The 128,683-nt window shown below is 42.5% G+C and overlaps 3 protein-coding genes and 1 long non-coding RNA gene across 29 annotated transcripts; 3 read left to right on the top strand and 1 right to left on the bottom strand.

Moving 5' to 3' along the window:
* Positions 1-7,660: 7,660 nt before the first annotated feature.
* On the top strand, positions 7,661-36,948 carry LOC135970707 (uncharacterized). 2 transcript variants are annotated; one of them, XR_010586552.2, is made up of 5 exons: positions 7,661-7,835; positions 8,777-8,854; positions 33,208-33,300; positions 34,826-34,941; positions 36,695-36,948. It is a non-coding gene; the product is annotated as an uncharacterized lncRNA (long non-coding RNA). The 2 variants fall into 2 exon arrangements; XR_012434254.1 differs by lacking the exon at positions 7,661-7,835 and having other exon boundaries at positions 8,724-8,854.
* A 19,966-nt stretch (positions 36,949-56,914) lies between these two features.
* Positions 56,915-80,925, bottom strand: C4H6orf52 (chromosome 4 C6orf52 homolog). 22 transcript variants are annotated; one of them, XR_012434251.1, is made up of 8 exons: positions 80,450-80,478; positions 79,181-79,263; positions 74,351-74,525; positions 72,662-72,743; positions 72,143-72,341; positions 68,343-68,388; positions 64,087-64,224; positions 57,049-57,229 (listed from the first exon to the last, which is right to left on the bottom strand). XR_012434251.1 is itself a non-coding variant. In XM_074038884.1 (7 exons), exons 4-7 carry the CDS (start codon positions 72,730-72,732, stop codon positions 57,087-57,089), a joined length of 459 nt encoding a protein of 152 aa, XP_073894985.1. In that variant the 5' UTR covers positions 72,733-72,743; positions 74,351-74,525; positions 79,181-79,263; positions 80,545-80,658; the 3' UTR covers positions 56,915-57,086. The 22 variants fall into 22 exon arrangements, 19 of the variants coding, with proteins under 19 accessions (XP_073894985.1, XP_045246442.2, XP_073894986.1 ...); XM_074038884.1 differs by lacking the exons at positions 64,087-64,224; positions 80,450-80,478 and adding an exon at positions 80,545-80,658 and having other exon boundaries at positions 56,915-57,229; XM_045390507.3 differs by lacking the exons at positions 64,087-64,224; positions 74,351-74,525 and adding an exon at positions 78,780-78,863 and having other exon boundaries at positions 56,915-57,229; positions 80,271-80,478.
* On the top strand, positions 80,759-94,411 carry PAK1IP1 (PAK1 interacting protein 1). 2 transcript variants are annotated; one of them, XM_005554065.5, is made up of 10 exons: positions 80,759-80,897; positions 83,144-83,306; positions 87,963-88,083; positions 88,159-88,233; positions 88,665-88,717; positions 89,747-89,892; positions 89,987-90,084; positions 92,800-92,899; positions 93,633-93,756; positions 93,914-94,411. In XM_005554065.5, exons 1-10 carry the CDS (start codon positions 80,814-80,816, stop codon positions 94,126-94,128), a joined length of 1,179 nt encoding a protein of 392 aa, XP_005554122.1. In that variant the 5' UTR covers positions 80,759-80,813; the 3' UTR covers positions 94,129-94,411. The 2 variants fall into 2 exon arrangements, with proteins under 2 accessions (XP_005554122.1, XP_005554123.1); XM_005554066.5 differs by having other exon boundaries at positions 80,759-81,374.
* A 10,736-nt stretch (positions 94,412-105,147) lies between these two features.
* On the top strand, positions 105,148-113,289 carry TMEM14C (transmembrane protein 14C). 3 transcript variants are annotated; one of them, XM_005554056.5, is made up of 6 exons: positions 105,148-105,223; positions 106,721-106,784; positions 107,112-107,188; positions 108,068-108,169; positions 110,784-110,871; positions 112,777-113,289. In XM_005554056.5, exons 2-6 carry the CDS (start codon positions 106,765-106,767, stop codon positions 112,826-112,828), a joined length of 339 nt encoding a protein of 112 aa, XP_005554113.1. In that variant the 5' UTR covers positions 105,148-105,223; positions 106,721-106,764; the 3' UTR covers positions 112,829-113,289. The 3 variants fall into 3 exon arrangements, with proteins under 3 accessions (XP_005554113.1, XP_045246451.1, XP_073894984.1); XM_045390516.3 differs by having other exon boundaries at positions 106,707-106,784; XM_074038883.1 differs by lacking the exon at positions 108,068-108,169.
* The last annotated feature ends 15,394 nt before the right edge of the window (positions 113,290-128,683 follow it).

Raw genomic sequence — 128,683 nt, 5'->3', positions numbered from 1 at the left:
TTCTTTTATGTCTTTAACAAACTGCCAGGTTCACATTCTTGGTATATAGCTATGTGTTAAGACTGACAGGTCCTCATAAGGAACAGCTGATTCCAGTTAAGCACATTACAAAGGGGTCGCTTTTTTATTTGGCATCATTTTCTCCTTTTTTTTTTTTTTTTGAGTTAGAGTCTTGCTCTGTCATCCAGGTTGGAGTGCAGTGGTGCAATCTTGGCTCACTGCAACCTCTGCCTCCTGGGTTCAAGCCATTCTCCTGCCTCAGGCTCCTCAGTAGCTGGGATTACAGGTGCCCACCACCACGCCTGGCTAATTTTTTGTATTTTTAGTAGAGACGGGATTTCACTATGTTGGCCAGGCTGGTCTCGAACTCCTGACCCCGTGATCCGCCCACCTCAGCCTCCCAAAGTGCTAGGATTACAGGCGTGAGCCACCGTGCCCATCCCATTTTATCCTTTTAAAGCTTTGTTTGGAATATTTGACTCACATATGTATAAAGCCATGCATTTGTTTTTGTTTACTTGCAAATACTTAAGCACCTCCTCCTACCTGCCAGGCACTTGGCTGACTGTTGAAGATTAACAGAGACAAAATCTTGCCCTGGTAGAACTCATTACAAAACTATCTTTGTAAATTTCAAAGACCACTTTGTATTTTGTTTTCTTGCAAAAGGATGTAAAGGATTCTGAATGATCTATCCTTAGTATTTGTCACTGGTTCTGTTCCTTGAAGTAAATTAAACATGATCTCTCCTGATTAGTCACTATTAATTAAGAAGGAAAAAAGATCCTTTATATTCGAATTGGAGATTGATAGGGAAATTACAAACTATACCAACCAACAAGGTAATTTTAGATAGTCATTAAGTGCTGTGAAGAAAATAAAACAGGGCGCGGTAATATAGGTCACCAGAAGTGGGGGTGAGGGCTTTTCCTCTTGACCGAAGAGACATTTTCAGACTGCAGTTTTGCCATCTGCAAGTGATCACAAAAGCTGTGACTGGATGTTAGGACTTGCCTTCACCATCGTGTTCCCTGGTTTTAGCAAAAGTTCAGCCAATCCTTAAGGGTTCCTTTGGGTAAAAGCTGGTTCCAGCGCTTGTACAGGGAAAGGTTAAGAAGAGCCTGGAACATATTATTGCTCCCGAAAGTAGAGTAGTGCTCAAAGATTAAGGAGAACGTGTCAAAAGGCACAGGAATCCCCTTGAAGGGACTCCTATAAGCAAAATCTGGAACACTTTAGCATCAAAATGAACGATGACAGTAACAGACTGTAATTCAGTAAATAAAATAAGAATTCATGAATATATACATGCGTGTGTATGTTATATAAGTATATGTGTGCATATATATTAAATAAAATGTGTACGAGACCACTAACATGGATTGAGTTTTTGCACCAAGTCCAACGACCTCTTGAGCCCCAAGAGGTCAAGGCTGCGATGAGCTGTGATAGCTCTACCGCACTCCAGCCTGGGCGCACAGCAAGACCCTGTCTCAAAAAATATATAAATAAATAAAAATAAATAAACCCCAAGAAAGTAAAAGAGCAGAAATTACAAAGAAAGCAGAAATTAATGAAATAGAAAACAACCACACAATGAAGACTACTCACAAAGCCAAGGGTTAGTTCTTTGTTACTCAGAGATCTCATGAATTATAAGTTTCTTCAGCAATGGAATGTGAAATCGTTCCTATGCATCCCCTCCTCTCTCCCACTGAAACTCATACTGAAACTTGGATATAAATACTTTGATTAATATTATTGAAATAAGTGACTTCAATCTATGAACCAAAGAACAAACTATCAAGCAAAGAGACAAACTTCAAATGAGTGTGTGTGTGTTTGTGTGTGTGTGAAAATGTGCCTAAGCCATTGTTATAGCATATTGAAATTAATGACAACAGATAGAACTGAGGTCAAAGAAAAGTTAAGTTCCACATAAATGGAGTTGGACATCCCCACTAGGGATTACTGAGAGATAGCAAAACCAACCTTATTAAATCAACCATAATTCTCTAACCCAGAGACAAGCAAACTTTTTCTGTAAAGGGACACAGTAAATATTTTAGGCTTTGTAGATCACACAGTTTCTGTTGCATAGAGAACTGCAATTACAGCAGTTTCTGTTGTAATTGTTCTAAGGCCATTAGGGTCATAGACAAACTGTGAACATGGCTGTGTTCCAATAAAACTTTATCTACAGCCCGGGGCTGTCGTCTGTTGATCCCTGCTCTAAACATTTCTTCTTCCTCAGTATAAGTCTCAGTCCGAAGAGGATTAAAGATCATCATCCTAAATGTGAATTATCAGCCTAACGAGAAGGCTAGCCCTGTCCCCCAACCTACGACCTCCAGCCAAGTTAGGGAATCAGGAGAATAACTTGAAAAAAAAGAGTGTGCAGAAAGGGAAGACTGGCATCTGCTACTCTAGCTAGATCTTCACCCAAGGAATGAAATGACAGTACTGCACTTCATGTAGGTGAGCAAGGAAGATGAGCTAGATAAAGTTGGCAGGGCAGAGAGATGGCAAAATGGAGAGAGAGAAGCAGCAACTGTTTGGTATGACAAAGTCATGTGAGGTTCCCCTGGCTCCAGGGAACACAATGGAAGGAAACTGGACTTGATCAGTTCTGCCCTAATTATACAGAGAGGGGCTTGCAGCCTGCCCGGAAGACTACCCAGTAGTCAGTTGTGGGAGAGTTTGAGCCAGGTCCTGACATCCCATGTCAGAGAACTTGGACAGTATAGAGGCTGCTGGGTTCTGCCAAGGATACACACCCAAGAGAGAGCATGCTGGTGACCTGCCATGCAGTGGTTATCCATAGCCAGTTGTGGTGGAAAAGACAAGTAGCCACAACCAACAAAGTGCCTTGTGAGCAGCCAGATTACTCAAATATTCATTTGTTCCTGAGAAGAGAAAAGTCGGGAACATCTCTGAGGGAGACCACATGTCCCTAAACCCCCAATGCTACCCACTCAGGGTGAGGGAGGGTAAGTGCGAGTCAAGGAGCAGACCTTGCCTCTACTACATGCAGCTTTCCTCCATCCAGGAGGAGAAGCAGCATTGAATTGAAATGAGACTGGAACTGAAAAGAGGGTGGATTTTTCATCACTGAAGAAGGTTACTTGAAAGTTATGGAATCTGCTCAATGTGCTGTTGGGAAATCTGCTATAGAGAAAGAGAGGAAGATTAAGAAAACACATTTGGGGACCATGATTGTTGGGGGGAAACGTTTAGTGTTTATATCTCCTGGGTTGAGACTGTTTGAAACCAAATACCCATATATAGAAACAGCTCGCCATTATACTTACTTAGCATTTTTGGCTACATAGGCCAGAGTCAAGAAACATCACCCACACATTCATACACCCCTCTGTGGAGAGAAACATGCCTCCTTATATATGTGAATTTCTCAATCTTTACTCAGAGTGATTCAACTTAAAAAAACAAACAAACAAAAAAACAAACAAAAAAGAAAACTTGAACAGTGAAAGTTATGCTTGGTTGTAGTTTCTCATCCCACAGGAGGTAAAACAAAAGCATGTCCTGTGGTATCAGAAAGACTCTGGCTTGATTTCTGCTATCGCTTGGTAGTTGTGTGATTTGGACATGAAAGTTACTCTCATAGCTCTTCATCTCCTCGTAAAATGGAAGATGATAATACCTCATAGAGGGGCTGTGAGGATTAAACTTTGTAATATAGGTGTACTAGTCCATTCTCACACTGCTATAAAGAAATACTTGAGACTGGGTAATTTATAAAGAAAAGAGGTTTAATTGACTCCTGCTTCTGCAGGCTGTATGGGAGGCATAGTGGCTTCTGTTTCTGGGGATGCCTCAGGGAGCTTCCAATCATGGTGGAAGGCAAAGAGGGAGTGAGGCACTTCATGTGGCCAGAGTAGGAGGAAGAGAGAGAGCAGGGAGGTGCCACACACTTTTAAACAACCAGATCTCACGATAACTCACTCACTATCATTAAAGCAGCACCAAAGGGATGGTGTAAATAATTCATGAGAACTCTGCCCCCATGATCCAATCACCTCCCACCAGGCCCCCACTTCCAACACTGGGGATTACAATTCAACATGAGGTTTGGTGGGGACACAAATCCAAACCATATCATTCTACCTCTGGCCCCCCAAATTTCATGTCCTCACATTGCAAAATACAATTATTCCTTCTCAACAGTTACCTCAAAGTCTTAACTCATGCCAGTATTAACTCAAAAGTTCGAAGTCCAAAGTCTCATCTGAGACAAGGCAAGTCCCTTCCACCTATGAGCCTGTAAAATAAAAAACAAATTAGTTACTTCCCAGATTACAATGGCATTGGGTAAATACCCCTGTTCCAAAAGGGAGAAATCAACCAAAAGAAAAGGGCTATAGGCCCCACATAACTCTGAAACCCAGCAGGGCAGTCATTAAATCTTAAGGCTCCAGAATAACTTCCCTTGATTCCATGTCTCACATCCAGGGCACACTGGTACAAGGTGTGGGCTCCCAAAGCCTTGGTCAGCTCTGCCTCTATGACTTAAAAGGGTTTGGGCCCTGCAACTGCTCTCATGGGCTGGCATTGAGTGCCTGCAGATTTTTCAGGTGCAGGGTGCAAGCTCCTGGTAGATTTACTATTCTGGAGTCTGAAGGACGGTGACCCTCTTCTCATAGCTTCACTAGTCAGTGCTTCAGTGGGGACTTTGTGTGGGGGCTCCAACCCCACATTTCTCTTCTGCACTCCTCTATTAGAGGTTCTCCATGAGGGCTCCACCCCTGCAGCAGGCTTCTGCTTGAACATCCGGGCTTTTCCATACATCCTCTGAAATCTAGGCAGAGGCTTCCAAGCCTCATCTCTTGTACTCTGGACACCCACAGGCTTAACATCACGTGGAAGCTGCCAAGACTTACAGTTTTCTCTCTCTGAAGCAATGGTCTGAGCTATATCTTTGTCCCTTTGAGCCAAGGCTGGAGCTGGAGGAGCTGGGATGCAGGGAGCAGTGTCCCAAGACTGCACAGGGGAGTGAAGCCCTGGGCCTGGCCCATAAAACCATTCAGTCCTCCTAGACCTCTGGGCCTGTGATGAGAGGGGCTGCGGCAAAGGTCTCTGAAATACCTTTGAGGCCTTTTCCTCATTGTCTTGGATATTAGTACTTGGCTCCTTTTTATTATGCAAACTTTTGCAGCCTGCTTGAATTCCTCCCCTGAAAATGGGCTTATCTTTTCTACAACATCATCAGCCTGCAAATTTTCCAAACTTTTACACTCTGCTTCCTTTTTGAATATAAGTTCTAGTGTCAGGTCATTTATTTGTTTACACATATAAGCATAGGTTGTTACAAGCAGCCAGGCCACAACTTGAACTCTTTGCTGCTTAGCAATTTCTTCTGCCAGATACCCTAAATCATCACTCTCAAGTTCAAAGTTCCACAGATTTCCTAGGGCAGGGGTACAATGCAGCCACATTCTTTCCCAAGGTGTAACAAAAGAGACCTTTGCTCCAGTTCCTAATAAGACCCTGATTTCCATCTGAGACCTCATCAGTCTGGCCATCTCTGTCCATATCACTATCACCATTTTGGTCACAAGTCTTTAGGAAGTTCCAAACTTTCCATCATCTTCCTACCTTCTTCTGAGCCTTCCACACTCTTCCAACCTCTACTCATTACCCAATTTCCAAAGCTGCTTCCATATTTTCAGTATCTTCATAGCAATGCCCCACTTCTCAGTACCAATTTTCTGTATTAGTCCATTCTTGCATTGCTACAAAGAAATACCTGAGACTGGGTAATGTATAAAGAAAAGAGGTTTAATTGGCTTATGGTTCTGCAGGCTATACAGAAAGTATAGTGGCTTCTGCTTCTGGGGAGGCCTCAGGAAGCTTCCAATCTTGGCAGAAGGCAAAGGGGAAGTGAGGCATTTCATGTGGCCAGAGTAGGAGGAAGAGGGAGAGAGGCAGAGAGGTGCCACATACTTTTAAACAACCAGAAGTCACAATAATCCACTCACTCACTATCACAAAAGCAGCACCAAGGGGATGGTGCTGACCTGTTCACGAGAACTCCATCCCCATGATCCAATCACCTCCCACCAGGCCCCTCCTCCAACACTGGGGGTTACAGTTTGACATGAAATTTAGTACAGTGGCTGGCTCCTAGAAATAACTCAATGAATTTGTTGTTTTGCTTCATTGTCATCATCAATATCATAGAAAAAGCAGGAGGGAGAAAAAAGAGATAAAAGGGGCTACAAATGCAAAGGATATCTAGAGGGCATTAAAGGATAGAATTTATAATAATTAGAAAATAGTAGGCCTGGCACCACAGCTCACACCTGTAATCCCAGCACTTTGGGAGGCTGTGGTAGGAGGATTTCTTGAGCTCAGGAGTTTGAGACAGCCTGGGAAACATGGCAATACCCTGTCTCTAACAAGAAAAAAACAAAAAATTAGCTGGACAAGGTGGCATATGCCCATCGTCCCAGCTACTCAGAAGGCTGAGGCAGGAGGCTTCCTTGAGCCCAGAAGGTTGAGGTTGCAGTGAGCTGTGATCACAACACTGTATCCCAGCCTGGGTGACAGAGTGAGACCCTGTCTCAAAATAATAATAATATTTATTATGTGATTTGGGGAGTCATCAAGAAGCACTTATTTTCATATAGCTTATTAAAGAAGGCAGAGAAAACATATTAACTTTTAGAAAAACTAGTAACAATTAAAAGAGAGTTGGGCTGGCTGAGCTCAGCTACCATGGATTACATATAATCCCAGCACTTTGGGAGGCTGAGGCAGGTGGATCACCTGAGGTCAGGAGTTTGAGACCAGCCTGACTAATATGATGAAACCCCATCTCTACTAAAAATACAAAAATTAGCTGGGCATGGTGGTGTGAACCTGTAATCCCAGCTACTCAAGAGGATGAGACAGGAGAATTGCTTGAACCCAGGAGGCAGATGTTGCAGTGAGCCAAGATCACACCACTGCACTCCAGTCTGGGCAACAGAGTAAGACTCCATTTCAAAAAAAAAGGAGAGAGAGAGAGTTGGCCCATAAAGAAATGCACTCTAGTTATCTGGAAAATTCACATGAGGATACATGAGTCTACCTGTAAAAGCAATAGTTTGAAATTGTATGAATAATCAAAATTATTAATATATATGAGTAATGGGTCATGTTAAAACTTAGTCCCTAATCCTCCACGATCTACAGCAGTTTATATGGAAACTGTCTCCTCTAAAATCCACAGCCAGTTGTGGGGAGATTTTGCCATCCAATGTCGCGGGACCCTTCAAAAACTAAATGAATGAGGGAAATGAGTCACTCATTCAATTATTCATTGGAAGAATCAGCTGAGTACCCAAATGTGCCAGGCACTATGCTGAGCACTTTGGATAAAAACTCTTAAGACCTGGCTATGCCTTAATGCAGTACTGTTACTTGAACGGACAGAAATCTGGAAGGATCCGCCTGCTTAAAAGGTTCGGAATGATAAGCAAGATGGGAAATTACTTGAATATTCCAGATATGCATACTCAGGGGGAAGTTAGCCACAAAAGGAGGGGTGGATACAGAGAGGTATGTAACTTTACACAATTATGACAAATTAGATGATTCAACAATAGAAACAGGAAATGGGAACTAACCCTTTACCCATCTCCTCAGTTACAGCCACATAAGACAGAAAGGAGGGTGAGTCACACTGAGCAGTCTTGGTAGCCCAGCCTGGATGAGGATGCATTGACTAAAAGATCAGAACATTCACAGAGCAAGAAGGAAGAAACATCACAGAATTGACACTCAACTGAGGAACGGCCAGGCATCAAAATAAGCAAATGGGATCTGGAAAAGTGAGTGAAACTGATAAAGTGGCCAAATGTAGAGACTTGTAGAGAAGCAAAATGTTTTAGAAATTGATTTATTTCTTTAACTCTTAAAGAAGAACTCTTTCTCTCCACCCTTCTACCCCAAGGTGTCAAAAACTAAACTGAAGTTTTGTAGCAGTTATCTTTGTATCATTACTCTTCAAATTATAATCATAGTCACAGTATTACACAATGGGCATGTAAGTCAACCAGACCGTGGTCAAATGATGATGTAGGCGGTGAATATCAAGCCCTTTCCCGACTGCACATCTGTGACACAGCCCTAAATGGGAATACGGTGCAAGTGTTGCCAAGTGCTTTATCCACAATGTTTGGAATAGATTCTTACCCTTACTATGTGCTAGAGAACCACTATATCACAACTCCTTTGTCCACGGAAGAAGCTGCATTCCCTTTGGCATATGTAATGACCATCAGTCAAGATTTTGATATTTTGAACAGCTTTTCCAAACTATTTACATGCCTCAAAAAGTCTACTGTATTCACGTTGGAGTGCTTCTCAAATGCATTTATATCCTCACAGTCTGAGTATATTATTTATGGGGCAAATCCAGGCTCCAGGCAGACCTGGCCTGCATGAGAGATCTTATAGCATCAGCTGTTCAGTGGAGATATGTCATTAACACTGGTGATCGCGATTTCCCCCTAAAAACCAACAGGGAGATAGTTCAGTATTTGAAAACAATGAATTGGACAAATATTACACCTAATTGAGTGCCTGTTCTGAATTCTACTGAAAGGATCAAATATACCCATAGAGAGTACAGAACCAGAGCACACGCTTTTGTCCTAAAGAAGTGTAAAAAGAAGAGCCCACCTCCACATCAACTCAAAATCCCCCTTTGGCTCAACTTATGTTGCCCTTACAAGAGAATTTGTCCATTTTGCTCTTTATGATAAAATAGCCATTGAGTTACTCCAGTGGTCTCAAGATACCTACAGTCCAGATGAACGTTTCTGGATTACACTCAACAATATTCCAGGTGAGTGTGGTTTCCTTTCTCATTTCTTTTTTGTTAATTTTTTTTTTTTTTTTGAGATAAAGTCTCCCTCCATTACCCAGGCTGGGATGCAGTGGAATGATCCCAGCTCACTGCAACTTCCGCCTCCTGGGTTCAAGCGATTCTCCTGCCTCAGCCTTCCAAGTAGCTGACATTACAAGCATGTGCCATCACACCAGGCTAATTTTTGCAATTTTAGTAGAGATGGGGTTTCACCACTTTGGCCAGGCTGGTCTCAAACTCCTGGACTCAAGCGATCCACCCACCTCAGCCTCCTAAAGTGCTGGTATTACAGGCATGAGCCACCGCACCCAACCAATTTTTATTTTTCAGTCAAAGTGATGTATAATTATGATTTTAAAATCATATTATTAAAAGCTTTCTTATAACAAAGATTTATAGCCTTATGCCCTGCTTCTCCCCATGTGCAGTCACAATTCACAAAAAAAACTATCGGATTTTAGCTGTTCCTCCTATCAGTGACTACTATGTAAAGAACATGCTTACACTGCCATTTCTTGACACATTAATTTTAACATTAGGTAGCAATATCCTGTTATAGTGATTAAGAATGTTTATATCCTCTACCCACAAACTTTCCTTCACTTATCTCTTTTAATATTCAACTGTTCTTTTTGTTGTTGTTTTTTGAGACAGAGTCTCACTTTGTCACCCAGGCTGGAGTGCAGTGGTGTGATCTCCGCTCACTGCAACCTCTGTCTCCCAGGCTCAAGCCATTCTTGTGCCTCAGCCTCCTGAGTAACTGGGACTACAGGCATGTGCTACCATGGCTGGTTGATTTTTGTACTTTTAGTAGAGATAGGGTTTCGTTATGTTATGCAGGCTGATCTCAAACTCCTGGGCCCAAGTCATCCACCCGCTTCAGCCTCATGAAGGGCTGGGATTATAGGTGTGAGCCACTGCACCCAGCGATGTTCAATTTATGCCCTCCCAATCTGGCTTCTTGTGCTCTCCCAATCTGGACATTGTCTCTATGGGCCTGTTGTCAGCATTTATCTTACCTGGGAACTCTCTTCCTTGTTATGATGTTGAATTTTATATTCCATAGAATCTACATTATCTAACTTTTATATCTATCTTTATTATCAATCTTGAAATATTTAAGAATTAAATAATATGAACTCACACATGTGCTTCAAAATAATCTGAGGGTAGATGGGGAAGTGAATCATGATTAGTTTATAATTATTGATACTGGATGATGGGTATGTCAGAGTTAATTATTGATCTACAATTTTCGTGTGTTTAAAATTTTCTATAGTAAGAAGAATTTAAAACCTTAATAGATGTTTCTTTTTTGAAGTTATTATAAATAGGACAGTAATTTCTGTTATGTTCTTCTGATTATTTTACTTATAGCTTATTGATTTTTGTATACTATTTTTAAATTCAGCCATATTGCTAAATTCTCTTATCCTTTTTTTTTTTCTTCTTTTGAGACGGAGTCTTGCTCTGTTGACCAGGCTGGAGTGCAATGGCACGATCTCGGCTCACTGCAACCTCCGCCTCCCAGGTTCAAGTGATTCTTCTGCCTCAGCCTCCCGAGTAGTTGTGATTACAGGTACCCGCCACCACACCCAGGTAATTTTTGTATTTTTAGTAGAGACGAGATTTCACCATGTTGGTCAGGCTGATCTCGAACTCCTGACCTCAGGTGATCTGCCCACCTTGGTCTCCCAGACTGCTGGGATTATAGGTGTGAGCCTGTCCTGTCTTATCCTTTTTAGCAGTTTTCTAGTTGATTCTCTTGAATTTCCCATGTATTCAATTATATAATGTGCAAATAAATGACAAATTAACCTAACTTCCAAAGGCAAGGTTCATTTGTTTATCTAATTTGTTAACAACTACTTTCAGAATAATAGTACTGATAATGGTAATTCTCTTATACTTAACTGTAATAAGAAACTTTCTAGGTGTGTGTTTGGTGAGTGCATACTTGTTTGTTGGGAATGGGAAGGGAGCCTTTAGCATCTTTCCCTACTTTTTCCAAAGCAATTGTCTCTTTCAAGTTTTCAGCCCTTCTAGAGTTGGTTTTTGATGAATTATATTGCCCTGGAAAATTATTCATTTCATCTAGATTTTCAAATTCATTTGCAGAGTTGAACATATGCATCTCTTATAAATCTTTTAAATTCTTTATATGTCTACCGTTAATTTCCTACTTATCAATTCCTACTTTGTGTAACTGTGATTTTTCTCTTTTTCTTTAAAAAATTAGCTCAGCTAACAGTTTCTTGCTGTTTGTTTTGATTCAAAGACCCAGCACTTGGATTTCACTTATTGGTTCTGCCATCTTTTTCTTTGCAAAGTATTAATTTCTAGTTATTATTAATTCTTCGTTTTGCTTTTATGAACTTTGGTATTCTTCTAACATTTGTTGGTAGATGTTTATTTCTTTTTCTTTTATTCTTCCTTATTAATTATTTAAAGCTACAATTTTCTTCTGGTCACTGCATTAGGTATGAGATTCTCATAAGTTCTAAGTAGGCTTTTCATCACTATTTTCTAGATATCATACAATTTTAATTTCAGCTTCCTCTTTGACCAAGGAGTTGTGTGAGAAAAAAAGTTGGTTTTTTTTGTTTTGTTTTTCGGTTTTGGGTTTTTTTGAGATGGAGTCTTGCTCTATTACCCAGGCTGGAGTACAATGGTGCGATATCAGCTCACTGCAAACTCCACCGCCCAGGTTCAAGCGATTTCCTGCCTCAGCCTCCCGAGTAGCTGGGATTAAAGGTGCCTGCCACCACGCCCAGCTAATTTTTGTATTTTTGATAGAGATGGGGTTTCACCGTGTTGACCAGCCTGGTCTCAAACTCCTGACCTCAGGTGATCTGCCTGCCTCAGCCTCCCAAAGTGCTGAGATTACAGGCATGACTCACTGAACCCAGCCAAAAAAAAAAAAAAAAAAGATTTTCTTAAAGTGTCAGGTGGCATTTAAAAAATTTCTGGGGTGTGTGTGTGTGTTTAAATTAGTATTTCATTTTTCTCTTTTATTCTATTTGATCACATAATGTCATCTGTATTATTTCTACTTTGGGAAAGTTGTTTGCTCGGTGGCTGCATCTATGATCAGTTTTAGCAAATGTTTTATGGACACTTGAAAAAAATGTGTATTCTTGGTTTTCAAGGTATATAATTCTACATATATTCATATAAATTAATATGCCTTATTTAGTATGTTTTAGGTATTAAAACTTTTTGTAATCTGTTTATTGGCTCTGTCAATGCTTAACTGAAGGGAAGTTAAGCCTACTTGAACTTTGTTTCTCTTCCTCTTGCAGTGTCCTTCTCCTGGGTGGTGGTGGTTGTTATTTTGAAACAGAGTCTCACTCTGTCACTCAGGCTGGAGAGTGCAGTAGCGCAATCTAGACTCACTGCAACCCCCACCTCCTGGGTTCAAGCAATTCTTCTTCCTTAGCCTCGAGTAGCTGGGATACAGGGGCCCACCACCATGCTCAGCTAATTTTAGTAGAGAGAGGGTTTCGCCATGTTGGCCAGGCTGGTCTCAAACTGCTGATCTCAGGTGATCCACCCACCTCAGCCTCCCAAAGTGCTGGGATTACAGGCATGACCACCACACCTGGCCCTTCTCCTGCCTTTCTAACAACAATTGTGAGCTGGCAAAGAAGAAATATTTACAATTTAGAGGATCCAAATCCATGATCACAAAGAAGGATACATTTACAGCTGAAAGGCAACAAGCTAGTAACTGGCACAGTCCACCCCTTTGGCTATTGTTTCCATTTGTATCCTACAGGAATTTGGACTTCCATATAACAACAAAACAACTCTCTTTCCACCACACATCTACTCTTTGTGCAAGTGGGGAAGTTCTCATACTTTCTCTAAAACTAGGAGACACTCAGTCTAGAAAGTCATTATATCCATCGCTGGCTATACGAATTAATTACTCCTCCAATGCAGTCACAGTCCAACAGAATATTCTGTTACCTAAAGAATAAATGATAGAGTTAACCTCCCACAACCAGTATATAAAATAACAATGGGAAGAAGGAAAATTAGAAATGGCTAGCATATATAAATATATACAAGCAAAATGAAAATATGCAAAGCTACTATAGTCTTCACTTTTATAATTGGTCACAAGATCAATTATAAAATCATATCTATGACTTTCTTCTTCTACTTCCCATTCCAGATTTCCCTTGCCTCAGCCAGACCTCAGCTGGTCAAGTTTCTTTACCTGGTGGGGTGACCTAAATTATCTTTGCTGAAGTGTATGAGTCTGCGAGAGTCTTGCCTCTTTTTGGTTGCTGTAGTTTTCCATTAACCTTTACTATTGGCCAGGCATGGTGGCTCACACCTGTAATCCCAGCACTTTGGGAGGCTGAGGCAGGCGAATCAGGAGGTCAGGAGTTCGAGACCAGCCTGATCAACATGGTGAAACTTTGTCTCTACTAAAAATACAAAAATTAGCCGCGCATGGTAGCACGCCTGTAAACTCAGGAGGCTGAGGCAGGAGAATCGCGTGAACCTGGGAGGCGGAGGTTACAGTGAGCCAAGATTGCACCACCGCACTCCAGCCTGGGTGACAGAGCTAGACTCCATCTCAAAAAAAAAAAAAAAAACCAAAAAACCTCTTTACTATTAAGCATGGAAGTACTAAGAGATCCTCCTGCCAGAGAATTCCATAGCCCCTTTGCCTCCGCTGAGTATGCATTTTCCTCTTGAAGATTTGGATCAATCACTCCAGCCAGTAGAGTGAAACTTATTTCTTCTCCCTGTTGGTTAAGTAGTGTGAGCAGTTCAGAATGGCCAAGTGGCAACATTATCTTTGCATTCGATGGCTCCACTGTTGTGCCTCCTGGTGACCACACTTGCCTCCTTGGAAACTAAGATCTTCAGATCAGCAGAGCCCAAAGGTGTAAGAATAGGAAGCAAAATTCTGTGCATGGGTTTTTATGAGCCACTCCTACTTTCAGTCCTTCATTCCCAGACCCTTGTGTTCTAGTTATAGAGAAGATAGCACCATAGGAGTGGTCTCTGGTTCAAAACACATACTGTATCCTTAGACAAAGTATATATGGCACCCAAGGACAGTGGTGAAGGAAAATCCTCCAATAAGCAGTACTTCAAGTCATACATTTGGTAGTCTACTTTGGAAAGAGAAAGATCTATTCTTTCAGGGAGTTGTCTCCCAACTGGTTCTAGAACTGAGCCTTCAGTAAGCGATTACAGATTTCAACAAGGCCAGACACTTCCAGTTGATGAGATATGTGTTGAGAATTGTTAATTCTATGGACATGAGCCAACTGACATGCTTTCTTTGTATCAAATGAGTTCCTTGATAAGAAGGATCAGAATGAGTTTTCTTAACATTGTACAGAGTGACTTGATCACAAATAAGTCATTTTCTGAGGCCGAGCACGATGGCTCAAGCCTGTAATCCCAGCACTTTGGGAGGCTGAGGCAGGTGGATCACCTAAGGTCAGGAGTTCGAGACCAGGCTAGCCTGGTCAACATGGTGAAACCATGTCTCTACTAAAAATATGAAAATTAGCCAGGCATGGTAGTGGGCGCCTGTAATCCCAGCTACTCAGGAGACTGAGGCAGGAGAATCTCTTGAACCCAGGAGGTGAAGGTTGCAGTGAACTGAGATCTCACCACTGCACTCCATCCTGGGTGACAGAGCAAGACTCTGTCTCATGAAAAGAAAACAAAAAAACAAGTTATTCTGTTAGTCCATGGATAGCGTTGCTAGCAGGACGACTGTGGGTAGGGAAGTCACATCCACATTTAGAATGTGTGTCTATGCTAGTGAAAACAAATCTCCATTCCTTCGATGATGAATGAGGGCCAGCATAATGAACCTGCCACCTGATAGCTGACTGATCCCCTTAGAAAACTGCCATTTCAGTGCTCAGTGTTGGTCTCTGCTGTTAGCAGATTAGGCACTCAGTAGCATTGGCCAGGTCAGCCTTGGTAATGGAAAGTCCATACTATCAAGCTCATACATAGCTTCCATCTCTGCCACCATAGCCACTTTGTTCATGGGCCCATTGAGGAAGCACTGGGTTTTCTGGAGAAAGTGGCTGGCTGATATACACAGAGTGTGTCATTTGTTTCACCTGATAATCAAAAGCTTTCTCTTCTTTCTCTGTAGTGTGTGCTGTCTGGTGAGAATTCACATGAGACACAAATATCTTCATCGTTTGTGCTTATTCTTCCCCAGGTCTCCTGTTCACCAATCTTTCAATCCTGTTTTTTCCAAGTCTAAACATTGAGACCAACTATGCAACTGCTCATGTAATGAGTATAGAGCCATGTGTCTGGCCAACTGTCTCTCCAAAGTAGACAGACTAGCAATGAACTACTCAAAGATCTAACTACTAGAGAATTTTCTTTTTTTTTCTTTTTCTTTTTTTTTTTTTGAGATGGAGTCTCACTCTGTGACCTTGGCTGGAGCTTAGTGTTGTGTTCTTGGCTCAGTGCAACCTCTGCCTCCCAGGTTCCAGCGATTCTTGTGTCTCTGCCTCCTTAGTAGCTGAGATCACAAGCATGTGCCACCACGCCCAGTTAATTTTTGTATTTTTAGTAGAGACTGGGTTTCGCCATGTTGGCCAGGCTGGTCTCGAACTCCTGGCCTCAAGTGATCTGCCTGCCTCAGCTTTCCAGGGTGCTGGGATTACAGGCTTGAGCCACCGTGCCTGGCTTGAGAATTTTCTTTCTCCACTGTCCTTCAGTGTCACCCTGATGGGGTCTATAAAGCTGCAGCTGTCCATGTTAAACAGTACCGGTATATCATGCACACCAAGTACTTTGCCTTGGGACAGCTTTTCAAATCTTTGTTTCTATCACTAGCCCCATCTTCTCTCCTCATTTCCCAATACATATTTTTTTTCTGATGCAATTTATTTTTAATATTTTAATATAAAACTTCCAAACATATTTCAAAAATATAGTACAACAAACCTCCATAAGCCTATCAATCAACTTTCACAGTCATCAATATAATGCCATACTTGTTTTGTTTATGGTTCTCCACATTTTTTAACTGCAATATTTTAAAGCAAATCCAAGCCACTATGTCATTTCACCCCTAAATATTTTAGTGTGCATCTCAAAAGAAAAAAATAGACATTTATCACCCAACATAATGCTGATAACACCTATAACAAAATTAACAATAGCTCTTTAATATATAGATGCCCCTCAACTTACAATTGGGTTGCATCTTGATAAACCCATTGTAAGTTGAAAATATTTTAAGTCAAAACTGCATTTAATACACCTAACCTGCCGAATATATCATAACTAGCTCACCTTAAGCATATTCAGAACACTTACAAAATCATCTAACACAAAGTCTATTTTATAATAAAATGTTGAGTATGTCATGTAATCTATTGAATACTGTACTGGAGGTAAAAAATAGAATAGTTGCATGGCCACTCAAAGTATGGTTTCCACTGAATGTGGATTGCTTTTGCACCATCCTAAAATCTAAAAATCATAAGTCAAACCATTGTAAGTCAGGAACCATCTGTAATTGAATAACCAATTTAAATTCTGATTTCTCGAGTTGTCTAAAAAATGTTATACAGTTGGTTTACTGAAATAAGGATCACTCACTGAATATGTTCATAATGTCTCTTCAATCTTTCTTTCCTTTCTTCTAGAATAGATCTTTTGCCTTGTAGAACATCCCACATTTGAGATGTGGCTGACTGCCTTCTTGTTTTAACTTGTTTCTCTATCCCATATATATTCCATAGACTGGAAATTAGATGTAAAACCTTGATTGAATTACAGTTTAATTGGCTAGGAGGGAAGACGACTGTGCTGAGAGCTTCATGCTGTGTGGGATCAGAATGCATATAATGTCTGTCTCACTTTTAGGTGACTACAATTAATAACTGGCTTCAGCAGATGCACTCTTTTCTCTCTGTTTTGTTTTGTTTTGTTTTTTTGAGGCAGGGTCTCATTCTGTCACCCCAGCTGGAGTGCAGTGGCAGGATCGCAGCCTCAACCTTCCCAGCTCAACTAATCCTCCCACTTCAGCCTCTCAACTAGCTGGGGCTACAGGTGCACACACCACCATGCTTGGCTAATTTTTTTACTTTTGTGAAGATGCGGTCTCACTATGTTGCCCAGGCTGGTCTTGAACTCTGGACCTCAAGTGATCCACCTTCCCTCAGCCTCCCAAAGTGTTGGGATTACAGGAATGAGCCACCATACCCAGTCCAGAGGCATTTCTTTCAACTGCTGTCTGAACAGAACTCACGCACACTCTCAACCTTCTCACCCTCCTCTGTTCATCTGTCTTCATTCAAGGCAGAATCTTCTGAAACATCCTGCATTCTTCCCTTTTCAATGACTCCCACATTCCTTTTAGTTTCTAAACCAGGAGCATTTCTTGGATCAGATCCTTCCTCTCCATTCATGCCACACTGCCCTGGCCAGGAAGAAGCCACTGAGATATTTGAGTAGGCTTAAAATAAACAGATCTAAGGACAGAGATTCATTTACCTGACTGTCCCAGGCAGAATTAATCCTTCTTCCCTTCTACTCCCTTATCACTTTTATTTCTCCTCTGTGACTGGATTTCTGACAGTTTATCTAATGTCTATTTCTCTTCATATCCAGGTTGGGAATCCTTTTAGAAAAGGGTCAGTCAGCTGGGCGCGGTGGCTCAAGCCTGTAATCCCAGCACTTTGGGAGGCCGAGATGGGCGGATCACGAGGTCAGGAGATCGAGACCATCCTGGCTAACCCCGTGAAACCCCGTCTCTACTAAAAAATACAAAAAAACTAGCCGGGCGAGGTGGCGGGAGCCTGCAGTCTCAGCTACTCGGGAGGCTGAGGCAGGAGAATGGCGTAAACCCGGGAGGCGGAGCTTGCAGTGAGCTGAGATCCGGCCACTGCACTCCAGCCTGGGTGACAGAGCGAGACTCTGTCTCAAAAAAAAAAAAAAAAAAAAAAAAAAAGAAAAGGGTCAGTCATATTCAGTGCCCTTAATTCCTTATACATGGTTGAATTAAATGTTCCCTATTGAGTACTGTATGTAGTACTCCCTTACAGGCAACAGTAAACATTTGAATAACAATATGAATAAGTAGTATCTTTTCCAGTTCTTTTTATTAGTATATTAAATTATATTTAAATGTTTAAAATATTAAATTCAGTTTTGTGCTAGCAATCTTGTTTATAAGAAAAAATTTACAATCCAATATTTCACAGACTATAGCAGCGCTGGTCACAAGGCTTTGGGGCCATGTTTGTAGTAACTATTAACTACGAGATCCATGTGACTTCCATAGAATTCATGTTTATATTCCAAGAGAAATCAGAGTTACTCAGGATCAGCTGAATATGTACAAAAGAGTCACTTTTGAGGCTCACAATTGTTGTTAGATGAAAGGACTTGATTAGCTGGGCATGGATGTGTGCGCCTGTAGTCCCAGCTACTCAGGAGGCTGAGAAGGCAGGGACGGCTTCAGCCTGGGAGGCGGAGGTTGCGGTGAGCTGAGATCGTGCCACTGCACCCCAGCCTGGGTGATAGAGTGAGTCCTCATCTCACACACACACAAATAAACTTGAGATAATGATTTGGTTCCATGTATAGGTTGAGCACCCCAAATCCAAAATTCTGAAATCCAAAATGCTCCAAAACCTGAAATTTTTTGAGCATTAACATGATGTTCAAAGGAAATACTCACTGGCACATTTAGGACTTCAGATTTTGGATTTGGGATGCTCAACCGGTAAGCATCACGCAAATATTCCAACATCTGAAAAAATCCAAAATATGAAACACTTCTGGTGCCAAGCATTACAGATTCAACCTGTGATACATCAGCAACATCAATAATTAACATTTATTGACTTCTTAGTATGTGCCAGGCACTGTGCTAAGTGCTTTCTAAAGACTGTCTCAGTTAATCATCCTGACATTCCCAGAGATACAGGCCCTGTGATGATTTTTCCTTTTATAGAAGCAGACATTGTCACACAGCCAACACGTAGTGAAACGAAGATTCAAACCAAACTATTTGATATGAAGCAAGTACTTCTGGCCCCATCTCATGATGACATAGACAATTTTTCCATTTCCAAAACAACCTGACATTTCTTTGCTAGTGGAAGGACGTTATCATGTTAAAATAAACTTTTACAAACATCCCCCAAACCTGCCCATTGCCCCAGTATGATTTAATCTAACCACTTCCTTCATCCCCTTGCAGGTTGCATAACTAACCATCACTTCCCCTTTTTCACACATTTTACTCCCTTGACCTTCCCCTTCTCCATTCATCTCTTCCTAGCTTCTTTTTCTTTGCCATTCATAATACTTACTGTCAATCTGTCTTTTTGCAAACATTGTTTTTGCCCCTTTGTCTTTTGGGCTGTACCCATCTGGAAATCCACAGTCTAACGAATTCAGATATCCATCATCTCTATGTTTAGACGGCTGAGTATTAGCACAGAAATTGCACAACCGCAGAATGTTATCTCTGTATGTTCTCAACCTACCGCTTCAACTGGGCCCTCAATTCCAGCCAGGCTTTTGCTATGACGATCTGATCATCACACATTTTCACTACCAGCAACAACTACTTCAGACTTTCTCCACTCTTCTCAAACTTCCAGCCTCCCCTACCAATCTCACTTTCTACAAATGGTCTTGCCTCCCAATTCACAGAGCAAATACAAACAGATGGTGCTATGATTATATTGTGTTCCCCAAAGTTCATGTGCTAGAAACCTAATCTCCAATGCAATAGTGTTGGGAGGTGGGGCCTAATAAAAGGTGATTAGGTCAGGAGGGCTCTGCCATCATGAGTGGATTAATGTCATTATCATGGGCGTGGGTTAGTTATCTTGAGAGTGGGTTGGTTATAAAAGTGAGTTCCACCCTCTCTTGCCTTTCTGTGTTCCACCATGGGATGGTGCAGCATAAAGTTCCTCAGCAAATGCAACCCCTTGATCTCTGACTTCCCAGCTTCCAGAACTGTGAGCTTAATGAACTTCTGTTGTTTATCAATTACCATCTGTAGTATTCTGTTATAGCAACACAAAACAGAGAATACAGATGGAAACTCCCTCAGCTGTCTGAATTTGTATACATTCTTTCTTCTTGTAACAACAGAGAAAAATCCTTCCATTCAAGGTCAAAATATTTCTTTTTCTTTTTTTTTGAGAGAGGGTCTCGTTCTGTCACCCAGAGTGTCACCCAATACAGTAGTACAATCACAGCTCACTGCAACCTCTAACTCCTGAGCTCAAGCGATCCTCCCACCTCAGCTTCCTGAATAGCTAAGACTGCAAGTGTGCACCACCACGCGGTGATAGTGATTTTATTTTACATATCTAGTGTGTGTGTAAAATAACTATATATTATAATGCAAATATTATATCTAATACATATTATATATTTGCATATTATATAATATATAAATATTAAATGTATTATATATTTGTATTATATAATATTTATAATACAAATATTTTATACATGTATTTTTTTTTTCTTTTTTTTTTTCCCCCTTTAGTAGAGACAGGGCCTCACTGTGTTGCCCAGGCTGGTCTTAAACTCCTGGTCTCAAGCAATTCTCCCACCTCGGCCACCCAAAGTGTCAGAATTACAGACATGAGCCACTGAGCCTGGCCAAAATATTTCCTTATTTGCGCTCTGCATCTCCTCATTTATTCAGACTATTGAGGTCTAATTTAGATTGGTGGGGATAGGGTGAGACAATTGGGCCTCATTAAGGGAACGACAAAAAGAAATCTGAGGGGCAAATGGAACGTTGGACCAGAAGAAACAAGGGTGATGGGATTGGTTAAAAAAAATTTGTAGGCTAAGAAAAATAATCCTTTTTTTTTTCTGGGAGGCGAAGTCTTGCTCAGATCCCCAGGCTGGAGTGCAATGGCACCATCTTGGCTCACTGCAACCTCTGCCTCTTGGGTTCAAGCGATTCTTGTGTCTCAGCCTCCCAAGTAGCTGTGACTACAGTCATGTGCCACTATGCTGGGCTAATTTTTGTATTTTTAGTACAAACGGGGTTTCACCGTGTCAGCCAGGCTGGTCTCAAACTCCTGACCTCAAGTGATCCACCCACCTCGGCCTCCCAAAGTGCTGGGATTACAGGTATGAGTCACTGCACCCGGTGAGAAAGAATCTATTTATGCACATCTTGAAATAAGCAAAACCTACCCATGTTCAAGGAAACTTCTTTCTCAGGAAACTTGTACAAACGATGATCCTTTCTCTTCTAAATCTTCATCCTATTCTATTCTAATGGCTTCTTTCTTTTTGCCTTTCGATATATTCAAGTCTCTTCCATCTTAATAAAAATAAAAGATAAATTAGTCTGCCTTAGGCCTTTATGTTCCTCAAGACACTTCATCTCCTCTCATCCAGCCACAGTTATGGAAGGAGTGGTCAACAGCTGCCATCTCCAATTCCTTCTATTCTTTGTATATGCCTTGCTCCTCAACCTACCTCATCTCCATTCTGTCACTCTTCCTCCCTTGACCTCTTCTTTCAAATAACCTCCAAAGGACATTATGACCTCTGTGTCAATAAATCAACTGGTCACCCTTGAGCCACGCCTGGTTCTCCTAATTCTCTGGCAGCTTCTTAGCTTCTTTTTGTCAGTTCATTATCCTTTAATAAACCACAGATACGGACACTTATCAGAAAGTGGCCTAAAGCCCTATTCACTTATCATGCTTTGGTCTTCGTCTAAGTCAGGGGCCAGCAGAGTGTCTGTAAAAGGGCCACACAGTGAATATTTTAGGCTATGCAGACTACACTATCTCTAGTCTCTGTCACAGCCACTAAACTTTCAAACCATCTCAGCTTGAAAGCTGCCAAATGAATGGGTGTGGCCATGTTCCAATAAAACTTGATTTATAGACACAAAATTTGAATTTCATATAATTAACACATGTCAGAAAATATTATTATTCTTTTGATTTTTCCCCTAACCATTCAAACATACAAAGACAATTCTTAGCTTGTGGGCTATACAGAAACATATGGCCAGCCCAAGGATCAGAGTTTATGCCTTGCTCTGGGTGTTCTTGTCACCCTTACAACCTTAATTACTATCTACACACAATAATTCCAAATTTCAACCTGGAGCTCGAATACATTTTAAAAGTTCCAAACACACATGCCCAACTGGTTTCCCAACCTCTCCTCTTGGGTGTCTCACTGGGTCCTTAAAATAAGCATATCCCAGAATGACCCCAACTCCTCCCTCACTCCACAAATCCAAACAAGCACCAGGTTCTGCTGAGCCCACAGCCTGTCTATTTCTTGTAACCATTCTCTTCTTACCATTCACTCCGCAGTCATTCCAAACCATGCCATCTTCATCATTTGCTCTATAGCAACTGCTTCCTGAGTGGTCTCCTAATATCTCCCCGTCCCCTTGCAACCTATTGCAACTTAATATTTAAAAACACAGATGTGATAGGATTACTTTCCTGCTTCAAGCACTTTTGCTACTTTGCCAAAAAGTCTTTAACTCATTAAAGCCTGCAGGTTGCCACAGGGTCTACCCAACTCTTGTCCCTCCCTCCTCACCTTGGGCCTCTCACCTTTTCTTTCTTTCTTTCCTTCCTTCCTTCCTTCCTTCCTTCCTTCCTTCCTTCCTTCCTTCCTTCCTTCCTTCCTTCCTCCTTCCTTCCTTCCTTCCTTCCTTCCTTCCTTCCCTCCTCCTCCTTCTTCTCTTCTTTCTTCTTTCTTTCTTTCTTTCTTTCTTTTTCTTTCTTTCTTTCTTTCTTTCTTTCTTTCTTTCTTTCTTTCTTTCTCTCTCTCTCTCTCTCTCTCTCTTTCTTTCTTTCTTTCTTTCTTTCTTTCTTTCTTCCCTTCCTTTCCTTTCCTTTCTTTTTTTTCTTTCTCCTTCCTTCCTTCCTTAGTTTCTTTCTTTCTTTGTGGGGCAGCAGGGTGGACAGCTTCTTACTCTGTTGCTCAGTCTGGAATGCAGTAGTGCAATTACAGCTCACTGCAGCCTCAACCTCCTGAGCTCAAGCAATTCTCCTGCCTCAGCCTCCCGACTAGCTGAGACCACAGGTGTGTGCCACCATACCGGGCTAATTTTATTTTTATTTTTTGAAAAGACAGGGTCTCCCTATGTAGCTCAGAGTGGTCTTGAACTCCTGGTCTCAAGCAATCTTCCTGCCTTGACCCCCCAAAGTGCTGGGATTACAGGCATGAGACACCACACCCAGCTTGCACGTCCTCCCTTGTTACTCCAGCCTTCCTGGTACTATAATGGTCTATATATTTTAAGCCTTCTCTAAGAAATCCTTCCCTACCCTGAGACCATAAAAATATTCTCCCATATTTTCTATTAATGGTTTTTCTGTTTTTGATTTACCATTTTGATATATCTGAAAATTATTTGTGGGGGGCAGCAAAAGCAATACATCTAATATTATCTTTCTCCATTTGGATAGCTAATGTTTCCAGTACCATTTATTGAATAGTGCTGATTTTTAGTGCCATTTCCTTCTCAGTCTAAGTTCCTTGGGTCAGTTTCTAAGCTATTATCTTCCATTAGTCTATTTTTCTAATAGCAATAGCATCATTTCAGTTATTATGCTCAAAATGTTCTTGGCTATTTTTGGTCCTTGCACTTGCCATTTAGTACTAGGATTAGCCTGTAAGGTTCTGATAAGAATTTGGCTGTGATTTTTACTGGATGATGTCAATAAAAAGTTAGCAATCCCCTTCAGTGGATAATATCCAAAAGCCATAAGGAAAATGAGAACTACAAACTCTAACTTTATTGAAACTAGAAGAAATGGAAACTGTAAACCACGAAGTATGTGAAGGAGCTTCCAAAGCAGCAAAGATCACAGTGTTGCATGTGGGAAGAAGCAGGCAGGGGATATTGATTTCCACAAATCTCAGAAAGAGCCAGCAAAGTCGATTTCTTCAAGGTGAGAAGACACTCTTAGAGGAACAAAAGCACGAGTCCTGGCTTCTTTTTATAGCAGTGCAATAACAATGTCTGAACTGACAGAAAGAATGTCTATGGACCTGGTTTGGTTCCAAAGAAGCAAAGGAGAAGAGGCTAAATGAGGAAACTCACGGATAAGTTGGATGTATAACTACCTACCAAAAATCTACTGCAAACATGTTATTCCTTTTTTTTTTTTTTTTGAGATGGAGTCTCGCTCTGTTGCCCAGGCTGGAATGCAGCGGCGTGATCTTGGCTCACTGCAAGCTCCACCCCCTGGGTTCACGCCATTCTCCTGTCTCAGCCTCCTGAGTAGCTGGGACTACAGGTGCCTGCTACCACACCCAGCTATTTTTTTTTTTTTTTGTAGTTTTAGTATAGACGGGGTTTCACTGTGTTAGCCAGGATGGTCTTGATCTCCTGACCTTGTGATCCACCCGTCTCGACCTCCCAAAGTGCTGGGATTACAGGCATGAGCCACTGTGCCCAGCCCAAACATGTCATTCTTAAAGATGAAATATCAGAAGTATTTTATTTAAAGTAATAAGGATGACATTACCACTTTCATATTCAACATTTTAAAGGAAACTGTAGCCAGCTCAATAAGGCAAGAAAAAGAAAAAAGCTATAAGAGTTGAAAGAGAAAGACCTTTTCTATCAAAAGTAGAAATTAGGGCAGGGAGAGAGAATACACCAGATTTATCTAATCTTTGCTTCTACTTTTTAGGCAATTCTTAGGCAATTTCTTCACAATTACCATGAGCATCAAAGTAATGTTATCAACAACTACTTACACTTAATTATGAGTTTAACTTATTTCTCTGCTTGCTATGTTTTCTTATATTCCATTTGTCTCTTTCTTAAATTAATATTTTATACAATTAGAGTACATCTTTTGGTAATTATTAATAAATGTTTTGAAAGTAGTGTACACTATTTGAGTTCTTACATTTGTTTTCACTCTTGAATGATAGATTTGTTGGGTACATAATTCTGAATTTAAGATAATCTCCCTTGGAACTTTGCTCTGATCACTTTTTGTATCAAATGTCACTAATGACTCTGTTACTAATTAGATCTCTTTCCTTTCTAGATAATCTATTCACTATATAATCTTTTAGGATCTTTTTTTTCTTTGACTTTGAAGACTTGAAATTTTATGAGAAAGTATCTAATGTGTGGATTTCTTTTAAAAATTAACTGTCTGGCACTCAATAGGTACTTTCCAAGCCAGGCTCAATGGCACATGCCTATAATACCAGCTGCTCAGGAGGCTGAGGTGGGAGGATAATTTGAGTCCAGAAGTTCAAGACCAGCCTGGGCAACATAGAAAGACTCCACCTCAAGTTAAAAAAAAAAAAAAAAAAAAAAAGGGTACTTTTAATCAGAAGATTCAAATTTTTCTTTAGCTATTGAAAATGGTTTTCTAAATTTTTTTGATAGGTCCTCTTACATTCAAATAGAGGTACTGGGCTTCGGAAGGTGGCAGTGAACTCTGGCTCCCACCAGAATAGACACATCTTTCCACGTGGCCTTGAGTTTCAGCAACAATATCCAGTTAACAGCTTTGGGGGCAGCAACTGTAGCATCACAGCTGGCACTGCAGCATCACAGCTGGCACTGCAGCACCAAGGGGGGCCCTGGAGTCTTTCCACCTGAAAGCAGCTTGTTCTGCTCATCAGAACAAGTGGGGATTCTGGAAGTGCTGTTCCCACCTCAAATAGTAAAGCCAGACCCCACCATCTAGCCCACCAAGCTACAGTATATAAAAGCCAAAAAACAACACTTAAAATGTTCATTTATCTCAGGATGTGTATTAGTTTCATATGGCTGCTATAAGAGATTACCAAAAACTCAGTGGCTGGTTTTGTTTGTTGTTTGTTTGTTTTTGAGATGGAGTCTCGCTCTTGTCACCCAGGCTGGAGAGCAATGGCATGATCTTGGCTCACTGAAACTTCCGCCTCCTGGGTTCAAGCCATTCTCCTGCCTTAGCCTCCAGAGTAGCTGGGATTACAGGTGCATGCCACCACACCTGACTAATTTTTTTTTTTTTTTGTATTTTTAGTATTTTCTAGTAGAGATGAGGTTCCACCATGTTGGCTAGGCTGGTCTCGAACTCCCGGCCTCAGGTGATCCATCCACCTTGGCCTCCCAAAGTGCTGGGATTACAGACGTGAGCCACCGCACCCAGCCTTGAATGACGTATTTCTTTATGACCTTACATATAGGGATTTTGTAAGGCACCACAGGGTCAAGATTAGGATGAGACATGTGAAACACCTGGAGTATAAAACTCAAGAAGGTGTTCACATTCAGGATCAGCACTCACATAACCCTGAGAGTGAATGCCTCATCACTTGACCCTAGTCCTGGCCTGATACACAATAAACCCGCACATAAATCGTTAATAAAGAAACAGTGTTACTCTTACTCTAAGAGTGTGATGCAAGTTATTCAAATAGCAGATTCAGGCATCACATATCACCAATGAAGTGGGACTGTACAAGTAAGTTTTAGGAAAACATGTGCTTTACCTTAAGTGATAGATGCCTTACATTGAAACATTCTAGACCCAAATATTGCTACGCCAAACATACACCTCTGCAGTCTAGGGTTAGTGTCAGCAAATCACGCTATAACAAATTAAATTGTAAGTCTAATAATAATAATTTAAAAACAAGAAAAGCAATTGAAAACACCAACTCAGCACTACACTGATAACAAAGTACCCTATGGAGTTCCAATGAGATCCATTCATGTGTGTGTGCAATAGGAGCTTCACAAGATTGGCAAGCCAGACTTAGCAATGGTATATTGAATATAAACCCTGGTAATGCATTGATTTTAATTTTTGAATACTAAATTATACTTTCCTTTACTATTTAGTAATTAGTTACTAAATAGTAAAAACTATTACTGTTAGTAATAGTAAATAGTAAAGACTCCTCCGTTGCCATAAAAATTAAAGTCTATTCAATTCCACATTATATCACCATAAGAAAAGAGGAATATGTGGATTGCTTTGCTGCCAAAAAGGATCTTCAAGGTATACTAGGCTGGGCATAGTGGCTCATGTCTGTAATCCCAGCACTTTGGGAGGCCGAGGAGGGTGGATCACCTGAGGTGAGGAGTTCAAGACCAGCCTGGCCAACATGGCAAAAACCCATCTCTACTAAAAAATACAAAAATTAGCTGGGCATGGTGGCAGACACCTATAATTCCAGCTACTCAGGAGGCTGAGGCAGGAGAATCACTGGGATCCAGGAGGCGGAGGTTGCATTGAGCCGAGATTGTGCCACTGCACTTCAGCCTGGGTGACAAGACGAAACTCTGTTAAAAAAAAAAAAAAGGTATACTAGTTAACTACTGACCACTCTTTGACAAGATAAGGTAAAGGTGAAAATGGAAAGGGTGAATACAATTTGGAGTGCATAGTTCAGTGGCCTCAGGCATATTCACACATAAGTGCAACCATCAGCACAATGTGTTTAGAACATTTTCATCACCTCAGAAAGAAACTTCGTGCCCTTTAGCTATCATTCTATTCTTCTCTCCCCTCTCCTCTTTCCTCATTCCCGTCCCTATCTCCCAGCCTTAAACAAGCACTAGATTAATTTCTGTTCTAGAGATTTCTCTATTCTGGATTTTCATATAAATAGGATTATATAATATGTGACCTTTAAAAACTGGCTTCTTTCACTTAGCATAATATTTTCAAGGTACATCCATATTGTAACATGTATCAGTACTACATTTTTAATGGCTAAATAATATTTCATTGTATATCACGTTTTGTTTGTCCATTCAATAGTTGATAGACATTTGAATTGTTTCCACTTTTAAGCTAGTATGAATAATGCTACTATAAACATTTATGTAAAAATGTTTGTGTGGACATAATTGCTTTCATTTCTTTTAGGTATACACCTAGGAGCAGAATTTCTGGGTCATATTCTTGCTTAATTGAGGAATTGCCAGACTGTTTTCTAAAGTGGCTGTACCATTTTACATTCCCACTAGCAATGCACGAGGATTTCAATTTCTCTACATCCTTGTCAACACTTGCTATTATCTGACTTTTTAATTCTAGCCATCCTAGTGGATGTAAATTGATAACTCATTGTGGCTTTGATTTAAATTTCCCTGATAACTAATTATGTCAAGCATCTGTTTATGTGTTTATTTGCCATTTGTGTATCTACTCAGCAGAAATGCTTTGCCCATTTTTCAATTGGGTTATTTGTCTTATTATTGAATTGTAAGAGTTCTTTATATATTCTGGATACAAGCCCTTTATCAGATATATGATGTGCAAATACTGTCTTTCATTCTGTGGGTTGTCTTCTTTTCTTTTCTTTTTTTTTTTTTTTCCTGGAGACAGAGTCTTGCTCTGTGGCCCAGGCTGGAGTATAGTGGCATGATCTCAGCTCACTGCAACCTCTGCCTCCTTGGGTTCAAGCAATTCTCTTGCCTCAGCCTCCCAAGTAGTTGAGATTACAGTCACGGGCCACCACGCCCAGCTAATTTTTTGTATTTTTAGTAGAGGCAGGGTTTCACCATGTTGGCCAGGGCTGGTCTCGAACTCCTGACCTCAGATGATCTCAGCTTCCCAAAATGCTGGGATTACAGGCATGAGCCACTGCGCCTGGCTTGTCTTTTCTTAATTGTATCTTTTGAAGCACAGAAGTTGTTAACTTTGATGAAGTCAAATTTTTTATTTTGTCACTTGCATTTTTGGTGTCCTATCTAAGAAACTATTGCTTAACCCAAGGTCATAAAGATTTATTTACTCCTACGTTTTCTTCTGTGAGTTTTACTGTTAACTCTTGTATTTAGATCTTTGATCCATTTCGACTTAATTTTTGTTAAAGATATGAGGTAGAGATCCCAATTCATTCTTTTTTATGTGGATATTCAGTTATTTCTGTGTTATTTGTTGAAAAGACTATTCTTTCCTGCCTCAAATTGCCATGGAAACCTTGTTGAAAATCAATTGACCATAGTTATCTATATCGGGGTGTCTAATCTTTTGGCTTCCTGGGCCACAGTGGAAGAACTGTCTTGGGCCACACAGAAAATACACTAACACCAACGATAGCTGATGAGCTAAAAAATAAATAAATAAATAAATAAATAAATAAATAAATAAATAATTGCAAAAAAAACCTCATGTCTTTTAGAAAGTTTACAAATTTATGTTGGGCTGCATTCAAAGCCACCATGGGCCACGGGTTGGATGGGCTTGATCTATGTCATCGGTACTGTTATGTCAATACCACATTGTCTTGATTACTGTAGCTTTATGGTAGGTTTTTAGATCAGTAAGTGTGAGTTCCTCATTTTTGTCCTTTTTAAAGATTGCTTGGCTCTTTTGGAGTCATTGACTTTTTAAACTTTGTCTATTATTTCATCTCTTTCTATTAAACATAACTGAAGTGCCCTTTCTGTTTTCCTTTCAATTGCCACAAGCCTTAGTTCATTTACGACCATAATTTGCTCCCAATACTTACATGAGTTCATGCTATTTATTTTTATTTTTATGCCATCTGTCTCTACCATTTTAGAACACAGATGATCAAATAGCCCCTGTGTCTAATTTCTTTTTGGAGTCATTGGTCACAATGTTGTTTGATTCTTGTTCTTTAGAACCTCGCATTCCTCTTGGGCTATCTTTCTTAAAATCATGCCCTAGGCTTTTTTTTTTTTTTTTTTTTTTTTTTTTTTTTTTTTTGAGACGGAGTCTCATGCTGTTGCCCAGGCTGGAGTGCAGTGGCGCGATCTCGGCTCACTGCAAGCTCCGCCTCCTGGGTTCACGCCATTCTCCTGCCTCAGCCTCCTGAGTAGCTAGGACTACAGGCGCCCGCCACCGCGCCCGGCTAATTTTTTGTATTTTTAGTAGAGACGGGGTTTCACTGTGGTCTCGATCTCCTGACCTTGTGATCTGCCCGCCTCGGCCTCCCAAAGTGCTGGGATTACAGGCTTGAGCCACCGCGCCAGGCCTGCCCTAGGCTTTTTGTCTTCATTGTTATGGGCACTTGTTTGCTAATGGACCCTGACTCTGCATGCTCCTGTTGAGGCAGGAGGTGCCAGGACCACATGCTTAAGAGCACTCTCTCTCATATAACCTGTGGCCTAGAAAAGAGACACAGTGTGGTTAGCTACAAAGACCAGATTATGTCATCTATCTAGGCTCCTCCATTCTGAAAATGTTGGCCAGAAGCTGTAACAGAATCCTATAAAAACGAACTGCATTTTCCCTAAATCTGTGGGCTATCTATTCTAGATATTTAGACTAGACAGATCCATTCACTAATAGTGCAAAGAAGCACAGAGATGCCCTCCAAGCAGCCTTCCTTCTAGTTGTAATTATGGCAAGACACCAGAATATTATGAAACAAATTCCCTCTCTTCTTCAAGGTCTGCGGCTCCTTTGCACATAGTCCACAGAACACTCACTTTTTTCAGCAGAGTCAGAGACTGACCAAAGTGGTGTCTGAGAGTTGGTCAGAGGTCTGGGCAATCGCTGAGTCACCTGGGATTTCTTATTTCTTTCCATCTTTGTGTGACTTCCTAAAAAGATAGGAAGGAACTAAAACATAAGACATTCAACAGCTTTCTTATAATAATCACCAAGAAATATAATGGGGAAAGATCCCACTAACACAAAATACATATAAACAATTTAAACAAGAAATGTTCGAGATAAAAGACAAGGTGGGGAAAAAAATGTTCAGTTTATGTAACTGATACAGATTTAATCATCTTTTTATATAAAGTGGCCAACTACAAATCAATAAGAGAGGACTGTCTTTATTAAAAATTGTGGGATGAGGAGGAGCTGGATGCTAGTCCAGACTGTTTCACAGTTGCCACCAAGGGAAACACCAGGAAAGAAGAAGGAGATGGTGAAGTGGCAGATTTAGTATTTATGTGAAACTATATAGTTGTCCTTCAGTATATGGGGGGATTGTTTCCAGGACCCCCACATATTGTCTTATGCCCAATTTCTGCCTCTAAAGAAAGAAGAAGTAAAAACTAAAAGGCAGAAATGAAATCCACAGGCAGACAGCCCGGCGCCACACCCTGGGCCTGGTAGTTAAAGATGGACCCCTGACCTAATTGGTTCTGTTATTTATAGATTACAGACATTGTATAGGAATGCACTATGAAAATCCCTATCCTGTTTTGTTCCGATCTAATTACCGGTGCATGCAGCCTCCAGTCACGTACCCCCTGCTTGCTCAATCAATCACTATCCCCTCACACGCACCCCCTTAGAGTTGTGAACCCTTAAAAGGGACAGGAATTGCTCACTCGGGGAGCTCGGCTCTTGAGACAGAAGTCTTGCCGATGCCCCCGGCCAAATAAACCCCTTCCTTCTTTATTTCGGTGTCTGAGGAGTTTTGTCTGCGGCTTGTCCTGCTACACCCTAAGGAGCTCAGTATGGGAAAAGTCAGCCCTTCCTATATGTGGATTTCACATCCCACAAATACTGTATTTTCCATCGACCTTTGGTTGAAAAAATTTCTGGTATAAGTGGATCCACTCAGTTCAAATCCACACTATTGAAGAGTAAATTATAATTAAAAGAAAACCCTATAGGACCAATCTCCTCAATTCCACCTATGTTTTGGGAAGATGGAGTGGAAGAATGTTGGGATCTCTTCGCTTCCTCTACAAAATAAGTATAAAACATGCTTTTTAAAATTAATTAATTAATTAATTATTTTTTAGACAGAGTTTTGCTCTTGTCGCCCAGGCCAGAGCACAGCGGCACAATCTGGGCTCACTGCAACCTCCACCTCCCAGGCTTAAGTGATTCTCCTGCTTCAGCCTCCCAAGTAGCTGGGATTATATGCATGCACCACTATGCCCGGCTAAGTTTTTGTATTTAGTGGAGACACGGTTTCTCCATGTTGACCAGGCTATTACTGAACACCAGTGAACACCAAAACAAACCACTGGGGAACCATTTATTCCTTGATCCACCTCCATGAATCTTTTACTTAATGAGACATGGATATTGAATGCATTAAAGACTTAATTTTTAGAATATAACATATTAGCCTTTAAATATGATTTAATATCTATCATAAGGATTCAAACACACAAACCACTTAGCTGAATTTCTAAAACACATTACAGGAAAATTATTGGCTACCCCTCCCTGCAGAGTGCATGCCTATAATCCCAGCTACTCAAGAGCTGAGGCAGAATTGCTTAAAGCGGGGAGGCAGAGGTTGCAATGAGCTGAGATTGCACCACTGCCCTCCAGACTGGGCGACAGAGTGAGACTCTGTCTTAAAAAATAAAAAAATAAATAAATAAAATAAAATAAAATAAAAAATAGAGATGGGATCTTGCTATATTGCCCAGGCTGATCTACTCCTAGGCAAAAATGATCCTCCCACCTAGGTCTCCCAAAATGCTAGGATTACAGATGTGAGCCACCATGCTCAGCCCAAAAGGGGCATTCTAAGATCATCATCAAAAAGTATAGTTTCTTGTACGTCTGCAGTTCTCAAAGTATGGTTCCTGGAGCAGTCAGCACTGGAAACTTGGAAATGAAATTATCTGGCCCTTCCCCAGACCCGCAGAATCAGAAACTCTGCAGGGAGGGGTAGCCATCTGCGTTTTCAAGCCCAGGTGATTCTGTGGTATGCTAGCCTTTGAGAACACCCGTCACAAGGAAATACTTTTCCTGTAATGTGTTTTAGAAATTCAGCTAAGTAGTTTGTATGTTTGAATCCTTATTATACATATTAAATCATATTTAAAGGCTAATATGTTACATTCTAAAAATTAAGTCTTTAATGCATTCGATTTCCGTGTCTCATTAAGTAAAAGATTCACAGAGGTGGATCAAGGAATAGGTGGTTCCCTAATGGTTTGTTTTATTGGTTCGTTGGTGTCTCAAGAAAAAGAGTCCATAGCCGGGCATGGTGGCTCAAGCCTGTAATCCCAGCACTTTGGGAGGCTGAGACGGGCGGATCACAAGGTCAGGAGATCGAGACCATCCTGGCTAACACGGTGAAACCCCGTCTCTACTAAAAAATACAAAAAACTAGCCGGGCGAGGTGGCGGGCGCCTGTGGTCCCAGCTACTCCGGAGGCTGAGGCAGGAGAATGGCGTAAACCCGGGAGGCGGAGCTTGCAGTGAGCTGAGATCCGGCCACTGCACTCCAGCCGGGGCGACAGAGCCAGACTCAGTCTAAAAAAAAAAAAGAAAAAGAGTCCATGGTTGGGCCAACAGCAAAGGGAACAAATAGACAAATTCCCAAGTCCTGCAGGAAGAACATGGCTTGTTTAGGGACCCTCCACAATTCCCTGACTGATTCCAACCACTTCTGTCTCTCTCCTCACGAACACTGTAGATGCCCCTGGATCCATAAACCAAGAAATCTCAGCTGCGAGTCTTAGAGCTGTGAAGTGGATTTTTCAGGAAACTATGCACATAGCCTGTCACGGTAACACTTTCTCCTTTTTTCTTCTCTATTGGAACTTCCATTTTCACCATTAGAATAAAGAGAGGGAATGAAAGAATGACAGTATCTGTCTGGAATGATCACAGAAATGATTGTGCCTGGGTCATAATGCGAGTGGTCAAGAATTAATAGCCCTCAAAACATGCCAGTAGATTTGCAGTAATTATTTCATCTTATAGATTTAGAGCTTTAAAATCCTCCTCATTTTATAGATAGGGAAACTGAGGCTCTGAGAAAGAAAATGACAAGCCCGTGAGGTGCCAGTGACAGGCAGGACCAGGAGCAGAACGTGGCCCTCTGACTTGGAGCCTAGGGCTTTGTCACTGCAACCTGCCTCCCTTAAGTCTCTGCCTCCTGCAGTAATAGCTAGATGGAAAGCAGAAAGCCCTCCAAGTCCTAGGAACACACTGCACATGGTAGCATTTGACTAGCCTTCCCTGCTCACACACACACATATTTGCTTGATGTGGAACAAGTTACAAAATTCTTTGGTGTATTCTTAGTTCATGAGTCATCTTAATATATAGACGGGTGTGAAAATGACCTCCTGTTTGTGAACCGCGGAGAGATTTGCTCTGGTTTTGTTCTTGGTGCCTTCAGGGAAAGAGTCTGTTTGAAAGCCCCTCCTCACTTCCCCTCTCTCTTCCTTTTGGACCCAGCAGCTGAGAACTCATTTTTCTTGGAGTCATTTTCACAGCCTAGTCTATGAAGAATGCTGCTGCGTGATAAAATCCTCACTGAACCGCGGCAAAATGAGAAAAAGGGACAATGTAGCAAGTTTTTAAAAAAGCCATGTTTCCGAAGTTTAAAGGACCGTCCTTTATTTGAAATTAAGTCCTTCCTCTTTTGTATGTATGTTAAAATACCATATTTAGAAATAGATGATGGAAGTCACTTAATTAAATGGCAAAACAAAAAGTTGGCCATTATATATTTGTTAATCTTCTTAGTATTTCTAATCCATGAGATTCAAATGTCTGAGAACAAAGCCAGCACAGTAGCTCACGCCTGTAATCCCAGCACTTTGGGAGGCCGAGGCAGGCGAATCACCCAAGGTTGGGAGTTTGAGACTAGCCTGGCCAACATGGTAAACCCCGTCTCTACTAAAAATACAAAAATTAGCTGGGCATAGTGGCACATGTCTGTAATCCCAGCTACTTGGGAGACTGAAGCAGGAGAATCACTTGAACCTGGGAGGTGGAGGTTGCAGTGAGCCGAGATCGTACCACTGTACTCCAGACTGGCCAAGACAGCGAGACTCTGTCTCCAAAAAAAAAAAAAATCTATGAGAACAATGTCTTTAAGTCATTGCTTTTTTTAAAAGTGCTTCTTACCCATATGTGAAGAGCCAGTTTTTTCTTTCCAGTCAGTTGTGCAACATTATTATAAAATATAATGAAAAGAATTAATTTTTAAAAAAACCAAAATGCTGCCTGGATGTTGCGGTACTGTCAGATTGTTATAAAAGTTCCCCTATCTGCCCAATTTCTTCATTTTCTCACTGCAGACTAGTGGTTAAATAGTTGGGAAAACAGCCCCCATCTGTAGGACACCCCTGCAGTACATGAAGTTGGAACATCACACTCTGTAACACCAGACTCTGCAAGGATGTGATGAGAAAAGGTATGGCCCAATCCATTTGGGAAACGCTGAGAAAATAATGCAGAAATTTCAGAGCCATTCATCTGGTGATACGGGGAGCAACATGCAATCTTTTTCCAACTTATCTGACCATAGAACCACCACCCCTATTTTTAGTAGTTCATCTCGTTCATGTCTTTCTCTTAACTCTCATGTTTCACAGATCGCAGTTTGGGAAACCATGCTCTGAAACATAGCAGCTGCCTGTTTTCTAGGAGAGAACACTGATGGCATGCCCCCTAGGCCAGCTTTGCATTTAGAGCACTGAGATGGGCCACACTGCAGTATGTGGATGTGTCTGTGTGCCCACATCTCTTCCTACAACTTTACTTCATCGGAAGCAAAACTAACCCAGTGTTTTCCTCTCCCTTACGCCAATTGATGTCACTTCTAACCTTGCCTCCTTTCTCTGACCTGCACCCGTGGTGCCAGTGAAAGCTCCTGTGCCTTGCTACCTTTCTCCTTTCTCCAGTTCAGCTCACCCAGCCCCTTCCTACTGTTGACGTCTCTCGTCCTTTCCTGTTGTGCACGTGAATTCACCGTGTACCTGTCAGTAGAAGTCATCTTCATCCTTTAAATCCTTCCTTTACACTCCTGCCAAAGTCAAAGTCATCTTCTAAAGCCACGCCTCTAACCACACCACGCAGGGCTTACAATTCTTCCCTACTGTCCATGTACGGGGTCCTTTCGACACACAAGAACGTAATGTCCCTCTTCAACCCTGTGCCTGCCAACCCTGAACCATCCCCCACCACCATTGCGTGGTCACACCCCGTGAACCCTTTGGGTCTCAGCTTCCCCCTAAGGGCAGGATAGCAGCTAAAGGAGCGATATGATAAAACAAGGAAAAGAAGAGGGCATGGCATTTTGAGGTCAGGCTTCCCAGCATGGTTTCTGGGGCACTCCAGGTTGCTGTGAAGGTGAAGCATTGTGGGAGGGAGGGAGAAGTGTGTGGCTTCTAGTTCCAGCTTGGAGTTGGACAGAGGAGGCAGTCGGTGAGAAGGGGCTATGTGGAGTGGAGAGGATTCTTTGGGAAGGATGTACTGACTAGAGTCATTAGGAGAAGAGAGATACTTCATTTCCTAAACTTGCAACCATACACATAGCATGATACATATACACATAGCATGATAGTGCTGTCTTCTGTGTAAGACCACGTGTGCTTAGTCATCCAAATTCTCACTTATTGGCTATGCAAAGATGCTTAGGAAACTAAAGTATAATTTGAGACAATTTTTTTAAAAAAACTTACTACCTCATGTAGGCCTTTATTTGTTCTCCTTGACCTAACTTCCACAGTACTCCATAGGTTTCTGGGGCATGTAGCATATTTTATTCTGTACTTCAGTATTTGGGGAAATTCTCTTTTCCTTATATATGCCTCTCCAGATGTGATCAGATGCCTGATTCATCTTGCAAATCTGACGTGTCACCTGGTAGTAGGAATAACCATTGTCATATTTACTGAATGAATTCGTGCTATAAATTTCTACAACTTGTCAGCTTGAAACTTGCATTCACCCACAAAATTCTATTTCAGACTCACCCTTGCTGCTTTTGCAAATAAATGCAGTTGAGAGATTCATTTGCAAGTGAAGCAGCGTATCTTACACCACAAACACTCATCTCAGAGAGCTGAAAGAATCCAGAACGCTTTCTCTCTCCGGATGCAAGATGTTTTTGTTTGGTTATTGTTTCACTTGGTTTCTCTTGATGTCTTCTTGTTTACTTGCAGGTCGCTATCAGCGAGATACCTGCATCTATGGACCTGGGGATTTAAAGTGGCTCTATGAATCTTCCAGCATGTTCGCAAACAAGTTGGAGCTGCAGACATATCCACTTACTGTGGAATGCCTAGAACTGAGGATTTGAGAGAAAACTCTGAATCAGGGTGAAGTCCCAGTGGAACCAGACTGGTATTTGCTCCAAGAGTAAGAGCTACTTCAAAGAAAATATAAAATATCAACAATAAAAAAACTAATAACTCTTATTTTGGAATATGTGCCCTACTTTCCTCATACATCTTGTCTAGGACACATGGCAGCCCTGGGGACCACCTATGAGCCTGCAGGAAGAACATCCCTGGATCACTGTGAACATGGAAGGCGTGAAAGTTCAATTGACTACAGCTGGCACCTTAGCCATGAGCTGCTGTTTCTTAACTCCCAATCTAACTTAACTCCTAATCTAACCCATTCTTATCATAGTCTTAAATATAATATTACATATGTTGTAGAATGCCCTAATTAAGGAGTGTCCCTCCAGAAATTAGTGGTTTTTCCCTGTCTCCCTTAGTGAGAAAGAAATCCAGCTTTCTTTTTTTCTTTTTTTTTTTTTTTTGGAGACAGGGGCTCACTTTGTCATCCAGACTGGAGTGCAGTGGCATGATCTCAGCTCACTGCAGTCTCGACCTCCTGGACTCAAGCCATCCTCCTCCCACCTCAGTCCCCCAAGCAGCTGGGACTACAAGTGCACGCCATCATGCCTGGCAATTTTTTTTGTACTTTTTATAGAGACGAGGTCTCACCATATTGCCTGGGCTGCCAGCTATTTGATATGTAAGCAAGAACGGGAAGTTACCTTAAAGCAAAGTAGTTTCTTCTTGCTGTGCCAAGAACCACTAAATTTCTGAACGCTTATGTATGTACAGAGCCAAGAGCCTTGTTATTCTGGGAAAAAGGTTTAACCAAGCTCTTTGAATTTTGAGAGCTTTGTGAAAATTAGTCTCACTTCTTAGTGGAAGAATTGGCCACCAAGAAGAAGACAGTGGAACTCCGTTGCGTGGGGCTCACGCCTGTTTGTCAACGCTGATCTGCTGGCAGAATGTAACCCTCAGCCATTACTTTCCCTTAAAAATCTCATGTATTTATAGCAGCATTATTCGCAATAGCCAAAAAGTGGAAGCAACCCAAATGCCCGTGGACAGACAAATGGATAAACAGAACGGGGGGCACATACATTTGATAGAATATGATTCAGCCTGAAAAAGGAAGGAAATTCTGACACATGCCACAACGTGGATGCACCCTGAAAACATCATATTACGTGGAAGAAGCCAGACATTAAAGGTCATGTATTATATGGTTCCATTTATATGAAATGTCCAGAATAAACAAATCTACAGAGACAGAGAATGGTGGTTGCCAGGTGGTGGGAGGAGAGGGAGAGTGGGGAGTTTTTATTATTCAATGGGTACAAAGTTTCAGTTTGGGAAGATGAAGAGTTCTGGAGAGGGATGGTGGTGATGGTAGCCAACAACACAAATATATTTAATGACATTGAACTGTACACTTAAAAATGGTTAAGATCGGCTGGGCATGGTGGCTCATGCCTGTAATCCCAGCACTTTGGGAGGCAGAGGTGGGAGGATCACGAGGTCAAGAGTTCAAGAGCATCCTGGTCAACATGGTGAAACCCTGTCTTTTCTCAAAATACAAAAATTAGCTGGGTGTGGTGGTGCCTGCCTGTAATCTCAGCTTCTCAGGAGGTTGAGGCAAGAGAATTGCTTGAATCCGGGAGGCAGAGGTTGCAGTGATCCAAGATCGCGTCACTGCACTCCAGCCTGGTGACAGAGTGAGACTCCATCTCAAAAAAAAAAAAAAAAAAAAAAAGGTTAAGATCTTAAATTTTATGTTATATTGATTTTTTACCTCAATAAAAAAGTTTTTAAAATTATAAAACAGCCACACAAATGTTCTGCTCCATCCAGAACCTGTAAGGTCAACCACAGCAGGGGGTCAGCCTCCATCACAGAACCTGGACCAGACCTTCAGTAGAGAGTGAACAGGTGCTTCACTACCCTACAGTCCCCTTCTCCTCCTTTCCCCAGAGTCAAAAGCTCAAAACTCACCTTCCAGCTATAGCAGTAAATTCACGAAGCTGTCCACCTCCCCTCTCTCAGGTCCAAATCCCTCCCTGTCAAGGGCATAGGGATCCCCAAGTATTCACCCCATTGCTTGATAGAGTGTGGCATTTGTTGACGTAGGTAGAATTGGGAGCAATGCATTACAAATATGCTAATTTTGAAATGCCTATTTGGCACCCAAAATGAGTTATCAAATAAACAGCAGGACATACAATGGGAAGCTCAAAAGAAAGGCTGGGTTGCAAAAATGAATGCGGGCTCCTAGCACAGAAAGCGTAGACTGGAATGGAAATGGATAAGCTCACCCTGAGAAAAGCAGAGGCAGAAGAGCAAGTGTGTGGCCAAAGACTGAGTTAGCTGGACGAATGAAAATGGAGGAAACATCACCCAAGTCTTTCTAACCCACCCACATGAGATGGCCAAATTAAGGACAGAATTCAATCGGGACACTTTGTGTTCCAGTGAGAGAAATTGAACCAAGAGGCTTGTATTGGAAACATTGTGATTTCCAAAAGAAACAGGATGCAGAAACTGAAAAACCAGAGAATAAACCACATGACTCTTGCTCTGGCATAACTCCCTGCTCTCTGTAAATCAACTTTATGCCACAGCAGGAAACACTGCTATGGCAGCAACGGAACTCATCTCCTCCAGCTCCGCCATCAAGGACAACTGAGCTTCCTTTCAATTCCAGTTCAAAAAATTCCATGGAAGAATAGATGGGTTCAGCTTAGGTCATGTGACCACCCTATTGCTATCATCTGAATGTTTGTGTCCCCTCAAAAACTTGTAAGTTGAAATTCTAACCCCTAAGGTGATAGTATTTAAAGATGGGATCTTTGGGAGGTGACTGGGTCTTGAGGATGGAGCCCTCATGAATGGAATTAGCGTCCTTGTAAAAGAGGCCCCGGAAGGCTGGGAGCAGTGGCTCATGCTGTAATCCCAGCACTTTGGGAGATGAGGTGGGCGGATCACAAGGTCAGGAGTTCAAGACCAGACTGACCAACATGGTGAAACCCCGTCTCTACTAAAAATACAATTAGCCAGGTATGGAGTCACGTACCTGTAATCCCAGCTACTCGGGAGGCTGAGGCAGGGGAATCACTTGAACCCAGGAGGCAGAAGCTGCAGTGAGCCGAGATCGCACCATTGCACTCCAGCCTGGGCAACAGAGCAAGACTCTGTCTCCAAAAAAAAACAAAAAAAAACAAAAAAAAAACGGGTCCGACAGAGCTGCTTGGCCCCTTCCACTGTGTGAGACAACACTGTGAGAAGGCACAATCTATGAACCAGGCACAATTTATGAACCAGGAACCTCTCACCAGACACTGAATCTGCCAGTGCCTTGATCTTAAACTCATCAGCCTCCAGAACTAAAAGAAATAAATTTCTGATGTTTATAAGCTACTTAGTTTAAGGTATTTTTGTAATTACAGCCCCAAAGGACTAAGATACCTGCCAATATTGGATAGGTTGGGTTGGAGCCAGTGCCTAGACCAGTCTGTAACTGTGACCAGAGAGGAAGGGTTTGTGAAAATAGGGCAGTCCTCACCAGAATAGCCAGATTTTTTTTTTTTTTTGAGACAGAGTTTCACTCTTATCGCCCAGGCTGGAGTATAATGGTGCGATATCAGCTCACTGCAACCTCCCCCTCCCGGGTTCAAGCGATTCTCCTGCCTCAGCCTCCCAAGTAGCTGAGATTACACGCATGCGCCACCATGCCCGGCTAATTTTGTATTTTTAGTAGAGATGGGGTTACTCCATGTTGGTCAGGCTGGTTTCAAACTCCCGACCTCAGGTGATCCGCCCGCCTCGGTCTCCCAAAGTACTGGGATTACAGGCGTGAGCCACTGCGCCCTACCAGAATAGCCAGATTTGAGTGAGAAAAGCATTTCCTAAAAAAGGTTGGAAGAGGCCCAGGCAGACAAAAGTAAGCCCCCACTATACAACATCCAGACTCTTTGAGGCAGAAGCCTGTGTACAAAGATACGGTAACAAAGGAAGTAGTGACACCAGCCACACACACCCTCTCCCTCTAGTTGCCATTCCTTGTTTCTAAAAGAGATCATATCTTAATAATTATAGAACTCTAGCTGGCCTGGGGTGTCTGCCGCTGAAACTTCAATTGCAGCTCATTCAGGAGAAGCTAAGGCATATCACAGGTCTCAAAGCATCAGGTACACTATAGCAGTCCCACCCAGGGGACTGGGGTGGTCTGTTCTCAGCATTTTCCACCAATTTCGTAACAAGTAAGAGCCTAATTCTTCCAGACCCCATCTCCCCAAAGGCAACTAAATCAGAAGGAAAGATCTACTGAATACTGGTTCACAGAAGCCTAAAGCCGCCTCATCAGAGCCTGGGGATTCCATCCTGTTGACCCAGTGGACTTCTTTGTCTTATCACAGCAGAACATATCAGCACTAGAAATCAACACGTTGTTCCAGGCAGTGGTCATCAACCGTGATGAGGACAAGATGGCTTTTGCTTTCTTATCTCTCTACTCCCAGCACAGAAGCATTGCCTGTCCTTGCTCTCATATGCTCATCCCTGTGGATGAGATCATCACAATTAAAACTAGAGCGTTCACTATTGATGATCGATTACCTACATTGCTCACAAAATATGCCCAGAAGGGCTTATCTTATATATATATACACACTTTTTTTTTTCAGAGACAGGGTCTTACTATGTTGCCCAGACTGATCTCAAACTCCTGGCCTCAAGTGATCCTCCCACTTCAGCCCCCAAAGCACTGGGATAACAGGCGTGAGCCACTGTGCCCAGCTGACATATTTTTTTTCCGAGTGGGATCAGGGTAACTTGGAAGGTAGCCAAAGCTGGGGCAGAGAAGGCAAGAAAGGCCCTGCTCTCACTGACTGTTGGAGAATGATAATTCTTTCAGAGTTTTCTGGGTTAGCAATGATGGGACCAAAAAGTCTAAGGTGAACAGTGTTATGGCAGGGACAAGACAGGGGCAACCTATGTATGAGAAGCAATGATTGCAGTCCATTGAAACAAATTACAGCTACAAAAAAAACATCCAATGCTCCATGATTCTGAAAAGGAGACAGGTGAGCAAAAGCACAGATTCTTACATAGTGTTGATTATTTCTATCCGGGGTTGCTGTAGATAGTGAGAGGCCTGTACTGAAGTTCTGGCTAACAGCTGTGTTATCAATCATTGATTGTTGGGGCCCTATCAAGTCCTACCCTGTTTAAGTCCTTCTGTTTAATAGTGAGTGAATGAATGAATTGTGATAAGCCCTTCTGGGCGTATTTTGTCAGCAATGTAGGTAATCGATCATCAATAGTGAACGCTCTAGTTTTAATTGTGATGATCTCATCCACAGGGATGAGCATATGAGAGCAAGGACAGGCAATGCTTCTGTGCTGGGAGTAGAGAGATAAGAAAGCAAAAGCCATCTTGTCCTCATCACGGTTGATGACCACTGCCTGGAACAACGTGTTGATTTCTAGTGCTGATATGTTCTGCTGTGATAAGACAAAGAAGTCCACTGGGTCAACAGGATGGAATCCCCAGGCTCTGATGAGGCGGCTTTAGGCTTCTATGAACCAGTATTCAGTAGATCTTTCCTTCTGATTTAGTGTATATATATATACACACAGACACACATATATATATGTAGCCAGGTGTGACAGTATATGCCTGTAGTCCCTAGCTACTCATGAGGCTGAGGTGCTTGAGCCCAGGAGTTCAAGGTTACAGTGAGTTATGATCCTTGGGTATATCTTCTAGGTATGTATACATGTTTTTTTGTTGTTTTTGCTTTTGTTTTAAATTTGAGATGGAGTCTCACTTTGTTGCCCAGGCTGAGGTGCAGTGGTGCAATCTTGGCTTACTGCAACCTCCGCCTTCCAGTTTCAAGCGATTCTCCTGTCTCAGTCTCCCGAGAAATTGGAATTATAGGTGCGTGCCACCACGCTTGGCTAATTTTTTATATTTTTAGTAGAGATGGGGTTTCACCGTGTTAGCCAGGATGGTCTTGATCTCCTGACATCATGATCCACCTGCCTCGGCCTCCCAAATACCTGGGATTACAGGCGTGAGCCACCATGCCTGGCCGTATACATGTTAATAAACACCACTGCACTCCAGCCTGAGTGACAATGCAAGACCTTGTATTTTTTTTTTTTTTTCTTTTTTGAGATGGAGTCTCGCTCTGTCACCCAGACTGGAGTGCAGTGGCACGATCTCGGCTCACTGTAACCTCCACCTCCTGGGTTCAAGTGGTTCTCCTGCCTCAGCCTCCCAAGTAGCTGGGACTACAGGCGTATACCACCACACCTGGCTAATTTTTGTACTTTTAGTAGAGACAGGGTTTCACAATGTTGTCCAGGCTGGCTCAAACTCCTGACCTTAGGTGATCCATCTGCCTCAGCCTCCCAAAGTGCTGGGATTACAGGTGTGAGCCACCATGCCCAGGCATAAGACCCCATCTTTTATTTGTTTGTTTTTTGAGACGAAGTTTTGCTCTTGTTGTCCAGGCTGGAGTGCAGTGGTGCAATCTTGTCTCACTGTAACCTCTGCCTCCCGGGTTCAAGCGATTCTCCTGCCGCACCCTCCTGAGTAGCTGGGATTACAGGCGCCCGCCACCATGCCTGGCTACTTTTTTGTATTTTTAGTAGAGACGGGGTTTCATCATGTTGGCCGGGCTGGTCTCAAACTCCTGACCTCAGGTGATCCATCCCCCTTGGCCTCCCAAAGTGCTGGGATTAAGGTGTGAACCACTATACCCAGCCGCAAAACCCCACCTTGAAAAAAAAAGAACACGTGTGAAGACAGCCTTCATGATTAAGCTGGATATTTATCATTTCACAGGAGTACTAGTGAGGAGCAGAATGATATTAGAGGCAGCGTGTAGTGTGAGCTACTCCAGCCACAGAGCAGGAGCCTCTTAAACATATGAATGTATGCTGATGCTTTCATTTTATCCTGAGCTCCCTCCTCACACCCTAAATCCAGACCTTCTTAATCAAGCTTCATCAAGTTCCGCATGTCATGTTATATGCTGCTCCACCAAACTGAGTTTCACAATGCTGTCCAAGACTTTAGAAGCATAATCTGTTAAATTCTATTCATTCTCATCAAGCCTTATTGTGTGATACTATGTCCCTTACAGACATACACACTGTTATTGAACCTAAAATTCTACTAATTATAAGTTCCATAATTTCTTGTACCACTAAAAAATATAAAAGCTTGCCAATTAAACTATGACAATGCTTTTTTATAACCGCTTATAATTTTTATTTTAAAAAATTTAGACAGGGCGCAGTGGCTCATGCCTGTAATCCCAGCACTTTGGGAGCCCAAGGAGGGTGAATCACGAGGTCAGGAGATCAAGACCACCCTGGCCAACACAGTAAACCCTGTCTCTACTAAAAATACAAAAAGTAGCTGGACGTGATGACACGTGCCTGTAATCCCAGCTACTCAGGAGGCTGAGGCAGGAGAATCGCTTGAACCAGGGAGTCAGAGGTTGCACCAAGCTGAGATCGCGCCACTACACTCCAGCCTGGCGACAGAGCAAGACTCCATCTCAAAAAATAAATAAATAAATAAATTTCAAAGGTGTTTTTTTAGACCAAGGATTTGCAAACTATAGCTCATGGTCCAAATCCAACCTGCTACCTGTTCTTGTAAATGAAGTTTAACTGGGAGGCAGCCAAGCTCACTGGTTTCCTTTTTGGCTGCTTCTGCAGGATGCCTTCAGAGTCAGAAATATTTATCTGGCCAACCCCTGCTCTTGCTTCATTTAGACACATTTTTAAAAATCACACTTTATTTTTTATTTATACACAAGATTGACATAAATGAAATAAATTGGTCATTTCTTTACAACAAATATGCAAGAAAACATGGATTTGTGGTCATTTCTCTGAAAACAAATATTTGCTCCACTAAATTCAAATTTTGGCCCTGCTGATTTGTTTTCTGTGCCCTTTTCATTTCACTGCCAAATCATAGTGTCATCTTTTTGAAAATATTTTAAATAGGATCAGCAATAAAGATCGGGCTTCTCATGTGGGATCACTGCTAAGGCTGGAGTCCTCTGAAAGTTCTATGGGGGAGGAAAGATATTTTTTTCCTATACCCTTCATAGTTTTTAGGTGCCCTCCCCACCATAATGAAAGATGGATTAACAACAGAAAAGCTGACATTTATTAACATGTATACATACCCATACCCAGAAGATATGCAGGGAAAAATAAGTGACTTTCAGAGAGATGGCTTAGAACTCAGGCTTTAACACCATCTTCATCTCAAAGGAAATTGAGGGAGGCAAGTTATGGAGAGGTGACCAGGAAACGCACAGTAAGCAAGGGTAAATTTCATCATGCAAATTTAAAAGTCAGTGCCTTCTTCATTCATGGGCATCTTTATTGATTTAATCCTCCTCTTTCTGGTGCAGAGGGAAACACCCTTATAAATAGAGATTTCCTTACATGTAAAGTTCTCTTACAAAAAGGTAACTTTAGCAGGGCTCAGTGACTCATGCCTATGATCCCAGTACTTTGGGAGACCGACGTGGGTGGATCATGAGGTCAGGAATTCCAGACCAGCCGGACCAACATAGTGAAACCCTGTCTCTCCTAAAAATACAAAGATTAGCCAGGTGTGGTGGCGGGCGCCTGTAATACCAGCTACTCAGGAGGTTGAGGCAGGAGAATCACTTGAACTCGGGAGGCAGAACTTGCAGTGAGCAGAGATCGCAGCACTGCACGCAAACCTGGGCGATAGAGTGAGACTCCAGCAGAAAGAAACAAAGAAAGAGAGAAAGAGAGAAAGAGAGAAAGAAAGAGGGAGGGAGGGAGAGAGAGAGAGAGAGAAAGAAAGAGAGAGAGAGAGAAAGAAAGAGAGAGAGAGAGAAAGGGAGGAAGGGAGGGCGCGGTGGCTCATGCCTGTAATCCCAGCACTTTGGGAGGCCGAGGCTGTGGATCACCTGAGGTCAGGAGTTCAAGACCAGCCTGGCCAACATGGTAAAACCCCGTCTCTACTAAAAATACAAAAATTAGCTGGGCGTGGCAGCATGCGCCTGTAATCCCAGCTACTGGGGAGACTGAAGCAGGAGAATTGCTTGAACCTGGGAGGTGGAGGCTGCAGTGAGCCAAGATTATGCCACTGCACTCCAGCCTAGGGGACAGAGCAAGACTCCATCTCAAAACAAAAAAAAAATAAAACAAAAACAAAAGATAAGGAAAAATATCCCAACCCTTTCTTTTTTGTTAGTAACAGAAATCTCAACAAGAGAGCTTAGGTGCCTCATCAGATATCATAAAAGCCTTTTCAAGGAAACAGCATATAGCTATAATATAACCTAATGCTTGATACCTCCACTAGTTTTTCCTCTAGTATAAAAAAAAAATCCATTTTCAAAGTTTCTTTGAACTTCAAGAATTAAGGTGCAAAGCCCATCCTGTTATTTATTTATTTATTTTCAATTTCTGCAGAAGTTTTCCCTTTTGCCTATTTCTTGCTATTAGAGAATATTCTGGTTAAGAAGACTCTGGTTAAACAAAGCATGCATATAACAAGTTTCCCTTTAGGTAGGTCTACCAATGCGCACATCTCAGTCATGGTCCACATTTTGCTGAGAAGGTAGAAAGGGGTGAATCCTTACTGGAGTAAGGTTCTTTCTGGCAGGGGTGGGATCAAGAACAGTGATGGAGTAGCTACATTTCAGGAAGTTCAAGCAGTCCCTGCTTAAGGTCTGGCAGGCATCTTCATTCTGCCAGACCCATGACCTACCACACACCATGATGCTATCCCAGTTTCCTCCTTTTCAGTAAATGGAACCACTATCCATGCTATTACTCAGGCCAAAAAATCCTAGGGGTAACTCTGGATTCTGCCTGTCTCCCTCATTACCATCAAAAAGAGCTGTCATTTTGTCAGAGGTATTTGAACCAGAGCAACTCCATCTTGAACACGGGCTGGGTAAAACACGACTGAGATCTATTGGGCTGCATTACTAGGAGGTCAGGCATTCTTAGTTACAGGATAAGACAGGAAGTCAGCAGGACTGATATCACAAGATACAGGTCATGAACACCCTGGTGATAAAACAGGAGGTGCTGGTTGGGTGCCGTAGCTCACTTGCTAGTAATTCCAGCACTTTGGGAGGCCGAGGTGGGTCAATCACTTTAGGTCAGAAGTTTGAGACCAGCCTGGCCAACATGGTGAAACCCTGTCTCTACTGAAAACACAAAATAGTAGCTGGGCATGGTAGCATGCATCTGTAGTCCCAGCTACTTGGGAGGCTGAGGCAGGAGAATTGTTTGAACCTGGGAGGCGGAGGGTGCAGTGAGCTGAGATTGCACCACTGCACTCCAGTTTGGGTAAGAGTGAGACAGTGTCTCAAAAAAAAAAAAAAAAAAAAAAAAAAAAAAAACCAAAAAACCAAAAACCAGGAGGTGCTAAAGAAGCCGACCAAAACCAATATGGCAAGAAAGTGACCTCTGGTCATCCTCATTACTCATTATACACTAATTATAACCATTAGCATGATAAGACACTCCCACCAGCACCATGACAGTTTACAAATGCCATGGCAACATCAGGAAGTTACCCTATCTAGTCTAAAAGGAGGAGGAACCCTTAGTTCCAGGAAATCCCTACCCCTTTCCTAGAAAACTCATTAATAATCCATCTTTGTTGAGCATATATTCAAGAAATAAGCATAAAAATAGCCTATGTCTATTCTATTTTCATGTCTATGGAGTAGCCATTCTTTTGTTCCTGTCTTAATAAACCTGCTTTCACTTTACTTTATGGATTTGCCCCAAAATCTTTTCTTGTGTAAAATCCAAGAACCCTCTCTTGGGGTCTACTCTGGGGCCCCTTTTTAGTAATAATTTTATCTCTAAAATGCACCTTAAAGTTCTCCCCTCTCTCCATATACACCACATCCACCCTGGAATTAAACTCCAGTCTCTAGTCCAGGACAGTTGCAGTAGTTTCCTAACGGCTCTCCCTGCCTCTCCTCCTATCTCCCTCCACACTATGTTCCATAGAACAGTCGGAATGAGTTTTCCCTTAACTTTAAGTTCAGGGGTACATGTGCAGGATATGCAGGTTTGTTACAGAGCTAAATGAGTGCCATGGTGGTTTGCTGCAAAGATCATCCCATCACCTAGGTATTAAGCTATTCTTCCTGATGCACTCCCCAACGACTCCAACAGGCCCCAGTGTGTGTTGTTCCCCATGCGTTCTCATTATTCAGTTCCCACTTATAAGCGAGAACACGTGGTATTTGGTTTTCTGTTCTTGCATTAGTTTGCTGTGAATAATTGCTTCCAACCCCATCCATGTCCCTGCAAAGGATGTGATCTCCTTCCTTTTTATGGCTGCAGAGTATTCCATTTAGGTTAATTCCATGTCTTTGCTATTGTGAATAGTGCTGCAATGAAGATACGTCTGCATATATCTTTACAATAGGATGATTTGTATTCCTTTAGGTACATACCCAGTAACGGGATTGCTGGGTCAAATGGTATTTCTGCCTCTAAGTCTTTGAGGAATCACCACACTGTCTTCCACAATGGTTGAACTAATTTACACTGCCACCAACAGTGTAACAGCATTCCTTTTTCTCCACAACCTTGACAGCATCTGTTGTTTATCGACTTTCTAATAATAGCTACTCTGACTGGTGTGAGATGGCATCTCGTTGTGGGTTTGATTTGCATTTCTCTAATGATCAGTGATGTTGAGCTTTTTTTCATATGTTTGTTGGCCGCATGTATGTCTCCTTTTCAGAAGTGTCTGTTCATGTCCTTTGCCCACTTTTTATGGTTTTTGTGTGTGTGTGTGTGTAAATTTGTTCAAGTTCCTTGTAGACTCTGGATATTAGACCTTGTGAGATGGATAGATTGCAAAAATTTTCTCCCATTCTGTAGGCTGTCTGTTTATTCTGATGATAGTTTCTTCTGCTGTGTTTCTTTTGCTTTTTAGTTTAATTAGATACTATCTGTCAATTTTTGCTTTTGTTGCAATTGCTTTTGGCATTTTTGTTATGAAATCATTGCCTGTGCCTATGTACGGAATGGTATTGCCTAGATTTTCTAAGATGTTTATAGTTTTGGGTTTTACATTTAAGTATTTAATCCATCCTAAGTTAATCTTTGTATACGGTGTAAGGAAGGGGACCAGTTTCAATTTTCTGCATACGGCTAGCTAGTTCTTCCAGCACCATTTATTGAATAGGGAATCCTTTCCTCATTGCTTGTTTTTTGTCAGGTTTGTTGAAGATCAGATGGTTGCAGATGTGTGGTCTTATTTCTGAGTTATCTATTCTGTTCCATTGGTCTATGTGTCTTTTCTTGTACAAGCCATGCTGTTTTGGTTACTGTAGCCTTGTAGTATAGTTTGAAGTCAGGTACCATGATGCTTCCAAGTTTGTTCATTTTGCTTAGGATTGTCCTAGCTATATGGGCTCTTTTTTGGTTCCACATGAACTTTAAAATAGTTTTTCTAATACTGTGAAGAATGTCAATGGCAGTTTAAGTGAAATAGCATTGAATCTATAAATTACTTTGGGCAGTATGGCCATTTGCATGATATTAATTCTTCCTATTCATGAGCATGGAATGTTTTTCCATTTGTTTGTGTCCTGTTTTTTTGTTTTTGTTTTTTGGTTTTGTTTTGTTTTTTTGAGATGGAGTTTCACTTTTGTTGCCCAGGCTGAAGTGCACTGGTACGATATCGGCTCACTGCAACCTCTACCTCCTGGGTTCAAGTGATTCTCTTGCCTCAGCCTCCCAAGTAGCTGGGATTATAGGCACCCGCCACCACACCTGCCTAATTTTTTGTAGTTTTAGTAAAGACGGGGTTTTGCCATGTTGGGCAGGCTGGTCTCAAACTCCTGACCTCAGGTGATCCACCTGCCTCAGCCTCCCAGAGTGCTGGGATTACAGGCATGGGACACTGTGCCCGGCCCCTCTCTGATTTCTTTGAGCAGTGGTTTGTAGTTCTTCTAGAAAAGGTCCTTCACTTCTGTTGTTAGTTGTATTCCTAGGTATCCTTTCTGCAACAATTGTGAATGGGAGTTGATTCATGATTTGACTCTCTGCTTGGATGTTGTTGGTATAATGGAATGCAAGCAATTTTTGTACGTTGATTTTGTATCCCAAGACTTTGTTGAAGTTGTTTATCAGCTTAAGTAACTTTTGGGCTGAGATGATGGGATTTTCTAGATATAGAATCATGTCATCTGCAAACAAAGATAATTTGATTTCCTGTCTTCCTATTTGAATACCTTTCTTTCTTTCTCTTGCCTGATTGCCCTGGACAGAACTTCCAATATTATGTTGAATAGGAGTGGTGAGAGAGGGCATTCTTGTCTTGAGCCGGTTTTCAAGAGGAATGCTTCCAGCTTTTGCCCATTCAGTATTATATTGGCTGTGGGTTTGTCATACATGGCTCTTATTGAGGGATGTTCCTTCAATACCTAGTTTATTGAGAGTTTTTAACATGAAGGGATGTTGAATTTTATCAAAAGCCTTTTTTGTATCTATTGAGATAATCATGTGGTTTTCATCTTTAGTTCTGTTTATGTAATGAATCACATTAATTGATTTGTGTATGTTGAACCAACCTTGCATCTCAGGGATGAAACCAATTTGATTGTCGTGGATAAGTTTTTTGAGGTGCTGCTGGAATTGGTTTGCCAGTATTTTATTGAGGATACTTGCATCAATGTTCATCAAGGATATTGGCCTGAAGTTTTGTTTTATCTCTGCCATGTTTTGGTATCAGGATGATGCTGGCTTCATGGAATGAGTTGGAGGAATCCCTGTCCCTCCTTTTCAATTTTTTAGAATAATTTCAATAGAAATGATACCAGCTCTTCTTTGTACCTCTGGCAGAATTCAGCTGTGAATCCATCTGATCTTGGGCTTTTTTTTTTTTTTTTTTTTTTTTTTGGTTGGTAGGCTATTAATTGCTGCTTCAATTTCAAAACTAATTATTGGTCTCTTCAGGGATTCAATTTCTTCCTGGTTTGGTCTTGGGAGGGTGTATGTGTCCAGTAGTTTATCCATTTCTTCTAGATTTTTCTAGTATATATGCATAGAGGCATTTATAATATTCTCTGATGATTGTATTTCTGTAGGGTCAGTGGTGATATCCCCCTTATTATTCCTGATTTTATTTCATTCTTCTTTTATTCTTTATTAGTCCAGCTAACAATATTTTTTCAAAAAACCAACTCCTGGATTTGTTGATTTTTGAAGGGTTTTTCATGTTTCTGTCTACTTCAGTTCAGCTCTGATCTTGGTTATTTCTCATTTTCTGCTACCTTTGGGGTTTGTTTGCTCTTGGTGCTCTAGTTCTTTTAGTTGAGATGTTAAGTTGTTAACTTGAGATGTTTCTAGCTTTTTGATGTGGTCATTTAGTGCTATAAATTTTCCTCTTAATACTGCTTTAGCTGTGTCCCAGGGATTCTGGTATGTTGTCTCTTTGTTCTCATTAATTTCAAAGACACTTCTTGATTTATGTCTTAATTTCATTATTTACCCAATAGTTGTTCAGAAGCAGGTTGTTCAATTTCCATGTAGTTGTGTGGTTTTGAGTGAAATTCTTGAGTTCTAATTTGATTGTGCTGTGGTCAGAGAGACTGTTATGATTTCAGTTCTTTTTCATTTGCTGAGGAGTGTTTTACTTCCAATTATGTGGTCAATTTTAGAGTAAGTGCTGTGTGGTGATGAGAAGAATGTAAATTCTGTTGTTTTGGGGTGGAGAGTTCTGCAGTTATCTCCCAGGTCCACTTGATCCAGAGCTGAGTTCAGGTCCTGAATATATTTCTTTACTATATCAATTATCTAATATTATCAGTGGGGTGTTAAAGACTCCCAATATTATTGTGTGGGAGTCTGGGTCTCTTCATAGGTCTCCAAGAACTTGCTTTATTAATCTAGGTGCTCCTGTATTGGGTGAATATATATTTAGGATAATTAGCTCTTGTTGTTGAATTGAACCCTTTACCATTATGTAATGACCTTCTTTGTCTTCTTTTAATCTTTATTGGTTTAAAGTCTGTTTTGTCAGATACTAGGACTGCAACCCCTGTTTTTTCTGTTTTCCTTTTGCTTTGTAAATTTTCCTCCATCCCTTTATTTTGGGTCTATGTGTTTCTTTGTACATGAGATGGGTCTCTTGAAGACAGCATGCTGATGGGTCGTGACTGTTTATCCAGCTTGCTATTCTATGTCTTTCCCACCCCCACCCCACCCCATCCCCACCAAGGAAGTCTCTCTGTCACCCCAGGCTGGAGTTCAGTGGCGTGATCTTGGCTCACTGCAACCTCTGCCTCCTAGGATCAAGCAATTCTCCTGCCTCAGTCTCCTGAATAGCTGGTGCATGCCACCACACCTGGCTAATTTTTTTATTTTTAGTAGAGATGGGGTTTTACCATGCTCACCAGGCTGGTCTCAAATTCTTGACCTCAAGTGATCTGCCTGCCTTGGCCTCCCAAAGTGCTGGGATTACAGGCATGAGCCACTGCATCCAGTCTATTCTGTGTCTTTTAATTGGGGCATTTAGCCCATTTACATTTAAGATTAGTATTGTTATGTGTAAACTTGATCCTGTCATCATGATGCTAGCTGGTTATTTTTCAGACTTGTTTATGTGGTTGCTTCATAGTCACTGGTTTGCGTACTCCAGTACATTTTTGTAGCGTCTGGTAACGGTTTTCCCTTTCCATATTTAATGCTTCCTTCAGGAGCTCTCGAAAGGCAGGTCTGGTGGTGATGAATTCCCTCAGCATTTGCTTGTCTGAAAAGGATCTTAATTTTCCTTCACTTATGAAGCTCAGTTTGGCCAGATATGAAATTATTCTGGGTTGGAAATCCTTTCCTTTAAGAATGTTGAATATTGGCCCCCAATCTCTTCTGGCTTGTAGGGTTTCCAATGAGAAGTCCACTATCAGTCTGATGGACTTCCCTTTGTAGGTGACCTGGCCTTTCTCTATGGCTCCACTTAACATTTTTTCTTACATTTTGACCTTGGAGAATCTGATGATTATATGTCTTGGGGTTGATCTTCTCATGGAGTATTTTACTGGGGCTCTCTGGATTTTCTGAATTTGAATGTTGGCCTGTCCTGCTAGGTTGGGCAAGTTCTCCTGGATGATGTCCTGAACTATGTTTTCCCACTTAGTTCCATTCTCCCCATCTCTTTCAGGTATCCCAATCAGTCATCGGTTCAGTCTCTTTACATCCCATATTTCTCAGAGGTTTTGTTCATTTTCACTTTTTCTCTATTTTTGTCTGCCTTATTTCAGAAACAGTTTTCAAGCTCTGAGGTTCTTTCTTATGCTTAGTCTATTTGGCTATTGATACTTCTGATTGCATTGTGGAGTTCTCATGTTGTGTTTTTCAGCTCCACCAGGTTGGTTATGTTCCTCTCTAAACTGGCTATTCTAATTATCAGCTTCCACATTGTTTAGATTCTTAGTTTCTTTGCATTGAGTTACAACATGCTCCTTTAGTTCAATGAAGTTCAATATTACCCACCTTCTGAAGCCTACTTCTGTCAATTCAGCCATCTCAGTCTCAGCCCAGTTCTGTGCCCTTGCTGCAGAGGTGTTGCAGTCATTTGGAGGAAATGAGGCACTCTGGCTTTTTGAGTTTTCAGTGTTTTTGCATTGATTCTTTCCCATCTTTGTGGGTTTTTCTACCTCTGATCTTTGAGGTTGCTGACCTTTGAATGGGGTTTTTGTGGGGTATTTTTTGTTGATGCTGTTTTCTAGTCAGGAGATTCTTCCATAGGGTTTCTGTGGTTTGCTGGGGGTCCACTCCAGACCCTTAGTTGCCTCAGTTTTTCCCATACCTGGAGGTATCACCAGTGAAGACTGCAAAACAACAAAGATGGCAGCCTGCTCCTTCCTATAGAAGTTCCATCCCAGGGGGGTACTGATCTGTTGCCAGCCCAAACATGCCCGTAGAAGGTGGCTGGAAACCCCTATTGGGGGGCCTTACTACCCACTCAAGAGAAATGGGATCAGGGACCCACTTATAGAAGCACTCTGGCTGCTTTTTGGTAGAGCAGGTGTGCTTCACTGGGGGGAACCCTTCCTTGTCTGGACCGTTTGTATTGCACAAAGCTGACAGGCTGGAACAGCTGAGTCTGCCAAACCAGAGATGGCAGCTACTGCTCCCCTTGGGAACTCAGTCCCATCTCTGGCAGACTGTTGCCATTGGCTGGATGTAATTCTAAGTCAGCGTATCTTAACTTGTGAGGTGCCATGGATGTGGGGCCCACAGAACAATGCTGCTTGGCTCCCTGGATTCAGTCCCTTCCTAGGATTATTTACAGACGGATATCCTGCCTTGCCAGGGATCCCAGGGTCAGAGTATGTAAAACTCCTGGGTCTGTGTGTGTCTGAGAAGCTGCTTTGCCAAGCCTCCGCATAGCTTTGTGTATTGGATTCAAGGCCCTGGTTGCATGGGCTCATAAAAGGATCTCCTGATCTGCAGGTTGCAAAGATCCATGGGGAAATTGTGGTTTCCTGAGTGGGACTGCACAATCACTCACCACTAACTTTGGCTAGGGGCAGGGGTTCCTTTGGCTCCATGCTGTTCCCAGTTGGGCCATCACCCCCACCCTTCTTTTCTTTGTTCTCCGTGGGTCAAGTTGTTTGCCTAGTCAGCCCCAATGCAATAAGCTGGATATTTCAGTTTAAGGTGCTAAATTCACTCCCTATTTTCATTCCGCTCCATGAGTACTGCAGCTGCTTCTAATCAGCTATCTTGGCCCCTCTGCCTTTGGAGTGACTTTCTAAAGGCAAAACTGACTACGCCCATCCCATCCTTAAAATTGTTTCATTGCCTCCTAATACAATTTTAATAAAATCCGAATTATTTACAGTGACCTAAAATCCCTGCCTAAAATTACTTACGACTACCACACTAGCCATATATTTGTAACAGGGGACAATATCAACCTCCAAGGAGGTGAATATTGGTTCTGGAGGGGAAGAGAGGGGATAAAGTAAATCTTTCTCTTTCCAGTGTATAAAGAACAGGTATAGATACAGCATATATAATATCTATGGAGGGGGAGCAATTAGAAAAAGAGTTTAAAGAAAAATTGAGAAATCCACCTAACCTAATCTCAGTTTCCTCTTCCCCTTACCTGTAAGACCAGTGCTACACAATATGGCAGCCCCTAGTGACATGTGGCTACTGAACACTTGAAACATACCTAGTGCAAAAGGAAAAGCAAAGTTTTAATTTTGCTTAAATAAAATTTCAATAGCCATATGTGGCTAGTGGCTACCATATCAGACCACACAACTCTAGACACTCAGACCTCGTTTTGGTTCAAGGATATCAAGCCCTTTGCACATGCTATCTGTATCTATCCATGCTAGGTCAGGACACTTTTGCTACAAATAACAAAAATTCAGAGTGGATTAAACATAAGTCCAGATAAGAGAGAATCCAGGGTTGGCTAATTCAACAGCTTCAATGCCATTATCATGGATCCAGGTTCCTTCCATCTTCCTTCACTGCCATCCCTGGTGCATGAGCACTTCCCTAAGATTGTTCCCCTAATAGTCATAATATGTCTGCCAAAGCACCACGCATCACATCTAAACCTAATGCTCAGTACGAGACTGTAGCTGTCTCTTTTTTGTTCCCTTTAAAAATGAGATAAAACATCACCTCACATCTCGTTAGCCAGAATTTTATCATATGTCTCTATCAATCACTGGCAAGAGGAATGGGATCACTACATATGGCTCAGATGCTACAAGAGCCATTCCCTGGAGCTGAATATAGTGCTGGTCCCCAAAACATATGGCTAGAGGAGGATGGTGGATACTTGATCAAGCCAGGGCCCTGTAGGAAAGTAGGGACTTGCACACCTTGTATTAAGGAGGGGAGTGTGAAAGTAGAACTTCACCCTCTGTTCTAGGTAGAACTAAGCTGAACCAGTGGAGAACGTGCCTGTGCCAGTGGTTTTCAGAGTGTTGTTATCCAGAAACTTTTTAGAGAACTGGAAATTGTCAGGTCCCACCCTGGACCTATTGAATCAAACTCAGGATGGTGCCCAAGAATCTGTGTTTCAGCAAGTCTTCTAGGAGATTCTGATACATCCTAGAGTTTGAAAACATTGCCCTATTCCAGTGGTTTTCAACTGGGTGGTGGTGGTGGGGATTTTGCCCCCAGGGGACATTTGACAATGTCCAGAGACATTTTGTTGTCACAATTGCAGTGCAGGGTGCTACTGGCATCTAGTAGTAGAGGTCAGTACAACGTGTAAGACAGTCTCCCACAGCAAAGAAGTATCCAGTCCCAAATGGCAATAGCGCTAAGGCTGAGAAACCATGGGGCAGAGGAAGCTCCTTTACAGTGGCTACTGCCCTCCCGGCTCTCCATGTAGGATTCAGGTCTTTGAACCTGGTTAGCACAAGGATTAGCATCTGTCAAGCACCTTCAGAGCAGAAGAGATGTCAGATTGCCTTTGCCCACAGTCTAATCGACTTGCTTCTAAGCAGTCTTCTAGCAGTCAACTCAGTCAGATCAGTCCCAGGGGTCACTAAAGTATCCATCCATAGCAAAACAATAAAACAGGACACAATGATCATCTTCAGGACAAAAAAAAAGACATTTTATAAGGAGCACAGTCAATATACACATTGGCTGGCTTTCATGAGGGCCTAATTCCTCTGTCTTAGAAAGTTGACAGGCTGTTTGGATCAAGCAAATTTTTTTCCATGCTTAGGAATCTTTCTGTTCAATTGAGTCTCTACTGCCACATCTCTCTCTCTCTCATGGGGCCAGGAAACGGAGATCAAACATCCAGTTCTAACTAACATTTTCTAGACAAGACACAAGCAAGAAACCATGTATTGTCTTTGGATACAATTTCTCTCCATGAGAGTTTGAAGTTAGCGAAAGCAGCAAATCATATCAGAGTAGCCAATGCCACCATCAGTTCAGCTCAAGCCCACCTCATATTAAACCTGTTTCCAAGGGTTTTATGGCACAGCTTGCTCTACCATGATCACCACGTGAGCTCTTCCGGCACTTACTTAATATAACACTTCCAGGAACAGATGTGCTGGCAAAGTTTATTTACATTAATGTTCTCTCATGTCAATCACACATAAGCCCTGGAAGTTGGTTTTTATATACAGAATCCAGTACCTTCCTGGGAGAACTACTTTTTTCCAAAACAAAATAAGACAAAATTAGTATGATAATTGCAGAGTTTAATAAACACCTCGCTTCACTTCGGGGTCTCATCTGGAATTTCGGAGTGAACTGTGTCCAGAGGCTGCCAGTGGCAATTCATGAGGGAGTCGTAGAGTTCTTCACTTTTCACCATAAACTCTTGGTTTGATTCTTCAATATTCAAATGAAGATGTGGATCTGCAGAAGCCAATCATGGATATGAAAAAGATAGAGTTTTACAGGACACATACTAGAAATAGTTTAAAATTAGAAAGCTTTTAGAAAGCATTTGCAGGAAGTATTGCAGATAGTAAAGGTTAAAATTCCTAAATTCCCTTTGGGAGACCGAGATGGGTGGATCACGAGGTCAGGAGATCGAGACCATCCTGGCTAACACGGTGAAACCCCGTCTCTACTAAAAAATACAAAAACTAGCCGGGCGAGGTGGCGGGCGCCTGTAGTCCCAGCTACTCGGGAGGCTGAGGCAGGAGAATGGCGTGAACCGGGGAGGCGGAGCTTGCAGTGAGCTGAGATCCGGCCACTGCACTCCAGCCTGGGCGACAGAGTGAGACTCTGTCTTAAAAAAAAAAAAAAAAAAAATCCTAAATTCTGTATTTCCTTTCAATAAGCTTGAAAATAGAAATTTAAGCTATAAAAGTAGTAGTATCATCAAACTCAATGAGCATCCAGCTGACAGAAGAGATGGAGGAAAAAAATGGACAGATTTGAGATGCCTGGGGGATGGATTCAATTTGGGAGGAAAGGGAAAAAGGAAGGTCAAGAATGACTGCCATGTTTCTGGCAGGTGCCAGGTAGACACAATGCCAAACAATGAACCAAGCCAAGGGCTCCTTAGACAGGGGTTTATAAAAATAAACATGCTACTTTAACTGCTCAGTTAACAGACTAATGTAAGTGAATAAATTTTATACAGCAACTAATTCAGAAACACAGGAGGACTCGGCCTTCCATCTCTGAAACCTGGAACCCTGTGACGAGATGGTGGTGTTATTGCGAACGTATTAAACCTGGATTTTCAGCCCAAGTTGCCAGGTTTCCAGAGCTTTCCAAGGCTTTCAAGGTCATTCATTTTTTTTAACGTAATCTATTTTTTTCCTCTCCTTGTACTGAACGTAACTGAAGAAGCCTTTTATGTTTTCCTTTGTAATTTTTGCAAGCCTCAGTTCCTTGTGGATCATAATTTGCTTCCTAATACTCATATGGGTTCATGCTATTCATCTGTATGTCTATTAAGGACTAAATCTTTGCCCCACAAAATTCTTCTATTAAAAGCCTAACCCCCACAATGTGAAGGCATTTGGAGATGGGGCCTCTAGGAGGTTAGATGAAGTCGTAAGTGTTGGGTGCTGGTCTGATAGAAGTAGTGCCCTTACAAAAAGAGACAGCAAGCAGGACACAGCAGCTCACACCTGTAACCCCAACACTTTGGGAAGCTGAGACCAGTGAATTGCTTAAGTCTGGGAGTTTGAGATCAGCCCGAGCAACATATTGAGACCACATCACTACAAAATATAATTTTTTTTAAAAAAAGAAGAGAACTTGCTCACATTCTCTCCTACAATGTATGCATAAAGAGGTCAAGTGTGGAAACAACAAGAAGGCTGCTGTCTGCAAGCTAAGAAGAGAGCCCTCGCCAGAAACCAAATTAGCCAGACCCCGTATATTGGATTTCCAGCCTCCAGAACAGTAAGAAAATAAATTTTTTTTTAAACCACCCAGTCTATGGTATTTTGTTACAGTAGCCCTAGAAGACTAATGCAGTACCCTTCTGTATTTATCATTTTAGAACCAAAATGGTCAAATAGGCTTTAGTCATCATATTAATTTCATGAGCTACTTCTCACTTTTCTTCACTGGAGTCATTCATGATTGTGTTGTCTGATTCTTATTCTTTAGAGCTTCCCATCCCTTTTGAGTCATCTTTCCTTTGAGCATTTCTGGTCATAAAAGTAGATGTTTCCCTTTTTTCCCCCTAAACATTCTGAAATTTTCTTATACTTCTGTCCCCAGTTCCTTTCCTTTAGCGTTATGGGCAGTTGTCTACTAACGGGTCCCTGACTGCATGCTGTGGGGAAAGAGGAGTTAGGATTATATGCTTATGAGCATGCTCTCCACTTAACCTGTGGCCAAGAAAACAGACACAGTGTGGTCAGCTCCAAGCCCCGGATTATATGATCTCTGCTCTTCCAGTGATGCTGACCAAAACTATAATAGAAGCCTATTTAAGACAAACTAATTATATTATCCCTAAACCTGTGCATCTTCTAGACCAATGTTGTCCAACACAGTAGCCAGTAGCCACTAGCCACATGCAGCTATTGAGCATTGCTGGCCCTCATTGAAATGTGATGTAAGGATAAAATATATACCACATTGAAAGCAGAATGGTGGTTGACAGGGGATGAGGGAAGGGAGAGTGAAGAGTTGTTATTTAATGGGTATAGAGTTTCAGTTTATATAATGAAGAGTTCTGGAGATGAATGGTAATGGTTACACAACATTATGAATGTACTTAATACCACTGATACATTTAAAAGTCTATTGCTTCTTGGCCTTTTGGCTAAGATCAAGTGTGATACATTTAAAAGTCAAGACGGTAAGTTTTATGTTATGTGTATTTCACCACAATAGGAACAATTTAAAAATCTGCTTGAAGGTAATGTCTGAATAGCCCTCAGAATAAGGGTCCCCTCAATCTGCAGATGAGGGGGTGGCCATTAAAAGAAAAATGATAGAAGAAATATATGCTGCATTTCAAAGATTTGATGGAAAAAAAAGTTGTTTTCATATTGATTGCATGTTGGAATAATATTTTGGATATTGTCTTAGTTTGGGCTGCTAACAACATATCAGAGACTGAGTAGTTTGTAAACAACACACAGTTATTTCTCACAGTTCTGGAAACCAAAAGTCCAAAATCAAGGTGTTGGCATAGTTGGGTTCTGGTGAGGACCCTCTTCTGGGTTGCACACTGCCCAGAAGTCGTATTTTCACATGGCAGAAGGCAGAGAGAGGAATCAAATTCCCTCGTGACTCTTGTAAGGTCACCCGTTCCATTCATGAGGGCTCCACCCTCATGACCTCACCTAATCCTAATCATCTCCCTAAAGATCCACCTCCTAAAACTATCACATTGGGAGTGAGGGTTTCAACATATGAATTTGGCGAGGGAGAGGAACACAAATTCAGTCCATAACAGATATTAGGTTAAGAAACATTATTAATTTCACCTATCTCTTGAGTTGGTTAATCTGGCTACTAAAAAATTTAAAATTACCCACATGGATAGCTTTGTGTTTCTTATTGTCTATTTTTTAATTTCTACATTTTCAGACTGACAGAGAAAACTGTATGTATTTACCACATATAACAATGTTTCAAGTATATGTTCATTGTGGAATGATCAAATGATCAAATAACTACCTCACATAGTTATCATTTTTCATTTTTGTGGTGGAAACACTGAATATCCACTAAGTATTTTTCTTTATTTTTCCTTTTTTTCTTTTTAAAGACTAGTCAAATGCAGCAGTAAGAAGCAAAGAGTAGAACAAAAAATTCAATCTGCAACTGACTGAACAACCAATTGTGATAACTCACTACCTTCGAATTAACCTGTATTTTTCACTATATTTCTTCATTAACTATAGTCACCATGCTATAATATATAGAGTAAATATATATACTATAGTATATACTCTATATTATATATAATATACTGCATACATATGTATATTATATATAATATACATATTATGTATATATACTATATATAATATATATAGTATATATACTATATATAATATATATACACTATATACATATTATGTATATATACTATATATAATATATATAGTATATATACTATATATAATATATATACACTATATACATATTATGTATATTATATATTATATACATATTATATATTACATATAATTTTTTTTTTTTTGAGACGGAGTTTTGGTCTTGTTGCCCAGGCTGGAGTGCAATGGTGTGATCTCAGCTCACTGCAACCTCCACCTCCCAGGTTCAAGCAATTCTCCTGCCTCAGTCTCCTGGGTAGCTGGGATTACAGGCGCGCGACACCACACTCGCTAATTTTTTGTATCTTTAGTAGAGACGGGGTTTCACCATGTTGGCCAGGCTGGTCTCAAACTCTTGACCTCGTGATCCACCCACTTCGGCCTCCCAAAGTGCTGGGATTACAGGCGTGAGCCACTGCGCCCAGCCTACAATAAATCTCTTGAAAGGTGTTCCTCCTAGCTATCTGAAATTCTCTATCTTTTGACCAACATCTCCCTATCACTCTCTCCCTGCAACTACCCCAGCCTTTAATAACCACCATTCTATGTTCTACTGCTATGAAATAAGCTTTTTAAGATTCCACATGAGTGAAATCATATGGCATTTGTTCTTCTGTGCCTGGTTTATTTCACTTAACATAGCGTTCTCCATGTTCATCCATGTTGCCACAAATGACAAGATTTCATCATTTTTATAGTTTAATAGTATTCTATTGTATATATACATATTTTCTTTATATATACTATATATATAAAGAAATCTCTCTCTCTCTCTCATCCACTTATGGGCACTTAGTTTGATTCTGTATCTTGGCTATTGTGAATAGTGCTGCAATAAACACGGAAGTACAGATGTCCCTCTAACATACTGATTTCATTTCCTCTGGATATATGCCCAATAGTGGGACTGCTGGATCATATAGTAGTTCTACTGTTAATATTTTGAGGAAACGCCATACTTTTTATAATTGCTGTACCAATTTACATTCCCACCAACAGTATGCAAGGGCTCTTTTCTCCACATCCTACCCAACATTCATCTTTGGTCTTTCAGGCTGTCCTAGACCTGGTGAGCTCTTTCCGGGTTTGGCAAAGGCAGACGCTGACCGCGCCGAGGAGTGGGACCGGCAGTGCTGGACCACCCTTTTCCAAGCGCGGAGGTGCCCTGCCCGCCGGCTCTCAACAGGGCGAGTGGCCCTCCCGCTGCGTAGAGCGCAACCTGGGGATCCCGGGTCCTTGCGCGGTCACTTACCTGGCCCCAACTATCCGCTGAAAACAGTGTGGACCGCCTCCCAGGGTCCCGGCCGATATCGCGCGGGGCGCCGCGGGGCAACTTGTGCGTGTGCGTTCATGCAGGACTGCTGCTCACCCAGCAGTCCACGATTAGGGCTATTTTTGTATTGTTAATAGAGACGAGGTTTCACCATGTTGAGCAGGCTGCTCTTGAACTCCTGACCTCACGTGATCCTCCCACCTCAGCCTCCCAAAGTGCCAGGATTACAGGCGTGAGCCACCACAACACTCGGTCATTTTTTCTTATTTCTATGAAGAATGCCATTGGTATTTTGATAGAGAGTACATTGAATCTGGCTGGGCACAATGGCTCATGCCTGTAATCCCAAAACTTTGGGAGGCCAAAGCTGGTGGATCACCTGAGGTCAGGAGTTCAAGACCAGCCTGGCCAACATGGAGAAGCCCTGTCTCTACTAAAAATACAAAAAACAGCCAGGCGTGGTGGGCACCTGTAATTCCAACTACTTGGGAGGCTGAGGCAGGAGAACTGCTTGAACCCTGGAGGAGGCGGTTGCAGTGAGCTGAGATGAAACACCACTGCCCTCCAGCCTGGGCAACACAGTGAGACTGCCTGAAAAAAATAAATAAATAAAAGCCGGGCACGGTGGCTCAAGCCTGTAATCCCAGCACTTTGGGAGGCCGAGACGGGCAGATCACGAGGTCAGGAGATCGAGACCATCCTGGCTAACATAGTGAAACCCCATCTCTACTAAAAAGTACAAAAACTAGCCGGACGAGGTGGCAGGCACCTGTAGTCTCAGCTACTCCGGAGGCTGAGGCAGGAGAATGGCGTAAACCCGGGAGGCGGAGCTTGCAGTGAGCTGAGATCAGGCCACTGCACTCCAGCCTAGGCCACAGAGCGAGACTCTGTCTCAAAAAAAAAAAAAAAGAGAGATTGCATTGATTCTGTAGATCACTTTGGGTAGTATGAACTTTTTAATAATATTCATTCTCTTAATCCATTAATCCATAAGCATGAGGTATCTTTTGTATCTTCAGTTTCTTCCATCTACACTTTTTAGTGTTCAGTATAGACATCTTTCACCTCAGTTAAATTTACTTTTTTTTTTTGTTTTTTTGAGACAGAGTCTCGCTCTGTCGCCCGGGCTGGAGCGCAGTGGCACAATCTCGGCTCACTGCGAGCTCCGCCTCCCGGGTTAAATTTACTCTTAAGTTTTTGTTAAAGCTATTGTAAATGGGATTATTTTTTTGTTATCTTTTTCAAATAGTTATTAGTGTATAGAAACAATTTTGTGTAGTAAAGTAACAGGATACAAAACTAGTAAGTTTATTAGACCTAACAGTTTTTTGGCAGAGTCTGTAGGATTTTCTTTACAGGCATACCTTGGAGATATTGCAGGTTTAGTTCCTAACCACTGCAGTAAAATGAATATTGCAATGAAGCAAGTCACATGAATTTTTTGGTTTCCCAGTGCATATAAAAGTTGTTTATATTGGCCGGGCATGGTGGCTCATGCCTGTAATCCCAGTACTTTGGGAAGCCGAGGCTGGAGAATCACTTGAGCTCAGGAGTTCTACACCAGCCTGGCAACATAGTAAGACCTTGTCTCTATTTAAAAAAATTTTTTTTAAAGAACAAATTTGGCCAGGCACAGTGGCTCACGCCTCTAATCCCCACACTTTGGGAGGCTGAGGCAGGCAGATCACGAGGTCAGGAGATTGAGACCATCCTGGCGAACATGGTGAAACCCCACCTCTACTAAAATACAAAAAATTAGCCAGGCATGGTGGTGCATGCCTATAGTCCCAGCTACTTGGGAGGCTGAGGCAGGGGAATCACTTGAACCCAGGAGGCGGAGATTACAGTGAGCAGAGATCGTGCCACTGTGCTCCAGCCTGGCAACAGAGCAAGACTCCATCTCAAAAATAAAAATAAAAAAACAAAAAGAATAAATTTGTTTACAATGTAATTACCTTAAGAAATAGTTTATTGCTGTCGGGCACGGTGGCTCACGCCTGCAATTCCAGCACTTTAGGAGGCCGAGGTGGGTGGATCACCTGATGTCAGGAGTTCAAGACCAGATTGGCCAACATGGTGAAACTCTGTCTCTACTAAAAATACAAAAATTAGCCGGGTGTGGTGGTAGGTGCCTCTAATCCCAGCTACTCAGGAGGCTGAGGCAGAATAATCGCTTGAACCCGGAGACGGAGGTTGCAGTGACCCGAGATCATGCCACTGCACTCCAGCCTGGGTGACAAAGAGTAAGACTGTCTCCAAAAAAAAAAAAAGAAAAAAGAAAAGAAAAAAATAACTTATTGCTAAACAGTGCTAACAAAATGAGCACATACTGTTGGGAAAATGGCACAGATACACTTGCTCAGTTCAGGGCTGCCATAAACTTCTAATTTGTAAAAAAAAAAAAAAAAAAAAAAACCACATAGTATCTGTGGAACATAATAAAGTGAAGTACAATAAAATGAGGTATGCCTGTATATCACATCATGTCATCATCAAACAAGGACAATTTCACTTCTTCCCTTCCAACCTGGGAACCTTTTATTTCTCCCTCTTGCCTAATTGCTCTGGCTAGACTATTATGGTTACTTCTATTATGTTGAATAGAAGTAGTGAAAGGGGGCATCCTTATCCGGTTTCAGATCATAGAGGAAAAGCTTTCAATTTTTCCCCGTTCAGTGCAATGTTAGCTGTGAGTTTGTTATATGGCCTCTATTGTATTGAGGTACACTTCTTTTATACCTAATTTGTTGAAAGTTTTTATCATGAAGAGATACTGAATTTTGTCAAATGATTTTTCTGCATCTACTGAAATGATTGCCAAGAGCAGTTGCTCATGCCTGTAAATCCCAGAACTCTGGGAGGCTGAGGCAGGCAGATCACCTGAGCTGAGTTCAAGACCAGCTTGGGCAACATGGCGAAACCCTGTCTCTACCAAAAATACAAAAAATTAGCTGGGCATGGTGGCATGCACCTGTGGTCCCAGCTACTTGGGAGGCTGAGATGGGAAGATTGGTTGAGCCTAGGAGGCAGAAGTTGCAGCCAAGATCACACCACTGCACTCCAACCTGGGTGACAGAATGAGACCCTATCTCCAGAAAAAAAAAGAAAAGAAAGAAAAGAAAAATAGGCCGGGCGCGGTGGCTCACGCCTGTAATCCCAGCTCTCAGGGAGGCAGAGGCGGGAGGATAGCTTGAGCCCAGGAGTTCGAGACCTGCCTGGGTAATATAGCGAGACCCCGTTCTCCACAAAAAGGAAAAAAAAAAAAAAAAAAAAAAAAAGACAAGAAAAGAAAAATAATGTTTTTTGTCCTTCATTCTGTTGATGGGATAATGGGATGTATCATGTTTATTAATTCGTGTATATTAAACCATCCTTGCATCCCTGGGATGAATACCACTTGTTCATGACAGATGATTTTGTTATTGCGCTATTGAATTCAGTTTGCTAGTATTTTGTTGGGGACCTTTGCATCTATGTTCATCAGGAGTACTGGCTGTAGTTTTTTCTTGTTGTGTCCTTTTCTGGTTGTGATATCAGAGTAATGCTGGCTTCATAAAATGAATTTCAACGTATTTCATCTTCGATTTTTTGGAGTAGTTTAAGACGTGGCATTAGTTCTTCTTTAAATGTTTGGGGGCCGGGCATGGTAACTGTAATTCCAACCTGTAATTCCAACCCTTGGGGAGGCAGAGCTGGGAGGATCGCTTAAGCCCAAGAGTTTGAGACTAACCTGAGCAACAAAGTGAGACTCCACCTCTACAAAAAATAAAATGAAAAATAAATGTTTAGTAGAATTAAACAGTGAAGCCAGCCATCAGGACCTGGGCTTTTCTTTGATGGGAGACTTTTTGAGATAGGGTCTCACTCTGTCACCCAGGCTGACATGCAGTGGCACATTCATAGCTCACTTAAGCCTCGACCTCCTGGGCACAAGTAATCCTCCTACCTCAGCCTCTCAAATATTTGGGACTACAGGCACATACTACTATACCTAGTTTTTTTTTAAATTTTTGGTAGAAATAAGGTCTCACTGTATTGCCAAGGCTGGTCTCAAGCCCCTGGACTCAAATGATCCTCCCCCATCAGCCTCCCAAAGTGCTTGGGATTACAGGCATTATCCACCAGGCCTGGCCTGATGGGAGACTTTTTATTACTGTTTCAATTCCTTCCTCATTATTGGTCTGTTTAGGTTTTCCATTTCTTCATAATTTAATCTTGGTAGGTAGTAGATTCTATGTGTCCAGGAATTTACTCATTTCTTCTATGTTATCGAATTTACTGATGTATAATTGTTTATAATTGTCTTTTATGTTCCTTTGTATTTATGTGGTATCAGTTGTAATGTCTCCTTTTTCATCTGATTTTGAGTTTCTTTTGTTCTTAAAGGTTTGTTGACTATCTTTTAAAGAAATCAACCCTTCATTTCATTGATCTTTTGTATTGTTTTTCTAGTTTCTATTTATTTTTGCTATAGTCTTTATTATTTCTTTTCTCCTACTAATTTTGGGTTTACTTTGTTCTCGTCTTCTAGTTCCTTGAGGTGCAATTGCATTACATTTCTACTGACCAGTACTGTGCCAGACTGATGACCAGCCAATACTTGAGTGGTTATCACATGGCAGAAGCTGTTTAACCACCTAAAAGTACTTTAGACCTAGCATGCCCACACTTCCTATGAGAAAGGTAACAATGTCCTCACTTTACAGAAAGTGAAGCAGACACACTAGAGATTAATTTGTCTGGAACTACAGAGCTAGTAGGTGGGATCTGAACCCCGTGGCAGTCTGTATCCCAAAAGCAGACCTTTACCTCTATTATTTTGATGAGACAGGGGACAGCCAAATGCCTAGGCAAATAGGGAAGGGTCCCTGAAGAACCTCCAACCTGCCCAAGTCATTGTGCACAGGGGTTTGGCTAAACATGCCCACAGTGAAAAATTCCATCCCTTAACACATGTGTAGTAAGGGAAATAAATCAATGTGGAGTGGCTCAGACTAAGGGCCCACATGCACACTGGAAGAATGAGGAGGAGCCACCAGGAATTCACACCTTATGCAGGGGAGGAGCCTGGCCTTTTCAACTTGTGTGTGGTAGCCTGATATTCAATTTGTGAGGTGGAAACCTGTGTTTTGGTTCCCTCTTTTTTGTTAAGAGCTTTCCTTTTGCTTAATTAATTCCATTCTCCTCACCCTTCAATGTGTTCGCATGCCTAATTTTTCCTGGTCGTGAGACAAGGACCCAGATTTAGCTGAACTAAGGAGGAAGAAATCCTGCATCAATTTTAATAAATTGCATAACTGATGAAGGCAGGAAGAGACTCACACTTAACCTGAAAGAAATCCCAGAAAGTTTAAATAAGCACCCTTTACTCATGTTTAAATCAAAGTACTAAAAATAGAACTGCTCAATAGCATATGAAGATTTCTTTTCAACACCAATTTGATGTAAACACTGAGCACCTACCAACATGCAAACTCTGAATTAGTCACAGGGGCTACAAAGACTGATAACAACATGCTCCCTTCTTTGATAAAGTCATAAGGCAGTGGGTGGGTTTGTCTGGTAGGGGCAGGGGTTTGGGCAAGAGAGAGAAACGAGACAAATGTGATAAGACAGACATGTGGTAAGAAAAAGGCAATAGTGTTCTCTGTATTTCTCCTCTAGTTTTCTTTCCCATTACTTAAAGTAAAAGAAGAAAACATTTTTTCCCTTCCTCAAATAAGACACATTCAGAGTGTTTGTCCCCAGGCAGACAAACTTTGTTCTTTCCAAAACAAATTGAGAAGTACAGGAAGCACCACACAGACTGACACTACAGTGCCATCCTATCGGGTACCCCAGGATCCAATAATCCTGAGGCCACAGCAATTACCTCATGCTCTCCACACTTGAAAAACAGAATTAAAGCATAATTTTCCTCAAAGTCTAAACTTATAGAGGAAATGGAGCTTAAGAAAAATGTATTGGCTTGTTATTGTTTGGGAATGTCCCCTTTTCTCAGTCCTTCAGAAAGACCCAAAGAGGTGGTTCAGCTAAAGTTGTTCCCATAGAACCAGTTTCTAAAAACAAGAGAAATTACTGAAGCATATGGCTTAGGCAACCTACATTGGAATTTTCCAATAGAACCTCCCAGTTTCTAGCAAGCTGAGTGAATGAGAAACCAGGAAATGGGGTTTTGTTTCCAACCACTTCAGTACAAGGTTTATGTTACCTTCTAGTGGGTCTTCATCTTGGTTTTCAGCTAGAGGTGTGGTTTCCTGCAACAAAAAATTATCTCATGAGAAAATAATTTCACTTAAAGGTTTAATATCAATATATACTTCATTGGGAAAAACTCTAGCTCTTAAAACTACCTAAAATAAAAATAATATTAAAAATTAATCTCTTTAAATCAACTTTTGAATTTGATTCAATGAATCTTTAGGTGACAGTACAATTATGAAAGAAGTAAACTGAGTCACAGAAGAAATGTCACAAAGAGGAGCCAGCCTAACAAGGGCCTCTGGCCCCTGGATTTTCTGGGACCTAACTAGCATCCTAGAGCCTGAGCTAGGAACCAGACAGCAGGGACCCTGGAATCCAGGCTCCTTATTTCCTGTACTACATGCCTGTACCTCAAGTTCTGCTCCTCCTTCCAGAAGACAATCTGTAAAGTCTCCATGAACACGTTTTCCTCATGGCCTTCTAATCACGTCCTCAAACCCATGGCTCAGCTAAGAACCAGGACATTAGGTGCTCAAGAAAATGCAGAGGCTACAGCAAAGCAAACCAATCATATTCTTACATAATGAGAGAAGTAAACTGCAGAGGCACTCCCAAAGTAAATCTTGGTTGGTTAACCCAGAGCCTGTTGGCTCTACTGGGGCAGCATACGTTTTTATGATTCCTCTATGTAGACCTGTTGGGAACCTGTATTTTTAAGGATGGCCAGCTATTCCAAGGAATCATTCTATCAAGAAAGGGCTGATCTAGCTCCTGGCACCTAATTAAGCTTCTCTTGCTAATAAGAATGACAAGATACTAAGAGTCAAAGACTTTTCAGTCTATCTGAAAGTATGCCTCCTCTTCACTCTGAAATATATTGAGGTTTGGAAAATAGGTTATATAGTTACCATAAATTTCAAAAGACAATCTGTGTCTTTTTTCTACTTAGATATGGCTAAGACACCAGGCATGGTGGCATGCAGCCGATAGTCTCAGCTACTTGGAAGCAGGAGGACCACTTGAACCCAGGAGATCAAGACTGCAGTGAGTTATGATGGCACCACTGTACTCTAGCCTGGGCAAAAGAGCAAGACATCATTTCTAAAAACTAGTTATATAAGAAGGAAAGAAAGAAATGGCTAAAACACCCAGAATCCACACTTCCATAAGTCCTCTCCTATAATACAAGACTAAGTAAGCTCACATTTCCTCCTTTCAATGTGTGTTCTGGTAAATGTGGATGCTAAATAACCAGGATGAGGGAAGCAGGAACTATCTGGAGACAGAGCATTCTCTCTGGTCTGAGGGCCACCTGCGCTGTGTATGCAGCTGGCTGCCTTTAAACAAAAGCACATTTATAAAAGGCTTTCCTCAGCTAGATATAGTCTGGGAAAGCATGCTGATGGACCACAAAGACCTGAGAATCACTTTGGAGACACCCACCTCCACAATGTCAAAATGTAAAGGAGAGGGCTCTAGGATGCTAGTTAGGTCCCAGAAAATCCAGGGGCCAGAGGCCCTTGTTAGGCTGGCTCCTCTTTGTGACATTTCTTCTGGGGAGATAAAGGTTATGGACAGAGGCACAGCACATTGGGGGAAGCAGGGAAGAACTAGGACATCTTGGAGAGGACACGCTTTATTAGAGAAGACCAAAATGGGGACGTGTGAGTAAAAGAGCGCCACCACGGAGCCTTATCATCTTTAATTCTGCTCAGCAGCTTCCCAACAGGGAACACCCAGCAGGATGGCAGGCAGATGGCACAGTGGGGTCACCACAACCACAAAAGATAATATATTTCTATAATTCTTATACGAAAAAAATGCATGTTATAGTAATAATTTGGCTAGAGGGTGAGATAAAAATTCCAGAATATGCCAACAAAAAATGGACAGAGGAATGGAGAGAAAGGGTAGCCAGGTGAGAAAAAAAGGATATTCATTTCTTAATTTTCTCAAGAGTGATGAAAAATCAAGAAATACTTTCGTTTCTGAAGTTGATAATATACTCATTCTTATACTTCTCTATTTAATGATATAAGGGTAACCACCAAAAGACACTGTCTCCCAAAAAAGAGCAAAAAGGGAAGAGGCGAAAGAAAAAAAAAAAAAAAAAGAGTGCCAAAACCTCAGGCAATGTAGTGAAAGATTTTTGTTTTTTAAGTGCTGCAATATCAAACATTTGTTAAAAGGGAAAAACCCAAATTGGGTCAAAAGGGGGAAAAAATGACAAGAAATCTAACAAGATATTTTATACAAGAGGCACAACTAAAACAGACTTGAGAAAAATTGAAAACGCAAGTTTGGGCAGTAAAATATCATAATATAAAGCAAATGTAAGTTTTAAAAGCCAAGGGACTAGATATAAAATTCAACTTCGGTTTTAAGGCAAAGATCACACAAACGGTGTCACTCCGAATATTAGGAGACAAGCCAGGGTGGGGGAAGTCCGTAACATTTAAACTCCAAAATGTTAATTTCTCTAACATGTGAATATCTTACGCAGTCAAGCAAGAGGGACATAACTCAACAGAAAAACTAGAAAGAGGATATCAAAGTCACAGAACACAGATGCCAATAAACATTTCAAGAGGTATTTGCCCTCAATAATAGACAAATGCCTCTCTGCCCTATTAGATTGGCTAATCATACACAGAGAAATGTAGAGTAGCAAGAACACCCACCACAATAATGAAAAGTACAAATTCATGCAGACTTTAGGTAATTTGCTATTAAAAATTTTTAATGTTATATCCTTTAATCCAGCCCTTTCACATCCAGAAATATATTCTTGGGGGAAAAAAGCAACACTCAGACAAATGCTTGAAGATAAGTAAAAAAGTTTGTTAAAGCCCTGAAAATATTTAAAATGTCAGATAACGGATGAGCTAAAAATCACACTATGTCTAAATGAGCTCACTCTATTGCTCAGGCTGGAGTACAATGGCACAGTCATGGCTCACTGCAGCCTCAAACTCCCGAGCTCAAGTGACCATCCTGCCTCAGTCTCCCAAGTAGCTGGGACTACCCGCGTGAGCCATCTTGCCCAGACCATAAGTGTGCAATTTTTTAAAGAAAGGTCTCCTTATGCAGAAGCAAAGAAAACCAGTATATACTACATAGTTCATTCTTGCCTAAATCATCCCCTAACCACCAAAACAGAAAGACGAACCACACTGATTGAGCAATAGTACAGGAGAAAGATCTAGAAGACACACATCCACTCCACAGTACTTTCTTCTAAGTGGGAGGGGAATGGGGAAAAAGGAGGGGTGTTTGAGGAGGAACTTTTCCCTTACTTCAATACATCTTTGTGTGATTTGAGAAATATGTCACTTCAGTAATTCAAACTATTAAAATATCTTTTTAAAGTGTATTTATGTCCAACTGCTATAAAACAAACCCCAAAACTACCTTTTGTCCTATATTAAGTGTTAAAGAGTAAAATATATTGAATTATGATAATCTAAAATTTAGTAGCAAGAATTTAGACAAAGACTTCATTAGGCTTTTGTTTTGTTTCTGGAAGAGAATGGGAAATTATCTGCAAGTGAACACTTCTAGGTTACACATGTCCAAACTCAGCAAAGCATATAAATTAAACATGTACAGAGACTTTTTGTGTATTATACCTCAACAAAGCTATAAAAAATTTTTCTTAGGCTATCAGCTTTACTCTCTAGTATTAAACAGGTAGCAAAAGCCATGCTGTGGGAATTTGGATGACAAGACACAGATGTGTGTAGATAGGAAAGTGATGTTTATTATTGGGCACACAAATGACACAAGACTCATTCCAGCAAGGGATACCTTAGGCATAACCAGAATTCCAGCTGTGTGTTCAGGAGTCTTATGCGCAGAAAAACAGTCCCGTCCATTTCCATCCACTGCACAGCCATAGCTGTAGCCAGAAAGAAGGTAGGAGCTGTGCTGTCGCGCATACCAGTTGCCATAGAGGTAACCCTGGTTGGGCTGGAACTCCTGCTTCACTCTAATAGCAGAGGGGAGACTACAGGAATGAGAATCGTCACCAACCAATGCAGAATCATCCACAAACCCCCAAACCCTTTCTTTTCTCCAGGAAGTTTGCAATAAATTGAACACCTGTGTTCAAAGCCATAGTTTGATACCTAATGTAGATGACGGGTTGATGGGTGCAGCAAACCACCATGGCACATGTATACCTATGTAACAAACCTGCACATTCTGTATCTGTACCGAGGAACTTAAATAAATTTTTAAAAAGCCATAGTTCGTAAGTCACCAACAATTATATAGCAAACAGAACAGTAACAGCTTTCCTTTTCAAAGTAGGAGAAAAACACTCACCTTTGCCAGTAGCAGTAATAGTTATTTTGTTGAGCTATGCCAAAACCTGCAAAACTCTCTCGTTGGGCCATTTATCCAGAAACTTTACAAAAAGAGAGCAGAATCCAGTTTTTATTCCCGCATCAAAAATTCCAGCTTGTGGGCTAAAACCTCTCAACCCTGACAAATAAGTCTCGCAACTACATCTGAGAGAATTACATTTAGTGGCAATTCCTGCTAGGCAATTAATTGCTTGACTTTCCTGACAAATGGGGCAAAGGTGTGGGTGGGGGAGGGGTGTACTGAGGCACCTGGGGGAATTTCTGGCTTCCACCTGCCAGCCCTCTCTACCAACTGTCAGGCCAGGGGGAGTCAGCAGAACCCCAAGGAGGGACAGAAGGGGTAGGTGTGTTGGTTGACAATGAAGGATAGTCTCCACTCCACCCCTTACCACAACACAAAAAAGAGGAAACTTTAGTAACTAAAACCTTAAGACAAATACATTTCTCTCCTCAGCTACCTGCTGAAAGTAACTATTGGAACTAGCACCTACTGGCTTTTTCTTTTCTTAATCCCATGCAGGTGGAAAGCATCATCCAACTAGCTACAAAATTAAGAGGCAGAGAAGAATGTGCTCCCTCGCTCCCTTCCCTCCTCTCTTCCTTTTCTCTTACACCCTACATTAATGAGAGTAGTACAGGATACAATTTTAAAGAAATATTTCTCTGGTTCAGTATTTTTTTTAAAAAGCATGATAAAGCTTCCCAAACTTCCATGTGCATTCAAATGACCTGGACTTGTTTAAAATGTAGGTTCTCTAACTTGACAGATTTGGAGTGGAGCCTCAGATTCTGCCTTTATTAGCCAGCTCCCACCACTTTAAGTAGCAAGGTTACACAGTGTCAAAATTCCGGATAACTTTTAAGTCCATATGGGGCACTTAGGGTTTGGCCATTTCCCTGCAGCTTGCTAATAACTAAGTTCTTAATGTATTTTCTATTTACCTATAATGTGAAAAATAGCAAACATGATGAATTCAAAACATTCAGATCATTCAATCATTCACCAGTTGTGGAGCCATTACTACACTCATCCCTCCATATCCATATGAGATTGTTTACAGGATCCCCCTCAGATACCCAAATCCTTGGATGCCCAAGTATAAAATGGTGTAGTGTTTGCAAAGAACCTACACACACCCTCCTTCCCATAAACCTTAAATTCTGTCTAGATTACTTATAATATCTAATGCAATGGCTATATATTACTTCATGTGGCTTCACCAGTAGTTTCCGGCATGTGGCAAATTCAGGTTTTACTTTTTGAAACTTTTTGAGTTTTGGGTTTTTTCTTTTCTTTTTTTTTTCTTTTGAGATGGAGTCTCCCTCTGCCACCCAGGCTGGAGTACAGTGGTGTGATCTTGGCTCACTGCAACCTCCACCTCCCAGGTTCAAGTGATTCTGCTGCCTCACCCTCCCCAGTAGCTGGGATTACAGGCACCTGCCACCACGCCTGGCTAATTTCTGTGTTTTTAGTAGAGACAGGGTTTCACCATGTTGCCCAGGCTGGAGGGCAGTGGCATGACCTCGCCTCACTGCAACCTCTGCCTTCCATGTACAAATGATTCTCCTGCCTCAGCCTCCCCAGTAGCTGGGATTACAGGCGCCCACCATCATGCCTGGCTAATTTTTAGTAGAGACGGGGTTTCACCATGTTGGCCAGGCTGGTCTCAAACTTCTGACCTCAGGAGATCTGCTTGCTTTGGCCTCCCAAAGTGCTGGGATTACAGGCGTGAGCCACCGTGTCCTGCCTCCCAAGTATTTTCAGCCCACGATTGGTTGAATCCAGGGATGCAGAACCCACAGACTCTGAGGGCCGATGGTATCTGCAAGGCAAGGCAAGGCAAGGCAACTAGCATTGATGATATACTGGAGTTTATATGGAGTGGATTTCCACATGTCTTCAAGGGAGATTTTACTGATTAGCAGCTGTGGCAGACATTGTTAAGTGCCACCCAATATGGGTTTATTTTCTTCCTTAATAACAATTCTGATTTCACTTGGGCTAGCAATAGGCCCAAGCTAAAACATTACATTTCCTAGCTTCTCCCTTGCAGCAAGATGTGGCCAGGTGGTCAGTCCGGCTAAGAAGATGTAAACAGAACTAGTAGAAGGGGATAGGGGAAAGCTGTGTGGGAAAATGGTATTTGCTTAGCTGGAAAGGGGCCTTTCTGTCTTCTCCCCTCTCCCCAGGTCTGGTGCTATGATTACAAATACGATGGTTTGTGTCAGAATAACTGCAGCTGCCAGGCGCGGTGGATCACGCCTGTAATCCCAGCACTGTGGGAGGCCGAGGCGGGTGGACCACGAGGTCAGGAGATCGAGACCATCCTGGCTAACACGGTGAAACCCCGTCTCTATATAAATACAAAAAAATTAGCCGGGCGTGGTGGTGGGCTCCTATAGTCCCAGCTACTCAGGAGGCTGAAGTAGGAGAATGGCATGAACCCGGGAGGCGGAGCTTGCAGTGAGCCGAGATCGCGCCACTGCCTGGGGGACAAAGTGAGACTCTGTCTCGAAAAAAAAAAAAAAAGAATAACTCTGCAGCTATCTTGGACTGAGGTGACATCAGGGAAGAAGTCATGCAGAAGAATACTGGGATCCAAGACAGAATGAGTCTGGGTCACTGACGACTAAGGACTCCTTCCACTAGCACTAGATTGGCCTACCGCTGGTTTATTTTACTTAATGTCTTGTTTAGACCACTATCGTTATGTCAGGTAAAATACAATTCCTAACTACTATAGCTTAGACAGCCAATAAAACATGTCAGTTAAAGATTCTTTTTCTGTAAAATTTTTTTTTTTACTTCTCTCATTTTAGGACTGACTTTATTTTACACAAAGAAAATCACAATTATAGCTATGACCAGGTAAGCATTGAGGCTGCAGTTGGAAAGGAACGTGGAAGTTGAACACTGAGGAGGTGGTAAGGAGGCTGAGGAAGACAGAGGTCGATGTAATCATGTTGAAACCACCTAGGAAGATGGCAGCAGCTATGGAACAGAAGGTTGTAAGCAAGATCCCAGGGTAAAGATGGACACTTAGGCCTTGGAGATGACAGTAACAAGGACTCACAAGCGATGTTCTGCTCGCTAAAAGCCCCAAATGCAAACCTTCTGTTTCAACTAGATTAATCCCATGAAGTGGGTGAAGCAAATTTCTATCAGGGCACACTACTGGACAGGTTCAGGGCAAGTACAGCATTATCTCCACTTCCCTTCGTGCTGGGAAATACAAAGGAGACCAAAACCTCCAGGAATACATTCACATGCAACCTCCATAGTCCTTGAATTTAAGAGTTGCTACCTGCCGCACTGAGAAAGGAGGGGAATTCAGCAGGAATATGAGATTCTCGTGGTATTTCTAACAGGGCTTTTTCTCTAACGTATCCTGCTTTTACCCCAGGATATCCACCTTACCACCCTCGCCACCCAAGAAGAAAAACTAGCTTTTACTTTAGCAAACCAAAGCTAGGCACTCAACAAATACTTGTTGAATGAACGAATGAATCAGAGCATAGCTCAAGTGCAAAAATCTTTTCAATCAATAATTTACAAACAAAGCTACAAAACAATATAATCCTCTCTTGCTTTAGTGTTGATTAATGAACTCTCAACATTGGTTGTTTCTTGGCAACTGCAGATTTCACAAGACTGAGATTAAATGGCTTTTTACATCCTGTGTTTAGAAAGGGAATAGAAGGGTTTATGGGAAGTTATGCTCAGGTCAAATCCAGTTAAACAGATATATAATTCTCCATTGTCTTTCTTCAGACAATGAAAATCCACGATCTAAGATCTGAAACTACTGCCACAGCCATGCATAAAATGAAATGCTGCTGCTTTCCTCTCTGTTAAAGAGAATGTTCAAGGCCGAGGACACATAAAAAAAGAGCAGCATTACTGGCTCTGTTATTTAGCTGTGTGTTCTTGAAAAAGTCACTTCTCCAGACATATCTCAGCGTTTATAACCTGAGACTAAACCTAAGAGTGAATCACTGCATTTTACCCTTAATGAGGTACCTTTAAACTAATCTTTTTGAAACAGTACTTAAATTGTAGCAGGACAAGCCGCAGACAAAACCCTGCAGACACCAAGTTAAAGAAAGAAGGGCTTTATTCGCCCGGAGCTTCGGCAAGACTCATGTCTCCAACAACCGAGCTCCTGGAGTGAGCAATTCCTGTCTCTTTAAAGGCTCACAACTCTAAGGTCCGTGTGAGAGGGTCGTGGTAGATTGAGCAAGCAGGGGGTACTGCATGCACCGGTAATTAGAACGGAACAGAACAGGACAGGACAGGGATTTTCACAGTGCTTTTCTATACAATATCTGTAATCTACAGATAACATAACCAATTAGGTTAGGGGTTGATCTTTACCAGGCCCAGGGTGTGGCGCCGGGCTGTCTTTGGATTTCATTTCTGCCTTTTAGTTTTTACTTCTTCTTTCTTTGGAGGCAGAAATTGGGCGTAAGACAATAGGAGGGGTGGTCTCCTCCCTTAAAATCTTAATGCGCTCCTCCAAAAATGTATATCCACATATTTGCATATAATTTCATGGGATTCAAAACCCCTGAAACTGATCCAGAACCCCCAGATTAGTAACACCTGGACTAGATGTTGTCTAAGTTCTCTGAGCTCTATAATTGGTTCCACTGATTTCTAAGTTTTTGGGGGTTTTCTTTTTTGTTTTTTTTTCTTTTTAAAGTAAAACCACTTTGAGTTATGTTCATGGTACTTACACCATGGTTTCCATTCTAGAACCAACTATATTCTAAAATTCCTTGTTGGAACAAAAGTTACTTAAGCAAGTAAAAGCGTGACAGCCTGGTAACAGATTCTAAATAATCACCTTTTTATGGTGATAAGCTAAAATTTATTTTTAAAAAGTATTAAACAAATATTAATACTTCTCAAACAGCTGTTGAGATGTCCCTAGGGTAAGGAGACAGGGCACCAGGGACATTCCAGAAGTAACAATATACAAAACATGATTTTGAAAGTTTTAGTGTTTTTTAAAAAATTTTTGGCTGAGAGCATAATACTTTTGCATTAATATGAACAGATATGTTGTGGAGTAAAATGCATAAAGGCACATTTTTAAAGATAAAATGTGAAACTTAAAATGTCCCGCAGGGCACCATGGCTCACGCCTGTTATCCCAGCACTTTGGGAGGCTGAGGTGGGTGGATCACGAGGTCAGGAGATCGAGACCATCCTGGCTAACACGGTGAAACCCCATCTCTACTAAAAACACAAAAAATTAGCTCGATGTGGCGACAGGCACCTGTAGTCCCAGCTACTAGGGAGGCTGAGGCAGGAGAACGGCGTGAACCTGAGGCAGAGCTTGCAGTGAGCTGAGATGGCGCCACTGCACTCCAGCCTGGGCAACAGAGCGAGACTCTGTCTCAAAACAACAACAACGAGTCCTGCTTATTAATATCTAGTCTAATGTCCAGAGGACACTCACTTCACACTCCTCTAATCTTAGTGGTTCTCTGGTGGAAAGTTACACATTACAAAAAAAGTAATCTAAATCGTAAAATAATTTGACTTTTTGTAACACAATGAAGATAACTAGTACAGAGTGAAAGAAAGAATGCCTTTTTTTTTTTTTTTTTTTGAGACAGAGTCTCACTCTGTTGCCCACCTTGTAGTGCAGTGGTGGGATCTCAGCTCACTGCAACCTCCACCTCTCTAGTTCAAGCGATTCTCCTGCCTCACCCTCCCGAGCAGCTGGGACTATAGGCACACACCACCACATCCAGCTAATTTTTGTATTTTTAGTAGAGAAGGGGTTTCACCATGTTGGTCAGGATGGTCTCGATCCTCGATCTCTTGACCTCGTGAAAGTGCTGGGATTACAGGCGTGAGCCACTGCGTCCGGCCTTTTTTTTTTTTTTAAGACAGAGTCCTGACCTCAAGTGATCCGCCCGCCTCGGCCTCCCAAAGTGCTGGAATTACAGGCGTGAGCCACTGCACCCAGCCAAGAATGATTTTAGAAGGGTGAATTAATACAAGGATTGCCACTAGACTGAAAATTAGTTTGTCAACAGCATTTCAGTGTCTGAGAAGTGCTTACATTTGGCCTTGACAAAGCTGGCAGATGATATAGGAAGTAAAAAGTTTCCTCTTCAAAGTTTCCCTTCTTGTTAAAGAATAAATCCTAAGTGTTAGAAACAATAGTTTCTTTTAAAGACTGACTGACTTCAAGCCTCCTTGCCTTGTGCTAATAACTCTTTGTTAAGCCCTATCCTATGTAACTGTGGGGCATGCTCACAGGCACGTTCCAGCTCACAGCCTATTTAGCAATCGGGTATCAGTTTAAGATTATGAGGTCCAGCTACAGCCAACGGATGCAGGACACAGCAGCAAGGACAACCCAAATGCGTAAGGTATGTCTGCTTTGCCTTTGTTCAGGTGTGCTCTCGCTCAATTGTCCATCTGCAATTGAGCACCCTTTCTGCAGAAAGTAAAGATTACCTTGCTGAGAGATCTTTTGTCTCCGTGTTTTTTCTTCGTGGCACCGATTATCTATCTCTAACGATGACAAGGCCTTTCCTGCACTGCAATGACAACCAAAGCATCCCAAGTGAAATCATTTCCGCAAGATTCAAACCGGCCTCTATTAACATGTACTGACAATTCAGAATACCAGAGAAGAAAAGTTATCGGAAACAAAAGGGTCTAAGCGCTGAAGCACTGTATTGCACTTGAAATGGAGGCTTAAGATTTGACAAGGATGGACTATGCATCTCATTTACCAAATGACCTACTACAGTGTTTATGAGAACTATACGAACCAAGATTTACTCTGTTCGGAGCTTGTGGGAAAGCTGTAATGTCTAATACAAACCTGAATCTCTAAACCTTATTAAACAAGACTTTTTTTTTCTTTGAAACGGGGTCTGGCTCGTTCCCCAGGCTGGAGTGCAGTGGCACGATCTAGGCTCACTGCAGCCTCCTGGGCTCAAGCAATCATCCCACCTCAGCCTTCCGAGTTGCTGGGAACACAGGCGGGCGCCGCCACGCCGAGCTGATTTTTAAACATTTTTGTAGAGACGGCATCAAAATATGTTGCTTAGGCTCACTCTATCTTCCTAACTTCCACATGAAGGCTCTGGCCGGGCGCGGTGGCTTACGCCTATAATCGCAGCAACTTTGGGAGGTCGAGGCAGGCGGATCACCTGAGGTCGGGAGTTCAAAACCAGCCTGGCCAACATGGAGAAACCCTGTTTCTACCAAAAAATAAAAATTAGCCAGGCGTGGTGGCGCATGCCTGTAATCCCAGCTACTCGGGAGGCTGAGGCAGGAGAACTGCTTGAACCCGGGAGGCGGAGGTTGCGGTGAGCCGACATCGCGCCACTGCGCTCCAGCCTGGGCAAAAAGAGCGAAACTTTGTCTCAAAAAAAAAAAAACCGGAAAAAAAAAAAAACAAGGCTCACTGCTCCCTCCCCAGGAGGTGCCGCAACCCTGGACAACAGAATCCCAGAGTTAGGCAAGCGGGCAGATAAAGTGTGCAGGGCGGGGATTCTGGCCCGGGCAGACAGGAACGCGGACACATCTACCACACCGGGTCCGTCCAGGCAGAGTGACTGCTGCGCCGCTGGAACAGGTCACCGCGAACCCTAATCCCACCCCTCCTTGCCCTGTTAGCGACAGAAAGGCTCGTTCCGCTGTTTCCTGAACAAATACTTCTATCCTAGTAGTACATAACCCACAACAATACGCGATGCCGGCGCCACTACCCACCCGGCCGGAAGTCGGCCCCGCCTCCTCCTGACGTCACGGAGATGAGGGGCTTCGTAGAGGAAGTCCCGCCCGCTCCCCTCAGGCCCAGCTCGCACCTTCCTGAGATATGCCTGCTTGCCCCCGATTTTTTTCTTCTTGCAGGGAGAACCTTCTCATGTGGCATCTTTACTTATTCTCCTCTTGGGAAATCCATGTGACCTCCTCGCGCTGAAAGTGTTTCCACGTTTACAGGAGACTTAAAGGCAGCCCTGGAACCTGACGTATAATTCGAGCGCCGATGCAAAAAGGACTCAGACTTTTTTTTTTTTTGGCATCCGGTTCTGTCACCTCCAGGCTGAGCCGGGCGAGGCACGTGCGCTGCTGAATGGAGCTGGTCGCTGGTTGCTACGAGCAGGTCCTCTTTGGGTTCGCTGTACACCCGGAGTCCGAGGCGTGCGGCGACCACGAGGTGAGATACCGCGTACCTAGAGACAGTCGGAGGCGGGGCCGGGAAGGTCGGGTTTGGTTCCTGCACAGCAGAGGTAAACATTGGAGCGCCTGCTGTTCACTGGATGATTTGGTGAATGAAACCTAAGAGACTTGAGAAAAGCAAACCTTTGAATATGTAGAATGGATATTTTATCAAAATGAGACAATATCTGCCTTTTCTAGTAGACAAAAGGTCCACGGGACACAGAGGAAACCGGCATTTCTGCATACGGACAAATGAGTCGTAGATTGTGAATTTAAGGATCGATCCCATAAGTTGACAGTATTCAGAATTTAATGAAAGAAGATCTCGCTCTTTTGCTGAATTTCTGTCCTGGAATTTTACAAATGACTAAATCTAGATTAGGATAAATCCCGTATAGATAAAGCGATACCAATTCGTTATTTGTTGGGAACTTATGGCGAGCTGGGCGGTGGAGATGCAAAGATGCTGGAGGTATGGATCGTGCCTTAGAGACGTTCCCTACATAAGGGATGGCGGACTGAGGAGACACATAGATGGAGAGAAATTACAGCAGAATATGGTATTACTAGATGTGTGAATAAATAAAAAGGTCAAATAAATTGCCAGTAGTCAAATAGGTAGATAGGACTATACTCACGACTAGAAATCCGACCTCCTAACGTCTAGCTCACTTTTATTGTCGAAGCAATTCTAAGCATTTTCTAGAAACCCGTTTTATTGAGTACAGTACTTCTTTATGAAGTCAAGGCGTCCGTCTTTAATTATCCAGAAAATTTGGAAGTATATCACTTGACCTATTGCTTTTGTTTATTTTGTTTCCTACTCCAGTTATTTGCTCTGTCTTTGGCTGAAAAGTGACGTGTTTTGAATAGTCAAAGATGATACTATCTAATTTTTTTTTTGTAGTGAAATTACTTAACTATGTTCCAGACACACAGTAGGCCTCACAGCAACCCTCTGAGGAGGATGCAGTTATTCTCGCTTTGCAGATGAGGAACCAAAATGTTGGTCCTAGATAGGTTAAGTGACTGCTGAAGGCCACACAGATAATAATTGGCAGAGCTGACCCCAAAGTGTCAGGAGCCCCCAAGGGTCTCTGACATTTGAAACTCTTAACCATTACCCTATACTGCTACTAAATCTAAGCAGCAGCCTAGATAACCTACAATATGTGGATTTTAAAAGGTTATTATTTGATTTAAGGCCGTAGCAGAATACTTGATTCAAAGGAGGCCCCCTTGGTCTTAAATGATGGAAGGAGTATCTGTTGCTGTAATTATTAAGGACCCAATTTGCAGTAACACATGTTCAGAGAAGTTTGATGGGATTTTTTCTTTTTCGGTTTGTTTTGCAAATACTTTTTGATGCAGTTCCTTCAGTTTAAGGAGTGTGTGTGTGTGTGTGTGTGTGTGTGTGTGTGTGTATTTTGCTGTCGTGCTTTGCACTCATCCAGTCAGACTTCTCATGGCAATAAGCACAGAGTTCCTGAGATTTCATTATTGGTAATTCTCTAGGGCTTATGTTGTTACTCATGGAAACATACCTTTACTCTGTTGGGTTTTCTTTATAAGACTTGTCGGCCGGGTGCGGTGGCTCACGCATGTAATCCCAGCACTTTGGTAGGGCGAGGAAGGTGGATCACCTGAGGTCAGGAGTTCAAGGCCAGCCTGACCAACGTGGTGAAATCCCGTCTCTACCAAAATTAGCTGGGCATGATGGCTAGTGCTTGTAATCCCAGCTACTCAGGAGGCTTAGGTGGAAGAATCGCAGTTCACTGCTATATGTCAACTGCTTGGAATAGTGCCAGACACATAGTAGGCATTCATCATTTGAAAGAATAAATTCAAATAAAAATTTGAATATCTGAAAAAATAAATTAAGTCTCACATATAAAGTAACAACATTAAAGAGTTAAAGCTTTGTGTAGGATCTAAAAGTCTTCTGTTGTCCAGTCTCCATTACCATGTTCTAGAGTGATGATACCCAGTGTTGCCTGCCCACCTCCTTGCTTTACCTTCCTTATCAAGTCTCAAGTCCTTTGTGTAAACTACATGTCATTTTGTAGTTTAACGTGTCATTTTTCCCTTTATAGGATCCATTGATAGTTTTCATGAATCGTGGAACAGTTTATCTTTTCAGAAGCAGATAAATGGTTCCATGATTCATGAAAACTGCCAGTGGATAGTTGGTAGAACTGTGGTGTGACTGTGGCATTCATTGTATGTTTTCATCTTCAACAGCAATGGACTCTTGTGGCTGACTTCACTCACCATGCTCACACTGCCTCCTTGTCAGCAGTAGCTGTCAATAGTCGTTTTGTGGTCACTGGGAGCAAAGATGAAACAATTCACATTTATGACATGAAAAAGAAGATAGAGCATGGGGCTCTAGTGCATCACAGTGGTAAGAAAATTGTATCTCTTACGATGAGAACGTGGAGGTGTTCTTTACAATTTGACTTCAGTTGAACAATTTGTTTTGTCTACTTTATAGCAGATTCTGTGCTAGAAGATAGAGGAATGTTTTAAAAAATGGTTTCTTAGCCGGGCGCAGTGGCTCACACCTGTAATCCCAGCACTTTGGGAGGCTGAGCGAGTGGATCACCTGAGGTCAGTAGCTGGAGACCAGACCTGTCTCTACTAAAATACAAAAAAAAAATTAGCCAGGTGTGGTGGCACGCACCTGTAGTCCCAGCTACTCGGGAGGCTGAGGCAGGAGAATCGTTTGAACCCGGGAGGCAGAGCTTGCAGTAAGCTGAGATCGCGCCGCTGCACTCCAGCCTGGGCGACAGAGTGAGACTCTGTCTCAAAAAAAAAAAAATGGTTTGTTGCTCTGGGTTGGCTTTCAGTCTGTCTTGGGAGACAGAAAGGAGGCATTTAACCCAGTCAGAGAGTTAGGGAGTCAGAGTGAGGTTTTCACTGAAACCTTCCTTAAAATGGTATCTGAATTATCTTAAAAGAGAAATGTCAGTTGTTAGGCAGGTAAAGTTTGCAAAGAGGGAGAAAGGACATTCCAGGCAGAGGTGGCAGTATGAGGAGCACAGGTAGTAGCATCATAGCAACATCTAACTTTATTGAGGGCATATTAAGTACCCCTCTGTGTGCCAAGAAAGTAAAAGAGAACACCTAGTTTCAAAGATGTTACTTGACTTGCCTGAGGTCTCAAACAGTGGAACTAGAACTTGCACCTAGGTCTGGAGCCCATGCTTTTACCGCTGGTGTTCATGGGGAACTGTAAGCAGTTCTGGATTATGAGAAGGTTAAACTGGGAGTTTGAGGGGCTGGAGAAGTAGATGGGACCAGATCCTGGAGTCCTTGAGAGAGCCAGGTAGAGACTGAATTGGGAGGGAAGGAGAGGGCAAGCTAGCGAATGAATGATGTGGGCTTGAGGAAAGTACTGCCAGTTTGTATAGGAGGGATGCTGACTGAGAACCCCAACAGAAGGACTGATGAAGGTCTGCGCCATTGGAATCGGCAGCTACGGATTGAGTAACATCAGTTTGCAAGATTTTCTGAGTTTCTTCAGTAATAAGCCACAGACATTTCCCTAGAGAGGGGAAGGTTACTTGGTGTGTGCGGTAGAAGGATTGAGTTACAAAGGAATTAAGAATTTTGGTGAAGGAGTGGATTAGTTTGTCAGCATAGAGAAAATGTGTTGTCAAAGGCCGGGCGTGGTGGCTCACACCTGTAATCCCAGCACTTTGGGAGGCTGAGGTGGGCTGAGCACTAGGTCAGGAGATGGAGACCATCCTGGCTAACATGGAGAAACCCCGTCTCTACTAAAAATACAAAACCTTAGCTGCGCGTGGTGGCACACACCTGTAGTCCCAGCTACTCGGGAGGCTAAGGCAGGAGAATCGCTTGAACCCGGGGAGGTGGAGGTTGCCGTGAGCCGAGATTGTGCCAGTGCACTCCAGCCTAGGTGACAGAACAAGACTGTGTCTCAAAAAAAAAAGAAAAAAAAAGAAAAGTGGTGTCAAGGGCCTAGAAATCTCTGAAATACAAAAGCAGGTGGAGTGTGAGTGCAGGAAGGCGTGAAAGGGATGGGAAGATGTGAGCTTGTGGTCAGCAAATAGGTTCCTAGAGGTCAAGTGTTACACCGTGGAACAGCTCTATGTGGTAACGACGCCCAGCCTGTGGGTGTAGGGGACTGAAATGCAGGGGAGGCAAAGGTCACTGGAGTTGAAGTCAAGAAGTAGTACTACAATGCCCAGCTTGTGGTTTGGTTTTCCACCCTGGTGGTCAAGGTACCCAGGATAGTGGCAGAATCAAGGGAGAGAAAGACTGAACAGGTAAATTTTTTTCTTCAGTACCAAACATTTTATGCTGTTTTTATTGCATTTTCCCAGGGGACAGAGAATGCGGAGTAACTCAGCTAAGAAAGTTGATTTATTGCAAAGAAAGGTGCCCTTTTCCTACCCAATCTTACATGTATTTCAGAGGATCCACACCAGGCGTTGGTTTCCAGCAGTAAATTTGCAGCCATAAATGGCTTCCTTCTATTAGATGTTCCCTTAGTTTATTCAGACTGCTATAACGAAATACCTGAGAGTGAATAATTTATCAATAATAGAGATTTATTTCTCACACTTGTAGAGGCTGGGAAGTCTAAGATTAAGGCACCAGCAGATTTTCACATCTCATAAGGACTGGCGCTCTGTTGTTGTGTCCTCATATGGTGGAAGGGCAAAGCAGCTCCCTACACAATTTTGTAAGGTCAAGCTCGAGAGTTGGAGCCAGTTTTAAAAAAGAAAACAAACAAAAAAAACTTTTGGGGAGCGGGGGGCGGAGTCTCGCTTTGTCACCCAGGCTGGAGTGCAGTGGCGCGATCTTGGCTCACTGCAACTTCTGCCTCCTGGGTTTAAGCGATTCTCCTGCCTCAGCCTCCCAGGTAGCTTGGATTATAGGCACCTGTCACCACACCCAACTAATTTTTGTGTTTAATCAGTAGATACGGGGGTCTCACCATGTTGGCCAGGCTGGTTTTGAACTCTTGACCTGAAGTGATCCACCTGCCTCAGCCTCCCAAAGTGCTGGGATTACAGGCGTGAACCACCGCGCCCAGCCAAAAAAAACTTTTAGAAGGTCGCAATCCTCTAATCCCGTTCCTGGGGGCTTGCCCTCGTGACTTAGTCACCATCACCTCCTAAAGGTCTCACCTCTTAAACTGTCACATTGGCAACTAAGTTTCAGCAGATGAATTTTGGGGGACACTTTCAGACCGTGGCAGACTGTCCATTGCTGCTTTGACAGCTATCTTGCTCTTCATCAGAAGCTGTGCTTTGAGTGATTAAAATATACATTCTTTTTTTCTCTATCTCCTAGTCCCAGTTCATACAAAGAAGTCTTCTCTCTCAGGTTTGGAAGAAATAAGTTAAATTTGACCTGCCCAAACCCATTAGTACAAGTTCAACAATAAGAAAAGGAATTACATAAAAGGAGTTTAGATTGGGGGGTGAATGAAGTAGGGCTCTTGGTTTCTTCTGTTTCTTGTATAAATCCTTTTTTTTTTTTTCCTTTTTTAATTCTTTTCTTTTTTTCCTTCAACTTTTATTTTAAGTTCAGGGGTACACATGCAGGATGTGCAGGTTTGTTAGCTAGGTAAACGTCCCATGGTGGTTTGCTGTACAGATCATCCCATCACCCAGTGTCCATTAGCTGTTCTTTCTAATGCTCTCTTTCCCCCCACCCTTCCGCTGCCACAGGCCCCAGTGTGTGGTGTTCTTCCCCTGTGTGAGAACATGCGGTGTTTGGTTTGGTTTTCTTTCTTTTCTTTTTCTTTCTTTCTTTTTTTTTTTTTTGAGATGGAGTCTTGCTCTGTCACACAGGCTCGAGTGCAGTGGTGCGATCTCGGCTCACTGCAACCTCCATCTCCCGGGTTCAAGCGATTCTTGTGCCTCAGCCTCCTGAGTAGCTGGGACTACAGGCGCACACCACCACATCTAGCTAATTTTTGTATTTTCAGTAGAGATACGGTTTCGCCATGTTGGCCAGACTGGTCTTCAACTCCTGATCTCAGGTGATCCGCCCGCCTTGGCCTCCCAAAGTTCTGGGATTACAGGCATGAGCCACATTGCCCAGCCAGTGTTTGGTTTTCTCTTCCTGCATTAGTTTGCTGAGGATAATGGCTTCCAACTGCATCTACATCCCTGCAAAGGATATGAGCTCATTCCTTTTTATGGGTGCATACATCCTATTTTAGAGAGTTGCTAATAGATAAGCTTTTTTCTAGGGAAGCAGATGTGGGAAAGCAAACTTTCCAAAGTGAGAAATAGGATAATAAGGAGAGGAAAATATGAACAAATGAATGCGAAATGTGTGGAAATGGATCAAAACAGGTCTGAGTGATAATGATTGGATTGTGGCTGATTGGGTAGCTCATTCACTGTTTAGAAAGTGGAAGTCATGTGGCAGTACACCTGGTTTGTTCCCCAGATTAGCTTGTTAGCTGGTTACTTTTGTTTACTTCTGCTCAAACTTTCCTAGCCAGCCACCTTCTAAACTTATAATTTGAAGAGGTAAAGCAAGGACGTGAACTGATTTGTTCAAATGTGTATCTAAACTGGAGATACTCTGCTGAAAATATTTGCATAGATTTGAACAACAGTACTTATATGAAAAAATTTAAGGTATATTTTAGTAATATTAAGACATTGAGGCCAGTCACAGTGGCTCACCCCTGTAATCCCAGCACTTTGGGAGGCTGAGGTGGGCAGATCGCTTGGGCCCAGGAGTTCAAGACCAACCTGGGCAACATGGCATGGTGAAACCCTGTGTCTACAAAAAATACAAAAATTAGCTAGGTGTATTGATGTGCACCTGTAGTCCCAGTTACTCAGGAGGTTGAGGTGGGAAGATTGCATGAACCCAGGAGGCAGAGGTTGCAGTGAGATAAGATTGTGCCATAGCACTTCAGCCTGGGTAACAAGAGTGAAACCCTGCCTCAAAAAAAAAAAAAAAAATATTGAGTGTTTTACTTAGCATAGCATAGCCTTCAAATCAGAAATGGAGTTTGTATTTAAAATGAATATTATTTTTGCCTATTTTGGTTTTTCTATAGGTACAATAACTTGCCTGAAATTCTATGGCAACAGGCATTTAATCAGTGGAGCAGAAGATGGGCTCATCTGTATCTGGGATGCAAAGAAATGGGAATGCCTGAAGTCAATTAAAGCTCACAAGTGAGTTGGGCTCTTTCCCTTTGGCATCCTCGATGTGCCAGTCAAGTTGGGGACTAACTGTTGGTTTCATTATAGAGGACAGGTGACCTTCCTTTCTATTCACCCATCTGGCAAGTTGGCTCTCTCGGTTGGTACAGATAAGACATTAAGGTAAGTCATTAATGCTCAAGAGCATTTTTCTAAGGTGTATCTTTTACTACAGCTCTCCACCATTTAAAAATACTGTGATACAAGGGAAACCTCAAAACCTCAAAAACCTTTTCACAGTGGTAGGATAAAAATGAAAAACTATTTTCAAACGTGCAGTTATGCTGCAGTCATCATAGCTGTGAACTGAAGATTTTAGAAAGGGAAACCTTTTGAAAATACAATGGATACGACATGTTAAAGGGATATGGGAATAGAGCAAGTCTTATTCCTGCCTCATAATATTTCATAATGTTGCTGTAAGAAAGATAGCAGGTCTTTTAAATAATCAGTATTTACTATGTCACTTGAGTAAGCCTTCATTATGCTTGTTCTTTTACGTTTAGTAAAAGGTAGTTGGTGATCACACCATAAGTAAGCTTCCTGTTTTGCAGAACGTGGAATCTTGTAGAAGGAAGATCAGCATTCATAAAAAATATAAAGCAAAGTGAGTATTTTTGTTTGAAATACAGGTTGAGCATTCCTAATCTGGAAATCTGAAATGCTCCAAAATCTGAAACTTTTTGAGCACTGATGTGATGTCTCAAGTAGAAAATTCAACACCTAACCTCATGATGGGTCACAGAACTTTGTTTCATGCACAAAATTATTTAAAATATTTTGTAAAATTACCTTCAGGCTAGATGTATATGAAACATAGATGAATTTCATGTGTAGACTTGAAACATGAGTTTCATGGGTTTTATCCTCAAGATATTTCATTGTATATATGCAGATATTACAAAATCCAAAACAGTTCTGGTCCCAAGTATTTTGGATAAGGGATACTCAACCTGTATGTTTTACAGTGACTTATGGAATATGAATATAGATACACATTTTTACGTGTGTGTATGTTACATATTTATTTCTCTGCATGGTGGTGGTTATCTCCGAGCAAATGCCTTGGGTTTCTTTCTTTTCCCATTTTAGGTCTAGATTCTTGTTGTGGCTCTGCCACCTGCCTTTGATTTGATTTGATTTGATTTGATTTGATTTGATTTTTTGAGATAGAGTCTCGCTCTGTCACCCAGGCTGGAGTGCAGTGGTGCTATCTCAGCTCACTACAACCTCTGCCTTCTGAGTTCAAGTGATTCTCCTGCCTCACCCTCCCAAGTAACTGGGATTACAGACGCATGCCACCATGCTTGGCTAATTTTTTGTATTTTTTGGTAGAGATGGGGTTTTGCCATGTTAGCCAGGCTGGTCTCAAACTCCTGGCCTTAAGTGATCCACCCATCTTGGCCTCCCAAAGTGCTGGCATTACAGGTTTGAGCCACTGCACCTGGCCAACCTTTGACTTTTGGAACCTAGATTGTTTTCTAAAAAACTTAACTTGTAAAATGTGTTATGAAGATAAACTAGGATAATAAATTTGAAAATACACAGTATAAATATTTTCTATTTTTATTATTGCTATGATCATTTTATGTTTTATTTACAAAATAAATAAACTTCATTTTTTTTCCACTTATAGATGCTCACATAGTAGAGTGGTCCCCAAGAGGAGAGCAATATGTAGTTATCATACAGAATAAAATAGACATCTATCAGCTTGACACTGCATCCATTAGTGGCACCATCACAAATGAAAAGAGAATTTCCTCTGTTAAATTTCTTTCAGTAAGTAATCAGAAGTCAGTGATGAAAGTTTGTGGTGATGGTTGGAACTGCTGATGGCATTCTGGATGTTATTACTCTTTTTCCTCTCTCCTAGGAGTCTGTCCTTGCAGTGGCTGGAGATGAAGAAGTTATAAGGTTTTTTGACTGTGATTCGCTAGTGTGTCTCTGTGAATTTAAAGCTCATGAAAACAGGTATTTTTACTAATCTCTGGTGTATATGTTTAGTCTTAATAAATGGTATATATGCAGTAGTTTCATAAACCAGGTTATATGTTTTTATTGACAACTGCAGAAATAATCAGACATATCTACACGTACAGTATATGGTATCTGGAGTCTAATAAGATGGTAGAAAATGTTATCTTCCTGGCCTTTAATAATGCAAAAGTGGGCCGGGTGCAGTAGCTCACGCCTGTAATCCCAACACTTTGGAGAGGCAGGAGAATCGCTTGAGCCCTGGAGGCGGAGGTTGCAGTGAGGCAAGATCGCATCTCTGCACTCCAGCCTGGTGACAGAGTGAGACTCCATCTCAAAAATAATAATAATAATGCAAAAGTGATGAAATTGTTTTCAGGACTGTCATTTGCACAAGATATTTTTTAAATGTCTGTTAGACTTGGAGCCTGCAATCAAGCATATTTGAACAAACAAAAGACTAAACAATCTTGAGCTTTGTTCCCATCTACTTTTGTCCTTTTATGTAATTCCCCTTGCCTACTTCTTCCCCTTTTCCGTGTGATTTTTCTTTTCCTGCAGGAGAAGTGAATTGACGTTATTGAGTTCCTGTTTTGTGCCAGTTTTTATTAACTTTTAATGCTTTCTGTATTTCTAGCAGGTGGATAGTCTCAAAGTAAGTAGTTAAGTGGCTTGGCCAATATTACCCCACTCTTAGGTAAAGGAGCTGAGAGCTGAGCCCGATTTTATCTGACTCTTATATCCCTGCTTTTTCCTGTAATTTTGAAAAAGGTGATTTAATATACAGAGTTAGAATTTAATGTGTTCCCTTTGCATGTTCTATGTCTCAAATGAGTCTTAGTTCTTATTTCTTAAACAGTGGTTAAGTTTTAAGAAATCTGTAAGAGTACTGCAGTCAGTAGTATAAAGGCCTTACTCTTCTGCTATATTGGGAAGTAAACATATTCTTCAAGGTCGCCATTCCAGATGTACTAGTAACACTTCAGATATTTGACCATTCATTTATTTAACAAGTATTCATTGAGCATCATTATGAAATACTACACGAGGTATTTAATGATGAACAGAAAAGATGGGAGCTTGTGCTCTCATGGCTTTTATATTGTAAGGAGGCAATAGATTACAAACAAGCAGATCATTATGACAGGATGGAAATAGAAAAGTAGAGTGATTAAAGATTAACAAGGGGGCCGGGCGCGGTGGCTCAAGCCTGTAATCCCAGCACTTTGGGAGGCCGAGGCGGGTGGATCACGAGGTCAGGAGATCGAGACTATCCTGGCTAACATGGTGAAACCCCGTCTCTACTAAAAATACAAAAAACTAGCTGGGCGTGGTGGCGGGCGCCTGTAGTCTCAGCTACTTGGGAGGCTGAGGCCGGAGAATGGCGTGAACCCGGGAGGCGGAGCTTGCAGTGAGCTGAGATCACGCCACTGCACTCCAGCCTGGGAGACACAGCGAGACTCCGTCTCAAAAAAAAAGATTAACAAGGGTAATTGGTTTAGATAGGATGATGAGGGAAGAAGATGTGAGACCTTAGGAATGAAAAAGGAGCTAGTTTTTAAAAGAAGAGAGAGGCACAGGTGCAAAGACCCTGAGGGAGAACAGAGCTTGGTGTATTTTAGGAGCAGATAGAAGAACTGTGTGACTAGGTGAGAATGAGCAAGGAGAGGATGGTGGAAGCCAAATGGTGCCCATAATCATCATAATTTTTCTTACTATGGAAAAATTTAAAAGCATTTAGACCGGTTTAAGGTGCTAACCCTTTAAGACCCGCCACCAGCTTTAGCAACTATCACTGTGTGGCCAGTTTTGCTTCATCTATATGCCCAGCCACTTCCTCCTCTCCCATGTTATTTTAAAGTAGGTCCCAGTTTTGTAGGGTTTTAAGCCTGGAAGTTACAAGATTTGATTTACATTTTTAAAAATTGTTGGCCGGGTGCAGTGGCTCATGCCTGTAATCCCAGCACTTTGGGAGGCTGAGGCAGGCGGATCATGAGGTCAGGAGTTCGAGACCAGGCTGACCAACATGGTGAAACCCCGTCTCTCCTAAAAATACAAAAATTAGCCGGGCATGGTGGTGCACACCTGTAATCCCAGCTACTCAGGAGGCTGAGGCAGGAGAATCGCTTGAACCCAGGAGGTGGAGGTTGTCGTGAGTTGAGATCCCGCCACTGCACTCCAGCCTGGGTGACAGAGCAAGACTCCGTCTTAAAAAAAAAAAAAAAAGTTGTTAAGGGGCAAAATAGAAGCAGAAAGGCCAATTAGGCTACTTCTGTGATCCAGAGGAAAAATAATAGCGGCTTAGACTAACAGTGGTGGGACTGGAGATGAGGGAAATGGGTGTGTGGGAGAGGCCTTGATTCATCATTTCTGTTGTCTTTTCTCTCCTTACTGAACTTGGAGTTTCTTGTGGTGATGGGCTTTGTTTTACTCATCTTTAGTTCCTTTGTAATAACCTGATTATTTATTATCTGTTATCTTTTCAACTTTTCCTTCAGATATAGTTGGCAGTTGATTTTATCTTGTATTTTGGGCCTGAATATATCTCATTAATGGGAATGCGAAGCATAGTTACGTTTTAAGGCACCTTTCATTGAGCAGTTTGGAAATACCTGAAACAGTGAGAAAGCACTAGTCTGTGTGTGTAGTTTTTAACAATATTAGACTTTTTGGAGGACAGGGTCTTTTATGGTGTTAATATTTCTCTCCTAGGGTAAAGGACATGTTCAGTTTTGAAATTCCAGAGCAACATGTTATTGTTACAGCATCGAGTGATGGTTTCATCAAAATGTGGAAGCTTGAGCAGGATAAGGTCAGTGCCTTAACACAATCTAAATGTACTTTATTACAAATCTTGCTCGTAAGTGAGGTGGAATATTTTTTAAGGGTCATAAGACATAAGTCTTTAAATAAACGTTTTAAATCTCTTCCAGGCATGATTGATATTAATGGTTTTAAAATTAGGGTTCCCGTGGAGCTGCCTTGATGGTTGTCATTTCTGAGTGTGAGCTGGCGGTTTCCCAGAACTCGCGCTGCTCTTTTTAGTCAGAGAAGCTCTACTTTCCTCTCTCTTGAGTATTGGAGTTCTCTGGAAGCTCTTAGGTAAAAATACTGCCATTGCTAAAAATAATTTGGAAGCTCCTGATCAATTATGAAATTAACAAACCATTTGAACCAGACAGTTTGGAAAATTAAATTCCCTCCTGTAGTCTCCTTACAGTCTCTCTTGGTTTATTCTTTGTTCTCTCATAAACACATTCTGTGAATATGGTTTGTTGAATGTCTCTTTTTCCAAGGTTCTTTGTTCAGCCCTGGAAATAAGACCTGATTCCTTTCTTTAGAATTTTCAAATTCTGAATACTTCTTAGAAATTGGCTCTGTGAATAACATAGTCAAACCTAATCATGAGTGAACATTATATGTTGCTTCTGAATATCATATTTTGTATTCAAGAAAATATAGGAAGTTTTAAATTAAGGTAACTTGATTATGGAAAAAGAAATTATTGAAAATGCACATTCTGAATGTTTGTTTCTTCTGTTTAGAAAGTTCCCCCATCTTTACTCTGTGAAGTAAACACTAAAGCCAGGCTGACATGTCTTGGAGTGTGGCTAGACAAAGTGCCAGACACGAAAGAAAGCTTTCCTCCAGCAGCAGAGCCTTCTCCTGGTAATCGAATTTGATTGTTCTGACATTTTGAATAATCTGTTATCTCTTAAATTGTAGAAGTGGAGGAGATCCAGATAATTTCACTTTATTGACAGCCTGTGTTTATTTCATTCAAAGGGGAAAACAGTCTTTAAAAGCACTCTCTTTTGTGTTGTAGTAAGTAAAGAACAGTCCAAAATTGGCAAAAAGGAGCCTGGTGACACAGTGTACAAAGAAGAAAAGCAGTCAAAACCTAACACAAAGAAACGCAGTTTAGCAGGTGACAGTAAGAAAGCAACAAAAGAAAGTGGCCTGGTATCAACCAAGAAGAGGAAAATGGTAGAAATGTTGGAAAAGAAGAGGAAAAAGAAGAAGATAAAAATAATGCAGTGAATCCCAGATGTCTCCTGAAAGAACTCTTTTAGATGAAATCATTCTACTCAAATGTACATTAATTTTCTTTTTTTCCCCCTGAGTAAAAGCAAGAAATTTCTTCCTTTGGAGAAGATATACATATTATAAAACGACTTTTAGATGGGGGTTGTTTTTTTTTTTTAAACAGTGGTAAAATTACTTTTGGCAGACAGTGTTTTATGAATTATGTATCCTGTTGATATATAATATGTTAATGTGTCATGCAATTTTTGTACAAAGCAAATAAAGATCTTTCTCAAAATATACTGTAAAATGATATAAAATATTGAACACATTCTTTATCAGATTTGGATGAAGGAGTCATTATTCAAAATTTTCTCCTAAATGGGGAAGAATTTAAGAACTGCTTTTGGCCTCTTCAAATGGTAAGTAGTAATTTTAGATTTTCATACCAACAGGACAAACTTAAAAGATTATACATATATAAGATATATATGTATGAAACAAACATATGCTTAAGTGTTGGACCGCGTACCTAAGATTATAGAGAGATTGCCAGGCTTGAAGCTACTTTGCTTCCAAGCAGTAGATGTATAAAATAAGGATGGGAAAATGATCTTTTTTTTTTTTTGAGATGGAGTCTCACTCTGTTGCCCAGGCTGGAGTGCTGTGGCGCAATCTCAGCTCACTGCAACCTCCATCTCCCGGGTTCAAGCGATTCTCCTGCCTCAGCCTCCCAAGTAGCTGGTAGCTTGAGCCAAGGAGTTTGAGACCAGCATGGGCAACATAGGGAGAACCTGTCTCTCCCAAAAAATCAACTGGTGTGGTAACATGCTCCCAGCTACTCAAGAGGTGGAGGTGGGAAGGATGGCTTGAGCCCAGGATGTGGAAGTTGCGGTGAGCTGAGACTGTGCCACTCTACTCCAACCTGGGCAACGGAGCCAGACCCTGTCTTAAAAAAAAAAAAGAAAAAGACATTATTGGGGATCCATAGGTTTGAATTAGCCAGGCAGATATTAGACACCTGAGGCCATCAGGAAAATCACTTGTGATTAGGCAGAATAAGAACAGGCACTGGAATTACCACTCCATAGGAATAAATTGTCCAGGAAATGAACCAAATTATGTGTCTTAACATCAGTCTACTCCTTTGTTAGCTTACTTCATAAGCTATTAACATAAATGTAGGTCATTGGCTTTGTTTTGTCAATTCAACTTAAAAATTTTGAGGCCATTGTAAGAAATATATACTTGTAAGAAATAACATAAAGATTCCGCCTGGTTTTCCCGATGATAACATCTTGCAAAACAAGGGCAATATCCCAACCAGGCCAAGATATAATAGAAATGATAAGATCAAGATACAGAACATTTCTATCACAATGATCCCATATGTCCTTACAAGCCATACTCAGTTTCCTCTTGTGCTTGTATAGCTGCGCCCACCTTCGTAACCTCTGGTACCAGTGGTCTGTTCTCCATCTCTGTAATTTTGCCAAAATTATGATTGGATTATACTTTCTTTTGGGATTGGCTTTTCACTCAGCATAATCTGGGCATTGATCCAGGTTGTTGCATCAACAGTTCTGTTTTTAGTATTGAGTGGGATGTCCGTATAGAGGTACCATAGTAAACACCTGTAGAAGGACGTCAGCAATTTTTCCTGTTGTTAGGTACCTAAATAAAGTTGCTGTAAACATTTGTGTGCAGGTTTTTATGTGAACAGGAGTCTTCATTTCTCTTGGATAAATGCCCAGGAATTCCAAAGTTTGCAGAATAGCTGTATGATTTTACATTTCTACCAGTAATGTTTGAGTGATACAGTTTCTCTGCATCTTTCCAGCATTTGATGTTAGTCTTAGCCATTCCAGTAAGAGTGTTGTGAAACTTTATTGTGGTTATAACTTACATTGCTCTGATAGCTAATGATGTTAATCATCTTTCTTTTTTGCTGTTGAATTCTGAGAGTTTTTTTTTTTTTTTTGAAATGGAGTCTCATTGTGTCACCCACCCAGGTTGGAGTGCAGTGGCCTGATCTTGGCTTACTGCAACCTCCGCCTCCCAGCTCCAAGTGATTCTCCTGCCCCAGCCTCTTGAATAGCTGGGATTACAGGTGCGTGCCACCATACCCAGCTAATTCTTGTATTTTTTTTTTTTTTGAGACGGAGTCTCGCTCTGTCGCCCAGGCTGGAGTGCAGTGGCTGGATCTATTTTTTTTTAGTAGAGACGGGGTTTCACCATGTTAGCCAGGATGGTCTTGAACTCCTGATCTCTAGTGATCCGCCCTCCTCGGCCTCCCAAAGTGCTGGGATTACAGGTGTGAGCCACCGCGCCTGGCCAAGAGTTCTTTATATATTGTAGAAACTCAACCTTTGTCAGATACGTGGTTTGCAAATATTTTTGCCTAGTCTGTAGCTTGTGTTTTTATCCTAACGGCCTTTTGCAGAGCTCAAGTTTTTTATTTTGTTGAAATCCAGTTCATCAATTTTTCCTTCCATGGATCATGCTTTTGGTGTGAAGTCCAAGAGACCTTTGTCTAGCCTTAGATCCTGAAGAGGTTCTATATATTTTTTAAAGGTTTTGTGGAGTTTAACATTTTACATTTAGTATGTGATCCATTTTGAGTGTATAAATGTGAGGTTTAATTCCAAGTTTATTTTCTTGGCTATGGATATCAACTTGCTCTAGCACCTTGTTGAAAAGACTGTTCTTTCTCTATTGAAATACTTTTGCATCTTTGCCAGAATTCAATTGAGCGTATTAGTGTGGGTCTATTACTGGGCTCTCCATTGTGTTCTATTGATCTCTGTTGATGTTTTTGCCAGTACCACGCAGTCTTGATTACTGCAGCTGTATAGTAAGCTTTGAATTTGAGTCGAAGGGTTCTCGCCCTTTTCTGTTTTTCAAAATTATTTTCACTATTCCAGTTCCTTTGCCTTTCCATATAAAATTTAGGATAATTCTATCCTTCTCTACACAAAAGAGTACAGTCATGTGTCACTTATTGACAGGAATACATTCTGAGAAATGCCTCATTAGGTGATTTAATTTTGTGTGAATATCATAGGGTGTACTTACACAAACCTGATGGTAGAGCCTGCTGCATACCTAGGCCATACGGTATAGTCATAATCTTGTGGGACCACCATTGTATATGTGATCTGTTGTTGACCAAAATGTCATTATGCAGCACATGGCTGTACAGATCTTTGATTTTTTTTTTTTTTTTTGAGACAGTTTTGTTCTTGCCACCCAGCCTGGAGTGCAATTTTGCGACCTCAGCTCACTGCAACTACTGCCTCCTGGATTCACGCGATTCTCCTGCCTCAGCCTCCCGAGTACCTGGGATTACAGGCGCACACCACCACACCTGGCTAAATTTTGTATTTATAGAAGAGACGGGGTTTCACCATGTTGGCCAGGCTAGTCTCGAACTCCTGACCTCAAGTGATCCACCCGCCTTGGCCTCCCAAAGTGCTGGGATTACAGGCGTTAGCTACTGCACCCAGCCAGATCTTTGATTGTTTTTATCAGTGTTGTGTAGTTTTCACATACAAATCTTGCACATGTTTGATTTATTTCTAAGTATTTGGGGCAGGGGAATTACAAATGATTTTTTTTTTTTTTTTTTTTTTGAGATGGAGTCTTGCACTATCTCTTGGGCTGGAGTGCAGTGGCGCCATCTCCGCTCACTGCAACCTCTGCCTCCTTGGGTTCAAGCGATTCTCCTGCCTCAGCCTCCCAAGTAGCTGGGATTATAGGTGCCCACCACCATGCCTGGCTAATTTTTTTATACTTTTAGTAGAGACAGGGTTTCACTATGTTGGCCAGGCTGGTCTCAAACTCCTGACCTCCTGATCCGCCCGCCTTGGCCGCCCAAAGTGCTGTGATTACAGGCATGAGCCACTGTACCTGGCCTACAAGTGATATTTTTAATTTTGGTGCTCACATTCATTGCTAATATATAGAAATACAATTGATTTTTGTGTGATCTTATATCCTGCTATCTTGCTGAATTCACTTATTCTAGGAGTTGTTTTGTTGGGGTTTTCTATGTAGACAATTATGTTATCTGCAAATACAGTGTTATTTCTATCTGTCTTTTCTCCCATTTTCTTGCCTTGTTAACTGACTAGAAGATGCAGCACTGTGTTGAATAAGAATAGTGAGACATCTTTGCCTTGTTATGATCTTTGGGGGAAAACATTCAGTCTTTCACTGTTAAGTATAATGCCAGCTGTAGGGTTTTCGTAGTTATTCTTTGTCAAGTTGAAGAAAGCTCAACTCGATATCCCCTGTTTCATTCCTGATATTGGTAATTTGTGTCCTCTCTCTTTTCTTTGTCAGTCTTGCTAGAGCTTTGTCAGTTTTATTATCTTATCAAAGAACCAGTTCTGCTGGGCGCGGTGGCTCACGCCTGTAAGCCCAGCACTTTGGGAGGCCGAGGTGGGCAGATCACCTAAGGTCAGGCATTCGAGACCAACCTGGCAAACATGGTGAAACCCTGTCTCAACTAAAAATATAAAAATTAGCTGGGTGTGGTAGCAGGTGCCTGTAATCCCAGCTACTTGGGAGGCCGAGCCAGGAGAATCGCTTGAACCTGAGAGGCGGAGGTTGCAATGAGCTGAGATAGTGCCACTGCACTCCAGCCTCGGCAACAGAGTGAAACTCCATCTCAGAAACAAAACAATCAGTTCTTTGTTTCATTGACTCCATCTGTTTTCAATTTCATTTTCTGCTCTTGTCCTTATTTCCTTCCTTCTGCTTACTTTGGGGTTTCTTTTGCTCTTATTTTTCTAGTTTCTTTTTGGTTTGTTTTACGATTTTTTAGAGACATGGTCTTACTATGTTGCTCAGGCTGGCCTTGAACTCCTGCGCTCAAGTCATCCTCCCACCTTGGCCTCCTGAGTTGCTAGGACTATAGTTGTGAGCCACCACACGTGGCTTTTTTTCTAGGTTCTTGAGGCAGGAGCTTATATTATGTGAGTTTTTTCCTCCTTTCAAATGTGTACTCTTAGGGTTTTTAGCACTGCTTTTGCTACATGCCACTGTTTTTGTATGTAGGCATGTATCTATCTATTTAAAAGAGACAGGTTGTGCTATGGTTGCCCAGACTGGTCTCAAACTTCTGGCCTCAAACAATCTTCTGGCCCCAGCCTCCAAAGTATCAAACACAGTTTGGTTTTTTGTAATACTTTGAGACGTAATTCACACAACATAGTATTCACCCATCAAAAGCATACAATTCAATGTTTTTCAGTGTATTCACAGAGTACAACTATCACAAAAATCAATATTAAGACATTTTAATCACTCTAAGAAGAAATCTTGGACCCCTTAGCAGTCATTCCCCATTTCTCCCTCCCAACACCCCTAGGCTTATGCAACCACTGATCTATCTTCCGTATGTATAGGATTTGCCTAGTCTAAACATTTCATAGAAATGGAATTCCATTTGTGGTCTTTTGTGATTTCACTTCACATATTGTTTCAGGGTTCATCCATATTAGTTTTTTGTTGTTGTTTTAGATGGAGTTTCGCTCTTGTTGCCCAGGCTGGAGTGCATTGGTGTGATCTCAGCTCACTGCAACCCCCACCTCCTGGGTTCAAGCAATTCTCCTGCCTCAGCCTCCCGAATAGCTGGGGTGCCCGCCACCATGCCCAGCTAATTTTTGTAGTTTTAGTAGAGACGGGGTCTCGCCGTGTTGGCCAGGCTGGTCTGAAACTCCTGACCTCAGGTAATCCGCCTGCCTCGGCCTTCCAAAGTGCTGGGATTACAGGCGTAAGCTGCTGCACCTGGCCAGGGTTCATTCATATTGTAACATGTTATCAGTATTTCATTTCTTTTTATTGCCAAATAATATTTCATTGTATGGATATAACAGTTTTTTTATTCTATAGCTGATGCATACTTGTTTCCTCTTGGCTAGTATGAATAATGTTGCTTTGAAAATTCATTTACAAGTTTTTGCATGAACATATGTTTTCATTTTTTGGGGGTACATATATATCTAGAAGTAAAACTGTCGAATCAGATGGTTACTCTTATGTTCAACCTTTTGAGGGACTGCCATACTGCTGTAAAGCAGTCGCACCCTTTATATTTGCACCACCAGTGTATGAGTGTTCCAATTTTGCCACCCCTTTGCTGACACTTGGTTTTTTGTTTTTATTATAGCCATTCCAGTGGGTGGGAATTAGTAGCTCATTGTGATTTTGATTTGCATTTCCTGATGGCTAATGATGGTGAGCCTCTTACCTCATTTGAAAAAATGTTTATTACTCCTGACCTCAGGTGATCCACCTGCCTCAGCCTCCCAAAGTGCTGGGATTATAGATGTGAGCCACCACGCCCGGCCCTGGATTCACAATTCTAATCCATTGATTTATATGCCCATCCTTATAATAGTACAATACAGTCTTGATTACTATAGGTTTGTAGTAAGTTTTAAATAAGGAAGGGTGAGTCTTGCAACTTTATTCTTTTTGAAGATTATTTTGGCTGTCCCTTGAATTTTTATATGAATTTTAATATCAGTTTATCAATTTCTGCAGAGTCCAGCTTGGATTTGATAGGAATTACATTGAATCTATAGATCAATTTGAGGAATATTATAACCTGAAAAATTTGAAATCCTCCAATTCGCAAACAAAGGACATCTTTTTATTTATTTAGTTATTCTTTCATTTCTTTCCACAGTGTTTTTTTAGCTTTCGGTTTATAAATTTTGTACTTATTTTATTAAATTTATTTCTGAGGATTTCATTCTTTTTGATGCTGTTGTAAATTGAATTGTTAATTTCACTTTTGGTTTATTTGTTGCTACTAATGCTATATATTTTAATGTGTTATATTTTCATTTTATTCAGGATAATGCACTTTTCTTGGTGGGGGGAGTGGGCAAGGTCTTGGTCTGTCACCCAGGCTGGAGTGCAAAGGCGTGATCTTGGCTCAATGCAGCCTTGGCCTTGGCTCAATGCAGCCTTGGCCTTCTAGACACAGGCAATCCTCCCACCTCATCCTCCTGAATGGCTGGGACTACAGGCACATACCACCACGCTCAGCTAATTTTTTTGTATCTTGTAAAGACAGGGTTTCACCATGTTGGCCAGCCTGGTCTTGAATTCCTGGACTCAAGTGATCCTCTCACCTTGGCCTCCCAAAGTACTGGGATTACAGGCATGAGCCACCATGCCTAGTTTTTTTTTTTTTTATTTATTTTTTTTTTTTTATTTTTTTTTTTTTTTAAGACAGAGTCTCGCTCTGTCACCCAGGCTGGAGTGCAGTGGCCAGATCTCAGCTCACTGCAAGCTCCGCCTCCCGGGTTCACACCATTCTCCTGCCTCAGCCTCCCGAGTAGCTGGGACTACAGGCGCCCGCCACCTCGCCCGGCTAGTTTTTTGTATTTTTTTAGTAGAGACGGGGTTTCACCGTGTTAGCCAGGATGGTCTCGATCTCCCGACCTCGTGATCCGCCCGTCTCGGCCTCCCAAAGTGCTGGGATTACAGGCTTGAGCCACCGCGCCCGGCCGCCTAGCCTTTTTTTAATTTCTAGAGACACACGGATTTTTCTCTTTGACCCACAGATTATTTTAAAATGTGGTTTAGTTTCCAAGTGTTTGGAGATTTTCTTGTTATCTTTCTGTTACTGATTTCTAATTTGATTCCATTGTTGTTGGAGAACACATTCTGTATGATTTCCATTCTTTTAAATTAGTTGAGATTTGTTTTATGGCCCAGGATATGATCTCTCCTGATAGATGTTCTGTGGACACTTGAATATGTATCTTGCAGTTGTTGGGTGCAGCATTCTATAAATGTCTATTAGATCCTGTTAGTTGATGTTATTGGGGTTTTCTATATCCTTCCTGACTTCCTGTCTACTGCTTTTATCATCATTTAGAAGGACTGAAGCCTCCAACTATAACTCTGGATTTGTCCATTTCTTATTTCAATTCCTTCAGTTTTTGTTTCACATCTTTTACAGCTCTATTGTTAGGTACATACACATTCAGGATTTCTGTTTTCTTGTGAATTGACTCTTAAATCTTTATACTATGTCACTGTCTCTGGTAATTTTCTTTGCTCTGAAGTCTATCTGATATTAATGTAGCTACTTCTGATTTATTTTGTTTCCATGATGTATTTTTTCTATCTTTTATTGCAACTTGCCTGTATCCTTATATTTGAAGTGAATTTTTTGTACGCAGGATATAATTGTGTCATATTTCTTAATCCATTCTGATAATCTGTCTTTTAATTGATGTATTTACACCATTTACATTTAATGTCATTAATGATATTTTAAGACTTAAGTCGGCCATTTTTTTTGTTTTGCTTTCTGTTTGTGCTGTTTTTGTTTTCTTTTTCCTACTTCCTACTTTCCTGTGAGTTATATAAACATTATTTAAAATGCTGCTTTTCTTTATTTATATAGTTTTTTTTTTTGTTTCTTTGTTTTTGAGATGGAGTCTTGCTCTATTGCCCAGGCTGGAGTGCAATGACATGATCTTGGCTCATGGCAACCTCTGCCTCCTAGGTTCAAGTAATTCTCCTGCCTCAGCCTCCTGGGTACCTTGGATTATAGGGGTGAGCCACCATGCCTGGCTAATTTTTGTATTTCAGACCTTACTTTAAACGATAGCTGTACCACTGACAAAGATTGTAGATAATACAATTCTCTGAGGTTTAGTTTCTTCAAGTATAAGGTCGGGGGGAGAGTGCGGGAATCATAGTGGATGATCCTAATTAAGGTTTGAGGCTTCCGCCTGCATAGGGAAGAATGAGCCCCTAAAGCCATTCCCTGCAGGTGAAGACAAGTCTCCTTATTAATTGTTCAGGAAAGTCTTCAATTAAATTGAAGGTCTGGCATACTGCAATTCCTGCAAGTTCTTAGTCATTATCAGCTTTAGCTGGTTAGAATCAGCTATGATAAACATGTGCTTCAATTTTGCTATCTGGAAGGTAGGTGCTGCTGCAAGTGGAAAGTCTGTCTTTAAGAATATGCGCTGTAGCCGGGCGTGGTGGCACACGCCTGTAATCCCAACACTTTGGGAGACCCGGGCAGGCGGATTGCTTGAGGTCGGGAGTTCAGGACCAGCCTGGCCAACATGGTGAACCACCGTCTCTACTAAAAATACAAAAAATAGCCTGGTGTGGTGCTGCGCATCTGTAATCTCAGCTGCTCAGGAGGCTGAGTGGGAGAATCACTTGAACCTGGGAGACGGAGGTTGCAGTGAGCCGAGATCCTGCCACTGCACTCCAGCCTGGGCAACTGTTAGGAATGCTTGTTCCCCGGCACCGCAAAGAAATAGCACTCAGACATAAATTTAAATCTCTCAGCAAGACCATTTTTACTTTCTGCAGAAAAGGTGCCTCTCGCAGATGGAACGATGGTGAAAGCACACTTGGACAAAGGAAAAGCAGACCTATTTATGCCTCACACATTTGGGTCGGCATTACTGCTGTATCTTGCATCCATTGGCCGGTGCTGGACCTCACAGTCTTAAACTGATACCCGATTTGCTAACATCCTGAAACTTCCCTAAATAGATAAGTGAAGGGAGGATAAAGAAGGAGAGGAAGTTGCTTATGAAAGGTTTAAGGAAGCAATAACATTTCCAAATAAGGAGGGGCATAAGCTATAAGCTGAGACTTGCTTGGGCCTCTCCAGACATGCCTGAGTAAGCCAAAGCAACTAACTGGGCTAAAGTGTAAGAACTGACAGTTGATAGGAGGCTTTAGAGTAAGAAGTGATTATTCTTAGTGTCTATTATTTTATTTTTAAACCAAGACGAGCTTTGAAGAGGAAATTTCTACTTTCTACAGCAACAGAGTGAGACTCCGTCTCAAAAAAAAAAAAAAAAAAAAAAAAGAATATGCGCTGCAAAAGCCGGCACGGTGGCTCAGCCTCTAATCCCAGCACTTTGGGAGGCCGAGGGTGGGGGGCGCGGATCATGAGGTCAGGAGTTCGAGACCAGCAGGGCCAACATGGTGAAACCCCATCTCTACTAAAAATACAAAAAATAGCCAGGCGTGGTGGTGTAGGCCTGTAATCCCAGCTACTCAGGAGGCTGAGGCAGGATAATCAGTTGAACCTAGGAGGCAGAGGTTGCAGTGAGCCGAGGTCGCACACTGGACTTCAGCCTGGGCAAGAGCGAGACTCCGTATCAAAGAAAAAAAAAAAGACCGCGCTGGAATCTGCTTTATTCCGAGACGATTATATTGATCAGATTTGTCTATGTTGATACTTGTAGGGGATGAAGGAGAGGGAGAAGTCAACGATGACAGCAAACTTTAGTGTAGAGCAACTGACAATGGTGGTGCAGGAAACACAGGGAACAGGAGCGGCTCGGAAGTGGAAATGGAGATAACATCATGCTGTGGGCATTCGGGATCCACAGAGCTGGGTAAAAATCAGGTTTAACTCACTCCCTATCCCCCCTTATGATGCTTCTCAAGTAGCCTCACTCCCTAAAACAAACAGATATTTGGCATTGAGCCACATTATTCTGCAGCCGCCATATTTTCTTGCAGGTAGAAGGCAGGCCCTTCCTGGTGTAAACAAACAAGATCGGGCTTGAGTGACACTCCTCCCTGATGACCGGCATCTGGTTTATACCCTGTAACTTGTCCCTCTGTTAATGGGGTCCTTCAAAATCCAGCCTCAGATACCCTCCTCCCGCAGCGGTGGCCTCCACCTCTGGCCTGGCCGAGCTCACGTGGTCCAGCTCGTGCAACTCCGGGTTGCCGGCTTTTGGCCACTCAGGGTTGGACCTGGGACTGGTGCTGGTCGGCCCCGCAGGCGCTGTGGACTGGGGAAGCACAGAGATTCCCCGCCCAGTTCCCTGGACTGGGGCGCTCGCCGCGATGCCCCGCCCCACTCCTCACGCCCTGAATGCAGGGCGCTAGCTGCTACTCGGTGGCTCAAGCACCGTCCCCGTTCTCTCCCCGCCCCTCTCCCGGGACACTGCGCACGCAGCACAGAGCCGCGCCCCTCGCCTCATCCCGCCACCGGGACGTAGAGCGTCCGCCGCCGCGTTTCCGGCGACATCTCGCTGTTGTCACCGCGGCTTGCGCGCCCTTGTAGACAGCCCGGGCCTTCGTGAGACCGGTGCGAGTATTTGGGATTATTCTTATTATTTCTGCCACTTTTAACTTTTAGGGATTATTTAGGAGTTTCACGGCCGTCTGCTTTTCGTCCCCCCGATTCAGCCGGGCCTTTAGGCCGTGTGGTCGGTGCTTTTCTCGTTGGGTATTTTCTGCTTTTCTTTCTTTTTTTTTTTTTTTTTTTTTGTTTTTTGAGACGGAGTCTGGCTCTGTCGCCCAGGCTGGAGTGCAGTGGCGCGATCTCGGCTCACTGCAAGCTCCGCCTCCTGGGTTTACGCCATTCTCCTGCCTCAGCCTCCTGAGTAGCTGGGACTACAGGCGCCTTTTCTGCTTTTCTTAAAAGAAGTTGTGCACGCGCGGAGTCCCTGACCTCCTGAGCAAAGGCTTACCCATGTAGCGTAGTGTTGCCTGGTTTCTTGGTGGTTTTGTTGCTCCATCTCTTTAAAAGCCTCGCTAACTCAGTGCCGCCTCGAGTTAAGAACTGTGGGCAAGATCCCAAGCCCCTTGCCCTTCCCTGTTTTATGGAAACTTAATTTTTGTGTTTTTTTGGTCCTTGAGGGAGGGTCTCACTCTGTCGCCCAGGCTTGAGTGCAGTAGCCTGAATATGTGTCATTGCAGCCTCTGCCTCCTGGGCTCAAGCCATCCTCCCACCTCAGCCTCCCAAGAAGCTGGGATTACAGGCACATGCCACCATGCCCGATTGCTTTTTAAATATTTTTTAGTAGACAATGGGTTTCACCATGTTGGCCAGGCTGGTCTTGAACTCCTAACCCTAGGTGATCCGCCTGCCTCGGCCTCGCAAAGTACTGGGATTACAGGCGTGAGCCACTGCACATGGCCTAATTCTTTAAACAGAATACACGGGGTGTGCATTGCTTTCATCTTGTTAGGCTCGCTGCATGCTGGATACTCTCTGTAAGAAAATAGGAGCTGTTTTTCGGAGGATGCAATGTCACATGTGAATATGACCAGTGTTTCCATATATTTTATCCTCCCCTTCTGCCCTCCTAACAAGAACTGTGAGTTGGACACAAGTTTCTAAAAAAGTTGAGTATTGAAATTGGCTGTTGCAGCAGGGATGAAAAGCAGCAGTCCTACCTTCCCTCAAAAGAGACATTAAGGTAGTTGGGTTAAGGGCACAGGAGTACTTGCTTTTCAACTTTGTGGTAATGTGGGTAGCTAATGAAATGACTAATGCATCACCTGATTATAGAGCTGTCAGTGGATCTTGCTGAGTTTCCTGTGGGCCTATGTGATTAGAACTAAGGTTTTTGTGACAATGGTTGGCATCTGTTCAGCGTTTATTATGTGCTAAGCACCTTTACATGTGAAATCTATTGAATAGTCACAACAGCCCCAGGAAATTGGTACCAGTGTTATCCTCATGGTACGTGAAGGATACTGAGATTTAGGGTGCGTAGCTTGCGGGTTGGACACACTTCTTTTGGACTGCTGGAGAGCTGTGCTTTTAACCACCTCTGATCCAGCTTGTTTTCCGCAGGTGCAGGCCTGGGGTAGTCTCCTGTCTGGACAGAGAAGAGAAGAATGCCGGACACCGGCTCAGTGTGAGTGGACAGGAAACGGGTATGGAGTAGCCAGGAGCTTCTGGAAACCAGAGTTCCTTTCCTCAGCTGAAAAGAACCCTAAGAGTAGACTGCCTGGGATTGCGTGGGGGATGGGAGGATCACTGGACCTGTGGGCCAGAGACTTGGGTTTGAGTCCCAGCTCTGGCTTTGCTAAGTTGTGTGACTCTCAGAAAGTCATTCAACCTCTGTGGGCCTTATTTTCAGTGATAGAACCTGTGGGGAATGATGACCTTTTAGTCTCATCCTATGACAATATGGTTTGTTTTTAAAGCCAGGTTAACACTGACTTCTCTCTCGTGTTTTCAGAGTGCCTTTGCATTGGTTTGGCTTTGGCTATGCAGCACTGGTTGCTTCTGGTGGGATTATTGGCTATGTAAAAGCAGGTATGGTTTTGTTGTTACTTAGCCTCTTAATATTTTCACGTTGTTCCAGTGAAATGTGAGTGCCCGGGTACCCCTGAGAAGCAAGCTCATTTGAGTCAGGTTTGCTGTAGGTCCCCAAGCTGGAGTGCAGGCTTCCTTGTCAGTGTTGCAGCTCCTGCACTTGCCTTCTGGTTATCTGGTGAAGCTGAGCCAGGCCTCTTGTGGCATTACTTGTTTTTGCCTCTTTATCTAAAGATAGGCAGGGGTGGTTGTAGTTTGTTATTATCATTGACTACCGTGCATCAGCCACAACCCCCAAGTGCTATCTCCAGGCTCAGGTAGGAGGAAACCTCTGGTCTACACAGACTGGTATTTTGAAGTCTCCTCATTAGGCCAGGCAGGGGTGTGTCAGTGGCTGTGCTTGTTTCTGCCACCTAGTCCTTGCCTGCATTCCCACCCCAACCCCCACACCAGAATTCTTATTGTCCAGGTCTTTATATTTTTATTTAATTGACTGGCCCTATTTCCCTCTCCTTTTGTGATTTGCTGGAGGTCCTGCCTGTACACAGTTCCAGCCCTTCATGGTTGATCAGGCCTGTTTAGAAAGAAGGCCTAGCCACTAGCCATAGTTCCATCTAAAGAGGGAAGATGACCTTTCCTTTCCTTAGATGGAAGTGCCCTGCCTATTAGAGGAGAGAAAAATGGGGTGGGAAGACCCTGACTTCTCTGAGAAGATAGCACACTCCCCGAAACATCTTCCTGCTTGAGTCCACCTTGGCTATGAGCTGTGTTGAGAGTTCTCTGTGCTGTCCTCCTTTGTAGGGATGGGGGTCTGGTGGATTCCGTTAGTGAAATAAGTGCCTCATGTTAAAAATGCGAGCTGTGTTTGCTTCCCTTTAGGCAGCGTGCCGTCCCTCGCTGCGGGGCTGCTCTTCGGCAGCCTAGCCGGCTTGGGTGCTTACCAGCTGTCTCAGGATCCAAGGAACGTTTGGGTTTTCCTAGGTATGTCTGCTTCAGCGTCTCCTTAGGGCAGCTGTGTTTCCAGAATACTCTTTTCCAAACGACCCTGGTTTGGTGGGATGGGGTGAGGTCTTCACACTTACCCTATGACAGTTTCACTTCTTCTACCAAGTCCTCAGCAAGTTTTAAAATGAGGGTGCAGAGGCAGGATTTGTACTGGTTTCTGTTTATCTTTTATGTACAGAACATGGAAGGATTTCCATACCTCGTGAATGTATTTACCCAGTAGCATTAAACTTCTATAAGGGAAATCTGTCAGCCGTTGAGGTTGCCCATGAAAGACCACTGGCCTCAGTATCCCTAAAACATCACACATCTGGGTTAGGTTTGCATCCGAGTTGCAATTTCTCCATTTGAAAATCACCTCTTTAGCAGTTAGCTAAATGTGACTGCTCACACCAGTAATCCCAGCACTTTGGAAGGCCGAGGTGAGCGGATCACAAGGTGAGGAGTTCAAGACCAACCTGCCCAACATGGTGAAACTCCGTCTCTACTAAAAATACAAAAATTAGCTGGATATGGTGGCAGGCGCCTGTAGTCCCAGCTACCTGGGAGGCTGAGGCAGGAGAATCGCTTGAACCTGGGAGGCAGAGATTGCAGTGAGCTGAGATCACGCCACTGCACTCCAGCCTGGGAGACAGAGCAAGACTCCGTGTCAAAAAACAAAAAACATGGGCATAGAAGCAGAACTGGAAATGTACCCTGTGAGCGGCATGGACAGTGAGTGGGGTGGGGGACCGAGGAGTCCTTCTTATCAGGGTGGCTTTCAGCACATTTCTGTGGGGCTCCACCCATGTGTCAGACACTGCTGGGAGTGTGGGTTCCTCACTGTCTCCACAAACCCCGTGTGAGAGTGAGTGCCATGTGGGAGGGAGAAGCCGTGTGATCTGTACACGTCAGCCGGGGTTGGGAAGGGAGGTCAGTGATGGCTAATGGGGTGTGCTGGGGAAGGAGGTGCGTCCAGGTCGCAGCTCTGCCTAACAGCTCCCTCCCTCATGCTGCAGAATGACTTTGAGCCTGCTTTTTCCCTTTCTCTGATCCTGCTCCACTCAGCAAATGACCTCATGCCTATTGTAGAGAAAGAACAGCAGCCATCAGGTGGGGAGTCCCCGGAACCTTTAATCTGCAAGCTCACCTCGTCCTGTTTTCCCTCCTCTCCAACACCAGTGTCCTCCTCTGTGCTCTGAGTGTCTTCTCCCTGACCTTCTCCAGACCTTTACACTGGCAAGGATCCTGTCTTGTATTTGTATTCCTCCTTTTAGGTGGATCCCCCCATTGATATTCAGATGTACTTGTCTCCTTCCCCTTCATAAACTTCCCTTTTTTTGAGACAGAGTCTCACTGTATTGCCCAGGCCAGAGTGTAGTGGCACAGTCTTGGCTCACTGCAACCTCCGCCTACTGGATTCAAGCAATTCTCCTGTCTCAGCGTTCCGGGTAGTGGGATTCAGGTGTCCGCTAACATGCCCGGCTGATTTTTCTATTTTTAGTAGAGACAGGAGTTTCACCATGTTGTCCAGGCTGGTCTGTAACTCCTGACCTCAGATTTGGGAGGCCGAGGAGGGTAGATTGCCTGAGCTCAGGAGTTCGAGACCACCATGGGCAACACGGTGAAACTGGGTCTTTAATAAAATAAAATAAAGTTAGCCAGATGCGGTGGCGGTCGCCTGTGGTCTGAGCTACTCAGGAGGCTGAGACTTGAGAATTGCTTGATCCCGGCAGTTGTAGGTTGCAGTGAGCCAAGATCACACCACTGCACTCTAGCCTGGGCGACAGAGCGAGAATCGGTCTCAAAAACAAACAAAAAATGCGACTCTGTTCATGTGTCCTTTTGCTTAGTAGCCTTTAACAGCTTCTCATTGCTCTTAGGATGAAAACTCAATCCCCAGTATGACCTTCAAGGTTCCATGTGGTCTGGCCCCTCTTACTTGACTTCTGTGCCACACTGGCCTTTTAAGGTGAATGTGCCACGCTCCCTGTCACCACCGGGCCTCTGCATATACTGTCCCCTCTGCCTGGAATGGGCCTTCCCATCCTTCAGCTCATTAATTCCTGCTGTAATTTCAGATCTCAGCCAATCTTCACTTTTTTGGCTAAGCCTTTTTATTTGTGTGAGTCTTTAAAGTCTGTCCCATCAGACCTGAAGCACTGTAAAAGGGCAGAGACAGTTATGATTACCTTTGTATTCTCCAGCACCTAGCACAGCGCTTGACATGTAGTAGGTGCTTTGACAGTTACCCAGTGGGAATTGCGTGCAGGGTAGAGGAAATAGTGTCTGCGGGGCATGAGAAACAGCAGCATTTTGGAGAAAACTAACACGTTGATGGCTAAAGTGTGGGTTTTGCAGAAGACAAGTGGTAAGAGATGAGGGTGGAAGGGCAGGCAGGGCCCAGGCTGTGAAGGGCCCTATTTGGCCAGTATTGGTACTTGGACCCATAGGATGTGGGCAGCCAGTAGTCTCCACCCACTTGGAGAAGGTGGAATAAGCATAGGATGAGGTGTGAGCCTTGAGAGATGGGTGGGGCTTGGCCCACTTCTGATTCCCCTGTGTAGAAGACGTAATGAGTTTTAACCCTTCTTTATATTTTTTTCATCAGCTACATCTGGTACCTTGGCTGGCATTATGGGAATGAGATTCTACAACTCTGGAAAATTCATGCCTGCAGGTTTAATTGCAGGTGCCAGGTACTTTCATTTGTTACTCTTCTTTACCATGTAGAGTTCAGTTTATTCCCCAGGATACTTGATGCATTCAAAACCTTACTTGTTTCAGGACATCTGATGCTATGCATCAGCTGACATTTGATTTATACACTAATAGGAGATGCTTCAAAAACAATAGCTGGTTTAATGTCAGAATGGCATGAGTATATCCATTCACTGTGGAGATGGGTTTGTTCTCATGTTTGCTTTCTGGTCCATCCCAGCTCCTCCCTATATGGTGGCAGAAGTTTTCCTGCAAAGCCATGACTGCAGCCTTTTGTGTGACTTGCATGGAAGATGCGGGGGTCCCATATTTCTTAGATGTGTAGATGTCTTTTACAGAAAATTTTGCTAAAAGGGAATTTTGATTGAATCCTCTTTTCTAATTTTTTTTTTTTTTTTGAGACAGAGTATCGCTCTGTCACCCAGGATGGAGTGCAATGGTGTGATCTCTGCTCACTGCAATCACTGTCCACCTCCCGGGTTCAGGTGATTCTCATGCCTCAGCCTCTGGAGTAGCTGGGATTACAGGCGTGCACCACCACACCTGGCTCATTTTCGTTGTTTTGGTAGAGACGGTGTTTTACCACGTTAGCCAGGCTGGTCTCGAACTCCTGATCTCATGATCCGCCCACCTCGGCCTCCCAAAATGCTGAGATTATAGGCGTGACCCACTGCTCCCGGCCCTGTTTTCTAATTTTGATTATAAAACCTAAACCAAATTGTGGCTTTTAAAAAATTTAGTTGTGGCCAGGCATAGTGGCTCACACCTGTAATCCCAGCACCTTGGGAGGCCGAGGCTGGCGGATCACCTGAGGTCAGGGGTTCAAGACCATCCTGGCCAACATGGTGAAATCCCATCTCTACGAAAACTACAAAAATTAGCCGGGTGTGGTAGTGGGCACTTGTAATCCCAGCTACTCGGGAGGCTGAAGCAGGGAGAATTGCTTGAACCTGGGAAGTGGAGATTACAGTGAGCTGAGATCATGCCACTGCACTCAAGCCTGGGGGACAGAGCAAGAGTCCATCTCAAAAAAAAAAAAAAAAAAAAATTTAGTTGTAGGCCAGGTTTGGTGGCTCGCGCCTATAATCCCAGCACTTTGGGAGGCCAAAGCGGCCAGATCACTTGAGGTCAGGAGTTCAAGACCAGTCTGCCCACATGGTGAAACCCCATCTCTATGAAAAAATACAAAAATGAGCCAGGCATGATGGTGCACGCCTGTAATCCCAGCTACTTGGGACACTGAGTCAGGAAAATTGCTTGAACCTGGGAGGCACAGGTTGCAGCGAGCCGAAATTGTGCCGCTGAACTCCAGCCTGGGCAACAGAGGTGAGTGAGACTCCGTATCAAAAGAAAAAAAAAAATTTTAACCTTCTTTAAAACAAAAAATTTAGTTGTTAAGTATTATAAAGACATCCTGAAGGCAGGAGAATTTTTTAAAATCTGATTTGGAGAAAGATTGCATACTCCGCTCTGATCATAGTTGTGACGCTACCAGTATAATGTTATACCTGAAGCAAAAGAGTCAGTGTGGAGCAAGGTCTAGAGCAGTAAACTGAGAGGCTGGAGATTCTACCATTATCAGATCCCTGAGGGTGGGGCGGCCTTGCTCTCTCTTGCCTCCATTTCTTCATCTCTTCAAATTATTGGCAGTTGGATTAGGATCCAGCTCATGTGTGCTATTTTAAGACCTCAGTGTGAGACTGTCCCTTGGCTTGCTTTTTCTCTGGTTCCTCCAGGGATGGAAATTTTACCTCTGACCACTCTTGCCTTAGTACCTCCTCCCCCACGCAGTTATGAGGAACCTGCAGAGTTTAGTTCCTTAAAAACATAGTTGCCTGTTCTGTCCTTTACCTGACATTTTCTATCTTGTTTCTTTTAAACAGTTTGCTGATGGCTGCCAAAGTTGGAGTTAGTATGTTCAACAGACCCCATTAGCAGAAGTCATGTTCCAGCTTGCACTGATGAAGAATTAAAAATCTGCATCTTCCACTATTTTCAATGTGTTAACCGAAATAAGTGCAGCATTTTTGCATCTGACATTTTACCTAAAAAAAAAGACATCAAACTTGGCGGAGGGGTGGAAAATCAGTTGTCACCATTATAACCCTACGGAGGTTATAATGAGGATGTAACTTGAGCTCATTGAGACCCTCATAGAGATTGATTCTTGTATATTGATGTTCTCTTCTTTCTGTATCTATAGGTAAATCTCAAGGGTAAAATGTTAGGTGTCAACTTTGAGGGCCCTGAAACCCCATTCCGTGCTTTGAGGAACAGTGTGAAAAAATCTCTTATGAGATTTAGAATATCTGTTCTTTTGCTCATCTTAGATTACAGACTGACTTTGAAATTATGTTAAGTGAAATATCAATGAAAATAAAGTTTACTATAAATAATATTTCCTATGTGGTCTTCATTGCCAGAGCTGGTCTAGTTCATAGAATGAGATGTTGCTAGCAGCAAGATATAGAAACTTGAAAGTATTTTGTTAATATTTAGAAATTACCTATTTTGAATAACTTAAGGACCAAGGAAAGTTATTTGATTATACATTGCATTGAAGCTTGTTTCAAAAATGACCTCTCAGGATTTTTTGTTTTTCAAGAGACAAGGTCTTTTGCTGTCACCTAGGTTGGAGAGCAGTGGTGCAATCATATGTCACTGTAGCCTCAAACTCTTGGGTTCAATCATCCCACCTCAGCCTCCTGAATAGCTGGTACTACTGGTGCATACCACCACACCCGGCTAATGTATTTTATTTTTTTTGTAGAGATGGGGTCTTGCTCTGTTGCCCAGGCTGGTCTCAAACTCCTGGTCTCAAGGGATCCTCTCGCCTTGGCCTCCCAAAATGTACTGGAGTAATAAGCATGACCTACTGTACCTGGCCATGAGGTTTTCTTCTTTTTTTTTTTTTTTTTGAGACGGAGTTTTGCTCTTGTTGCCCAGGCTGGAGTGCAGTGCCACAATCTTGGCTCACCGCAACCTCTGCCTCCCAGGTTCAAGCAATTCTCCTGCCTCAGATTCCTGAGTACCTGGAATCACAGGCATGCGCCACCATGCCTGGCTAATTGTGTTTTTAGTAGAGACAGGGTTTCTCCATGTTGGTCGACCTGGTCTCAAACTCTCGACCTCAAGTGATCCGCCTGCCTTGGCCTCCCAAAGTGCTGGGATTACAGGTGTGAGCCACCATGCCTGGCGGCCACTGAGGATTTCTAAGGTTAGGACTGTGGGCTGGGCCCGGTGGCTAACGCCTGTAATCCCAACACTTTGGGAAGCCGAGGCAGGCAGGTCACAAGGTCAGGAGTTCGAGACCAGCATGGCAAAAATGCTGAAACCCTATCTCTACTAAAAATACAAAAATTAGCCAGGTGTGGTGGCGGGCGCCTATAGTGCCAGCTACTCTAGAGGCTGAGGCAGGAGAATCACTTGAACCCAGGAGGCGGAGGTTGCGGTGAGCCAAGACCGTGCCACTGTACTCCAGCCTGGGCGACAACAAGACTCCATCTCAAAAAAAGAAAAAGGACTGTAGCAAAATTAAAAGGTGATTTTGTTGTTGTTGTTGTTAATTAGTTCATACATAAATGTGAAACTAGAATACCCATCTAGAGCTTGAATCATCTAGTTTGGTGTCTACGTTGGACACATTCACTGGATACTGGTACTGTTTCAACGTGAAGAATTAATTCAATCTGGTGCCCCTTGCTTTAGTTTTCATTCCCTCTTTAAAAAGGAAAACATACTTAACTACTGTTCTCTACCCTGTTACTGCTTTAGAGTATAATTCAGGCACTTTATGTATTTGCCTAAGCCCCTTGAAAGTGGTCCTAGTTTTCTATCTATTTTTATAGGACTCTGGACAATTAAGGGCACTTGTGTTGCAGTGGTAGAGGCATCAGAAGGCCATAGACCATCCAAACCTACCAGCCTCCCAGGCTTCCATAGCTAAGAGTTTGCATCACGGTGTTGGCCCTGTTTTCATCTATCATGAAGTTTTTCCAAAGGGCACACAGTTTTGCCACCTTCAGTCCTAGAGGAGCACCTGAATCCTGAATGACAAGGTTCCCTGAAGGTAGGAATTAGTTTAGGTGCTAAGTAGATCCCTGTGTGACTATTTGGTCCTCAGCAATCAACCTGGAAAATTCTAAGGCTGCCCGCAGATGAGAGGCAGGAGGTCTTCATAGCCCTTGCCAAGTCCCCTCGTCCCTGCTTCTCTGCAAAGGTCCTGGAGTATTTACTGCTAAGGGTTGCGCTGGGTCCTAGCAGTGCAAAGAACAAGCCATGGTGCTTGCCCTTTTGGAGTCTAGTGGAGGAGGCGGACGTCTAAACAAAGGCAGTAGAGAAATAAGTGTATAATGGAGGTAGATCCCTATTACTGTGGGGGCACAAGGAGGGGAGTGGGCATTTCTGTTTAGGGAGTCAAGGGAGGCTTCACAAAGGAACCAATAGTTAAACTGAGTCTTGTCAGTTGATTCACAAGTCAGTTGATGTGAACTTTTGTGAGTTGTCTGTGAGGATTTCATAGACAAGGACAGGGGCAAATGTGTCATGTAGATGGAGCAATACATACATGCCTCAAAGGCATAAAACTATGTACTACAACTGGGTTCAACCCTTTCCTCACAGATCTAATTCTTTTTAATGACTTTTAAGTTGTATGGATGTTTACTATTTACCATTCCCCTACTCATAGAAATATGTCTTATTTAATGCCTTTGATAGCTGGGTGCAGTGGCTCTTTGGGAGGCTGAGGTGGGTAGATCATGAGGTCAAGAGATCGAGACCATCCTGGCCTATATGGTGAAACCCCGTCTCTACTAAAAATGCAAAAATTAGCTGGGCGTGGTGGCGGGCACCTGTAGTCCCAGCTACTCGGGAAGCTGAGGCAGGAGAATCGCTTGAACCCAGGAGGCCGAGGTTGCAGTGAGCCGAGATCACGCCACTGCACTCCAGCCTGGGCGACAGAGTGAGACTCTGTCTCAAAAAAAAAACAAAAACAAAAAACAAACAAAAACGGCCGGGCGCGGTGGCTCACGCCTGTAATCCCAGCACTTTGGGCGGCTAAGGAGGGCAGATCACAAGGTCAGGAGATCAAGATCATCCTGGCTAATATGGTGAAGCCCCATCTCTACTAAAAATAAAAAAATTAGCTGGGTGTGATGGCGGGCACCTGTAGTCCCAGCTACTCGGGAGGCTGAGGCAGGAGAATCGCTTGAACCCGGGAGGCGGAGGTTGCAGTGAGGGGAGATCATGCCACTGCACTTCAGCCCGAGTGAGATTCCGTCACAAAAAAAAAAAAAAAAAAAAAGATGGTGTACCAAGGAATGTCTTTGGAAATTCCCGTGAACATGTGCAAAGGAATCTGTAGGTTACATTTCTAAACGCTGAGTCAGAGCATCTCAGCAGTTAAAATTGTCATTGCCCTCAGAAGAAAATGCACCAATTTACCCTCATTCCAGTGATGGCTAACTTTGTGGAATTGGACGTTTTAAAAATTTTTGACACATGAAGCTAGGAGTCTGAAAACTTTTTCTGTAAAAGGCCAGATATGAATATTTTAGGCTTTGCAGACCATCTCTGTCCCAGCTGCTCACCTCTGCCTTTGTAGAATGAAAGCAGCCATAGCCAATAGGTAAACAAACGAGGGTGACTGTTCCAATAAAACTGTACTTAGGAGCCTTGAAATCTGGATTTCATATAATTTCTACATATTACAAAATAGTAATCTTATTTTGATTTTCTTCAACCATTTAAAAATGCAAAACCGTTCTTAGATTGCTGTCTGCACAAAAACAGGCAATGGACCAGAATTGACTCGCTGACCATAATCATGCCACCTCCTGATCTACCCCCAAAATGTTATCTAATGGTTTCAGTGATTTAGTTATGAATTATTAAGCATCTTTCATACATTTATTGACCAGTTATATTTTTTCTGTGAGCAGCCTTTCATCCCTTTTGTCCATGTTTTTGGTTTTTTTTTTGTTTTTTAATCGAAAACACTGGATAGTCTGAGACTCTCTGTATAGTATAAAAATGTGTTCCCTATCATATGTATTGAAAATATTTTCCTCTCACTTGTTATTTATGTCTTGATTTTATTTATTTATTTATTTTTGCTGTTGTACAGAAAGTAAACATTTATGAAATCAAATTTATTATATTTTCTTTATGGCTTTCAGATTGAAACCACTATTGCAAAATTTTTTTTTTTTTTTTTGAGACAGAGTCTTGTTCTGTCGCCCAGGCAGGAGTGCAGTGGCGCGATCTTGGCTCATTGCAACCTCTGCCTCCCGGGTTCAAGCGATTCTTCTGTCTCAGTCTCCTGAGTAGCTGGGACTACAGGCACGTGCCACCACGCCTGGCTAATTTCTTGTATTTTTAGTAGAGACGGGGTTTCACCATGTTAGCCAGGATGGTCTCGATCTCCTGACCTTGTGATACACCCTCCTCGGCCTCCCAAAATGCTGGGATTACAGGTGTGAGCCACTGCGCCTGGCCACCACTGCCAAATTATAACTGAGACAGTGAAAGAGATCTGACCTAACCAACGCCATCTTGCTTCTTCTACCCTCCAAGCTGTCCTTGTTCATTCTGGTGTGGGCTGAACTAACTGTGGGAAGAACTTAGTTTATAGTTTATTTATTTTTTTCTGAGTTGGAGTCTTACTCCATTGCCTAGGCTGGAGTGCAGTGGCACGATCTCAGCTCACTGCAACCTCTGCATCCTGGGTTCAAGGGATTCGCCTGCTTCAGCCTCCCAAGTAGCTGGGATTACAGGCGCATGCCACCATTCCTGGTTAATTTTGTATTTTTAATAAAGACAGGGGTTTCCAAACACCGCATGTACTCACTCATAGGTGGGAATTGAACAATGAGATCACTTGGACACAGGAAGGGGAACATCACACACCGCGGCCTGTTGTGGGGTGGGGGTAGGGGGGAGGGATAGCATTAGGAGATATACCTAATGTAAATGACGAGTTAATGGGTGCAGCCCACCAACATGGCACATGTATACATATGTAACAAACCTGCATGTTGTGCACATGTACCCTAGAACATAAAGTATAAAAAAAAAAAAAAAAAAAAAAGGACGGGGGTTTCACCATGTTAGCCAGGCTTGTCTTGAACTCTTGACCTCAAGTGATCTACCTGCCTCGGCCTCCCAAAGTGATAGGATTACAGGCATGAGCCACCACACCCGGCCTGAAATCATCTTATTTTCTTTCAACACTTTTATAGTTTTATCTTTTAGGTTTCTATTTTTAAAATTTATTAATTAACAAATAATTGTCCACATTATGAGGTACAATGTGATGTTTTAATCTCTGTATACATTATAGAAAGATTCAGTCAAGCTAAGCTATCATATTACCAAATTACCATTTCTTGTGTGGTGAGAGCATTTCTATTTTTAATGCTACTTTAGAATTTATTTTTGTGTGTGATGGTGCAAATGAGGGATCTGATTATTTTCTCCAAAATATAGCCATTACCTTAATATTGTTTATTGAAAAATATTAATTTCTCATTGCTTTGGAATGCCACTTTTACCATATGCTGAATTTCTGTATTTAGAATTGATTCTGGGTTTTCTAGCCTCTTCCAGGGATTTCTTTATTTTCTGTCCCAGTGCCAAATTGTATTCATCACTGTAGCTTTGTACTATATGTTGATATTTAGTCGGACAAGTCTGTTGTTACTTTTCAGATTTTTCTTGACACAGTAACTTTACAAGATAAACTCAGAATTAGGCTTTTTGCTTGTTTGTTTGCTTTTTCTTTTTTTTCCTTTGTTTGTTAGAATTCGCCTTTTAATTTTTAAAATTTACTTGGGACTTTATTATGACACATTGATAGATAATGGAGGAGATTGAAAGCTTTAAAATATTTCCTCTTATCCAGGAACATTGTATGTTCCTTCATTTAATTCAGGTTTTGTTTGTTTGTTTGTTTGTTTTGAGACAGAGTCTTGCTCTGTTGCCCAGGCTGGAGTACAGTGGTGCGATCTTGGCTCACTGCAACCTCTGCCTCCTGGGTTCAAGTGATTCTCCTGCCTCAGTCTCCTGAGTAGCTGGGATTACAGGCGTGCACCATCACAGCCGGCTAGCTTTTGTTTTTGTATTTTTAGTAGAGACGGGGTTTCCCCATGTTGGCCAGGCTGGTCTTGAACTCCCAACCTTAGGTGATCCACCCGCCTTGGCCTCCCAAAGTGCTGGGATTACAAGTGTGAGCCACCGCACCCGGATTTTTGTTGTTGTTTTTTATTTTTTGGTTTTTTTTTGAGACAGTGTCTCGCTCTGTTGCCCAGGCTACAGTGCAGTGGCATGATCTCAGCTCACTGCAACTTTTGCCTCCCAGGTTCAAGCGGTTGTCCTTCCTCAGCCTCTCAAATAGCTGGGATAAAAGGAGCCTGCCACCACACCTAATTTTTGCATTTTTAGTAGAGGCAGCGTTTTGCCATGTTGGCCAGGCTAGTCTTGAACACCTGACCTCAGGTAATCTACCCACCTCAGCTGGCAAGTGGATTATAGGCATGAGCCACCACACCCGACAAGTTCAAGTTTTTAAAAAAATGTCCTAAAACAATATTTTAGAGCTTTATTCACATAGTACTTTACATTTTTAGTAAGATCGTGGATTATTTTATAGTTCTGTGGTATTTTGAATTTTTTGTATTTTGTAGTATTTTATAGTTTTGTTATTATGAATGGGTACTTTTTCATGTATTTTCTAACTAGGTAACAATCTGAACAAAATGAATTCCTGACATTAATGTTACTGCTTCTGTCACCTCAATCAAGCATATTACTTGCTTTAGGTTTTTATTAGCTGCTCTTTATCTGATTCTATGGCTTTATGTTAAAGTTAGAAATAATAGGATGTTTGCTATCACTGGCAACATTCAACATAGTTCTACAGAAATTAGACAAAACAATAAAAAAGATAATTTGAGAGGTATACATTAATAGTAGAAAATAACTTAAATATTTTTAACAGCTGATAATTGTCTATCTGGAAAATCCACAACAAGCAACTAAAAACCGATTGGAACTAACAGAGATCTTTAAAGCAGCAAGAAACAAGATCAACACTAAAAACCAATAGCTTTCTGTCAATAGCCATAATTCATTCTCTTCCATACTATTGCTAATAGCCAAGTCCAACCCTTTCTATCTTTTATGTGGCTATTTAAATAATCTTCTGCAAGGAATACTTCTTTTCATGCTATGACCCTACAAGTCACTCTTTACCCAGCAGGCAGAGCATATCTCAAGTATAATTAGACTCCAAGACTTAAAACTACTCAATGGTCCCTGACTACATTTATATTTCTCTTTTAGCTTTCTATAACATCCTGTTCTTTTTCTTAATAGCACCCATCATAATTTGCAAACATACATGTTTTTGTGTATTTATTGAATATCTGCCTGTAGAATAAATGTTGTATAAAGGCAGGAAAAACAACATTTTTGTTACTACCATATATACTTAGAATATAGTAGGGAATTTAGTAAGTCTTTGCTGAATACATTGATCAAATCTACTAGGTTTTGTTTGTTTGTTTGTTTGTTTTGAGTCAGAGTCTTACTCTGTTGCCCAGGCTGGGATGCAATGGCGCGATCTCAGCTCACTGCAACCTCCACCTCTCAGGTTCAAGTGATTCTCATGCGTTAGCCTCCCAAGTAGCTGGGATTACAGGTGCCTGCCACCATGCCTGGCTAATGTTTGTATTTTTAGTAGAGATGGGGTTTCACCATGTTGGCCAGGCTGGTCTTGAATTCCTAACCTCAGGTGATCTGCCCGCCTCAGCCTCCCAAAGTGCTGGGATTACAGGCGTAAGCCACTGCACCTGGCCATAGTTACATCTTGTTTTCAGGTGTTTCTCCTTGTAGAGTTTTTTTTTTTTTTTTTTGAGACGGACTCTCGCATTGTCGCCCGGGCTGGAATGCAATGTCGCGATCTCGATTCACTGCAACCTCTGCCTCCCAGGTTCAAGCAAGTCTCCTGCCTCAGCCTCCTGAGTAGCTGGGATTACAGGTACCTGTCACCATGCCTGGCTAATTTTTTGTATTTTTAGTAGAGTTGGGGTTTCACTATGTTGGCCAGGTTGGTCTCAAACTCCTGACCTCATGATCTGCCACCTAGGCCTCCCAAAGTGCTGGGATTACAGGTGTGAGCCACCGTGCCTGGCTAGGGTTTTTTTTAGTGATTGCTCTAAGTATTAAATTATATATTCATAAACTATCATAGTCTACTACCGTTGTTTTTTACAAGTTGAGTGAGTCATAGAAACTTTACCTCCTTTTACATCTCTTTATCCTCCCCAGCTTATAATATAAATTGTCTTAAATATTTTATTTATATAATTTAGAATATTAGATAATATAATTTTTGCTTTTTTGTCACATATAATTTAGAAAACTCCAGAGGACAAGGCAGGCTTATTTTAAAAAAATTTTTTGAGATGTAGTTTCACTCTTGTTGCCCAGGCTGGAGTGCAGTGGTGTGATCTCGGCTCACAGCAACCTCCACCTCCCAGGTTCAAGCGATTCTCCTGCCTCAACCTCCCCAGTAGCTGGGATTACAGGCATGCACCACCACGCCCAGCTAATTTTGTATTTTAAGTAGAGACGGAGTTTCTCTTTTTTGGTCAGGCTAGTCTCGAACTCCCGACCACAGGTGATCCGCCCGCCTCGGCCTCCCAAAGTGCTGGGATTATAGGCATGAGCCACTGCGCCCAACCAAGGAAGGTTTATTATATTTACACAAGTATTTGTTTATCATGTTCTTCGTTCCTGATGTTCCAGGGTTCTTTTTTTATTTAGAGAAATTCCTTTAACCATTCTTTAGGGTAGATTTCCTGGTGTGAAGTTAAAATTTTTCTTCATCTGTGATGGTTGTTATTTTTCTCATATTCCTGAAAGATCTTTACTGGATGGGATTCTGGGTTGATAGTTCTTTAAGCACTTGCAAAATAGCGTGCCGCTTCCTCTGGTCTCCATGTTTTCTAGCAAAAATTTTGCTGTCATTTGAACTGTTTTTCCTCTATAGGTAAAGTATTTTTCTTTGGTTACTGTCAAGGTTTTTTTTTTTTCTTTGTAGTTTTCAGAAGTTCGATTATGGTATGTTTTGCCATGGTGGGTTTTGTTTTGTTTTGTTTTGTTTTTTGAGACAGAGTCTGACTCTGTTGCCCAGGCTATAGAGTGCAGTGGTGCAATCTGGGCTCATTGCAACCTCCACCTCCTGGGCTCAAGCATTCTCCTGCCTCAGCCTCCGGAGTAGCTGGGACTATAGGCAAGCACTGCCACACCTGGCTTATTTTTGTATTTTTAGTAGAGACGGGGGTTTCACCGTTTTGGCCAGGCTGGTCTTGAACTCCTGACCGCAGGTCATACACCCACCTTGTCCTCCAAAACTCTGGGATTACAGGCATGAGCCACCGTGCCCAGCCTGGGCCTGACTTTTTTTTTTTTTTTTTTTTTCTCTTCATCCTTTTGTGGGTTTGCTCTCCTTGAATCTAGCTTTGTGTTTCTTACCAAATTTGGAAAGTGTTCAGCCGTTATTTCTTTGAGTCGTTTTTCTACCCTGCCTTTGTTCTCTTCTCTTTGTAGGATTCTGATGTGAAGAATATTAGATATTCTGTTATAGTCCTTCACGTTTCTGAGGCTCTGCTCACTTTTTTCCCCAGCCTCTTTTCTCTGTGTTGTTCATATGGTATGAGATCTATTATTCTGTCTTCCATATAACTGATTCTTTCTCTTTCTCCTCCATTCTGCTGTTTAAGCCCCTCTACTGAGCATTTTATTTCAGTTATTGTATTTAATAGTTCCAAATTGTCCATCTGTTTTTTTTATTGTTGTTATTTTTGGCTGAGACCTCTGTTTCTTTGCTGAGCCTTCTATTAGTACATTTGTTTCAAACATGTTCATAGTTATTTGAAGTATTTTTATCATGGCTACTTCAAAATCTTTACTAGATAATAACATCTCTATAATCTTGATGTTGACATTCATTGATTGTCTTTGGTTCTAGGTATAGTCATGTGTACTTAACAGCAGGGCTATGTTCTGAGAGATGCATTGTTAGGCGAGTCCATTGTGCAAACATCAGATTGTATTTACACAAACCTAGCTGGTAGAACCTACTACAAAACTAGGCTATATGATAGAGCCTATGGCTCCTAGGCTGCAAACCTATACAGCAGGTTACTGTAGTGAATACTGTAGATAATTGTAACACAATGGTAAGGGTTTTGTGTTTTGTTTTTTTGAGATGGAGTCTCCCTCTGTTGCCCAGGCTGGAGCGCAGTGGCAGGATCTCGGCTTTCTGCAGCCTCCACCTCCTGGGTTACAGTGATTTTCCTGCCTCAATCTCCCGGGTAGCTGGGATTACAGGCCCGTGCGACCACACCAAGCCAATTTTTGTATTTTCAGGAGAGATGGGGTTTCACCATGTTGGCCAGGCTGGTCTTGAACTCCTGACCTCAGGTAATCTGCCCACCTTCGCCTCCCAAAGTGCTGGGATTACAGGCATGAGCTACTGCGCCTGGCCAATGGTAAGTATTTGAATGTCTAAACATAATTAAGCATAGAAAAGGGACACTGAAAATATGGTTTATAATCTTACCATACTCACATCATAAATATGGTCTCTCATTGACCAAAAATAGTTATGTGGCATATGACTGTATATTGGGTGATTTATATTGAATTCTGGACACATTTGTATGTTAGCAGACTCTGGCTCTTATTTTTTAAAACAGTCTCCGCCAGGTGTGGTGACTCACGCCTGTAATCCCACCACTGTGGGAGCCCGAGGCCAGCAGATCACAAAGTCAGGAGATCAAGACCATCCTGGCTAACACAGTGAAACCCCACCTCTAGTAAAAACACAAAAAATTAACCAGGTGTGGTGGCGGGCTCCTGTACTCCCAGCTACTCCAGAGCCTAAGGAAAATGGAATGGCGTGAGCCCAGGGCAGAGCCCACAGTGAACCAATACCGCGCCACTGCACTCCAGCCTGGGGAACAGAGCCGCGTTCCATCTCAAAAAAAAAAAAAAAGAAAAAAAGAAAAAAAGAAAAAGTGTCTGCCAGTTTGGAGTGCAGTGGTGTCATCTCGGCACACTGAAACCTCCGCCTCCTGGGTTCAAGCGATTCTCGTGACTCAGTCTCCCAAGTAACTGCAATTACAGGTGTACACCACACCTGATTTTTGTATTTTTAGTAAAGACGAGGTTTCAGTGTGTTTACCAGGCTTAGTTGTGAACCGACCTCAAATGATCCACCTGCCTCAGCCTCCCGAAGTGCTGGGGTAACACACAAGACCAGCCTTTGGTTCTTATTTTTACCTTTTAGCAGATTTTCTCCGACATTGTTGGAGAAAAGGAGGAGGATGCTACTGCCAGATAGAAGTAGGTGACTTTTGGCAATACATTGTGTCCAAAATTCGTGGGCTCTAACCTCACTTAACAGAATGAAGCTGCAGACCCTCACAGTATAAGTGTTACAGTTCTTAAACATGGTATGTCTGGAATTTGTTTCTTCAGACAGTCAAAGCCTTACTGGAGCATTTCCCTTCTGATAAGTTTGTGATCTCACCAACAAAAGCGAAGCTGCAAACCTTCAGTGAGTATAACACTGTAACAGCTCTTAAAAGTTAAATATCTACAGCCGCTCCTCCTGGAGAATTCACGGTATTACTAACTTCCAAAGAAAAACTGCATATCTTCTGCAGAAACTACCAAGGCTCTTAAACGCAGGTTTAAAAACACCATAAACCAACTTAACAGCACTAAGAATTGTCCCAAAGACTAAAAGAACGATACTCCCACAGTAGAGAAGCTAATCCCAACAAGTTACCTCTACTAGCCCCGGCGGCCTGCTTTTATTCCCTTATCTGACCCCACCCACATCCTGCTGAGTGGTCTATTTTACAGAGAGCTGATTGGTCCATTTTACAGAGCGCTGATTGGCCCGTTTTGACAGAGTGCTGATTGGTGTGTTTACAATCCTTGAGCTAGACACAGAGTGCTACACAGAAAAGTTCTCAAGCCCCCCTAGGTTAGCTAGATACAGAGTACCAATTGGTGCATTTACAAGCCTTGAGTTAGACAGAGTACTGATTGGTGTATTTACAAACCTTGAGCTAGACAGAGTACTGATTGGTGTATTTACAAACCCTGAGCTAGACAGAGTGCTGATTGGTGCGTTTACAATCCTTTAGCGCTAGACATAAAGGTTTTCCAAGTCTCCACTAGACTCAGGAGCTCCGCTGGCTTCACCTAGTAGACTCAGCCCAGCTCCGCCAATCCCCAGCCGCGCGTGCACTTCTCAGCCTTTGGGTTGTCGATAAGACGGCGCCGCACCCATCTGGGAGCCTCCGGCTGCGCAGGAGCCCACCGTGGAGGAGAGTCTCGGACATGGCGGGCTGCAAGTCCCAAGCCTTGCCCTAGGGGGAAGCGGCTAAGGCTCCGAGAGAATACGAGCGCGGCGCATGCGGGCCGGCAGTGCTGAAGGACCGAAGCAACATCCGCAGCTGCTGGAGCGGGCACCCTCACAACCTTGGGCCTGTGGCGCCGGCCGCTCCGTGTGCGGGACCCGCCGCGCCCGCCGGAACTCGCGCTGGCCCGCGAGCGCCGCGCGCAGCCCCGGTTCCCGCCCGCGCGTCTTTGTCCACACCTCCTCGCAAGCAAAGGGAGGTGACTCCGGCCTCGGCCAGCCCAGAGAGGGGCTCCCACGGTGCCGTGGCGGGCTGAAGGCCTCCTCGAGCGCTGCGGAGGGGTGACAGTGTGCTAACCAGCCCTCACTCTCAGCGCCTCCTCAGCCTCGGCGTCCACTCTGGCGGCGCTTAAGGAGCCCTTCAGCCCGCCACGGCACTGTGGGAGCCCCCTCCCCTCTGCTTACGGGAAGGTGTGCAGAGAGAGCGCGGACGAGAATCGGGGCTGCGCGCGGCGCTCGCGGGCCAGCGTGAATTCCGGCGGGCGCGGGCTCGGCGGGCCCCGCACACTGAGCAGCCGGCCGGCACCGCCGGCCTAGGGCAGTAAGGGGCTTAGTACCCGGGCCAGCAGCTGTGGCGGTTGCACGGGGTTCCTCAGCAATGCCCGCCCGCAGGCACCGCCGTCAAATTCTCGCCGGGCCTTAGCCTTCTTCCCGCGAGGCAAGGCTTGGGGCCTGCAGCCCGCCATGTCTGAGCTCCTCTGCCGTGGGCTCCCTCGCGGCCTGAGCCTCCCCGAAGGGCGCCGCCTCCTGCTTCCTGGTGCCCAGCCCCATCGGCAGCCCAAAAGCTGAGAAGTGCAGGCGCGGCTCGGGACTGGCGGACAGCTCCGCCTACAGACCCCGTGCAGAATCCACTGGGTGAAGCCAGCTGGGCTGCTGAACCGGATGAGGAGTTGGAGAACTTTTATATCTAGCTGGAGGATCGTATGTGCACCAATCAGCACTCTGTGTCTAGCTCAGGGTTTGTAAATACACCAATCAGTACTGTGTATCTAGCTAACCTAGTGGAGACTTGGAGAACTAGCACTCTGTAACTCTGTGTCTAGCTCAAGGATTGTAAATACACCAATCAGCACTCTGTGTCTAGCTCAGGGTTTGTGAATGCGCCAATTGGTACTCTGTATCTAGCTAACTCTGTATTTAGCTAATTAGCACTCTGTGGCTTTCTCTAGCTCAAGGATTGTAAACGCACCAATCAGCACCCTGTCAAAATGGACCAATCAGCTCTCTGTAAAATGGACCAATCAGCTCTCTGTAAAATAGACCAATCAGCAGGATGTGGGTGGGGTCAGATAAGGGAATAAAAGCAGGCTGCCGGAACCAGCCGTGATTTTTGTTGTTGTTTGTAAAGCATTTGGCTGTTGCTTATTTTTTCCGTCCATGTTTCGTTATGAGCTGTAGCACTTACTGTGAAGGCTTGCGGCTTCACTTCTGAAGCCGTTAAAAGCACACGTCCACGCGAAGGAATGAACAACTGATAACGGTACTGTGTTTAGGAGCTGTCACTTTTATCACGAAGGTTTTCAGCTTCACTTGTGACAGCAAGGCTATGAAACCCACCAGGAGAAAGAAAGATTGAGATACATCTCAATGTCTGGAGGAGCAAACTGAGCACACCATTTTTAAGAACTGTAATGCTTACTGTATCTGTGGCTTCATTCTTGCAGTGAGTGAAGTAAAGAACCCACTGATTCTGGATACTGCTAGAGTGGATGTTGAGGGTAAAGCCGATTCTGGACGCTGCGGGAGTGGATGTTGTGCTCCTTAGGCTACAAAGAGTAGGAATTTTATTGCACATTTTATTTGGTCCATGTGTGTCCATTAAGGTAATTTTTTCTGAGATAGAGTTTAGCTTTTAGTTGTGCAGTGGTGTGATTTTGGTTCACTGCAACTTATGTCTCGTGGGTTCAAGTGATTCTTGCTTCAGCCTCCTGAATAGTTGGGATTACAAGTGCCCACTACCACGCCCAGCTAATTTGTGTTTTTAGTAGAGACGGGGTTTCACCATGTTGGTCTGGCTGGCTGTGAACGCCTATCAGGTGATCCACCTGCCACGACCTCTCAAAGTGCTGGGATTACAAACATGGCCCACAGCGTGTGAGCAGCCATTTTTGCACGTTTTCACTTTTTTTTTTTTTTTTTTTTTTTGGCATTGTCTTGCTCTGTTGCTCAGGCTGGATTGTAGTGTGATCTTGGCTCAACTGCAACTTCTGCCTCCCAAGTTCAAGCCATTCTCCTGTCTTTAGCGTCCCGAGTAGCTGGGATTATAGGCGCCTGCCACCACACCCAGCAAATTTTTTGTATTTTCAGTAGAGCTGGGGTTTCACCATGTTGAAGTCTTGAATTCCTGACGTTAGGTGATCCACCTGCCTCAGCCTCCCAAAGTGCTGGGATTACAGGCGTGAACCACCGTGCCTCGTTAGTTTTCACATTTAAGTCTGGGATATATAAGGGAAACAATTTTAGGGAATTTACCATGTCATTCCTGAGTCCCAAGGTCCCTGACTCATCACCCTTTTCTCCACCTTTCAGTGCCTTCTTATGTGTCATTTATATATGATGTGTCCAGAGTTGTTAGTTGCACTTGGTGAGCCGGGAAAGTACGTCTACTCTGTCATCCCAGAGAAGCAAGTTTCTGAATGATTTTCTAGGTGGAATTAAAAATGGATACAAATGTAATTTCTGTTACGCCATTCTCCCTAGAATCAATGTAGGATCACCTTAAGGCAGTTACTTGAGGCTGGGTGCGGTGGCTCATGCCTATAATCCCAGCACTTTGGGAGGCAGAGGCAGCAGATCCCCTGAGGTCAGGAATTCAAGATCAGCCTGGTCGACATGGTGAAACCCGGTGTCTACTAAAGATAAAAAAAAAAAAAAAAAAAAAACTAGCCAGGTGTGGTGGCTGGCACCTGTAATCCCAGCTACCTGGGAGGCTGAAGCAGGAGCATCGCTTGAACCTGGGAGGCGGAGGGTGCAGTGGGCCAAGATGATGCCACTGCACTCCAGCCTGGGTGAGAGAGTGAGACACTGGCTCAAAAATAATCGACTTGATGAAGCTTCCAGGTATTTAATTCTAGTCAGTTCCTAGGGAATGCATATTACAGCAAGGTTGAGTATAATGCAGATATTCCTGAGAGGTGAAGCCAGCTGGGAGGGACTTGGAGAACTTTTCTGTCTAGCCAAAGGATTGTAAACTCACCAATCAGCACTCTGTGTCTAGCTAAAGGTTTGTAAACGCACCAATCAGCACTCTAAATTGGACCAGTCAGCAGGATGTGGGTGGGGCCAAATAA

This window comes from Macaca fascicularis, chromosome 4 (genome assembly GCF_037993035.2).
Source record: "Macaca fascicularis isolate 582-1 chromosome 4, T2T-MFA8v1.1".
Classification (NCBI taxonomy): domain Eukaryota; kingdom Metazoa; phylum Chordata; class Mammalia; order Primates; family Cercopithecidae; genus Macaca; species Macaca fascicularis.
Note: the sequence above shows the minus strand (reverse complement) of the source record. Positions and strands in the feature narration are given on the sequence as shown.

What these genes read in the sequence shown, in the direction of transcription:
- C4H6orf52 (XM_074038884.1), bottom strand. Translation starts at nt 72,732, where the DNA reads ATGGCCCAACGAGAGAGTTTTGCAGGTTTTGGCATAGCTCAACAAAAT. An exon ending in TATTACTGCTACTGGCAAAG is followed by an intron (nt 72,342 to 72,661) that starts GTGAGTGTTTTT and finishes TCATTCCTGTAG; the next exon opens with TCTCCCCTCTGCTATTAGAG. An exon ending in AGATGAAGACCCACTAGAAG is followed by an intron (nt 57,230 to 68,342) that starts GTAACATAAACC and finishes TGGCTTCTGCAG; the next exon opens with ATCCACATCTTCATTTGAAT.
- PAK1IP1 (XM_005554065.5), top strand. Translation starts at nt 80,814, where the DNA reads ATGGAGCTGGTCGCTGGTTGCTACGAGCAGGTCCTCTTTGGGTTCGCT. An exon ending in GGTACAGATAAGACATTAAG is followed by an intron (nt 88,234 to 88,664) that starts GTAAGTCATTAA and finishes CCTGTTTTGCAG; the next exon opens with AACGTGGAATCTTGTAGAAG. An exon ending in CATAAAAAATATAAAGCAAA is followed by an intron (nt 88,718 to 89,746) that starts GTGAGTATTTTT and finishes TTCCACTTATAG; the next exon opens with ATGCTCACATAGTAGAGTGG.
- TMEM14C (XM_005554056.5), top strand. Translation starts at nt 106,765, where the DNA reads ATGCCGGACACCGGCTCAGT. An exon ending in TATTGGCTATGTAAAAGCAG is followed by an intron (nt 107,189 to 108,067) that starts GTATGGTTTTGT and finishes GCTTCCCTTTAG; the next exon opens with GCAGCGTGCCGTCCCTCGCT. An exon ending in GGTTTAATTGCAGGTGCCAG is followed by an intron (nt 110,872 to 112,776) that starts GTACTTTCATTT and finishes TCTTTTAAACAG; the next exon opens with TTTGCTGATGGCTGCCAAAG.